We start from the raw sequence: 131,490 nt of genomic DNA on the forward strand, positions 1-131,490 counted from the left end.
TTGAAATTGCCCTAGTCTCTCTAAGTCTTATTTCATTGTTTCCTTGATTTGGTAGGAGTCTTGGGAATGAAAGGATGATGTTTCAGGGACATGCTGATGCTCTCCTTTTCTGCAGGATGAGACAACACTGAATAGGCAATAATATCTTCAAATTAGGTATCTGCATACACTGCATCCCTGCAGTGCTCAGGACTTAGCTCAGTTGGTAGGGTAATTGCCTGGTATACAGGAAGCCCTGGGTTCAGTCCCCAGCACTGTGTAAACTGCAAGGTGACACACGCTTTTAATCCCAGCTCTAGGAAGATGGATGAAGAGGACTAGAGTTCAAGGCCATACTTGGCTATATCATGAGCTGGAGACCATTTTGAACTACATGAAACCTTGTCTAAGAAAAGGAGAAAGAGCCTTACATTTCAACCAAAACAGACACAAGGGACATGAACAGAAGAAGGCCATCAAAACAGTTCTGTGGGCAAGCCTCGTGGCCTGGGTTTGATCACCAAGATTCACATTGTGAAGAGGGTGAATCTACCCTTAGAATTGCCTTCTCACCTCTCTCTTCACGTGCCATATGCACACACACACACACACATACACAAAATGAATAAATAAGTGTAATCAAAATTTTTTTTTCAAGACATGGTTTCTCTGTATAGCCCTGCCTGTCCTGGAACTCACTCTGTAAATCAGGCTGACCTTGAACTCACAGAGATCTGCCTGCCTTTACCTCCCAAGTGCTAGGATTAAAAGTGTGTGCCACCATTGCCTGGCTAATAAATTTTTTTAAGGAAATGTCTACAAGAAAGGATACAAATGGTCATAAGCTCATAAAAAGGTGCTCAACGTTTCCAACCAACAGGGAAATACAAATAGAAACTACAAGGAGATACTACACATGTCTTATGATAACTATCATTCAAAACAAACAAAAGAAAATGGGAAGGATGTTTGTTGGTGAAGATGTGAAGAATCTGTTCATTGCTTCTGAGGATGGGCAACATAGCAGGTCCTTATCTCAACTTAGCTTTTTTTTTAGTTGACTGGCCTCAAAGCCATTTCATCAGCCATGGACCTTTCTGCTTTCATCTCTTATGAATAAGCTGCTATGAACGTGAGTGTTCAAATACACACCTAGAGCGAAATGTTACTTGGCTTCTGAAAGGGAGGAAATGCTGACATGCTGCATCTTGAAGGCATTAGATCAAGTGAAACAAACCAGTCAGAAAAAGAAAAAGGACAAAGGACAAATAAATATAAGGCACTCAGAATGATCAAATCCAAACAAACTGGGAATAGAATGCTGGTTGTCCAGGGAGGGGGGAGGTGCTGGAAAGAAGAAAATGGAGAGTCGCCTTTATTTTATTTTATTTATTTTTGAGACAGGGCTTCACTAACACAGCCAGGGAACTCCCTATATGGCCCAGACTTCCCAGGTACTGTTATTACAGGTGTTAGCCACCGTGTGGAGTGGGAGTCACTGTGTAATGACTTTAGAATACCATCTTGGGAAGATGAAAAAGTTCTGGGAAATAAATGGCATTAAATATCCTTAATGCCACTAAACTGTATGCTTAGGATAGTAAGTGATAATCCATGCCTCGTGTATTTATTTATACGATGTATATTTACTGCAACTGAAAAACAACGTAGTTGTGGGTGAGGTAGGGTCTTGCTATGCAGCTCAGACTGTTCATGTACTCTCAGCTCTCCTGACTCGGCCTCCTGAGTGCTAGGATCACAGGCATGCCCCAATGTGAAAGTGTGTGTGTGTGTGTGTGTGTGTGTGTGTGTGTGTGTGTGTGTGTGTAAAATAAGGACTGGCCTAGTGCATTCTGGAGATGTGTGGGGATTAGAGATCTTCTTTTTTGTTTGTTTGTTTGTTTGTTTTTGTTTTTTGAGACAGGGTTTCTCTGTGTAGCTTTGCGCCTTTCCTGGAACTCACTCTGTAGCCCAGGCTGGCCTCGAACTCAACAGAGATCCGCCTGGCTCTGCCTCCCAGAGTGCTGGGATTAAAGGCGTGCGCCACCACCACCCAGCTAGATATCTTCTATGTAATGTGCAGAACACACGGGAACCAAACTTAATTCTCTTTCCTTTCAAAGCTGCTGGCTTATGGATTATACTTCATTCAAACGCAGGAGTTAATCCGTTAGACTGGGAAATTGTGCAGCAATTTACATTTGATGATGACTATTTGTTAATAACAAATATGGATTCCCACTATTACTGCAAAAAAAGCTTTGCGCCGGCACACACACCCACGCGCGGGCACACCACATACTCAAAATCTCAAAAAATAGGACAGAGAGGAAAGAAGACTGGAAAAGCACGGGGCAGCAGAGCCCGGCGCAGCTGTCAGGGCTTTAAACCCTAGAATCTGCGTTAGCATTCAGAGCCCGCCACGCGCCGCCTGGGTTTTAATCGCTAAGGTTTTCACTGTGGATAAATGAAAAGCTGCATCCGAAAGATTGCTTGAATTCTGAGATTCCTGATCTGAGCAACGTGGAGCGGTTGCCTCCTCAAACCTACGTAGCATCTCCGCCCTCGCTGTGTCCTGGTCCCTCTGAGGCAACTGCGGAGCGCTCCTCCCGAGTGAGCTCTGGACTCCTCTCTCTCCCACCCCATCTCTCTTCTTTTCTGGCAACGAGATACAGCACAACACACGCTGAACACTGTTCTAGAGAAATCGGTGCCCTCAAGAGGTGAGGATCGGCTAGGCGGCCCCTACAGCTGCTACCACCGCCTCCGGGGACTACGACACCCCGGCTACCCGAGGTGCCCGCTCACCGCAGGAACAACCTCCTCTCTGTTCCTACGGGCTGTGTCTGCCAGGCCAGCCGCTGCCGGGTGCCTGGGGTGCCAGGGTCGGATCGGGTGACTCCCTGAGTGCCAGCGGGAGGGCCTGGGGCTGGAGGAGGCGCGTCTGGCCCCGCCCCCTCCCTATTCCGCCCCGCAGCCTAGCGGAGGCCGGGTTGGCCGGAGCTCGCCGGCTCCCGGCCAGTCCACCCGCTCAACGCGCTCTAGCCAGCCATGCGTCCTGAGGCCGCTCCTGCGCCCAAGTGGCTGCTCCTCTCGCTGAGCGCGCTGCTGTCGCTGTGGCCCGTAACCAGAGCCTGGGAGCTCACGATCCTGCACACCAACGACGTGCACAGCCGGCTGGAGCAGACCAGCGAGGACTCCACCAAGTGCCTCAACGCCAGCCAGTGCGTGGGCGGCGTGGCGAGGCTCTACACCAAGGTGCAGCAGATCCGCAGGGAGGAACCCAACGTGCTGCTGCTGGATGCTGGCGACCAGTACCAGGGCACCATCTGGTTCACCGTTTACAAAGGTCTCGAAGTGGCACACTTCATGAACACCCTGCGCTACGATGCCATGGTAAGAAGAAGGTTCCCGGGGTTAAGAGTCCCAGACCCAGAGGGAGGGGCTAGAGAACTCCCTAGTAGCCGGTCACAGAAAGCACTCAGAGATGAACAAGTGGAACTTGACTCAAGCCAGTGTGCCTCGTCGATGCAGACGGGCATCCCTTGGATGATTGTCTTAAACTGATGTTATTGGGGATCCACAGTGAACTGGGCGTTAAAAGAGGGATCCTGCTTACGGGATGATTCAGCGAGGGTAGGAGCACTAGACGTTATCAAGGGCTAGAGACCGATCTGTCTCCTCCACATCTCCTATCAGCTCATTCATTCAAAGAACGTCTCATTTCTACTTTACTGAACAGGAAATAGGGTCAAAAAATGTATTCAGGTCACCAGCCCCCAAGGGGGTGGGGAGACAGATGGACACCACACCCGAAAGGCCCTGAAGTATGAGCAAAACAAGCCCACCTCCTTAGGTAGATTTCCAGTGCCGCTACTTTTCTGTGACCTTATGTAAGTTATTTTTTAGGCCTCAGTGGCCGAATCGTCTATAAAATGGAAAGAAGAAGAATATTTACCTCAAAACAGTGTGTGCACATAATATAATCTCCATAACTGTTAGTTCCTGCTACCTACTCCCAGGCACTGCCACATGGCTTCGAGGAAAAAGAAATGTCAGAGAGAACACAAATACAGAGAAGCTGGGATTTCAAGGGTTCTATAAAACCCGCTTGACCATAAAGATTCTAGAAGGGCCCAATTTGAGGGATTAGGGAGCTGGGGGTGCAGCTGAACTTTTAGAGTGCTTGCTTAGAATTTCATAGGCCATGGATTGATCCATAGCATTGCACAAACTAGGTATGTGGGGCAAGCCTAGTGGAAGCCGGGGGATCAGGAGTTCAAGGTCATCCTTGGCTACACAGAGAGGCCAGCATAGAGAACATGAGCTCTGTCTCAAAAGGAAGGAGGAAGGGAGAGAGAGATCTTAAAATGTAAAAGTTTAGTCCTCACTTCTCAATACTCCGTTGGAAATGCGCGTTGCTTGTTGAGAAATGGGCAAAGAATTAATCAAATAAACATAACTGAGATGTAAAAATCAATCGGCCCACCACTCACATGCAAACTAGTGTACATCCCTAAAGTCGAAGATTCTACCAGGTTGAAGGGGGGAAATTGAGAAGAAGAACAACAAAAGTATAAGAGATTTGCAAGAGAAATAGGAGGGCGGGTTCCCAGAACTCTGTGAAACCGGAGGGTGGAGAAGGGAAAGGAAGGCGCAGACTCCCCGCTGTGTACAGAACAGCTCAGAGGTCAGAGGAGGGGAACGTCCCCTCCCTGCTGAGTGCTGGTTTACAGGTTCTAAAGGCCCCTGAGCCTCCAGAGTTGATGGAGAGAGGCGGAGCTCAGCAGCAGGTTGGCAGAAGAAGAATCTCAGGCCTCAAGAGCTCTGCGGTCTCTCAGGCCTCTTTTTCCACGGCTAGGCCTGCTTGAAGCTTTGTAAGCAAACATTTACATAATTGGATTGTTAACTAGCTCACGTCTCTACTTCCCCCAGAAGGGGAGGATAAACATTGTATGAGTTTGTTTTGATTTCATGTATAAACCACAACTTTGCAGCGTTTCCTTTGGCTAACACTTTTCTCCTCCATTGAGTAAATATTCCTTAGTAAAAATATGTCCCTCTTTAAGACAGAAACAGCTCACTGTGCAGCTAGATGAGGCCACAGCGGTGTACTACAAGTTGGAGCTCATCATCCTTGAATGTTTACAATACTTTGTGTGGGGGCCTGAGAAAGACTCGGCTACGCTGACTGGTGTCAAGAGTGGGAGGAAAGGGAATGGATGACAGAGTCCACAGTTTTCCGTGGCTGCCATCAGAATTTATCCGTGGGGTGAGCTGTGAGTGGGTTTAATACACATGATTTGACCTACCTTCGTGAACCCTAGCTTTCCGTAGCACGCAGCATGTGGTGGGGCTCTGCAGTCTCCCTATCTTACAGAGGGTTTGCACTGTCGCTTTCCTTATATTATACCAAACCTTGGGAGTGTATTTCTCTTCTGTTATAAATTTCCCCTGTCTCAGCCGCCTGCCATGTCTTGATTCTGAGATGCTTGGAGACCCAGATCAGAGTGGATAGCTGAGGAAGGGTGTCTCCAGTTCCCTGTAAACGGAACCCAGTTTAACCTCAAAAATTAGAGTAGGAGCCTTGGAGAGGGTTTATCCTCTCTAGACCTGCCACACTCCCAAGAGAAGAGCTTCTCTGATGGCTACAGAGGAGGAGAATGAGCTTGAAGATCCCCTCGGGCCCTGCTCCTAGGCAGAAACTGGGAGAAGATGACAGAAGCAGCCAGGTGGTGTATGTAGCTGTCTTTGCTAGTAGAAGGACTAGTGTCCCCTGAGGTATGAGAAGGAAGACATACCAAGCTATTGCATAAAACAGCTCAGAGGTCAGGAAAGCACAGTACTGATTTTTTTTTCCTTTAGAAACCAGGAGAAAGGAAGGCAGGAAAAGATTACAAGAAGGCTCAGTTGCTTGGGGATTTTCTTCTTTTCTTCCTTTTGGCCTGGTTATTTCTGAGCCTCATGTTCCTTAACTGGGAAAGAAGGGTGCTAACCCCCAGCCTGTGAGCAGCACATGGTGCAATGAGAAACTCCTAGCCGTTGCACAATGAGCATTCACTAAAGCTTCGTTCCCTGTACCTTGGGTTTGGGGAGGAAGAGAACATGGCATCTGTCCGTTTATGGGGTCTGACAGCCCAGCATAGACTACCACCAGCCTCCCCTCCATCACCTTGTCTCAGCACTATTGTCTAGACTGTCCCTTTCAGAATAGTTTTCTTTTTAAGGTCTCACATAGCCTAAACTGGCCTCCAACTTGCTCTGTAGTAGAGGATGTCTCTGAAGCTCTGATCCTCCTGCCTCCACCTCCCAGATGCTGCTTCTGTGGTCCTGCCTTAGTTACTTTTCTATAGCTGTGATGAAACACCATAACCAAGGCAACTCATTCAAGAAAGCGTTTAATTGGGCTTACAGTTTCAGAGGGTTAGAGTCCATGATGGCAGAGCAAAGGTATGGATGGCATCAGGAACAACTGAGAACTCACATCTCAGTCCAAAAGTAGGAGGCAGACAGAGAGGGGCACACTGAGAATGTTATGTGTCTTTTGAAGCTTCAAAGCCCTCCCCCAGTGACACACCTCCTCCAAAAAGGCCATGCCTCCCAATCCTTCCCAAACAATTCCACCACCTGGGGACCAAGTGTTCAAACATAAGAGCCTATGGGTGCCATTTTTATTCAAACCACCACACTAACCTTGTTTTTATGATTTTCCCACCTCACTCTGTATGTGAAGTGCCCCTGTGTATCATGGTGCTTGGTGACCTCTTTACCTCAGTCTCTGGTAGATTTGGAGATGGTCTCTAACGAATCCCCTGCCTTACAAATTCAGCTGTTCCAGATGTCTCCTGCAGGTTCCACTGTGAGGATTTCCATACTCAAGTGCAAAGTTGCTGGTCAGAATGTGTGTGCTTGGTTCATCCTTTGACAAAAGATTGCCGGTCGACTTCATGAAGGCTTCAGGCCTACTGCTTTGCTCCTCGGCCAACATCCAGGCAGAGGATTAATCTCTGTATCTTTATTTCTTCCTCTTTAAAGAGGTATTTTTATTTTCATGTATATGTGTGTGCAGTCATGTGTGTCCGTGCCTGTGGAGGCCAGAGGGGGCACCGGATCCTCTGCAGAGATGGAGTTACTGGAAGTTGTTAGCCACCTGATGTGAGTGCTGGGTGCCAAATTCCCGTCCTCCGCAAGAGTAGCAAGTGCTCTTAACCACTGAGCCATCTCCTCAGGCCCCGTCTTTGCCTATTCTTATCTCTGTCCAGCTTGTCAGAAGCTTGTGTTTTTCTAATAATTAGGTAGTTTTAGACTCTTTTGATAAGATTGTGAGTTTTCTGGCTTTCCTCTTCTCTGATGGTGTGTTTCCAGATTTTTCGTTTCTTTCCCGTTGGATTTTCTTTGTTCTGAAGCACTCTGACTATTGATCTGTGGTTGATTTTAGACATAAATTTGATGCTGTTGCTATGTTGTTCAGCTCTGTACCTCTTAGAACAGAAACCCTTTAGTTGGTGTATTTGATAATCAAAAATGCTTATATGTCTGTCTGTTTGGCCTGTGTCTGTGTCCTTGAAAGCTTATGTAACAGTTTGTCACTTTCAAGCTCTAATCACCAAGACTCTCACTGGAAATGCAGCTGAGGCTGTCTTCCCTGACTCCTGAGACATCAGCCTGTGAAAACCGAGTGCCACTTACTTCCTCTCCAGCCAACAGCTGAAGGAGAGGATGGAACCAGCACCTCCCGGGGTCTCATCTCTAAACATAGGAAGTCTTGAGGGACGGTTTGATGCTGTGAGGTGCTTCTGTTCAGTGAAGGGCACCGGTGTGGAGGCCTGGACCAAAGTGAAACTGACTGAGATAAGACTCTGAGACAGAGGCTTACAGACCTCTGAGATAAGCTCCTTTGTCATGGTGTTCAGAGAAGCGGCTTCTCATAGGTGACTGTGGTCCCCTGCTGTTTAAACAGAAGGCATTTCCAAAATGGCAGGAAGTGTCTTTTGTTACTCTTAAGGAGCCCCTTTGATAATGGCTGAGGCTAATAGTTTAAGCTAATGGTGTTGCTTTGAACTGGAACTCTTGATAGCCTCAGGGTGGAGCCCAGTACTGAGAAGTAACTAATGCTTAGATTAGAGGGTTAGAGAGTTGGAATTTCTAACCTCATCCACTCACCTGCAGGGGGGTGGGGCTGGAGATTAAGCTCTGGCAGGCTTTCTTAATGAATTTGATGAGCTCTGGGGTTGCTGAGCTAGTGGAGGTTCTGGAGGGTGGAGTGCCTGAAAGGGCACAGGGTCTCCATTTGTCCCATGCCCTGTGCCTTGCCCTGGACATTCCCTCCATTTGGTTATCCCTAAGTGTACCCTTCATAATAAACCAGTAATAATAACCTTTGAAGTTCCACAAATTCCTCTGGATAGTTATCAAATGTGAGGATGAGGTCATGGGAACCTCCAGTTTGTAACTGGTCTGTTAGAAGTACAGGTGGCCCAAGCCTCTGGACTGGGTGCCAGAATGGGCACAGTTTTTGTGTGACAGAGCCCTGTAACTTGTGGGAAATGACACCAAGTTAAGGTGGACAGTGTCAGGATTGAATTGTTGGACACCTAGTCAGTGTTTTCAGAAAACTGAAGAACTAGTTGATGCCAAAAACAAAAACCAGAAAGCAAAATAAGCCAAAGCTTCAGCTATGGGCCTCTAAGGTGACTCAGCCAGTAAGACTATTTGGTGTGCAAGCCTGATAACCTGAATTTGATCCCCTAAGGTTGGGTTAAAAAAAAGGAAGAAGAAGTGATTCAACCCACAGGTACACGGGTGTAGAAGAGCTGATGATGAGAAACTCTTGGCAATGCTCAACCACGGAGAGGGGTCTTTGCTCATATGCTGTGGGTGGGAATGGCTGAGAAGAGGGTCTTGTCTTAGTAATGATTTCTGTTGCTATGACAAAATACCATGACCAAACAAAAGAGACTTAGGGAAAAAAGGGTTTACTTCATCTTCCACTTCCTGGTAACAGTCCTTCCCTGAGGGATGTCAAGGCAGGAATGAAGGTAGGACAGGAACCTGGAGGCAAGAACTGAAGCATGAACCATGAAGGCTTCTTACTAGCCTGCTAGTCCTGGCTTGCTGAGACTTGCCTACTGGCAATCTGAATGGATGCATTTCTCAGCTAAGGTTTCCCTTCCCAGATAACTTGAGCTTTGGTCAAGTTGACCAAAAACAAACAATACTACCCAGCAGGACAGATGTAAAGCAAAGATATCTAAGAGGGCTCAAGTCTGGGGCATCAGGTAGTGGGCAGCTTTTGACACTAATACACAGGGCCATGGGTTCATCTACTTAAGCTCCTCCCTGTGTTCTTGCATTCTCTATTACTATTACAAAATAACTGAGAGCAGATGCTCTATAAGGAAAAGAGGAAACATTGTCACTCGTGTTTCTGACCTCTGGGAAGTTCAAGATTAGGCTGTTCCACCCTCCTTGCTGGTGGGGACTCACTACAGGGTCTTGAGGCAATGCTAGACCTCACATGGGGAGAGGGACTCATGTGAGACGCACAGCCAAAGTGGTTTTTACAACAAAGCCACTCTTGGTATAACCCAGTGATCCATTCGTGACCCAACACCTCCTAAAGGTCCTACTTCTTGATACCTCACAAGGAAGATGAAATTTCAATATGAGTTTTGGTGGAACAGTCAAGCCACAGACACTCTGGACAGCGGAAGCCTGCTAGTTCAAGCCCTAACATGAGACACTGAGCATGCTAGGCAAGCACCCTGCCACTAAGCCAAAGCTTCGAACCACATCCAGGTTTTATGTCACCTGTGTGAGTTTAGAAGTGGGTTCTCCATTTACAAATAGGTTTAGAGAGGGTGGTCTCTGATGTGTGAGTTCTGAGCACCTCAACTCCTGCCCAGCCCTCTGTCTGTTTCCAATCTGCCGATGTAACTCAGTATGTCTTTGAACTTCGTTTTACACTCAAAGCCAAGTTTGCTTGGTGACTCTTATCTCTCCCTCATAGATCTCGCAGATACTTGGGGATGAGGCAATCATTTCCTGGTGGAGAGATAACTTGAGCCTCCTCCCAGGCACCATCTTTTGGCCCCTGTCTTCAAGTGAAAATGTGTCCAGAGTGCTCTGTGGAGGGCTACTCTCCTAGTACTAGAAATGATGCTCTGGGGAACAGGAGAGGCAGCAGCCTACTTCCAGACTTGCTTTGAAGCTATTGTTCAGCCCACAGATCTTCATGGAGTGCCACTGAGTGCCAGCTTTGTGCCAAGTATTAAGGGTAATATACAGGCTCTAGGGTGAGACTTGGTGCTTAGAATGTATTCCAGTGGGCAGTGCCCATTCTGGCTCCTTTTAACCACAGAGCAGGACTGGGTTAGAAGGATTAAAGGGAGAGTAAGGGGCCAGCAAGATGGCTCAGCTGGTAAAAGCCCTTGCCAAACAAGCCTAACAATCTGAGTTCAAGGATTGTTGAAGAGATGAAGAGAACTGATTCCACAAAGTGTCCACACATGTACACACACACACACACACACACACACACCATATACACACATAACGATGAGAGAGAGAAAGAGAGAGAGCGCGCATTTATATTCAAGTGCTTACTAGGCCTCTCTTATTAAGGACACTCCCAAAATGTTGTGGGGGGTGCAAATTAGCAATGTTAGTTTAAGAAGCTTGAAAGAGTTCTAGATGACACTGTGATCCCTCCCCACAACTCCCACCCCATGCTAGGAGCCAAACCCAGATAACTTTTCTTTTGTTTTAAGAAAAACTAAAAGCGGGCTTGCATGATCAGTCAGTGGGTAGAGGTGTTTGCTCCCAAGTCTAGTGACTTGAGTTTGAGCCCTGGAACCCAATGGTAGAAAGACAGAATTGACTCCTACGAGTTATCCTCTGACTCTCACACGGGTTCCCACATGTAGATCCCAAACACAATGAATTAAACATTAATACATTTTATTATGTATTTGTTCTGTAGTTTTGAAACAGTGTCTCTCTTGTGTAGCCCTGGCTGTCCTGGAACTCTTCACTTTGTACACCAGGCTGGCCCTGAATTCACAGAGATCCACCTGCCTCTGCCTCCAGAGTTCCAGGGTTAAAGGCTTACACCTAAATTTTAGCCAATTATTGCTTAGGGCCGGGACTCCAGAAGTTGTAGTAGGGAAGTCCTTGAATTAGAGATTTGGTTCATAAGTCTCAGGCATGAGAGGAGCCTCAGCTGTGGAAGCTGTGGCCACAGGCTCTACTTGCTTGTCAGCATTCTAGGCTAGAGTGGGACCAGGTGACACTGGCTCTGGGTGACTAAAGGAGGGAGCAAGGGCACTCATCTCACCATGTCTTGGCATCTAGATTTATTGACTGAGAATTGAAAAGAATCCAACACACATCCCTTTGGCGGCCTTCTCTACTTCCTCCATGAGTGCAGCTGAGTGGTGTTCATGCTTCTTTAGCACTTGTTTCTTTAGCCCCAGAAGGAGATTTTAAATGTCTCTGGATGAGCTGGAGAGAAAGCTCAGCAGTTAAGAGCACTTGTTGCTTTTGCAGAGGACCCCGGTTCCATTCTGGGCTCCCCCATGGTGACTCACTGCCACCCATAACTCTAGTTTCAGGGAATCCAATGCTGGTTCCAGACACACGTGTGATGGACATTAATACATGAAAGCAAAACACTCATGTGCATAAAATAAAATCAATTAGTTAACTACAATTTCTCTAGCTGCTTCTTTTCCCTCACATAAATAATTGCTTCTGTATATAATGTGTACATTAGCTGGAGTTCTCTAGCTCCTGAGAGATAAACCTGCCTGGACCTGTTAACTCTTAGCATGACTCTGCCATGCGTATTTTGCCTGTGTAAAGAGTCTGTGTGTCTTTCAGATGACATGGATAGTGTAAAATGCTGTTTGTTCTGCACTTTTTCATCCAGTTATCCTTTCAACTGATGTTGTCACTACAGATAAGCTGACCAAACCCCAGGATCTTTCTGCCATTCAGTGGGATGTTATATTCACCCACCAGGGCCAACATTCCCTTGCTCGTAGCTGTGGGAATGGAGGCTAGGCCAACACAAGACGTGGCACGTGGTGTCAGGTATGGACCAATAGAACCAAATGTGCTTTGAAAGGCTGTTGTTGAAGGTCCCTGAGTGATTGGCAACTGAGTCCCATTGTGTAATAGACCAATGTCTCTCTAAGTCTTACTTACATTGTAGGGCTTACTGAAGTTGTGCCACTTGCTAAATAGATATGCCTCCAATCTCTGATAAAGAGGTTTTTTTTGACATGATTACAACTGAGTTTAGTAGATTACAAGAGGGGTTCTTTTCTTCTACATCAAGCATATTCTACTGCTCTTAAATCAGCTTTTCTTTCCTTATTTCCCTCTGAAGTGGTTAAGCCTCTTCACTTTTTTCACTCCCTCTCCTCTTGTTTTCAATCCCCCATTTGTTTATACCTTCAGGCTATTTGCTAGTGAGCCTTTGCTCCCTAAGGTGAAGCTTGTTCTCTGATATTCTGCAGTTCCTAAGATGCATCATGTACCTGTATCTTCACACATGTGTTTCCCACATGTTTGATGCATGGGTGGATGCATGGATGGATGGTTCATAGATAGGCAGATGGACAGATGATGGGGGAATGGATGAATGGATAGATGAATGGTGATTGAGTGAATGGACAGGTAGGTAGATGGATAAATGATGCATGCATGGGTGAATTGATGGATAGGTGGATGGATGGATGGATGGATGGATGGATGGATGGATGAGTGGTGCTCAGGTGGATGGATAGACATGCTGGTTCTATCCTTACTTCCAGTCTGCCCTTCAAGCATCCATAGGACAAAGACTGTGGTGTTGTTACTTGGCTTTCCAGAGCCTTGTTAAAAACTAGCAAGAAGCTAAGTGATGCTCACCTCCTCCATTCATGCAGATTGGCAGCAGTTAGGCATAGTAAAGGCCCTGTATGGCTGCTCAGGCCTCACTACCGTTTCTCAGGTCTCAGCTCTTGCTAGTTGTAGGAACCAGTGCTTCAGTTCCCTCCTCTATGAAAAGGAGAAATAAAAGCACCTGTTTCATAGCCCTGTCCAGATAAAATGACCTAGCGTGTGAACAGGCCTAGGGTGCAACACAAAAACCTGAACCTGCTTTGTATCATACTTTGTCTTTTTTTTTCTTTCTTAAATTCCCCATAATTTACATTTATTGATACTTTTGTATTCTTCTATGAACAAAAACAAGACTATAAGATAACCATTGTCTGATTCATATAAAAGTAGCATTTGGTTGGGCCATGGTGGCACACGCCTTTAATTTCAGCACTCAGGAGGCAGAGGCAGGAGGATCTCCATGAGTTCAAGGCCAGCCTAGTCTACAGAGTGAGTTCCAGAACAGGCTCCAAAACAACACAGAGAAATCCTGTCTCAGAAAAACCAAAAAAAAAAAAAAAAAAGGTAGCCTTTGATAGACCAAACAGTTACCTGAGATTTCTAATAAAAATAGGCTTTTTCCTCGGGCTGGAGAGATGGCTCAGAGGTTGGGAGCACCGACTGCTCTTCCAGAGGTCCTGAGTTCAGTTCCCAGCAACCACATGGTGGCTCACAACCATCTGTAATGAGATCTGGCACCCTCCTCTGTATACATAATAAATAAATAAATCTTTAAAAAAAAAAAGAAAGAAAGAAAGAAAGAAAGAAAGAAAGAAAGAAAGAAAGAAAGAAAGCTCCATGTCTATGACTCAAGGATGTGGTGCCTTAAAAAAAAAAAAAATAGGCTTTTTCCTCAATGAAGCATTTCACTATTAGGATAAGAATTTATACTGTATCAAGCTGATAATAGAAAAATAAATAAATAAGAAGGAGAAAAGAAAGACAAACAAACAAAAGAACAGACTGCAGCTAGATAAGCATCCAGACTATCTGTTAGCGAAGACCAGGCGGATGTGCTAATTAAGCTTAACCCTCCTACTTCCAAGCGCTACCTCTAGTTCTAGATCTCCCTTTAACAACTAACTCAGCACTAAAGGGCTTTTACAAACCAGCTATATCAAGCTGTGACACAGGTTGCCTAGCTACAGAGCACACTTCCCCCACCCTGCCAGAAAACAGGCAGCTGAGTTAAGGGACAGATACAGTTCCAAAGGAAGAAAAGGGAAGTTTTATTTTCACCGTAACTTAGTGACTTATAGGCTCTTAACATTTTTACCTAACCATTTCTAAGAATATGGTTTGAGCACCTAAATTCCCTTTTTCCATCTATTAACTGAATTTAACCCTTAGTTGATTCATTCCCCATTAGTCACTTCCCTTTGGGGTTGCTAATGACAGCTGACAATTACTGCTCTTTGTGTGGATCTTATCATCCCTCCTTTCGACCCTGAAAGAATTCAAACCTGGTGACTTTGCCTTGGCCAGAGTATTGCTGATTGACTCACCTGGTATCCCTGAGGGTACAAAGACAGCTGAAAACCTCAGAGAACTAGAGGAGAATTAAGATGAGGAAGACCTAAGGTAGGAAGAACAAGATGGGAAAGAATGAGATGGGAGATTTAAGATAGAACAGCAGAAAAATGTAGAGAGAATCAGGCAAGAAAGGAGCTAAGTATGAGAGCAGAAAAGCAGCTGTGTAGAGAGAGAACTGACTCAGAAGAATAAAGTGAATAGACTAAAAAAAAATGGGCTTTTTACAAGGTTCCATCTTCTTCTAGATTCCCATTGTGAAACCCAATAGTTTATGGGCTCACACCCCAGACACACAGAGAACAACTCAACACTTTGCTATTGCTGTTTTGAGATAAGGTGAGCTGTGTAGCCCAACAAGGACTCAAATTCCAGGTGCTGGGATTACCGGTATGTACCACCATGCCCTGCTTTACATTTCTAAAAAAGTATGTTCCATTCACGAACAAATGCCACAATGATGTTAGCAAACACAGGAAGGTAACTTGTAAATTAAAACATAGGAAATGAAAACACAAGAGCCTGGCAATTGTCTAGAGAGGAGCTGGGAGGTTAAGCTGGAAGTAGAAAAGCAGTTGGCTCGATATCTCACCAGTTGCCTAGCAACCTGATTTCTTTCGATGTAAAACTAAGGCATCACGTACCTACTATTTACAAAGTTCATTTCACATCCTGCCTTCTGAAAAGTTTTAATGGCTCACACATCATAACAGAGTAAAATGGAGCCCATTTAAATGGAAAAGATAGGTTTTACTCCTCATTCAGTAGACATCGGCATGACTCACCTGGTATCCCTGAGGGTACAAAGACAGCTGATGTGTGAACACACAGCCACAATGAGGACAAGTGCCAAGAAAGATGCGCATGAGGTCTTGTGGACACAGTAGAAGAGAGAGGTCTGCAGTGGACATGTCACTGAGGCATCCTAAATGTCTCCATGCACCTGGGGGGTTTAGTGTTCCTAGAGCTGAGGGCACCTGGAAGTTAAGCAGAATGAATTATGCAGCTAAGGACATCACCAGGAGGGCAGGGAGGATCTGCATGTTATCTGTCTTAGGGTTTCTATCGCTATGAAGAGATCCCATGACCACAGCAACTCTTATAAAGGAAAACATTTAATTGTGAGGGCTCACTTACAGTTCAGAGGTTTAGTCTATCATCATCATGGTGGGAAGCAAGGCAGTATGCAGGCAGACATGGTGCTAGAGAAGGAGCTGAGAATTCTAGACCCACCAGCAGCAGGAAGTGATCTGTCTCACTGGGCATTGCTTAGGCATCTATGAGACCTCAAAGCTGGCCCCCACAGTGATACACTTCCTCCAATAAGACCACAACTACTCCAACAAGGCCAGACCTCCTAATAGTGCCACTCCCTTTGGGGGCCATTTTCTTTCAGACCACCACAGTATACAAAGAGGCAGGAATGTTTATTTTCTTGGAAAGTAGGGAGCCTGGGGTGAATTTAACTCAGACGCAAGAGGTAGGTGGGCTGTTTGGGGCACAGCTCACTCTGGTGGCCTGCAATGTGTAGATGAAGCCATAGACCTGAGGCTGAAGGACTAGTTAGAAGACCCTGAAGGGGACTATATGGAGGGCGGGGGACAACTTGGCACTGCAGCCAGTGAGCATGGTAGAAGTGTGCTCCAGAGGTGGAGCAGCTGCAGAAGCAGCAGTGGGGTAGAACATGGACGTGATAGTGTTGTCTAGAGTCATTAGTCTTCTGGGTGTTTCCCACACCTGGGGCCATGTGTGTCCTCTGGAATGGTTCTTTTATAGGGTCAGTGTTCTGCTGGAGGCTGGCAAAGCAGGGACATTCTTGGTCATTGGATAATTGGGAGCAGAGGAGGAGTGGAGGGGAGCAAGCATGACCCCTGAAGTACTCCAGCTGACTCCTGAAATAATCCAAGTGGGGGACAGGCCTCCTCGCCACTCCTTGATCTCCTGCCTGTAATCTACTTCGCTGGACAGGACTAAAAGGGAGAAGGAGTCATTTGAACAGTTTGTAAAAGTCTAAAAATTCCACCCGTGGGGAGAGGGATGTAGCTCAAGCTACAGAGCTCTTCTGTGGCATGCAGGAAGCCCTGAGGATCATTCCCAGTACTGCAGTATTACAAGCGTGGTCACACCTGTAATCCAGTACTTGGGAGGTAGAGGCCGGAGGATCCGGAGTTCATGGTCATCCCTTATCCTTGGCTACTTGGCAAACGAAAGGCCATCCTATGCTACATGAGGCCGTTCAAAAAAAAGGAAAAACAAAAAGTCTCCAGCCAGCAGTCAAGGCAAAGTGACCGACAACCAACGAAGCTGTCCAAGAGCTCCTAAGAACTGACCGCAGCGATCAGACCACCTCAGGGCAGCCTGTGGAGTGGCTGGGGGAGTTCTTTTAGCTTTGGGAGCTATGTGGCTGCCTTTGCTTTTGCTGCTCCGTTTCCTGCTAAAATATTCATTTTGGGGGCTGTGGCTCATTTCCCAGAGGCTTTCAAAGCAGAACTCTGCTTGGTAGCTGGACTTGGGACTGGGTTTGATGACTGTTTCTCCCCATTATAAAACAGAGAACATGATACAGGCACAGGGTTGGAGATCTCCCAAATGAGGCCACCCTGGGAAACTGAACCAATAATTATAGTCTTGGAGTTTGTTTCTTTGTTTGTTGTTTGTTTGTCTGTTTGTTTGTTTGTTTGTTTGTTTGAGACAGGGTCTTGCTAAGTAGCCCTGGCTGATCTGGAACTTGGTATGAAGACCAGGCTGACCTCGAACTCAGACACATCTGCCTGCTTCTGCCTCTCCAGTTCTGGGATCAAAGGCATGCACCACCACACCCAGTCTGGGAATTAACTTATTTATTCTTTATTGTTCCTTTTCCCCACCAGCTGTTTATTTGATTCCTCATTCACTAGTAGTAGATGCTCAATGAGCACTTCCTCTGTAAGACATATTTCATGGACTATGGGGACAAATCAATGTACATGGTTTAACTATTGAATAACAAGGAGATTGCTTTGATCCATCAGTTGCAACCCACAGCCTGTGTAAAAACTTCATGCCTACAGAAAGCAGGAGAAACATGACAGTATTCCTCAGAGTCCATTTAGTGGCATGGAATCCTGAGTCACAGAAGAACTGAGTCCTCTGTTGAGTCCTTTGTTCCTAACATTTTCATTTATTTGTGACTTTAAGTGGCAAGGAGAGCTTTCAGGTGTTGAGATGTCAAACATTCCAGGTATCTTAGTGTTCTGTTGCTGTGAAGAGAAACCATGACCACGGCAACTCTTACAAAGGAAAGCATTTAAGAGGGTCTAGCTTATAGTTTCAGAGGTTTACTCCATTATCATGCAGGAAGCATGGCAGCATGTAAGCAGACACGGTGCTGGAGAAGGAGCTGAGAGTTCTATATCCAGATCCCACAGGCAGCAGGAAGAAGAGAGAGCCACTGGACCTAGCTTGGGCTCTTGAAACCTCAAAGCCACCCACACACACCCCAGGTGACACACTTCCTCTACCAAGGCCACACCTACTCCAACAAGGCCACACCTCACCTCCTAATTCCTCTCAAGTAGTGCCACTACCTGATGGCCAAGCATTCACATATGTGAGCCAATGGGGGTCATTCCAATTCAAACCACCACACCAGGCTAGATGAAGAGTGTGCAAAACATCTTTCTGTAAGATCATCAGTTCTTTTCCTTTTAGGTATCTTCCTCAAAAGAAGGTGGGGGGAAGGAGGAGCCAGGACTGGACCAGTTGCTGATGTCACAATCCAGTGATTTTAGTGTTGGAAATACAGAAGGTTATTTTGCTAAGCCCATCTCTCTTAAGTTACAGAAAAGTGCATTTGGTAAATGTACAAAGTTGTCATGGGGCTCAGATTAATTAATGAATAAGATGAATGAATAAATGAAGCCAAATTTGTACAGAAGGCTGTGGACTCTTTGACCTTGGCTGACTAGAACATTGTAATTATGGGGTGATGGAAAGTTGTGGATCAAGAGCCAAAGTCATCTTGGGCTATCTTTAGTCTCAGTTAATAGCCACTTACTACCAACTACTCTATTTGACCACACATCCTTTTGACTACTAGATGTAAGTCTGGGAATTTATCTATCTACAAGTCTGTTCACTGCCTACAAAGCAAAAAAAAAGAATGTGGTTCCAAATCATGCCAGGTTCTTGCCTAAGATGATGGTTAAACAGTCAATGGCAATGGAGCTGGAGATGTAGCTCAGTTGGTAGAATATTTATCTAACCAAAGGAAGTCCTGGATTATCTCACCAGAACCCCATAAACTGAGTATGGCCTTAGAGGTAGACATGGGGGGCGGGGATCAGATAACAACTTTAAGGTCAGCCTGTGATATAAGAGACCTGGTCTTGAAAAATTTATCACATTATTAAGACTAGAATTGTCAAGTTTAGCAAGATGATAAATTCCAGGAGTTCTTATCAAGAGGATGTGAGGTCAAATAGAGAGGTTGATAGTCTGTAGCTATTAGACGAGACTAAAAATAGCCCAAAAGGACCTTGGCTCCTGATCCACAACATTCCATCACCCCACAATCACAATGTTTTAGTCAGCTAAGGTCAAGTAGTCCACTGGTCCTTCAGTGTAGATGGGGCTTCAGAGAGCTTCCGTTTGTAGATGAGAACTTCCAGAAAGTACCAAAAAAAAGGCAAAGGGCCATCACAGGGAAGTCTCAAATTCATAAATTCCACCCAAAGCAGTTCTAAGGTAATTAGAGAAAATAAACTGTGTCCACATTGAATATGCACAGGTAATCTTCTTATTAGTATTCCCCAAGCACTACAATCTAACAATGTGCTATGACATTATGTAGCAGTTGTGTTGTGCAAGCCAATTTAAACAAGCTAAGGATAATTCAGAATGCATGGGAACATATGTACAAGCCATAGGGAAATGCCCATGCCATTTTCTATCAATGAGAGACTGTGGTTTGTCAAGGGACCTGGAAACATTTCACCATGTATACTGGGGGATGGCTGTCTACTCCTTTCTGACACTCCATCAATTAATGCTCGGTGTTCTTCTCTTGAACATCTCTTTCCTGAGGCCTTTTCGTGACGTTACTATAAAAGATAATGATCCATCCATTTAGCTCACTCCTGTAGTGCCTGCTGCTGCGAGCCCGCAGTGTGGGAAATTTGGTGAGAAGCGAAGAGCTGATCAGTTAGGAAGTTCTCCTAACTGCAAGAGGAATAAGGCAGCAGGAGCAACCCCAAGTGGGGAAGAGGAAATATGAAATATTTACAAAGGGAATTTTCTGCATGTACACTTGGAGGAAAAGTTAACTTTAAAAGGAGGAAAACAGGCACTTGTGAGTGCTTCTCCTGTTCATCTGTTCACCCAGCAGTGTATCCCGCTGTGGTTCAAGGACCTGTCATCAAAGAGACTGACCACCCAGAGGGGCCGGGGAGAGGCCTACTGGTGCTCATGGAGATGGCCATCTGCCTCAGACAGGGATTCTCAGAGCATCCCTCCTGGGAGGATCATTAGGTGTATAAAGTGGTAAAGACACTCCAGGGACTTGCTGGGTCTGAGTGTGCTCTTGTAATTCACTGTCACCAAACACAGCCACCAGGATAGGGGAGAGCCTGGGCGAGTACAGACAGTTAAGAACCGTATTACCTGTCCCTCTCCCTCTCCTTCACCTTTTCAGTGTTTGCTGTTGTCCTATGGGCAGCCTAGACACAAAGGTTAGGAGCTTCCAGACCTGGCCCTGCCACCTCCAAGTCCTTTCCCTTGGCCGCATCTCAGCTATTTTCATCTGTAAAATAAGCGTAATGATAGTAAGTATCATAGCAAACAACAACGCTTTTTCTTGTGGGTTTTTTTTTTTTTTTTAAGTCCTCTTTTCTTCGTTTCCTCATTGTGGCAGGCGGCAAGTGCCTAACACATGCTGGCATGTTTTAGTTACTTTCATTTTATTCATTTATTGCCCTTTCAGAGAAGGCTATGACGTAGACATGTGTTCCACATACCTAGTCGTAAGTGGCAGAGCCAACCCTGTTTCCTTTCACAGAGTGCAGGGCTCGTGGGGGGAGGGGACAGTACCAGAAGTGAGGCTGAAATAGACTACACCAGTACACAAAGAAGAGCTTTGGGGCCTGGAAGGTACTGGTGCAGTCCTAAAGGCAGTTCGTGCCTCTGTGGCTGTCAAGTGGAGAAGGACACCACCTGCAGGCCAGACAGTTCACTCTGGCGGGAATACAAAGGATGGTTTAGGGAAGAGAACATCATGCCAAAAGCCCAGTTAGGAAGCCGTGGTCTGGTCCAGAGAGAAGGACAAGGCCTGCAGTGAGACAACAGCCATGGGTAGAGGGAAATGGAGCACTTAGAGTCAGGGAAGGCCGTGGGAAGTGTCACCCGGGAACATGGGGTCCCTTTTAAAACAGACTCAGAAGGAAACACGAGGACAATTTTATTGGAATTTGAGAGGAGAAAACAACATTGCAGGCAAGCTGGAGATCTCAATGACGGCTGGAAGGTGGGAGCTAGAGGACAAGAACCATGCCTTCTGAGTTAAATGTTGAGAATGCAGATGGGCTTAGCAGTGGAAGACGGCTAGGCAGCTGCATGAGGCAGTGAAGGGGCAGGTAGGTGGGTGTTGTCTTCAGAGATGATGAGAATGCCCGGTGTCATGGCAACTGGGTTTAGGATTTTCACTGATGTCCAAAAAATGGAGATGCAAAGAGGGTAGGGAAAGGGAGCTAGGGAGATGGCTTAGTGGGTAAACCCTTGACATAAATCCTTGCTCTGCAATCTTGGGGGCTGGCCAGGTATGGTTGCATGTGCCTGTTTCCTCAGTCCTGGGGCCAGAGATAGGCAGACACTGGGCTCAGTGGCCAGCCAGCCTAGCCAAAACACTGAGCTCCTGGCTCAGTGAGAGTCCATCTCTCAAGCCGGCAAGCTGGCGAGCCATAGAGAAAGGCACCTGACCTCACCCTGCTCTGGTCTCCCCGTGCATGTGCACAGACACACATCCCCACAGTCACATGTTTGCACCACATCCCCACACCCCGCCCACACACATCCTCATCAACAGAGTGGAGTGGAAGGAAGGGAGGAATGGAAGGAGGAAAAAGTTATACTTTCTGAGTCAGAGCCCCATGCTGAGCAGGACTAAAAGGGCCAGGTAGCTTAGGAACATTCAGTCTAGCCAGGGGGCAGACAACAAATGACCCCACAGGATAGCCATCGAATGTACTGGTATCACATGATTGGTTGTCATGTTCAGACCAGGTTTTCTAGCTTTTTGTCCTCTTATTAAAAACACTGTAATAAAGACACACGTGGGTTGTAAAATAACAAGGAGATATCATTCAAAATTCTCCCTGAAAGTTCACTTACAGGACAGTTTGCCTTATCCAGCATGTGTCCCAAACTAGCTCAGGCTCACCTCCCAACCCTCATACCTAGATACCCTCATCCCTGGAGTATGACTGAATAGAAATTGTGTGTGTTTGATGGTTGTTAAGGGGAGAGGGAACTCAATTCCATTGTCTGGAGAGAGGTGTACGTATAGCTCAGTGAAGGCAGGGTCCTAGGTTGGTAACGAGTTGCATTGTTTGGAGAGAGGTGTGTGCACACAGCATGTGGCAAGTACAATGTTAGAAGAGGGTGTGTGCACAGCACAAGCCAAGTGGAGTCACATCTTACTGAGCTATTTGTTGTACTTCCCTGCCTCACTGGGAAGAGGGAGTGAGGCAAAAGGGAATGACCATGGCCCTTGTTAGCGTCAAGGGTCACTAGCCCAGTAGTTCTCAACCTGTGAGTCTCAGCCCTTTGGCAAACTTCCATCTCCAAAAATGTTTACATAACGATTCATGACAATATCAAAATTACAGTTACAAAGTAACGATGAAAATAATTTTATGGTTGGGGGTCACCACAACTAGAGGAACTGTATTAAAGGGATCACAGCATTAGGAAGGTTGAGAACCACTGCCCTGGCCGATGCTTCCAGGCCTTTTCTCAGATGACCCACAGAGTGAAACAGACTGAGGTGGGACTGAGAACCTTAGTACATTTAAGTACTGAGGTAGTAAAATGGCCTTGGACAGTCAAACCAAGCGTGTGACTGCCCAGGGCTGGGTTTATCTAGGAGGCCAAGTGAGTAGGAATAGAGGGCTTTCTGAAGAAAGCCACTGTGATTCCAGGGGTGGGAATATCATACTAACGATGCTTGACATCATCCCTGCTCCATCTGAAACCCTGTACACAGAGTGAATCCAGAACCTGCTGAAGGTCACCTCACCAGGAAGTTCTTTCTCAATATAAGCTGCTGGGAATGAGTATAAGTGTTACAGCTCTGAGGGGAAAGGCTGCCCCCCATAAAGGAAGTGTTACAGCTCTGAGGGGAAAGGCTGCCCCCCTAAAGGAAGTGGAGCCCTGCTCCAGCAGGGAAGGTTTCCCCAGTGGAAGTGGTACAGCTCTGAGGGGAAAGGCATCCTGGCAGTTGGGAGTCACACAGTACAACAATCTCATACAAGAGATTTATTGGGAGGGAAAAACTCAGGAGGGTAGCTGCCTCTGCTCAGGGGAGAAGCAGCAGAGAACTTATCAGAAGACAGGGTTTCTGATTGGGGGAGGGGGTGAAGAGATTTCTAGGTGGAGATTTCTGTAGCAGGCTTTCTTTTTGGGCCACCAACCAGCTCCCAAATCATGACACAGAGACCCATTATTAGTTATGAATGCTCGGCCTTAGCTTAGCTCTTATTTTAATCTGTTTGTATTTATCTACATTTTTGTCTTGAGTTTTTTTTTTTTACGTTCCTTCGTTCCTTCCTTCTTTCCTTCCTTCTCTCCCTCTCTCTCTCTCTCTCTCTCTCTCTCTCTCTCTCTCTCTCTCTCTCTCTCTCTCTCTCTCTCTTTCCTGGCTGGCTGGCAGCTGCCTGGCTTCTGGCCCCGGGCATGTCCCTCTCTTTCTCTCTCATTCTCTTCTCCACCCCCACAAGCCTAGCTTTCTCCTCCTACTTAATCTCTCTGCCTGCCAATCATGTCTCTCCCTCTCCTGCCTAGCTATTGGCCATTCAGCTTTTTGATTAGACCAATCAGGTGCTGGAGACAGGCAAGGTGAAACAAATGCAACACATCTTTTCATAATTAAACAAATGCAGCGTAAACAAAAGTAACACACCTTTACATTATTAACAAAGGCAGCATAAACAAACGTAACACACATTTGCCTAGTTAAACAAATATTCCACAAAAGGTTTCCAGGGTGGAGATTGGTGGGTTTTCAAGTCCTGAGCTTGGTCTTTTTACTCTGTAGGGTGGAGCTTAACCACCTGCATCTGGAGGGGCTGGGTCCAACCCTTACAGACATTCGAGTATTCTGTGTATGGAACCTGGTGGTTGGAGGTTCTCAGGGGTAGGGCCTGACCGCTCATGCACCTCAAGGTGCTCAAAACAAGGTTGTCAGTGGCAGTTGCCTGTGGCTGTCTGAGAGGTTCCTTTTAGAGACCTTTCCTCAGATAAAGACAGAAAAGAATTTGAGGACAACCCAGTGTGAAGCAGGGCTGTAGCATATGAGGTAGAAAGTTCCACGTAGATGTAAGCATGGGTGTTAATAGAAAGAGAGGTGCTTAGGAGGAGGGCATACATCCTCGGGTGTGGGCTGCTCAAGAGAGAGATGTCCTTGTCATTACAGCAGCCACACATACTGTTTTTGGTGGCTTCTGAAATTGCAGCTCAAAAGAGAGCTAAGGAAACTTTTCTTTTTGGGTGAATGAGATCATAGGGTGGTTCTTATGTGTACTGGCTAGGATTAGTGCTGACAAGGTAAAACGCTAGGTCACAAGGGCTATAGGGAACCTTAAGCTGTTCTTACTATAAACAAAGTTTTAGTCTTATTTGAGAGATTGCCAGAAAATACTTAAGAAGGGTAAGAGCAAGCCTTAAGCTCGGTTCGTTGATATTTTAACCCTGCCATTTGAAAACAAATTTTTCTCTATACAAAAAGAATATTGTTCCTCTGTCAGCAACCTTCATGGCCAATGTTAATTGTGCTGAAATATTTGGTTCTCAGCTGGCAGGAGGCTCCACCAGGCTCCAGAGGAAGAGATTTCTTTGTCTTTCCACTTACCTTTACTATTTCCTCACTTTCTAACGTGCTCGGAGTGCCGGGGGACCTGTGGTTAACTACGGCAGGAAGCCAACACCCACTGTAATGGAGACTTCTCCCTGTCAGTCCTGATTCCCGGAAGAATTGGAGAAGTCCTTAAGAAGAGAAACTGTGAAAACTTGTGTAATAACGCCAGGGAAGCAATGATGAAAGAGGGTTTGGGGTTTCAGCATTTTACTCAGACGGTGCTACATTGAAGGATTAGGTCTGACATGTGGGCTAATTGCATAAAACATCAGGAACAAGCCGAGTAAGGCCTGGTAAAGGTGGTCTGGGAAGCGGTCCGACCAGAGGATGGTGGAACAGTAATGTCCAGCTTAATGTTGGCTGGGGGTGTTGAAAATGTGCACATTCACAGCAGTTTCACTAGATGGGGAGCCCTGGGCAGCAATGCTGTACCTACCTGTGATCTGAGTGTGTCCCTGGGCCTAGCCCAAGGGCCCCCAAGTTATGTTTCTGAAGGTAAGGGGAACATCAGGACATGGTGTCAACCCATTTCAGGAGCCTCTGGGCTAACATGATATGTTTAAGAATATATTTTTATTAGAAAATTCAGGGTACTTAATCCTTTTTTCTTTTCCATTTCATTTAGGCACTGGGAAACCACGAATTTGATAATGGTGTGGAAGGACTGATTGATCCTCTCCTCAGAAAGGTCAAGTTTCCAATCCTGAGTGCAAATATTAAGGCACAGGGGTCGCTAGCATCTCAGATATCCGGACTGTATTTGCCATCTAAAGTTCTTTCTGTCGGTGGTGAGGTTGTTGGGATTGTTGGATATACGTCAAAAGAAACCCCCTTCCTCTCAAATCCAGGTATCTTCTGCTTTCACGGCATTCGTGACTTGGAAATAGATCTGGTAAAGCAGAGTTTGGCCATGTTTTTATGGGCTGTTGTATAAAGAGAATGGTGCTTAGCAAACCCAGGTGGCAGATTCTTGTTGGTCCAAGTTAGCTCTGAAGGGTGTCACCGTCTCTGCTCAGTGAACTTCTTTGTTGACCATGTTGACTAAACAGTGGCTTTGCTTAATTCCATGTGTTCAAAATTTCAATGAAGTCTGGAACAAGCAGATCCCATAGACTTCTGGCCCCCAGTAAAACACAGCTTTTCCAGGTCTAGTGGTCGGAGCATGCATGTTGATACCTAGCACATTTAATTTATTTTAGCTAGGTGATGAAATTTGTGTGTGTGTGTGTATGTGTGTGTGTGACAGAGAGAGAGACAGAGAGAGAGAGAGAGACAGAGAGACAGAGGGAGAGAGACAGAGGGAGAGGGAGCGAGAGAGCCAACATAAGCCCTTTCTCTTGTAAGTTGATTTGGTCAGGGTATTTTATCACAGCCACAGGGGGGGAAAAAACTCTGACAGAGACTCAGTGCTGAGGGCTGTCCAGGGAAGCCCCAAGCCTCTTGGGGTTGTGGACAAGAATCAGATCGGCCTTGACATTCCCACAGTAGACAATGATGGCAGAGCATTGCCTCTCCTGATGTTTTCAGTGATGCCTTGAGCTACTTCATCCCTGCCAGGCCAGTGATTTAGAAATCGCTGTGATTTATCTTCCATACTTTATGTGTGTGGAGTTGGCATGTAGTCAGGACTCAAGAGTTGCATCAGGGAAGTGGATTCCTGAGCATGGCAATGGACAAGGGATGTATCTTTAGTGGTCTGCTGATGTTTGGAAAAACTCTTGACTTTCATACTGGGCTTTACAGATTTACATTTTGAATGTTCTGAGATTTTTGCATTTGGGACTTCTTCATTTTAGTGCTGGTTCTTAGAAGTTAACATGAGGGCATCTAGATCAACTGCAGGGTGCTGGATGTGACTTCAGGACAGCATGTTTGTGGTCCCTTCATGACCACTAAAGCTGTAAGACCTAAGGACTTGCTAAGTTTTAGCTACAGACTGGAAGACCCTGTTCATGTCTCAGCATAGAAATACCCAGGCTGTGCTAGCCAGAGCCTGTGGCACTCATTAGTAGCACTGAGTGGCAGAGTGGGCTCCATGAGGTATGTACCCCAGCCCAGGACCAGCAATATTTAGATGAAGCTTTACAGCACTCAGTTCTACCCTGCCTGCAAGTGAGTAGTTATCTACCATGCTTAAGTTAGTTTTCAAGGGCCAGCAAGATGGCTCTGTAAGGACACTTGCCACCACACCTGATGTTCAGTTCTGGGAACCTACAAGGCAAAAAGAGAGAACTGACTCCTACAGGTTGTTCACTGATGTCCACAGCATGCCATGGCACATACATCTCCAAATAAATAAATGTAAAAAGCCCTTTTTGAAATTGGCATTCAAAGCCTACTTGTTGACATTTTAGGTTTGAAGACAGAATATTCCAAGTTTATAAACGAAGCAATGGAATTAAAAGTAGTTGTGGACACCATACTTTTGTGCTCAGACCCTTTTTGGCATGGTTATTGTGATGGTCTAGATTTAAAAAGAGAGATAGGGCGGTGGTGGCGCACACCTTTAATCCCAGCACTAGGGAAGCAGAGGCAGGCAGATCTCTGTGAGTTCGAGGCCAGCCTGGGCTACCAAGTGAGTTCCAGGAAAGGTGCAAAGCCACACAGAGAAACCCTGTCTCGAAAAACCAAAAAAAAAGAGAGAGAGAGAGAAGCAAACCATATCTGAAGTATTCTCATAGTGTGAGATTGAGTTTATGCAAATATATCATACATGGCCCAAGGACAGCAATCAATAGATAAAGGTGTTCCCCACTTAACCTGATGTCTTGAGTTAATTCCCTAGGAACCACATAGTGAGCAAAGAGAATCAACTCTTGAAAATTGTCCTCTGACCTCCATGCATACACTGTGACATATATGTGTACACAAAAATCAATGTGTATATATGTCATCTACAACTTTAACCCAGTGCAATATTAGGTGAATGCAGCCAATGACATTGATTTAATTTTTCCTTGTTTGCCAGGGCTTTTGTACTAGATGTATTCATACATTTTGCTCTCCATGATTGGAGAGCTTTAATAAGAAATTAATATGCTTAGTGTGTTGGTGTATAAACAGTACAGTAAAAATATTCTAATATCCATTTTATTCATTTTCTTCTTTAGGGACAAATTTAGTCTTTGAAGATGAAATCACTGCATTGCAACCTGAAGTAGATAAACTAAAAACTCTAAATGTGAACAAAATCATTGCCCTTGGACACTCTGGTTTTGAAATGGATAAACTCATTGCTCAGAAAGTGAAAGGCGTGGACATTGTGGTGGGAGGACACTCCAACACCTTTCTTTACACAGGTAACGGTTTCCATTGCATTCGGCAAGCTAGGACGTTCAGGAGAGCTATTTTCTCTCTCTTTACCTTTGTAACTATTACTATTACTATTTAGTGTGTAATATACATTGCATATAAGCTGTAATATGCCACATAAATGTAATTTGTATTGAATGAGGACAGGTAATCTTAGTGGGAGACATTTCAAGAATTCATTCATATCATGATTACAAGTCAGTGCTACAAGCATATAGCACACATAATAAAATGAAAAGAATACTGATCTTGAGCCAAAGGTCAGTTATGATAGACTTTTTAAAAGATCCAGATTAGCTCCAACCTTGTGACTCTTCTGCTTCTGCTTCTTGGGAGAGAGGTAGGGTCATAAGCATGCACTGCTGTATCTGGTTTGGAAGTTGTTGTTATTATTATTATCATTATTACTATTGTATTAGTATTTTTAAATGCTGAATGTTATATATGGAATCAGAAAATGAGATAGAGTACAAATTATAGAAAGAAAAGAAACATGATATTGGGTAGAAAGTCCTCATTCCTAACTCCCTTGAATGACCTTGAGCAGGCAGGTCACCTGATCCCCTCTGGATGTGTCGGCTTCCTAATGAGGAGTCTATCACAGTTTTGGAGATGAAAGGCTCAGAGCCGTTGACCTACTAGTTTGGTCTCGGGTGAACATCCTCTTGGCTACATCACAACTTGGCAGAGAATCAGGAAGGGAAGTGGACAAGAGCAGAGAGGTCAAGTGTGTGTGGTGGCCTCCCTTTACCACCACCCCCTGTCACAGAACTAACGCTGGTCTCAGGAGAACTGCATTAATCTCTTCCGAGGGCGATGGCCCCAGTGACCTCATCACCTCACATTAGACACTTCTTGAAGGTTCCACTGTCCCTCAGTGTCACCATTGAGGACTAAGCTTCCCCCACATGAACGCAAAGGGGACAAGCCACAGCCAAGCCACAACAGACTCAGGTAGGTCCTTATACTTATTTGCTCTTATTTCAATCCTGTGCCAGCCTTGTGGATAAGACCCTTTCAAAACCTGGGGGTTTTTGTAGCTTTTCTCCAAGGCAGTATCAGAAGTGTATAACTCACAGCAGAAGCAAGTTGGCTTTCCTGTCTCTTGGTCCTTTGCAGGTTTGGCTGGGAGCCATAGTAAGCATGGCATTTTACAGGAGACTCTAATAGGCATGTGTACAGATCTGTGTGTGCGCACTCATACAGATACGTACAAAGGACACTCAAGTTTCCCCAAGCAGCTGGAATATCCTGCCTTTCTCGTTGTTCTACTGTTTGTTGTTTTGTTTCATTTTATCTTGACAGAGGGTCCCACGTCAGCCCTGCTGGCCTTAAACTCACTAAGTAACTGAAGCTAACCTTCAACTCCTGATCCCCCACCTCTAGCTCCCAAGTACTAAAATGATAGGGTGTAGGCATGTCCCACCATACCTGGCTCTTGTCTTCTCTTGCTCTCTCACCCCTCTCCCTCCCTCTCCCTCCCCTTCCCTTCCCCTCCCTCTCCCCTTCCCTCTCTTCCTCGCCCTCTCTTCCCCCATTATGTTGTTTTGTTTTGCTTTTATTGAGTCTTACTCATGAGTCACACTATGTAGTGCTGGCTGACATGGAACACGTTGTGTTGACTAGGCTAGCCTTGACTTGAAGACTTCCCTTCCAATAGTATGACACCAAGCAATGATGTCACAGGCATGCCATGCCACCTTAACGTGCCCTGATACCATCTTGATCTATGCTACCTTATGGCTTCTGTGTGGCTATTGATTGGGGTGCCCTGCTAACCCAAAAAGCTGGGTGGGGGGTATCTATTATTGTTTTGTTCTTATAACTCTATTGCCCTAGACATTAAAGTCCTATAACATAGGCTAAGATATCTAAGGATAAGCTGTAGCTTGCTTATCTGTAACTCCTGCAAAGATTGTTCCAGTCTCTTAGACACTGACTTGAGTCTCGGTTGTTTATTCCACATTTTGTAATAGATTACCAAGATTAAACCTGTTTTCATGAAAATGTATTTTGGCTCTCTTTTGAGGATAAACTTAGCAACTAAAGGACATAATAGGAGATGAGGCCTACTTACATATTTAAACAAATTTTTTTGCAACCTTAAGAAAACAGATTTTCAGGCTGACAAAATGACTCAGCAGATAAAGGTACTTGCTGTACAAGCCTGGAGACCTGAGTTTGATCCCCAGAACCCACATAATGGAAGGAAAGAAACTGACTCCCAAAAGTTGTCCTCTGACCTCATATGGCCATGACATTCTCTCTCTCTGTCTCTCTCTCTCTCTCTCTCTCTCTCTCTCTCACACACACACACACACACACACACACACACACACACACACACACAAGCTTAAGTGATTTTTCTGCCAAACCATTTTAAGAAGTTACCATGAAGCTAAAATAATAGCTAAATAATATAATATATAATATATATAATAAATAAAATAATAGCTAAAATAATGTCACTTTCTAAATATATTTTAAAAAATACAGCCCATGAAAATTTAGATCCTTTTGTGTTTTGAGACCAGAACTCACTGTAGCCCAGACTGGTCTGAAACTTACTCTGTAGCCCAGGCTAGACTCAAACTCATGGAAGTTCTTCTATGTTAGCCTCCCAAGTGCTGGGATTACAGGTATGAGCCACCATTCCCAACTCAAAATTTAAAGTGTGAGAAACTTCTCAGCATACAACATGCACACGATCCAAAGGAAAACGTCCCCAGAGCACCTGAATAGCACCCTGATGTTTTCTATTCTTTTATTTAATCTTTTTTGCTTGTTATTGTCCACTAAGTTAGTTCCCACCCACCCCACCATGTAGCCCAAATTAAAAAAAAAAAAAAACCTACCAGTTAAATGAAGCATGACTAACGTTGCGTAAGTTACCCCTGCCCCCAATGGAGAAACTCAGTCCAGGTTCTTTCCACTAACCCTGGCATGGCCTGATGTCACAGTGAAGAGGAGGGGGCTTCCCAGCCAGGCCCGCAAAGTGTTAGAGCTAAGGGAATGAAGCCCAAGAGTCAGATGCTATCTCTGAAGGTGTTACATCCTGAAGTCACAAAGTGGTCCATGAAAAAAGTAGGAAAATGAGTTCAAGTTGGCATCTGCAGCGGGCATGCCAAGAACTGTCCTGTCTTTGTGGGGTTTTGTTGTTGTTGTTTTGTTTGTTTTGAGACAGGGTTTTTCTGTATAGCCTTGGCTATCCTGGAACTCATTCTGTAGATCAGGCTGGCCTAAAACTCACAGAGATCCACCTGCCTCTGTGACTGAGTGCTGTGTGTGTGCCGCCACCACGCAGTGTCTTTATGATTCTTGAAGAGACTCCTAAGGAGCTGCTTCCTGTCTGCCTCCCAGTAATTGAACTGGACATTTGGTTCTTTAAGTCTGCATGGTCTTGGACAAGTGCAGACATCAGTTTCTGTCTGCAGTTCAGCAAAGGGCTCAGCACTGGGAATGTGTGACCCCCCCCCCCTTCTGATATACTATCCCTACAAAGGCAACCATGCAGAGGCTATTTACTGTTCAAGATTTTAGAAAGTTTTTCTTTCTTCTTTCTTTCTTTTCTTTTCTTTTTTTTTTTTTTTTTTTTTTTTTTTTTTTTTTTTTTTTTTTTTTTTTTTTTTTTTTTGTAGGACTTTCAACATCTGCAAGCTACTATGGTAAACCGTGGGGCTCATACAACCTGCCGCTTCTTATCACTGTACCAATGGCTTCCCAGCACCCTCCCATATCACCGAGTGGTTAGCACCCAATTTCCTATCTCCTTCTCCACACCAGCCCCTGCCTTCATCCTGTGAGGAAGAACGTCTGCGTGAACAATAGATTCAGCACCCCAGGCCCACAGCATCTTGTTCCTATCCCCTGAATGATTGTCACCTCCACTCCATCTCAACGTCTTCACTTCTCAGACAGGCTGAGACTTGGTCATTTGCAGACAGCTTCAGAATTCCACTCTTGGACCCTCATGTCCCAGGATCCTCATTCTGTGTGTGCGTGGTGGTGGGGGGGGGTTTTTTTTTCTTTTTTCTTTTCTTTTCTTTTCTTTTTTTCTTTTTTTTTTTTTTTTTTTTTTTTTTTTTTTTTTTTTTTTTTTTTTTTTTTTTTTTTTTTTTTTTTGAGACAGGGTTTCTCTGTGTAACTTTGGTGCCTGTCCTGGAACTTTAAAGATAGGGTCACATGCCTGGCTTAGAACTTGCTAAATAGCCAAGGATGACCTTAAACTTGTAGTCCTCATGCTTCCACCTCCTGAATGCTGGGGTTTCAGGCATGGACCACTATTATTCAATTTTATGCAGTGCTTGGAATCAAGCCCAGGGCTTTGTGCATGTTCAGTAGATACTGTGCCAACTGTGTCACATCCCATCCTGGCAGCCACCGCTCATCTCTCCAGTACGTACCTTCAGAGCAAGGCTTCTGAAATTTTCTCCACTCATCAACCCCTTTTGCCAAAGGTGTTTTTATGTGGCCCCAGGTAAATGAATATATAAAATTGGGCATATGTTTCAAAACTTCCTGATAATAAATCAGAAAGAAAATTATTTTATTTTTAAAATGTATTATTATGTGACATGTGCACTTGTGGGTATGAGCATGCATATGCCAGAGCATATGTGTGGAGGTCAGAGAACAACCATGGGATAGAACTCAGGCTTGGAGTCCAAGCATTTTTACCCACTGAACATCTCACCACTACAAGAAACTTATTTTAAAGTAATTCTTTGGCATGCATATAATTTTACCATTTATTAAAGATGAAGCATATTTAAATACTAATGAGATGGATCTGCTTATTTTATGTAGAGATTTAAATTTTGGCTAAATATTTGATACTTCAGCATTTTCAATGTTGTTTCAATGTTTCAGAGTTGATCAATATTTTGATTTTATAATCATCCATTCTGAAAATGCCACTTTGCATAAATACATAGTACAGAATGGCAGAATTATGTTCAGAGCCATTTCAGAAACTGTTGGACATTCTGACCTAACCAAGCTTAACTTAATGTTTTCTATGAAACTCAAGCCAGCAATTCAAACAGCAATTTTTTCTTGTAATCAAACATGCTCTGATGCAATAAACTCCAAAGATGGACTAGCTTGTTCCTTATGTACTGAGGAATGATGGCAGGGATATATTAAAAGTCTTTTTTTTTTTTCATAACAAAATCATGTTTTTATAAGAGCAAAAAATTTTGTATGTACAGTAGCAACAATGCAGTTCACAGCATAGAACAGACTCGTCTGAGCCTCGGGTACCATTCACTGGCACTGCCTGGTGTGATCTCATGTGGGGTGCAGGGTGTACATATGTGTTCAGAATCAAAGCTACAGTGAAGTTCAAGATGCAGGACAGGTAATCATTCCCAGATAGGGATCCATCCTATTTTTTATTTTAAATTAACTTTTGGTCATTGTGTGTTCAGAAACCTTTTACTGTTGCCAAATTTTTCATGACCCTCCCTTCAGTCATGCAACCTCATAGGGGCTCATGACCTACACACAGTTTAAGAAGTCGGGTCTTAAGCCAGATGTGGTAGCAACAGCCCTGTAAGTCAAGCACTTGGGAGGTAGAGGCAGGAAGATTAAGAGTATGAGGTCATCTTCCCCTGCATAGAATGTTCTAGGCCAACCTTGGCTACATAAGACCATGTTTCAAAAAAACAAAAACAAAAACCAAACCAAAACAAAACAGGGCAAGGGTAGTGATGCACACTTTTAATCCCAGCACTTGGGAAGCAGAAGCAGGCAGATCTCTGTGAGTTTGAGGCTAGCCTGGTCTACATAGTGAGTTCCAGACCAGCCAGGAATACACAGTGAGACACCCCTATCCCACCCTCTGCGCTCTCTCTCTCTCTCTCTCTCTCTCTCTCTCTCTCTCTCTCTCTCTCTCTCTCTCTCTCACACACACACACACACACACACACACACACACACACACACACACCAAAAAAGGAAGGAAGGAAGGGGAGAGAGAGAGAGAGAGAGAGAGAGAGAGAGAGAGAGAGAGAGAGAGAGAGAGAAGGAAAGCTCGGCTTTAGATAATCTTGTCTTTCCAGAGCAGCCTTAACATTTGTCACATGCACAGGACAGAGAAACAGTCTCCAAGGAACTGTTTCCAGGCACTTGATAAGAACTGCTGACATCCAGGGTTTACTATGTGCACTGGAGAATTAGCCAAAGGGCAGCAGTCTGACCAGTGGCCTCAGCAGTGATCTCCCTGGGTGTTTTTTAGGTCAGCACGGGGACTTTCCTCATTCCAGTGATCACTCACTCCTGCCCTTTTAGATAGCCTCTGCCTGGCCCAGCTTCAGCACTCACTTCCTTTTGAGCAAAGGCACATCATTTTGCAAGCACACAGCAGTGGTCAGTGGTCTCATTCTATGTGAGACTGCTTTTCATGATGAGTCTCTTGAAAGCCAAGCTCTGAAAAGAATGACTGTGAATAAATGGCAGTCTGGATCCCTGGGCATGTAGCTCTGTTATCCAAGCATAGTCGGTCAGCTCCTGTCAACTCCCAGGCCCTGAGCACTGAGTACTTCACAGGATGGAGGCTCGCACCTCCTTAACTTTGCTGTTTGGTGGACTGGCATGCGGGATTTCATTTTTCCTTTCACTAGAATGTGGATTGGGATTGTGGAGAGGGCTCGATCCTCTTACAGGTTCAGTTTGCTCCCTGGTTCAGTCAATACTGTCTGATAGTTTTCTTCATCTCATTGAGCCCAAGCTTTCCTTAACAAAAAATGATGGCAGTGGTGTAGCTTCCCCAAAAAATTGTCATAGGGATTGATCAAGGTAAAATATAAGCAGAAGTGGGCTTAGAAATACAAGTCTAAGAGAAATACCCCAGTTTTATATTCTGAGACTATGTCCCCTACACTCTTTATATACGTGGACATGGTCCTGTTTCTCTGGAGAACACTGAATTTTACTAAGAAAAAAAAAATATTTCTTCCTAATGGGTACGCTGACACCAATTTCTCCCCGCCCATTGCTACTCATAAATATATTTTCTTTAAATTTTCAGAAGTTTAAAGATGGAGAATCAATAATTTTGTTCTTCTTTTTCCAAATATTCTACAACACTGCTTTTATTTGTATAACAAATAAAAAGAACTCGGTGTATTCTGTAAACTTAACCATTAATCTTAAGCTTGAAGTACAATATTATTTTTAAATATGTTTTTACATTCTCCAACTACATCTGATAGTTGTCCAGACTCCAGTTTGAATCATCCATTCCTTGATTGAGGACAGTACCCTGCTGAAGTCCCTTTGGACACTAACAAGGTGCTGGGAAATTCAGGGTTTACCATGTCCACATGTGTATCCCCAGCACCTCGGCCACTCAGGTTGAGTCCTGTCTCAGTTACTGGAACACAGTCTATAGACACTTCTCATGCCAAGATGATAAGCCACATACCTAAGGAGGAAGGCGTGGCTTCATGTCATGTGGAGACAATATTTTAGGTGTGAAGAGCCTTGGGCTGAAGGCCTGGAGGTGTAGAACTGTGGTTGTGTTCTTCTAGCACACACAGGCCCTGGGTTTGACCTCCAGCACTGCAAAAAGTCATAAACTCTTTAGGTCTTTGGCTGAATAGCGTAGAACGGTGTGGGAAACATGAAGCCCTGGATTGTTTTCCCTGCCAGTGGTTTCCTGGAGTTGCCAAACGCATGGCGGAATAAAGAGGGCTCAGCCTTGGCAGAAGCAGGGATTAGCTACCAGCCCTGATATTACCTCAACCACAAGGGAAGCACTTTGCCTTTCCCTGGCCGCCTGTGTGAGATGTCCTTGGCATATCTTTTGTTCTCAGAAAAGGAACATCAAGATTTTTCTGAGCTGGAGAGTAGGTACTCCCTACCAGATGGGTGCTGGTTTTGCAGAGTGCTGCTGAGCTAATGAAGCATTTGACAGGACTGTCAGGTTCCTAACTTTTAACAATCTGTTTAAGCTACTTTCCGTGGGAGGAAAAAACAAAAAACGAGCAAACAAACAAACAAAACAAAACAAAAAGTCTAGCTTGCCATTCCCTTTAATTTCCAAGAAACCACGAGATTCCTGATCTTTGCAATTCCTTAGTCCCCTTTCCACTTGGATAGGAGATTCTCTGCCACACTGTGGACATTCGGGATATTGCAGCTTTCCAAACATTGCCCAGAAGAGGAAGCCTTGGCAAGGTTAGGAAGAGGCTGTTGTAAATACCTAGTCCCTCCAGTGAAGGGCAGGGTCTACCCTTGCCCAAAGGCGCACAGAAGAGGAAGAGAGGGATTAGATTAGTAGTGTCCCTCCTCCCTGTGGCTCTGCCACGTCTTAGCTCATCTGCATGAAGAGCGGAATGTTAACACTGGAATCGGCTACCCCTGCTTGTGTAAAGCTGGTGTTGGCAATGCTTGTGTGTCTTCGAAGTTGACAGGGCAGAAGTAAGTTCTTCATAGCATGCCACCTTTTCTTAGGTAAATAGAAAGAGCCTGAAAGAGCTTGGAATGCAAAGGAATACACCTGGCTTTGCATGTAATTTTGTAAGCGGTCTGTGCCAATCAGCTTACCCACTGAGAATAACCCACAGCAGGCTGCTCTAGGCGGAAGAGAAAGGGCAGGTCAGTGTCTCACACCTTTGGTTTTCAGTCAACTCCCTATCACATTCCAGTATGTGCCCTTGGGTATCTGCTATGGTAGTCACTCTTCTTGTCTATAAAGTACTGTTAACATGACTTGCTTCGTGGGAAGCTTAGAGAACTAAATGTAATTATAGCCACAGCCTCCTCTCAGAACTGATTCATATGTGAAATAAATCATGTACTGAAGTTCTCTGCACCTTCTGTAAACGTCCAGTAGGAGAGACTAGCCATGTGTGTAGTGGGTAACAAAAACAAAATGAGCCAAGGGTATCAATTTCATAATCTGATTCCAAGCAGCCCAAACTGTTATATCACTTCCACAGAAATTTGGCATGAATCATGAATCATGCTCTAGGGCAGACCTGTAATCCCAGCATTTATGTGAGAGGCTGAAACAGGAGGATTATAAAGTCAAAGCCAGATTGGAACTACACATTGCTTTTCAGAAGCAAAGCAAAGCAAATGAAGCACAGTCATCAAGGAGAGGTGACGTTAACTTAAACATACAGGTCCATGAGATGGCTTAGCACGTAAAGATGCCTGCTGCCTAGCCTGAGGACCTGAGTTTGACTCCTGGGGCCCACACACATGATCGCCCACCCCCGACAAAAATAAAAGCTTAAAAATAAATTTAATTCCTGGTAAGAAATTAAACTTGGCAAGTGATGAGATGCTGGGCATCATGCCTCTTCTTTGGCCACTCTGACCCTCAGGCAAACAAGGAGGCCTCTCGGTGATCAAGGCTCCCGAGTTCTTCCTGTGGCCCCCTGTGAGATAAAGGCCTGCAGAACTTTACTGATATAAAGGTTAGCTGGAGAGGTGTTTGCTTGTTGGTCTCTTACAAGATGAAGGCATTCTCTAGAGCTTACAGTTGTCAATGAAAACAGAGGTGGAACAACAGAGCTGTTTTGCTGCTGAATTCTCAGGTGTGTTTAGGAACAGCCACATTCGCCCTATGACAGGCAGTGTAGTGCACACCTGGAACCCTAACCCTTGGGAAGCAGCAGCAGGAGGCTTTTGCAGAAAAACTGAAGTCCATCCAAATGGCTTGATTAATTCATCCAGCCAGGGGGAACAGACAGAGTCTGCATGGAAGAGGGATAATCTTGGCAGTATTGTGTTTTTGTATGACCCACATCAGATCACCAGGCACAATGCCCTAGACTTTGAAACAGCTTAGTAAATGCCCACTGAGTGGAGAATGGCAGGATTTGTAAGCCAAAGGGCATTTGGAACCAGTGACGAACGTCCCACGGGGGCTCTGAAAGACCAGCCATGTAGAGTAGCAGATGGCCAGTCATCAAGCTAAAACTCGCTGTCATCCAGCCAGTGGCCTGCCATGTGCCAAGGCTGACTTGATCAACTTTGCCTCTTTTATTTCAGGAAACCCACCTTCCAAAGAAGTGCCTGCCGGCAAGTACCCGTTCATAGTCACCTCCGATGATGGCCGGAAGGTTCCTGTGGTCCAGGCCTATGCTTTTGGCAAATACCTGGGCTATCTAAAGGTTGAGTTTGATGACAAAGGGAATGTCATCACTTCACACGGAAACCCCATTCTTCTGAACAGCAGCATCCCCGAAGGTGAGATCTGGGCAGAGTCTAACAACTGACAAGTTATTTGGCTAGGTCCTCCTTCTTCCTTTTGTTTTGTCCCAGGACATGACTGTAAAACTGGTGGAGAATTCAGTCTCTCCCTTGTGTTTACTCCCTTCATTCGTAAGGAAATTTCAAATTGCCAGTGCCCAAATCCTCATTTGCTTTTCCAAGTCTGCTCAGTGCACCACTGACTGCTCCTTCTGCTTTTCAAAAGCTTAATCTGGGGAGGCAAAAGCCACCATCGGCTCCTGTCTAGAGAGGAGCAGAAGACTGAAGGAAAGCAATTCAAATAGCACAGAGTATTGCTCAAAACCTGGCCCATCTAACAAGAGGCAGGGACAGTGTACTGTGGGCCTTAGCCTCTTCATTCATGAGACAAGGAAATACCTCTTTGTGTTGTTGTTGTTGTTGTTGTTTTGTTTTTGTTCTAAGAAGAGCTTCTCCACATATAGCCCAGGCTAGAGTTATAGTGCACGCAGCATATCTGTCAAGAAGAGCCTCTTGTTTTGAGACTCAGAATGAAAGTATCATTATGCCATCATCCATTTTCACATAGTATTCGTGAGCATGCTGCTGTGATTCTACCAGCCCTTTTCTACTCACTATCTGCTCAGAAGGACGGGCGGGGAGGTCTTACTGTACCCAGGAGAGTCTGTGGTCACAACATAGGCTCTTCAACAGCTAGAAAGGAAATAAGCTGGGAACCATACCCTCAGCAGATCCTCTGTACTTGCCCAGCCTTTCAATGTTCATGACACCACCATGGTGTCATCCTAGGTGGGCTGACATGTGCTCATCTACATGTTGAGTTGATGCTAAGATGCTCAAAAGCATCCTTGAGGTAAGAAACACCCAGGTATTAATGTCAGAAAACGAAATAAATAGTCCTAAGGAATTTCATAGCCAAAACCAAAATGCACAAATGTACTAATGCATACTCTCAGGAGGGAAGCCTGACAACACTTGATTTCTCTAGCATTTACCCACTAGGAGATCTGCTTTAATCACAGGCCTTTCCTCTCATGTGCACCTTTCTGATGTCCTTCCTTCCTGTCCTAGATCCAACCATCAAAGCAGACATTAACCAGTGGAGGATAAAGCTGGATAATTATTCTACCCAGGAACTGGGGAGAACAATCGTCTACCTGGACGGCTCCACTCAGTCATGCCGCTTCAGAGAATGCAACATGGGCAACCTGATCTGTGATGCTATGGTGAGCCGTCTGCAGGGGCAGAGCACCTGCATCTAGGGAGGGACGAAAGGAAGATAGAAGATAGATGCAACAAGGGACAAAGTGATGGCAGTAAAATTGGGGGTCTTGATACATTTGGTACCCAGACAGAAGCTAGAAGTGTGACTGATTTCACACTCAACACCTTGGCGAGGAGGCGAGGAGAGACTAGGAGACCATCACTTTATTGCTTTACAAGGACTACAACCTTTTAAAATATGTCTTTCTTAGATGTCTAAGTCTGGGGTGTTTCTTTCTGTAAGATGATCTGAAGATAGGAACCCACCCCACCCCCCTGCCGCTGCCAGATGTTGACACAGTAGATCAAGCACATCTGCTTGGGCCTGACTTGGCAGGACAGTTTTTCCCTGATTTGTCCTCTCGGCTCTAAAGAACATGGGCCTCGTGTAACTTGCACTTCTTTCCCAAGCCCAGAATGACAAGACATAGTTATGGTAAAGTTCTCTGGCTAGAGCAAGATCATCATGAAGAGCATTTTTTGTGGGGCTAATTGGCCAAAGTGGCTTCATGGGGCTAACATTGAGCAAAGGTCTCTAGGCTGGACTATTGCTCTCACAGGCTCACCCATGGGGAGCCTGTCGGTGTGAATATCCTGCTGCTGTCAGTGTCTGTGATACAACCACACTCCACAAACTCTGGCTGAGTGAGCGACAGCATGAACACCCTCCAAGATGAGGTCCATCCAGGCTGGCTACCGAGCACTGTGACATCAGTATGAGAAACAACCAGACAGAAACATCTAGACAAAAATCTAGAAACACCCCAGGGTGCTACCAGCACTTACCCTTTCTGTCAAAGAGGCTGGGGTAAACGTAACTTTTACTCTTGTGCTTGTTTTAGAAAGCAAACATTTTGAAGCAGGAGAGTTGGCCCAGAGCTTGAGAGCAGGTGGACCTGGGTTCAATTCCCAGCACCCACACAGTGGCTCACAACCATCTGTAACCCCAGTCCCAGGGGATCTGACGCCCTTTTCTGACCTCCACAGGCACACACGTGGCTCACATACGTACATGCAGGCAAAACACGCATGCACTTAAAATATAAAATAAACAAACCTAAAAAAACAAAAGGTTTAAGGCCTTTAATCCAACATTCAGGAGAAGAGACAGAAGCAGGAGGATTTCTCCAAGTTTGAGGCCAGCCTGGTTTATATAGAACAGCAAGAGCTACTACATAGAGAGACCCTGGCTCAAAACAAACAAAAGCACGCATTTTTACTTGCTATAACTGAGTGTGTGCTTTGTAAAATATGCTTGTGCTTCTGACTGACTGGAGGCTAGTAGAAGATAGGCTAATAATCATTTTATGATGAATAATGTATACAATGAGTTTTAGTTACAGTTGGGAAACCTCTGGGCACTTGGAAGTAGGGGATGAATACTTTGTTTTGCTCAGTAGAGATAACCAGATTCCTGGAACTGATACCAAGAAAGAAGACCCAAAGTAACTAAATTTCTGCTACTATTGTAGATTAACAACAACCTCAGACACCCAGATGAAATGTTCTGGAACCATGTGTCCATGTGCATTTTAAATGGAGGTGGCATCCGGTCCCCCATTGATGAGAAGAACAACGGTATGCACCTGGGCCCACTTCCTCAGCTGCCCATGTTGTCTCTTCCCTGACTGTGCCCACAGCACCCTCTGCTGCCAGCCACACACCAAAATGCTGGGCCTTTAAGCTTGTGTTAGCTGTGGCTCAAGTCCAGTGCTGTGGCAAAAGGACACACATTCCTTCTCATATGTGTTCACACAGATGCAAAATCTCAGCTTGATCTAAATTTCCCACTTGTAAAGCTGTTAATTGTTGCTGCTTTATAAATTGTATTGAACATTTTTATGTCTAGAGAGAGAAAGACCAACTCATTAACCTCCTATGCTGGAAAGGACATCTCAAAGACACACTTTATATATTTGCAGATGCCCAAGGTCCTATCACACATTAAAACAAATCCACTAGGCAGGTACTTAAGGCTCTGCTGGAGCCCTTGCTGACATACTGTCGAACCCCATCAGTATAAAGCCCCAAACTCATTTCAGATAATAGAGCAGGTGGCTAGAACACACTGCCTGTGTACAACTGAGCAATGTTTAACCAACTACTGAAGATCCAGCCCAAACCAGGAGATCCAGGGCTGAGAAGAATGAACTTGGTCCTTTGCAGGCTCACCCCCCTTGCCCTGTGGTAGACAGCAGGGCAGAATCTTTCCGTACACTCCCTCCCAAAGTGTACTTCCCTCCCCCACTTTACTCCCTCAGCCCAAGGGAGCCAGTCTCCGGGTAAGCATTTTCTTCAACTTTTTTTTTTTTCTCTCCTGATACATTTTTAACTACCTAAGGCACAATCACGTGGGAGAATCTGGCTGCTGTACTGCCCTTTGGAGGGACGTTTGACCTGGTCCAAATAAAAGGTTCCACCCTGAAGAAGGCTTTTGAGCACAGCGTGCATCGCTATGGCCAGTCCACTGGGGAGTTCCTGCAAGTGGGTGGTAAGTGGCACATCCTGCAGAGCACGTTGTCCAGTGATCTAGGCCTTCCTGGTTGGCTCAGCTCCTTACCTCTGTGGCTAGACTTGGGGTTTTCTCACAGGCAACCCCATCTTTCAATGACTATGGACTCCTGGAGTCATTGAGGATAGGTTGAGGTCAGACCCAAACCCTTGGCAATGAGTAGTATTTGCCAATCCTAATTTGGAGATCGGAAGGGCATCCATGGGAGCTGACCTCCTGAACACTAGCAGATCAGCTGGCATGAGGCCTTTCTGTTGGAATCTTGGGGGAGCAGGTAACATTCTTAAACAGAAGCAAAAGCTCTCTCCGTTATTGTTAGCTGCCTGGGACTATAATAGGGTTCAAAGGAACAAAAGGTAGAAGCAGAGACAGTCTCCTCTAATCCTGCTGGGGGAAGGCATGTCACCAACCCCTGGCCTGCTTTCTCTCTGACTGCAGTGAAGAATGGAAATGAATGTTCCTGGTATTGCTAAAGGCTTCTTCATTGAGGGTGGATGGGGAGTGCTGGAGAATAAACCCATGCTAGGCAAACATTTTCCTGTTTATTTTGTGCTGTTGGGAATTGAACCTGGGGCCTCATGCATGCTGGGGAAAATGCTTTTTAGCGCTGCTACATCCCAGCTCCTAAAGGATTCTGAAATGCTTTTCTTAGGGATCAATTTCATAATCCAGAGTTTTAATCCTTAAAATAGTCATCTTATTTTACTCCAAAATAATTTTGTGGTCTCATTTTCTCACTTTTTATTAATCTTGCTTTGTTCATTTTGAGACAGGATCTAATGTAGTCCAGAATGACCTCAAACTCACTATGTAGCCAAAGTTGGCCTTTAACTTCCCATCCTCCTGCCTCTGTCTTCTCCCAAATACTGGGATTACAGTTATGTCCCACTGTGCTTGGCTGTATGTTGTTTGCCCCCCCCCCTTTTTTTTTTAACAGAGTCTCAATATGTGTACTCTGGGATAGACCCACACTATGTAGCTCAGCCTGACTTCAAATGTGTGGTGATCCTGCTGCTCCAGGCCCTCCACGGGCTGGGAGCTCCAAGCTTCATTTTCATTTTAGTTCATGGAACTGCTTGATGGGTGTTGCTGTCTGGGAGGAGACCTGGCCTGCTGTGTGGGGAGTAACCCTGACACACAGCATTTTCCCAGGGCAGAGCCAAGGACCTGTGATGTTCTAGCAAAGTGCTGAGTAGAGTATTGGTGAAAATCTCCAAATTAGAATGACTACATTCAGTCTTCAAAGCTGTTGCAAATACTCCATTGCATTTCGCAACAATGCACACCTCATTTTCCAAGTCAGTCATTACTGGACCAATGAGTTCAGGATTATAATCACCCTTTCTTTTCTGAGGGTCAGTTCTCCTTCAGTGGTTCTCCCATCTACTGGAGGCCTCAAGGATGAAGGTAACTAAGGGTAGCTACACCATTGCCAACATTCCCCTGGTTTAATTTCACTCACACAGGAATTAAAGTAACACAAGCCTAGTATCCCAATTCTAGATTTGGCCAAAATCCCTTTCATAGGCAAAAGTCCCTTTGGATTCAGCAAAAACATGGACGCATTTCTCTTCTAGGAATCCATGTGGTATATGATCTTACCCGAAAACCCTGGAACAGAGTGGTGCAATTAGATGTTCTTTGCACCAAGTGTCGAGTGCCCACTTATGAGCCTCTGGAAATGGATAAAGTGTATAAAGTGACGCTCCCGAGCTACCTCGCCAGTGGCGGAGATGGATTCCAGATGATAAAAGATGAATTATTAAAACATGACTCTGGTAAGCACCAGTGTCTCTTCCCCTCCTGTTCCCAAAGGTGTTCAGCACAAGAGAACTGGGCAGAGGGGGACAAGACAGGAAAGGGACTCCATGCCCTTGTTGCTGGTTCCCTCCTGCTGTGGAGGTTGCTAACAATAGCACAATACTGAGGAGTGTTGTGCTGTCCCTTTCCCGGCACGCGTGTTCACATCTCTCCAGCCCCAGGGGAGGCACGCTGTTTGTTAGAGGCAGGGTCTCTCTGTGTAGTCATGGCAGGCCTGGAGCTTGCTATGCAGACCAGGCTGGCTTGGAACTCACAGAGATCCTCCTGCCCAAGGGATGGGATTAAAGGCATGTGCCATCACAATGGCCTATGATTTTTTTTTTCCTTTACAGTAAACTATTGTGTATTAAAAGTGCCAAGTATTAAGTACCTGCAATGAACACATCCACATAGAGTAATTTAAATAATTGTAAGACTTTTGGGGGTTGTCATGGGTTTGCTCTTTCTTCATCCTCTTCTGGGAATGAAAGCTCCAATGTCCCATCATCAAGTGTGTGAGGATAATTTTGAGCAGACAGCATGAGAAAGTCACTTTTGTTTCTCAACTAACGCGTGGCCCAGGTCCCCAGTGCCTTTGGTTCTGGAAGAGCTTACAGCTGTGGTGCCAACAACCTCTTAGAAACCTTAGAGCTGAGACAACTGCACCCCTCCCAATGACACTGTGCTGAAGTTCACATTTGGAACATGAGATAGCAATCAGATTCATTGCACTTAAAATTACCAGAAGACAGAAAGTCTTCTGAGGTGCTTTATCCTGGAATGAAAAGGTGTCTTCTCTTTTCAATTTCAAGGGCTTTCGAGACCTTATTTCCCTTCCTACTGCTAATAGATCATTTTTCAAGAGTTAAAATAATGTATGTGTTTTTTTCCAGGTGACCAAGATATCAGCGTGGTTTCTGAATACATCTCAAAAATGCAAGTAGTTTACCCAGCCGTTGAAGGGCGGATCAAGTTCTCTGCTGGAAGTCATTACCAGGGAAGCTTTCCTTTAGTAATTCTTTCATTTTGCACAGTGATCCTTGTTTTGTACCAATAATGAACGGGAAGTCTCCTTGTCCTTGATGTCAAACTACATTTTTCTTCCAGTGATATTCAAATCTGCCTCTGGAGATCTGGCTTTGTAATGGCGTTTACCATCCTCAAGGCTCATAGCCGACGCTCAGAGCACTTCGCAAGGAAGAAACTAACTAGAACATCGTTTGTCAGGGCCAGCAATTCAGTGAGCAGATAGAAAGTCTGAACCAACAGGGTTCTTTTCGGGAGTGGGGGAAGAAAACAACTAGATGTAATTTACATATCCACGTAACGGATTTGAAGCACAAAAAATAATTCTTCACTTTCTATTCATTTCTAATCCATCAAACAACTAATGTTTACATAGAACTTTATCATTGCCAGCTGTGGTGGCGCATGCCTGTAGTCACAGCACTTAGGAGGGAGAAGAGGATGGCTGCCAAGTTCCAGGTCAGCCTGACCTATATAGAGTTTAAGCTAGTCAGCTAGACATCAAGACTCTCACAAACAAAAACCGTTATAATTTACAAGAAATTTTTGTAGATAAGTGTTGGTTCTTCTGTGTGATACGTTAGCAGAAAGGATTGACATGTTCAAGGCCATTTATCCCCAAATGATACATTTAAGACCTGTCTAGGTCTTTTGACCTCAAATCCAATAGTCCCTCCTACATCAAGTCTCCTTTCTTCCTGCCGATGGCCCCAGATGACAAATCTCTGGTTTATGTCTGCCCACCATACACCCCTTTCTTTCAGGCTTCTGTTGTCTACCAATTTTGAAAGACTGGATCCTGGACAGGATCCTGTCTTACAACACCATGTGCCTTTGATGAGTCATCGACACACTGGCAGTCAGTCAGGGGTCAGCGGAGAAAGGGAAGGGAGGGTGTGCCCAGGACTGGTACATTGCAGGAGAGAGGATGGGCATTTACATGTGTTATATAAACACTTGCAAAGGAGCAGAGCATGATTCCAAAGCAGAACATTGGTTCTTGTTAATTCTTGTGGGATTCCAAAAGCCCTGCCCCCTCTCTCCTTCCTTCTTACTCACATGGAGATGTCATGAGAGAGCTTTCTAAAACGAACTGCAATTCTAAACCTGCACCTGTCCTGCCCCAGATGCCAACACAGCTCTCAATCTAGTCACACTATGTACATCATGGAAAGATCAAGTGTTCTGGAAGGCAAGAGTGATTGCAAGAAGCGGTGTACATAAATGTTTGATGTCACTGAGACTCAAATCCCAAGCAACCACTGTAAGGCGTACTCCAGTCCAGATATGAGAGTACCAACAGGACAGTGAGCCCTAAGCGATGCCCAAGAGATACGCAGACTGATGAAATAATCTATGCCCACAGAACACCTGACCAAGATGGTCCTGTGACCAAGGGTAATCAAGAAATGGGAGCCTTCACCTTAGCCACGAAACAGCAGCTAGACGTCTGAACAGAGGACACGTTTCCTGGTGTTTACAAATGTTAAGTACTCTTGACACAACATTTTAAAATTTCCAATCCTAGACCAGGTGGCAGTGGCACATGCCTTTAATCCCAGCACTTGGGAGGCAGAGCCGAGTTCGAGGCCAGCCCAGTCTACAGAGCAAGATCCAGGACATGCACCAAAACTACACAGAGAAAACCTGTCTCGAAAACCAAAAAAAATAAAAAAAAATTCCAATCCTTTTATGAAGTTTGTTGCAGTAAAACAATGCCTTCAGCTCTACGAATGTATAGACTAGTTAGAAATGTCAAAAAGACTGTGTAAAAAAATAAAGGTGCATTTGAGGTATATTTTTATTCTTGGCCAGTAAATGAGAAATCTTATTACAGCATAATTTTTTAAAGAACATTTTGTAATTTTTCTAAATATGTGTATATATGTATTGTGCCACAGTGTTGGGAAATGACCCTGGACAACTTTGTGATTGTAAATTCCAAACAATAAAACTGAAGATATACTCCTTTTTCTTTGGTCTTCTCTCAAACCCCCAAGACAATATAGCAAAGACAATTTTTCACCAGGATTATTTCTTGTGGTAATAAACACTCTGTCATCTGGTAGCCCTTCTCTTCTCTCACTTCAAATTGAGAAGAAAAATGTATGAAATTTTTAAGCAGGAGAGAAAAATCTTTTTTTTTTTTAAAGGAAGACTGAAGTCTCAACTTTTCTTCACCTAGCCTTGCTTTGCTCCTCAGTGAAAATCTACCAACCTCTAGATAAAACACTAGAGAAGGGGTTGTATAATCTGAGAATCTGACATGGCTGCAGAATAAAGGTAGTATGGTGACCTTATTCAGTCACCGGTGCTCTGGAGCGACAGCCTAGGGAACAGAAGCCGCTGATTCTGCTCAGCTCTATCTTCTCTATCCCATTCAGAAAATCAGCACCAATACAAGGAAGTGAGACAAGCATTCCAGAGCTTATGTGAAAGCCAGTAAGACATTCTGAATTTTAGTTGGAAAAACCAAACCACAGCTGGATGTGGTGAGCCATACCTTTAATCCAGCACTTGAGAAACAAAGACAAGCAGGTCTCTTCTGTAAATTGAGGGCAGACTGGTCTAACATAGCAAGTTCCAGCCAGCCTGTTAAAATGAGATCCTGTCTCAAAACACCCCCTGCCAACATACACACACCAAAAATTTCAAAATTCAATTCCCCGCCCCACTTGGTTTTCTGAGACAGGGTCTCTCTGTATAACAGCCCTAGCTGTCCTGGAACTTGCTTTGTAGACCAGGCTAGCCTTGAACTCACAGAGATCTGACTGCTCCTACCTCCCGAGTGCTGGGGTTAAAGGTGTGTGTGCTGCCACCACACTTGGCTTACAAACTCAATTTTTTAAATTATTGTGTGAAGGGGGGGGGGGCAGGTGTACCACAGTAAACATGGAGGTCAGAGGCAACTTTATGGAGTCTGTTCTCATCTTCCATCTTAGTTTCTTTTCTGTTTCTGTGATAAAGCACTCTGGTCAAAAGCAACTTAAGGAGAAAAAGGTTTATTTGGCTTTATGTGCCCAGTTAAGTCTATCATTGAGGAAAGTCAGGGCAGACATTGAAGCAGAAACCAGGGGTCCACTGCTTGCTGGCTCCCCCTCTCAGAGCCATGCTTAGATTGCTTTCTTGTATAGCCCAGGGAATGGTACTGCCCACAGAGGCTGGGTCCCCCCTATATCAATTAATAATCAAGTCAATCCAAAACACACATACCCATAGGCCAATCTAAACTATGCAATTCCTCAACTGAGGGTCTTCTAATCTACATAATTCCTCAGCTGAGGCTCATGTATCAGATGACTGTAGGCTGTTCCCAAGTTAACAAAGCTAACTAGGATACACAATCAGGTTGCCTTTACCTTTGCTGAGCATGAGTAAGCCTAACTAACCAAGTTCAGTTTCCAAAATCCATAGTAGAAGAAGAAAACTGACTCCTGAAAGCTGTCTTCTGACATTATTGCACACACTATGGCACACATGTGCCCTTTTATGTGTATGTCACACATCACACAGGCAAACAGTAGTAAATGAAAGTTTGAAAAATGAAATATTAGTAACTATAAAACTACCATGAGTCCACATAATTTGCAAAAGACCACTGGTCAATTTATCTTAAGATCATAAGAAAATCTTCAACTTTTAATCAACACAGAAAGAGAAAATATAAGATGACTATGAGCACTTGGTACAATTAACAAACACCAGTGTTGTTGGGGGTGTGTACATAAGTGTGCAGGTGCATATGTTGTGGCCAAGGAAGGATGGCAAGTATCTTCTGCTGTTCTCCTCATTTTTTGAGACAAAGTCTCTCGCTGAACCCAAAGCTTGCCATCTTGACTAGATTGGCTGGCTATTGAGGTCGCAGGGTCCACTTGTCTCTTCCCCCCTACCCCCAAAATGCCAGGGATACAGGCATCTCTAACCATGGCTGGCTTTTACGTGGGTACTGGGGATTCAAGCTCAGGTCTTCATGTTTACATATCAAGCATTCTTACCCAGTGAGCCATCTCCTCAGTCCCCAATTCTTTTGTAATGCCTTATTCTACCCCTGTGGTACTTGCTTTCTAACATTCATTTAAATATACCAGTATGCAGAGTTGTATCTCATATATACTTACCCTCCATGCAAAATTTGACCAATTAATAAATATATTTACACACAGTATATAAAAACACCATCAGTCTGTTTTTAACTTCTTTGAGTTTTGTTTTAATGTATTTACTGTTCTGCACTGAGCTTTAAGGGGCATCCAAATTTTCTTGCTCAACCTAAAATCATACTTAATATTTTTATTTCAGCTAACAAAATGAGTGTTATTTATGGTGTATAACATGATGTTCTGAAATGTGTACCAACACTGTGAAATTATGGCTGAGTCTAGCTCACTATCAATGCCTTCTCTGTGCTTGTTCCTAATTTCTTAGTGGCTACATTTCTACAAGAGTCCCTTCCCCTTTCCTCCTGGCATTCCTCTCTGGTATTCCCTTGTTTTCTTGATGTACCTCTTTATTGAACCTGATTTAGAAATCTAAAAGCATGATCCTGGGCTGAAGAATTAGGCTCAGAGGTTAAGAGCACCTGCTGCTCTTGCAGGGGACCCAGGTTCAATTCCCAGCACCTACATGGTAGCTCATAACTGTATGTGATGTAAATACCATCTTCTGGCCTCTGTGAGCATTAGGTAGACATGTGGTCCACAGACATATATGCAGGCAAAACACCCATAACCATAAAAACAATAAACAAACAATGATTATGAGTTGACAGCAAGCCAAGATTGGCTGACATAGTCACCTACCTATAGCAATAGTTCAGCTAGAGACATACACTGTGGTCTACTCAACACTTCTTTCACTTTGGCAGTAACTATACAAAGAGATCACCACGGGCACATTCCTGCCTCCAAATACTTTCCTCACCTCAACAGCATCTTCCCATAACAAATTTTGTATCTATCACATCCTTTGTGCCCGGTACTGCTGGGATACAAACAAGAAGCACCCGGATGGGTGGGACATAGCTCTGTGCTTAGGCTGCCCATCGCTGAGTAAAGACACAGAAAACTACATTAATTCTAAAAACAGAGATTCAACCTTCTATGTGTCTAGCCATTATTCTTCCTGTTCCTAGGAGGCATTCCCACCCTTACTTTGGTAGATACTGTGCCTCTCCTGGCCCACCTACATTTATGAAGGGCAGCTAATTACAACCCTTAGCCATAGAAGCAAACATCCAACCTACTTCTGACAGCTATAGTGCCATTCATCTTGATTCAAGTTATTGGTCCACAGATAAGAATGTTAGCCAAACCAAGACAGTAAGAGGCCTGATTTTTTTTCTTTAATTATGTATACAGTATTCTGCCTGCATGTATGCCTACATGCCATAAGAGGGCACCAGATCTCATATATAGACGGTTGTGAGTCACCATGTGGTGGCTGGGAATTGAACTCAGGACCTCTGGGAGAGCAGCCAGTGCTCTTAACTTCTGAGCCATCTCTCCATCTCAACATTCTTTATATGTATGTAAATTTAAGACAAGCTTTTCCTGCCATCCATACAGTGATTCTATAGTTTTTTGTAACTGTCTTCCCCCCACATGAAAGTACTTGAACAATAAACAATAGCCAACAGGACTAAAGCTGAGACAAAAACCATGTGGAGACCTCACATGAGTTAAGGGCTGGAAAACTCATACTTAGGTCAGCTCTACTACTACCCCTCTGAGGCTGAATTACATAAAGATACACTTTGTATTCTCTCTAAACAAGACTATCAACTTCTGTCATTGCCACCAAGAACCAAAACTGGTTCCAATTAAGAGAGAACATCAGAAAGCTTCCCTGAAGACACGCGTAAGTGGGCTTAGGAGGTAGGAGTCAAACAAGCACATTCTGTTAAGTAAAACCTCTCAAAGCCCTCAAGGAAAATTACACAAATTTCATTCTCATACTACTAAAATGAATCAGAAAACTAGAAAATTAACTAAATTGGTCACACAGTGCTTGGAGCTCATTCCCTTACAGATGAAATGTCAATGTCTCATTTTGCCAGACTTTTGTGCAACTTTTAAAATCTTGGGCTGCAGAGTTGACTCAGCAGTTAAAAGCAATGACTACTCTTGCAGAGGACTGGATTCAATTCCCAGCACCCATGTAGCTCACAAGTGCCTGTAACTCCAGTCCCAAGAGATCCAATGTCCTCTCTGACCTTCCCAGGCACCAGGCATCCACATGGTGCACATACACATAAAATAAATCTTAAAAAAATCAACTAAATCTTTCTAAGTATAGACTCTAGCAAGAATAGATGTAAAAAAAATATCCATGTGGGTATAGAATAACATGCAGAGAAGAGGAAAGGAAAGGCTAAGTATGAGAGAATGAGGATGACTGAATACAAGTAATGGAAATGAGTTATTGAAAAGGATGGTAAGCTAAATGTTTTTTAATTCTAACTCTGTCAAAACCTTTGGGTGGTAGATAAGTGCATGAAAATATATGGACAGTGAAAGTATAGACTCCAATGTGAAGTTCCACAGCTGCTGTTCCCAATGTCTATCCTAATTGTATACAAGTTCACCAAGCTATATAGTTTTGGGGTTTGGTTAATTTTGGTATGTAATTTTTTTATTTGTAATATTTTTTATAATAGTTTATTTTTATTTATAGTTTAATTATTTTATTTGTAATATTTATTTTTATTTGTAATTTATAATTATTTTCTTTGTAATATTTTTTATAATAGTTTTTTAAAGAACTTTTTAAAAAATTAAATCTTTTGAAATATGATAGTACATGCCTATTAATCCCAGCATTTAGGAAGCTGAGGGAGGAGGATCATGAACTCAAGTCTTGGGCTATATAGCAAGTTCTAGTCTAGCCTAGACTATATCATGAAACTCTGTCTCAAAACATAAAATATCCAAATAAAATCCCTGGTGAGCTGTTGAGATCTGCCACCACATCCAAACTGATACACATTTCTGCATGCTGACTTGTGCCATAACAATCATGTTGAGGTCAGAGAACATCCTGGAGGAATCAATTCTCTTCTTCCACCATGTGGGTTCCAGGGATTGAACTCCAGTTGCCAGGCTTATCAGCAAGTGACTTTACTCACAGAGCAATATTCTCAGGCCCGCCTTTACTTTTCATAAGAGCATCAATCATGTTTTAGTAGGGTCCCACCTAAATGACTCTTTTTTTTTTCTTTTATTTTATTTTACAATACCATTCAGTTCTACATATCAGCCATGGGTTCCCCTGTTCTCCCCCCTCCCACCCCCTCCCTTACCCCCAGCCCACTCTCCATTCCCACCTCCTCCAGGGCAAAGCCTCCCCTGAGGACTGCGATCAACCTGGTAGACTCAGTCCAGGCAGGTCCAGTCCCCTCCTCCCAGACTGAGCCAAGTGTCCCTGCATAAGCTCCAGGTTTCAAACAGCCAAGTCATGCAGTGAGCACAGGACCCAGTCCCACTGCCTAGTTGCCTCCCAAACTGATCAAGCCAATCAACTGTCTCACCTATTCAGAGGGCCTGATCCAGCTGGGGGACCCTCAGCCTTTGGTTCATAGTTCATGTGTTTCCATTCATTTGGCTATTTTTTTTTTTCAATAATTGAGTAAAACGGAAATTTATTGTAAGTCACAGTCGTCCTAGGGACTTCCATGCTATATATATAGCCTCTATGGTTCTATGGGTTGTGGTCTGATTGTTCTTTATTTTATATCTAGAATTCACTTATGAGTGAGTACATACCATGACTGTCTTTCTGGGTTTGGGTTACCTCACTCAGGATGATTTTTTCTAGTTCCATCCATTTGTCTGCAAATTTCATGCTTTCATTGTTTTTCTCTGCTGAGTAGTACTCCACTAAATGACTCTTTTAACCTAAATTACCTCCTGAAAGGCTCTATCTCCAAATACAGTCACTATGGGATTTGTGGTTTCAACATAGGAATTTGGTTAAGATATAATTCAGACCATAACAATGACAAAGCGCTACTTACAGAAAATGTGATACTCATACAAAGTTAAATAAGTCATTCATATTATAAAAGGAGAAAGGAAGCTGGGCGGTGGTGGTGCATGCCTTTAATCTCGGCACTTGGGAGGCAGAGCCAGGCGGATCTCTGTGAGTTCAAGGCCAGCCTGGTCTACAGAGCAAGCTCCAAGACAGGCACCAAAACTACAGATAGAAACCTGTCTCAAAAACCAAAAAAATAAAAATAAAAAAGGAGAAGAAAGAAAGAGAAAAGCAAAACTACCTATTTATGTTCAAGGTGTTTTGTATGCAGCATCACATTGCATTTTCAAGCTGTGAGTATTGCCTTATAGGTGATAATGTTAGGCCACAGAGGACTATGAAGGTAAAAGTCACACTTGGATCTCTCTAATCTTGATGCTCTTGTTATTGTTGAAATATAAAGAAATATTTGTCTCTAAAAACAGTCTTGGCCCCTTTCAGAAGCCGGCTACCCTGGTGTATTTCAAATGCTTTACTATGCCCATTCTTTCCCATCTGTTTTTATGTGTGTCTTAATGTATGAGCTTCATGGAGAACATGTTTTAAATGTGTTGCTACAAACAGAATTACCAAAGGGAGTTATATGGTTAGAATACAATAAAGTTAATACTATCTGGAAAACCCTCTGAAAATTATAAAGCACATTATAACATTGTCTATGAAGTGTTCTAATTTAGATACAGGTAGATCTTCAAATTGTTGAAAGCAAGCATTTACTCTTTATTGACATGATAAAAATATTCAATTTTAAAATAAAAATATAAACAGAAGTCTAATATGTCCAGTGTTGTTAGCAGTCTATGTATTTATGATTTTAGATATAGTTAGCATTAACATAAATGAGTGAGCGTGTCCTGCCAATTTCTGTAAAAATGTGCTGTGTTATGTATATATGAATTAGCACTGCTAGACACACAAGGAGAAACCTTGAACCTTGGCCCACTTACTTCTGTGTCTTCACACTAAATGCAACTGCATTCGGAGCAAAAGAATACAAAGATTGTTGGTCTTACTTGCTTGCCCTCTGCTGTGGGATAATGCTTTTGTATACTGGTTTAATAAAACACTGATTGGCCAGTAGCCAGGCAGGAAGTATAGGCGGGGTGAGCAGATAAGTAGAATTCTGGGAAGAGGAAGGGCTGAGTCAGGAGTCGCCAGCCAGACACAGAGGAGGCAAGATGACAAGGCAGAACTGAGAAAAGGCCATGTGGCTAAACATAAATAATAATTATGGGTTAATTTAGGTGTAAGAGCTAGTCAGTAATAAGCCTGAGCTAATTAATGGCTGAGCAGCTATAAATAACATTAAGCCTCTGTGTGATTATTTTATAAAAGGCTGCAGGACTGCGGATGAGAGATTTGTCTCAACCTCGGTAGACAGTGATAGAGAAAAATACCCAGTATCAACCTCAGGCCTCCACAGAGGTGCACACATGGGCATGAACAGCCACACACATACACACAGACTCAAAAAGCCCCTAGCAATAAGTGACTTATGGTCTCCTAAAATCATGATAGTAAATATAAAACAGAAAGCCATAATACTTAATCACTTTTTATTGCTATTAAGTTTGTTAGTCTTTATTAAAACAAAAAATATATTTCAAACACTAAAGTACATGATATTTATAAAAATATACAAAGTGAAAGAAAAAGTACATTTCTATTATACTGGTATTTTATTCTATACCAAGTGTTTACATCCAGGATGTCATGGAGGTAGCTTCCTTTTGTACCTAAAAGTAAAAATAAATCCACTTAATAGAAGCCAGCAGGATAGGGTACATTTTTTGATTATCTAATAGCTCTACTACAGTAATAGACTATGGTGAAGAGCCATCCAAAAACTCACAACATCAACCTTTGGCCTACAGATCACTCATACAACACACACACACACACACACACACACACACACACAGAGAGAGAGAGTAAACCAAATACTTGCTGGCACACACAACAGATAATAGCAATACATTATCCTAGACCTGATAAAAATCTCAAAGCTAAAAGTTTTCTGATATTCATTCCAATGTAATTTCACATAAAACATCTAACGTTACCACCTTTAAAAAAATACATTTAATATTACTAAAATTTGAAAACTTACAATCAATAGATGAGCAATCAAATCTGGTTTCCCTACTCTACAGAAGCGAGTTAGTTTGTTTCCATCTAACTAAAGGGATTAGTCAAACAGTAAGGGAGCTGGAGAGATGGCTCAGCAGTTAACAACCCCTGCTGTGCAATTATGAGAACTAGAGTTCCCATCCCAGTAGCCATGTCACAAGCCAAGCACTGTACTTGTGACCACAGCTCCTAAGAAGACAGAGACAGGAGGACAGCTATGACTTCTTGACTTCCACATGTACATACACTCACACAGACACAGACATACACCCCCGCCCCCCCACATACATATATACATAAATACATACATCTTTAAAAATAAGAAATGGTTGCCTACCAGGTTATAAGACCCTACTTATAAGGATGCCGCACTTTGGCTATAGTACATAGAGAACTCAATCTGGAACTGACTGGGAAGCTTCCTCCCTGCTGGCTAGGTTTCAAAGTTCCAAAGGGTCCTAGACAGGCTACTAGGGAAGAGAAACAGCCAACAAGTGCTGGACCTTGCATGCTACAATATGAACCTGACAGCCAAGACATGCCCTGAGTACAAGAGCATCGTGACTGTTATGGGGCTAAACCCTTTTCTGGTTGGATTTGAGGCTGCTCCACAGCATCGAATTCATGCCTGATACTGTACATTTGGTCAATAACCAATGGCTGGAACAGTCATAGGCCCTAGGAGGGAGCCGAGTATTGCTGCTAAAAGTCTTGTTATCGAAGCACCTTCTAAACACGTGTATTCACACCCATATATTAGCACGGCTCTCAGCCTTAGTCAGAGAAACGGCTTTTTGCCATGGGCAGCAGCTAGTGAAGATTCCTAACTGGTCAAAGTGCTGAGGACACGTGACTGGGAGTGTTCAGTCCTAACGGGACACTTATATCAACTCCCATATCCCAAGGCAAAGGAAACATCTAGGAAGAAGGGAGGGGAAGAATCCTAGAGTCTGAAGAAGGGGAGCAGTACTATGAAATGCTGGTACCCTCATGAACTCACAGTAACTGGGGGGTCCTGCACAAGATTAAGACAGTCATACATAAGGCCCTAGGTTCAATCCCTAGCATCTCAAAAAGGAAAAAAGGGGGGGAGGAGCGGTTTGCACTAGAACAAAACAGCTCAGTAGTAAGGAGCATTGCCACCAAATCTAACAACTGGAATTCAACCTGATAACCCACACAGTGGAAAAAGAACATCCCTGAAAGTTGTCCTGTGAATATCACACTTGCACTGTGGTGTGTGTATACATATTATACATGAGTGTACCCCCATACACACACACACACACACACATACATACATACACACACACACACACACACACATCAATTAATCAATCTATTAACATTTGAAAAAAAACAGTCAAAACTTCAGGATGCATATAGGAGGGGTGAAAAGCCCCACTCCTGAGTAACCATTGGCCGTTGACGGCTGTTAAGAGGAGTCATCCATGACGGTTGTATAGCTTGGTCTGTTAGTGGGACCCCTAGCAGCGGGACCAGGACCTGTCCCTGGTACATGAGCTGGCTTTTTGGAACCTACTCCCCATGCAGGGATGCCTCAGCCCAGCCTTGATGCAGGGGGAGGAGCTTGGCCTTGCCTCAACGTGATATGCCAAGCTTTGCTGACTCCCATGGGAGGCCTGTCCCTTTATGAACAGAGGAGCAGTGGGTGGGGTGGGGTGGGGGTAAAGGGACAGCAAGGAGGTGGGGAGAGGGAACAGGAAGAGAGGAAGGAGGGGAAACTGTGGTTGGTATGGAAAATTAATGAAAAAAGAGGAGTCATCCTTTTTACAAGTGGGCCCTGGGAGGCTGCTTATGCTCCACTGGGTGATGTCCCCACATGACGCATACATACATGGGCAACACTAATTGGACTCAGTGGGTTATTTTAAAAGGAATGAAATTGGAAAAGAGACATGTTGAGAGGGGGTCCAGAGGGAGTTAGGGGATTAAAGGATAGAAAGCTAAATTCATGGTATACATGTATGAAATGTTAAAAGAATAAATTGTTAAATTACATTTTTAAAAAGCTCAACATCCTCAAGATTAAATATAGTAATAACACCATGGATTACCTCCAGTTCATTTTGTGTTCTTGGATTCATAGATCCATGTTCAAAAAACATTCAAGTCTCTGATTTATATGGCAGACAATGTTGCAGGTGAGCATTGAACAGCTAGGTCGATTTGAATGCTAAGATCAGGGACACCTTCAGCTGAGAGCACAGTAAAGGGCCCTTACCTGCTTATAACTAGGAAAAGAGGACATCAAGGCAGAGACTGTTCAGCGTCTGCTACCCCAAATCCACTCTACGTTTGGACATGTTGGATAAGGACAATACAAAAAGCCACTTGTCTCAGGTTGTTCAGCTGTCAAATGACTGCAGTCACAATGGCTTCTTTAAATTCGTCTCTAGTTAAATGTCCAAACACCACTCAGAGAAGAACAAATAAATTACTGCTTTCCTGTTACCTTATTTAGCTCTGGAAACAGTTCCTGTATCACAATGTCCAGTAAAACATAGGTCAGCTGCAGCACAGAAACAAGTAATAAAATGTAAGGTACTAGAAGTAAAAATGACAAGCACAAAATCCAGGACTGTGGTAATCGCTAAGTGAGAGGACAGGGGACGCAAATGACAACATAAAGTATAAAATATACCTAACACCCACCAATAATGTTCTACCCTTAAAAGCATGGTAGAGACCTTTGTGAATAAAAAAAACTGACACTATTATATTTCACCCATATTTATGTAAATTGTTTTGAACAAGTTTTAAATAAACAAACAGAACATTGAAATTATATTAAAATTTCAACAAAATATACAGGGACTATATATAAAAAAAAAAGGTTGGCTGGTTATTCTATGACTTCAATTACCAAAATTTAAATGTTTACTTCATGTCATATATTTTCTATACATTCAAAATTTTCTACTAAGAAGATATATTAACTCTAATACTACATGTTACAAAGATAGACAGCCTGCAAAAACAGTATATATGGATTTTCCTATCTGAACGCTTAGATTATATAGACTTGATTTTGTATAGTGACTCATACACCTTGTTGCTCAGCAAACCACACCAACGCTAGCCTACTTACCTGCTTGTTGAGCACTGGCTGCTGCAAGCCGTCAAACAGAAGCCTGATGCTTTCATACTTGGTTTCTTCACCAATACACTTGACTATCAGATCTAAACAAGAAAGCCACATGTGAAACAGTTCATAATGTCATCACTAGCTGCCTCTTAAAGTAAAATGCCTCCTCTGTTCACAGGCACCATGTAAAAGCTGCCAGTCAGTATTTCTCAAACCAGCTTTTGCAAGAAGCTCCTAGAAACAAGTTTTATGGTCATGACAAAAAAAATATAGTTGTCATTAATCCTTTTGGAAGTTTACAATGCATAGGTCATACTGCAGCATATAAATCAACTACCACTTAGTGATAAAAAGAGACTTAAAATTATTCATATTTTATTACACATTGGGGTAAAGCAAACCAATTTTTTTAAGATTTATTTTTAATTTTATGTATGGCTTGTGTCTGTGAGGAGAGATGTGCAAATGAGTGTCAGTGCCCACAAAGGCCGTAAGAGGGCATTCTGGAACTGGTGTTACAGGACGTTAGTTGTAAACTACTTAATGTTCTCTACTAGGATAGTATGTTATGCCGTGCCCACCCCACTCCACCCTTACCCCACCTGGCCCCTCAGCCCTGAGACAGAGTTTCTCTGTGTAATAGCCCTGGCTGAACTGGAACCTACTCTGTGGACCAAGCTGGCCTCCAACTCAGAGCCACCTATGGTGGTATTTTATTTGTACTGAAATGTAATTTTTATCGTATGTTAATAAATAAAGTTGCCCGGGGATCAGAGCTATTAGAGCCATAGCAAGAGCGTGGCGGCGGCGGCGGCGGCGGCGGCGGCAGCGGCGGCGCACGCCTTTAATCCCAGCACTTGGTGGAAGAGCTAGGTAGATCTCTGTGTGTTCAGGGATACAGCCAGCATTGAAGACATACACCTTTAAGACCTGGAGGGCGGTACTTACAGGCAGTGACGAGGCAGTCATGTGTTTGGGTTTACAACCAATAAGAAGGCAGAACAGAAAGACTATTTAAAGATAGACACACAGGAAGTAGCTCTCTTTCGGGAAGCTAGGAGCATTGCAGGAGGTAAGATTTTAGCTCTGAGCTCTGACCTCTTGGCTTTCTCTTTTACATTGGTTCTGTGTTTTTTATTTTAATAAGACAGTTGGCTACATCTATAGCCACCTGCTTCTGCCTCCCGAGTGCTAGGATTAATAGTGTGAGCTATAATGTACTCAGTTGTACACTAAATTGTATTCTTAACTACTGAGCCATCTCTCCAGCCCCCAAGCAAAAGAATTCAAACTGCAATGATGTTTGTGCATTTGTGTACACACATATAGAAATACACAGAACAATGTCTATAACCAGATGTGGACACCTGTAACCTCGTTATTTGGGAAGCAAAGGTAGGAAGATGAATGCACATGAGGCCAGCCTGTTCTACACAGCGAGTTCCATAGGAAGCCAGCCACATAACAGACCCTGTTTCAGAAAAACAAAACCAACCGAACAAACAAAAGACCCAGATTATTGTTTGAGCAGAAATAACCTTGTCTTAAATTTTAGGGGTGAGCCAAATATGGCGGCTCAGACGTATAAATTCTAGCACTCAAAAGACTGAAACAAGAGAACTGTTGCAAATTAGAAGCCAGCCTGGGCTCCTACTTGAGAGTCTATCTCAAACAAACAAAATACTAGTGATATCAACAAAAGAACAAATTGCTTTTATGAATGGTTAACTATTTCTAAAATAAAAACTCATAATAACTACTAGTTTCAATAATCACATTGCAACTTCAAAGGGATGCTGATGTATATGAAATTGAGTTATTTAAGCACTATACCTGGAATGTAATTCATCATTTCTTCAAAAGTCTGTTTTGCTCCTTTTTGCTTATCTTGGAGGGACCGAGGTTCAGTATTTTCACAAAATATAGCATCTAAAAATGAGTACAAGAAAATTATTCTCCAATTTATACACAAGTATTTCCTAATAATAGAAACGTTAGGTAAAACAAACAAACAAAACACCCTTTACTTTTTTAGACCTAACTAAAATCACAAGGACAAAACACTAAACGAAGACGGCTCAGATGCAAACCTCGGAGAAGCGTTATGAGGGAAACGAGCCGGTGCTCCTGAAAGAGCTGCTCGAGCTTGCACTGCAGATAGTAGTCAGTGTACATTTCCAGTGTGTTCTTGAAGAGGATTCGAGTGCCCATCAAAAGATGATGAAGCCAATCTGGAACTTGAAAAACTACTCGTCCTGAGGAAAACCAATTGAGAATCAACTGAGATGGTTGTTGCTCAAGATGATAAATGGATACAAGCAACAGGGGTCAGTTTTACTCACAATCACTAGTAACTTTTACATGTTCAAGGCCAATGTATCAAATCTGTGAAAGGAGTGTCTTTTACAAAGCTGAGGTAGGGCTGTTCTGTGCATCATGAGGCAAATTAATGACGAACAACTCAGAGCAGTTAGACCTTACCTACATACATCAGGTAATCATAGACTCCGTCCACAGTCATCACCTCCATGAAGTAGTTCTGATTTTGCTTTCGCTCTGTAGTCTCAGCACGGTTTGCATTATTCTTAAACAAATCATTGAAAAGCTGAAGTAAAAATTGAAATGATAAAGAGATGTATAGTTTATTGAACCTACTGATAATAATCACTAAGGGTAAAGAACAAAAATGGCATTAAGAAAGTTTAAAATCTGTTTTCAAAGTTTCACATTTATAACCAAAGCTATAATAAAAACATATACTCCTCTCAAACTATTACATAAAAGAGTATATTCACTTTTGACATGAGTTAATTTATTATCCATAAAGAATTTCTTTTCTTTTCTTTGTGCATGCATGCGTGCGTGTGTATGTGTGTGTGTGTTTCCCTTCTTTGGTTGTTTGCTTTGTGGTCCTTGGATGTTCTAAACCTGAGCTCAAGCAAGCAAGGCAAGTGCTCTACCACTAAGCAATATCCCTGCCCCATCATTTTTATTGTTAATTTTTCAGAGAGATGCAGAGACAGGGCAGAGCTATGTAGCCCCAGACTGGCTCCTCCCTCAGCCTCCCAAGAGCTAGGTTTTACAGGAATGCACCAAAGCCGCTACCTCCCCTTCCTTTGTGTTATGGCTGTTAGTGTTTTGCATTTGGTCTCACTCTTAGCCCAAACTGGCCTGGAATCCAGTATGTAACTCAGGCTAACTCAAACTTTTTTGTTTTGTTTTTCAAGACAGCGTTTCTCTGTATAGTCCTGGCTGTCCTGGAACTTGCTCAATAGACTAGGCTTGAACTCACAGAGATCCTCTGCTGTGGGATGGTCTGTATGTCAAATCTGTTGCTCTGATTGGTCAATAAATAAAACACTGATTGGCCAGTGGCCAGGCAGGAAGTAGGTGGGACAAGGAGAGAGGAGAATTCTGGGAAGCAGAAGGCTGAGGCAGAGACACTGCAGCCGCCGCCATGACCAGCAGCATGTGAAGACGCCGGTAAACCACCAGCCACGTGGCAAGGTATAGATTTATAGAAATGGACTAATTTAAGCAATAAGAACAGTTAGCAAGAAGCCTGCCACGGCCATACAGTTTGTAAGCAATATAAGTCTCTGTGTTTACTTGTGTGGGTCTGAGCGGCTGTGGGACTGGCGGGTGACAAGGATTTGTCCTGACTGTGGGCAAGGCAGGAAAACTCTAGCTACAATCCTTCTTTCTCTGTCTCCCAAGTTCTGGGATTAAAGGTGTGGGCCACCACCACCTGGCTGACCTCAAACTCTTGGCAGTTCTCCTGTCTCAGCCACCTAAGATGCTCTCCTTTGTTTACATAAACCTGAAGAAACAAACTAATTTGTAATGGTGTGTAAATATATTACCAACAGCTAATTTTAAACTAGTATGATTTAAAGATCACAAATTACTCATGAATATGCAGATATAAAAATTCACCTTTATACCAAGCTCATTTGTGCACTATTATCCAAGCCCCAAACAGTTTAATCAATACAGGGAAAAACTCTTCTGGGGATCGGCTTATTTGGACAAATACTCGTCTAGCATGCATGTGTGTGGTGGTACATGCCTAGACTCCCAGCACTCAGGAGGTAAATGCAGAAGGAGCAGTTCAAGGTCACCTGCTGGCTACACAGTAAAGGCAAAGCCAGCCTAGACCACATTAGATTCTACCCCAAAAAGACAAAGCAGTCCTACTGATCAAATCTTATGACAAGCAATGACTCTGTGGGCAGTAACAATCTAATATATGTTAGGTAATTCATTTTAACAAAGTCAATGTTTTCTTCATTTATGCAACCATCCAACAAACATTAAGCTCTATGAGTCAGAGATCATACAAAGAACAGTAAATGCAAAAGAGAACAGAAGCTTAACATCTAATAGAAACAGATCAAGAAATAAGCAAACTAAAGTCAGGCCTGGTGGCACACACACCTTAAATGCCAGTACTTGGGAGACAGAGGCAGTCGGATATCTGTGAGTTAGAGGCCAGCTAGGACTACACAGTGTACCCTCCCTGGGGGTGAGGGAGGAGATGAAGGCAAGAGAAATAGAGCAGGACTACCATAGAGGAAAGTGTATTTAACTGTACCTGAAGATGAATCTTCCCTCACCCACCTACATTTTAAGTTTAATTTTTCATTAGAAAACACAGAAAGTCTGAACAGAAAGGGAGAAAACCCAGCCCCCTATAATCCTGTCTGAACAGATCTATAATCATTCGGATTCAAGAGAGCATTCCCTGGAGTTGTGTACTTAGCTCAGTGGTGGAGTATTTTCCTAGCATGCACATTGCTATGAGTTTGGTCTCCAGTTCAAAAAAAAAAAAATTAAGAAAAAAAAATAACAAAAATATCAAAAAATATTTTTCTGCTTTCTTCACTGAATTAAGTATCCATATTGTGCTTTGTAAATTTGCATTAATATAATTTATCTGCTGATAACATTCTTTAAGATAATTAATCAGGCCTGTAATGCTAGAATTCATTTCTAAATTTCCCTTCTATAAGAAAATTTTAGCAGGTATCGTTACATATTATAGGCTTTTCTGTTAATTTACTTTCTTCTATGAGGTCAGAGTATAAACACATGATGACCTATTGTTATATAATACCAAACTTTCTTATCCTAAAGACGGAGCCCATTCACAAGCCACCAGTAAAGTACATTTCCAGTATGACCGCTTGCCTCAGCTATGCGAATGGGCCCTCTGTGCACGAAAATTCACACCCCAGCATACTTCTTCTTTCCTTATGCTTCCCCCGGACAATGCTCTGTGATGCTGCCCATCAGAGAGCTAATATTCCAACACACCAAGAATGCTAGAATGAAGGCCACCTAAAGGAGAAGCTCCGAAAACTTCAGCTGTTTGTGAGTTTCAACATGAAGGTGTATTCCCAACCCAGGAGAGAAGTGGAGGTCACCAGGCAGGTGGTGTGCACTTGTACCTGTCTGCATCTGTCTCTAGGGAGCCACATCTCTCAAGAACAGGGCTGAGAACAACTTACAGTGATGGCTGAGGAGAGGAAAAAAGTGAGGCTCATGTTTTAATTTCTCCTCTTGAACATGCTTTTCCCTATGGCCTTTAATGGAATTTCTACGTTCAATACAGTAGAAGATTGGGGGTGGGGGAGTCTCAAGTGTTTTGTCTGAACTGTCTGCAGAAAACAGTGAACCATTATTGAAAACAATAGCAGACTTGAAGAGAACTGTTTTTTAATTCTAAAAGTAAGCAACACAACTCTTTCAAAAGTCTGAATGGCTGGGTGGCGGTGCACGCCTTTAATCCCAGCACTCGGGAGGCAGAGCCAGGCAGATCTCTGTGAGTTCGAGGCCAGCCTGGTCTACAGAGTGAGTTCCAGGAAAGGCGCAAAGCTACACAGAGAAACCCTGTCTCTAAAAAACCTAAAAAGTCTAGATGGGTTTAAACAGCAGACAGATGAAAAATACACAGGCTGCAGATGGATCAGGATAAAGAGAGACACAAACAGTGGGAACGAGGGGGACAGAACACGGGAGAGCACTGGACGACGATGCTGGAAACAGAATGAGAATTGCATCCGTGCTGAAGGGAGACAGTGAAGGAATGAAAAGGCATGGCTGCAGAGGGAATAGCCGAGAATTTTTCAAAGCCAGTAAGAACACCAAGACTGAAAAGTCACAGCCAGGGGCCATCCATCCCTTGCAGCGTCTCCTGCACGGCCCCGCCCCTGTGGCTGTCTTCGGCATTACTTACTGCCTCTTTACACAACATGCAGTACCTTCTTGTTGTTCTCAGAAGTGGGGCTCAGAATAGTCAGTTCTGGTCTACTCGGTTTAGGTTTTGGGGATTCACAAGAATTAATGAAACTCATGATGAACGGTTCCAAATGCTGACCTTTCTGTGGTGAAAGAGGAGATAAGCACTTTTAATATCACAGAAGCCACTACAATTCATCAGTAATTAAGAACATCACCATCATTTATAAATATACATAAATTGGTAATTCACCTCTTTCATTAGTTTTCCAGGAACAGACTTTATAATTTTCCCTGTAATTAAAAATAAAAATGTTAATTTTATGAAAATATAACATAACTGTTTAATTGTTTACATGAATATTTCATTAGGTAGTTTTAAAAAGCAAATAGTCAGATAAAAAGCCAAGGCTATATAAGCTATAATTCTTCATTTCACATTTCAACAGAAATTTATAATAAAGGTGATACCCCAAACTATTTCACAGATACATTGGGATTTAATGTAAAAATAAATCGTGAAGATGTACTAGAGATGCAAGAAGCTTACTGCTGGTAAATGTTAGTGTACAGCAAGGAGATGAGAACATAATCCTCTACTCAGATGTCTATTTGACCTAATGTTCATTCATTTGCTCACTCATTCATTTACTCCTTCCCTCCTGTCTCCTGTCCTTTTTTGTCTTTGGTGCTGGATCCAAACCTAGGGCCTTTACATGTTAGGCAAATGGTCTACCACTAGCTTCATGCTTTGCCCAGAAAAATTTTATAAAGATGTTTCAACAGGGGGCTGGAGAGGTGGCTTAGCGGTTAAAAGAACTTGCTCTTCTGAGGACCTGAGTTTGGTTCTCAGTCCAAGTTGAGCAGCTCACAGCTGCCTTTAACTTCAGCTCTAGGGGATCTGATTGCCTCTTCTTGACTCCGTGGGCACCTATACACAACATGTCACACACACACACACACACACACACACACACACACACACACACACACACACACACACACCTACATATACAAATTCAAAAAAGTTTTAAAAATGCTTTCAAAACATTTTAAACAATGATGACTATATCATACTTAAACATACACAAAAGTTAGTCAAATATATAAGAATGTTTTGAGAAATATTTAAGTTACTGGAATAGTTGATATTCTAAATTTTTAAAATTTTCCATTCTAGACAGGCATGGCACATACCCATCACTCCCAGCAACTGTGGCAGGAGAATCAAGAGTTCAAGGACATCCAAGACTATGTAGCAAGACCCTTTCTCCAAAACAGGGAGAGGGGGAAAAAAAAAAAAACTAATGCTTTCCCAAATTATTTATTGTTTATATCTCCTGGTTCCCTTATCAAAAATACTAAACATCTAAAGACTTTATCAAGCATTTAGAAAATAATATACAAATTAATCTAAATTTCCAAATACAACTTAAATTTCTTTAAATTTCTTCTACCAAATTCCATTTGGTAGGCATAACAATCCTAAGAAACAACAACAAAGACTTTTTTTATGACATAGAAACTATCCAATCCTCTCACAGCCTATTACCATCCTTCAGAATGTCCCAAGTTCCTCAGGTTCCAGGTTTCACAGAATGTGCTTCTCTCATCTGTGTTATCACTGAGCCCAATTAATGCTCCATGTGATAAAGTAGAACTCAAATCACTAGTCCATCTGTCTGTCTCCTGGCTTCTTCTGCCCTGGAAAACTGGATTCTTAAACTCAGTAAGTTCAAAACTGTTCTAAAATGATCAAAAATCACAAAAAGCAAAACATGCATTCTGTTGTTTACATTTTTTCACCTTCTGTCAAACCTAATAGGAAACGAGGTTAAATTAACTCTATTTCCTAAGTACCAAATATAACCAAATATAAAAAGGTCCTCATAATTTCTCCTTAGAAGAAGGCTACACATATCAAATGCTTTAAATCAACTAAATGTGTTCACATAGAGGTTTAAAGGGAAGCTGGTTCAGTTCTACTTAAACCTGTATCTTAAAAAACATTCTGAGAAACCCTGGATTTATCATATATTGGCTTCAACAATTTTATACAAATATTTCTAGCAAGTTAGTTTAGCTATTTTGAACTTTACATAAAAGAAATGTTGTAGCCAAGCAGTGGTGGCGTACATGTTTAATCCCAGCATTTGGGAAGCAGAGGCAGGTGGATTTCTATGAGTTCGAAGCTAGTCTGGTCTACAAAGTGAGTTCCAGAACAGCCAACACTATTACACAGAGAAACCCTGTCATGAAAAATCAAAAAAAAAAAAAAAAAAAAGAAAGAAAGAAAGAAAAGAAAAAAAAAGAAAGTTGTATTTATTGATTTTCATGTGTGCTTTGTGTCTTTCATTTGACATGTGCTTTGTTTTGAGATGGGGCTCAAACCCAGGGCCTCATGCATGTGGAACAGGCAAATCCCAATGTCACACTTCTAAGACTCATCCACACTGTTGCAAGTTGCTTTAAGCTATGGCATTCATTTCTATAGGGCTCAACATTAAGACTCTATAGTTTGGGGCTGGAGAGATGGCTCAGTGGTTTTAAGAGCACTGGCTGTTCTTCCAGAGGACACAGGTTCAGTTCCCAGCACATGGTGGCTCATATCTCTCTGTAGCTCCAGTTCCAGAGGATCCAACATCCTCACACAGAGATACATGTAGGTGAAACACCAATGTGCATGAAATAAAATTAAATAAATATATTTTAAAGACGCTACAGTTTATCTGTCCATTCTTTCGATAATGAACAGTCATGCTGTTTCTAGTTTGAACTATGATCACAATCTGGCTATAAACATTCTAAAACACAAATATAAGATCCTCGACAGTAAATAAATGAAAAGAAATTATATAACTTGAAGTTAGAGGGGGAAAAGGCCCAGACAAGTCTTTATATCAAACATCAAAAGCTGTGGTATTTTTAAAGAAATTATTAAAGTTACTCATATGGGTGATGATTATGTACATTTACATCTGCTGGAAACACACTATCACTTATTTTTCTTATATGCATACCTAAGGATGGGGATACATCCTTGGAAATTTGCTGCTAGGTGATTTTGCTGCACAAACTTCAAAAAGTGCCCTTATACAAACTTATGACAGCTATAAGTCACTAGGTGACATAATTTAAAAAACCACTGTCATTTATGCAATCTGTAATTGAGTAAAGCACTGTTGTGCAATACATAACTTTATTTAAATATACAAATAAATGTGATATTCCTGGTAAATAGTTTTCTGTGATAAAAGAAGTGATTAGAAGTGACTGGTAAAATAATCAGGATAACGTATTTCTAACTTCAAAAGAAGTCCTTTGGAATTCATCACATGGCCATCCATACTTTCAAAACCATTTTTCTACACTAGTCTGAAAACACTGTTCTTACATATATATTTTTTTTCAAATGACTTACCAAGATTTACATCTGGAAGTATCTTATCAAGAAACTGTGTTTCTCCACCATTAGGGGAGAGAAAGTCTGCCAGAAGTTGACTGTTACTCAGTTCTGGATGCTGCAGAAGTTTCTTCAATAAACAGAACAGAGGAGGGAAACAGATCAGAAACACAGAAGCATAATCAAAACTGGTCTAAAATGATTCTAAACAAACAAAAAGCAAGAAACCTTAAGTCACCAAAATGTAATTCCTATTTAACCAAATGACTTTTAAGCTGATTATATTATCCACTGAAATAATTTACATTGCTTATGTATATATTTTTGTAAATGATTACAGTTTTTGTGTAACACAATGTACATATACTGAGAAAAATGGGAAGTCAATTCTGAGTGGTGACTGGTAGGGAGCTGATCCTAGGAAACCAAAAAGCAAAACCTACAACCTGTATAATAAAAAGGACTAAGTAATAAAGTGAGAAGGACAATTCCCAAGCTGAGAAAGTTAAGCATAAAATCAAACAGAATTCAACATTCTTAGAATACATTTAATTTTTTTATACTAAAAGGTTTTCTTTTTAAGTCTTTCATATCAAGATTTTAATTAGCATAAAACCAATTAAAGCCCTCTCTAAGAAATAGCTATTATTTTATTGGTCATTAATTTTAAAAAAATACTGAGGATCAGGGATATAGATCAGTGGTAGAGTGTTTAGCTGCCATGTGCAAGACCCTAAGTTTGATTCCCAGTATCATAAAACAACAATACAAACAGTATGTATATGATTTTCCCTCTGTGACAGGGTCTCACTATGTAGCTCTCTCTGGCTGTCCTGGAACTAACTATGTAGACCAGGCTAGCCTCAAACTCACCAAGATCCAACTGCCTCTGCCTCTGCCTCTACTTCCCAAGTGCTAACATTAAAGGTGTGTACCATCATGCCCAGCCAAAAGTTCATTTTAAAATCCACATAGAAAAAGGTATGTTGGGCTGGAGAGATGGCTCAGAAGTTAAGAGCACTAGTTGCTCTTCCAGAGGTCCTGAGATCAATTCCCAGCAACCACATGGTGGCTCATAATCATCTATAATGAGATCTGGTGCCCTCCTTCTGGAGTACAGGCAGAACACTGTATATATAATATATAAATCTTGAAAGGAAGGAAGGAAGGAAGGAAGGAGGGAGGGAGGGAGGGAGGAGGAGGGAAGGAAGGAAGGAAGGAAGGAAGGAAAGAAAGAAAGAAAGAAAGAAAGAAAGAAAGAAAGAAAGAAAGAAAGAAAGAAAGAAAGAAAGAAAGAAAGAAAGAAAGAAAGAAAGAAAGGTATGTTTTAATTCTATGGAAAGGTATTACAGAGCAAAGATGCATGGTGAACAAGAGATATCTGCATATCCATGTTTACTGTGATAATACTCACAATAGCCAAGTTTCAGAATCAGACCAAGATGCTTATGCATCAACAACAGGTAATGGATAAGCAAGTGTATTGTGTATGCACACTACTGTTTCATTCAGTCACAAAGAATAAAGTGATGTAATTTACCAGAAAAATGAATGGAACTGGAATCATCATGTCAAGCAAATAAGCAAGTCTCAGAAAGAAACATTATATATTTTCTCCCATAAGATTCTAGATTTTTTTAAAAAAAAAAAAAACATAAAAGTGGAAGAGGGCTATTTAGAAAGAGAAGGCAACCAGCTGGAGGTGGGGAAGGAGGAAAAGAGAACAAAGGGTTAGGAGGGAAGTGAATATGATCAAAATACATCATCCACACATATGGAAATGGCATAATAAAAACATGATTTTGTACAATGAATATATGCTAATAAAAACGTGAAGAAATAAATGAGGAAAACAGGAAAAAGCACATGCACATAAGAGAAGAGAAACACACTGGAGTCATTGATGTCTCGAATCCAGCACGTGAGGTGGTGCTGCCGTAGGAACAGAGCATGGGCACTGGGGCTTACCTGCAGGTATTCCTGAAACTCCTCTCTCTTCGACTTTAAGAACTCATAGTTTTTGGGACCAATGATCCTTTTGGATGGAAGCTGAGCATCAGGAAATGTGCCTGAAATTGGTGTATAAAGTTCTTACTATTTTAGCTATTTGAAACTACTATGAATACTGCCTTGTAGAGATAAAACATTATGTTTCAATAAACTTCACATAATCAGAGTTAGACAGCATTTTTTCCAATCACAAACAGCTGCTTTTAAACTTTTATCACTAAAAAAAGTTAATGTGCACTGTAAAAACTTAAAATATAGGTAAGTAAAAAAAGCAGAAAACCAACATTCTTATTTTCAACAGAATTATATACAACTGTCAATATCAACTGGTACATTTACTTAAATTAAAAAAAAAATCTGGTACAAGACCTTTCAAGAAGGCCAATCACAGAATTATAATGCTTTATATAAGAAAGCAACATACCATGAAATTCTGTTAGTTTTGATTCAAGTACATAGAATTCAAGGTATCTTCTATAGACAGACCAATGTTCAGGCTCATGTCCAACTGTAAGTTAAAAATAAGCAATTTTACAACCTACTACAAAAAGTGAAACATTAATAAAACTAAAATGGGGGCATTACATTACAGTCTTTATTTTAGTTATCACATTATCATATTTTATCCCATACTTTAATTCTAAATTATCTAGAAGAAATTGATAACTTTCATTTTTTATGATATGACAAGCAAACAGATGGTTTTCAGTAATAGAATCACAAAGTGGGTAGGAAGTTTCAAAAGTATGCAATTACTATTTTTAAAATTTACAAAATTATTTATTTTTGGATGTTTGTCTGTATACACATGTATGCCACGCCATAGCACACATGTACAAGTCAGAGGACAACTTGGGGGAGTCGGTTCTCTTTTTCCACCATGTGAGTCCCAGAGCCGTAAATTAGGTTGCCTGGCAAGTGCCTTCTTTTATTCAGTCATTTCATTAGCCCATAAAATCTAAGAATTGTATTTTCCTGCCCCCAAAAAGAAATCAGTGTAGCAAATGATGAAAACGATATACATTTTTTCTCCTTCAGAGGTCATGCTTCCTAAAGGCACATTATATGGACAGCAAGGCTCTGTGATGTTGATGACTATAGTCATTTTTAGATTATATTTTACATTTTAATTATTAAGCCAAACTTTTAAAAATAGAGCACAAAAAATTTAAATGTTTGTTCAAAAAATCAGTAACAAAAACATTTGACCAATAAAAATGAGGCCTGAAGGAGAGATCAGACTCCAGGAAGGGTAATGACTTCACGATGAGCTTCCTCAGCAGGACCAACAGCAACTACTGTGGAATCAGCATAGCCTCTGACCCGAATGGAGTGAGTCCTGCCTGCTACACAGTCATCACAGGAAACATCACAGCCAGCTACTCAGAACAATCTGCTCCTCATTTTATGCTCTGTGTTCCTAAAGTTAGATTAGTTTCTGAAAATATTCTTCGGAAATTCAGTAAGGGAAATGATAAGCACTGGCCTTCATTGCTACTCAGTTAACTAGTCTGAAAACCCCTTAACTAGTCTGTCACTCCCTCACCTCACAGATGCTCCCCCCTTCCTAAGCTTTACTTTAAGTTTCTATTGTCAGTCCCCAAATGTGCAGGACTTTGTGTTCCCTGTAGACTGAATGCCCCACCTGCTCAACAAAGCTGAGTGGTGAGCAATTATTCTGCTGTCAGTGCTGCTCAGTTCTCAATTACAATCCACACCTGAGACAGCCAAAGGAGAGAGACAGCAAAACAAGAAGACGTTCGGTAAAGCTGTGTCTGATCATAGTTCATCCAAATCTACTTCACCTTTAACAAAAAAAAGGGGGGGGGGGCAAGGGAAAAACATGATCAAAATACATTGTATGAAAAAATGTAATTAAAAAATGGTTAAAATGAAAAAGAAATGGAAAAAGGGAATGTTGTTTGAACTGTATAATAAAAGGGCTGGAGAGATAGCTCAGTACAACCGAGCTTGATAGCTGGGATCCACATGGTAGAAAGAAAAGCACTGTCCACAAGCGGCCTCTGTGGTGATATATTGTGTACCCTAGAGCCTCACTGCATATAAATTAATGTAGTAAGTTGGTGTAACACTTGATAGAGTGGCAAATGCATTCATGATAGTGAACTAAGTACAATGCTAATGAATGCAGCAACAAACCAGTCAAAAGAGGGCCGGAGAAGCACTGGCTGCTCTTCCGGAGGAGGTTGGTTCCCAGCACTCACCGGGTGGTTCACAACCACCTGTAACTCCAGTTCCAGAACTTCAGATACCAGGCACATATATATAAACATACAGCCAAAATTCTCACACACATAAGGTAAAAATAAATAATCTTTAAAAACAAACAAAACAGTAGAAGAACATTACATAAGATTCCTTGGGCTCTGAGGTAGGTATAACTCAGTGTTGGCTGAATAAATTAGTTAATTGGTAACAAGTAACCTAGGGAACACTAAGCTTTAGTTTGGTTTTTGTTACAAATGGCGACAAGTACACACTCAGTAAAGACAGACTTGTGGGCATCTTAGGAAGGCTAAGAAATCTTACCTGCTCGTCTATCGTTTCTTTCAACATCAATACAAAACACAGGAATTCTCTCCTTCTTTTCCTTCCTTTCGGAGGAGGGATCCTCAAAGAAGTCAACATACGGAATGCTGATCTTCCAGGCAGCAAGGTTTCGGGGAGTGTGAGGTGTGCTCACAGCTTCCACTGGAGAATCATCTTCCAGTACCACAATACCTTCCTCAATCTGCAGAAAGTTAGCAGGTGAACTTCATGTTTCTAACACATTCCAAACTAGAGTACATGAGATAGAACTGTCAAGTAATATACTAAGTTTGTTTGTTTATTTATTTAGAGACAGGGTTTCTCTGTGTAGCTTTGGAGCCTTTCCTGGAACTCACTCTAGCCCAGGCTGGCCTCGAACTCAAGAGATCCGCCTGCCTCTGCCTCTCAAGTGCTGGGATTAAAAGCATGTGCCACCACCGCCCAGCCTAATTTTATTTTTTTTAACTTAAGAAACTAGGTGATATAGAATTTTCTAAGAAAGTAAACAGTTAAACTTTTTGTTTTGTTTTTCCAGACAGGGTTTCTGTGTGGCCCTGGCTGTCGTGGAACTCACTCTGTAGACCAGGCTGGCCTCAAACTCAGAGATCCACCTGCCTCTGCCTCCCGAGTGCTCGGATTAAAAGTGTGCACCACTGCCCAGCAAAAAGTTAAACTTAGCAAGTTACTAGCATCAACTCCATGCTTCATGATATCATCTACAGGTCAAAGTATAAAAGAAAATAGAGAATAAACATTTTAGATTATGGGAAATAAATAAATGATGAAAATGTAAAAAGTTCCAGGAGCTAGAGAGATGGCTCAGTGGTTAAGAGAGAGCACTGCCTGCTCTTCCAGAGGATCCCAGCACCCACATGGCAGCTCACAACTGTCTGTAATTCCAGTTCCAGGTGACCTGACACCTATAGCAAAACACCAATGCACATTAAAAGAAAAATTTTTTTAAAAGTTCAACCTTGGTTAATAAAAATTATTATGTTCATAGCTTTCATTTTCATAGTATAAAATTTCATAAATGTCATCACCACCATTGATGTAGTTGACACAAATAAGCTGGATCTGTGGCACATGCCTGATGCATGTCAACACAGTCTTTCTGAACTTGGCAATATACTTCTACAATGAGTCACTAAACAGTCTTGAATAAGACTGAAAACATTCTTACTTCAACTAATTTTTTAAACTGAAAAGGTAGTCTAAATATATTCATGGTAGCATAAAGAATGTACAATCAAGGCCACCCCCGAGGAGGACTGAGATCGACCTGATAGACTTAGTCCAGGCAGGTCCAGTCCCCTCCTCCCAGATTGAGCCAAGCGTCCCTGTATAAGTCCCAGGTTTCAAACAGCTTAATCTGGAGGTGGTGGGAATGGGAGGTGGGCTGGGGGGAAGGGGAGGGGGGCAGAAAGGGGGAGAACAAGGGAATCTGTGGCTGTTATATAGAACTGAATAGTATTGTAAAATAAAATAAATAAAAGAAAAAAAAAGAATGTACAATCAAAAGAAGATCTAAAAAGGATCTACTTCTATAGAATCAGACTTTTGTTTGTTTTGAGATTGGGTTTTTCTGTGTAGAGAGACCCTGGCTGTCCTGCAACTGGCCTGTAGACCAGGATGACCTTGAACTCACACAGATACACCTGACTCTACCTCCTATTTGCTGGGATTAAAGGTATGTGCCACCATACCTGGTAAATTTAGATTTCTTACCTCTTTGCTTCTAAAATCATAAACATCTATAATGTCATTTAATGTCTGAAAACAAAATAATTCTTTTTAAAAAATGATGGTCTATAAGCATAGTTCTTTTAAATCCTTCTGAGTCTCTGGGCACCTAGACATCTCTTAGTCATGTTAAAGGAGACAATTACTATAAATAACATACTCATCTTATTTATGTGTTTGTTTTTTTGAGACAGAGTCTCTTGTTATACAGCCCACACTGGCTTTGAACTGAACATCCTCCTGCTTCAGCTTTGTAGACGCCGAGATTTCAGATGGGTACCACCATACTCAAGCAAATGTTAATAAAATAAACTAAGTAATTTTTGTTTTATTTTTAAAAAGATTCCCTCTAAGAAGGGTTTGGGGAATAAGGAAGACAGAGAGAAAAGGCTAGCTGAGGTTCTCTACTTAAGAAATAATAATGTTTCCTATGTTTACCTTTCCTATATGTACTTAACTGTCAACTTATTAATGGGCATATTAGGTTCCAGAAATTTATTTGTAAATTAGCTCTGAACTTGAACAGAAGCATATTTTCAGATGCTTTTTGAGACAAGGTCTCACTTCAGCTCTGCTGGCCCTGAACACATGATTCTCTAGCCTCAGACAGTCATAATCTTATACACCAGGTTTTCATTCCCGAGCCAGTTACCACAGTGATGTGACCCTATCTCTTGTATCCACAGAGCTATGAGTCCTGATGGTACTGTGCTATACAGTGTGCGAAGGGCTTACTATACACCAGGCACCATTCTTAGTGCTCCGGGCAGACTGCTTCTTTAACTCTCCTAATTATACCCCACGTACAACAGATAGCACGGTCCCGATTTCACTCTGTAAGGGAAGGAAATCACAATACAATCGGGCAAGTTGCCTAAACTTACATAGCAAGCAGGAACCACTGCCAAATATCATTTCAACTTTTCAAATCACACACCAGGGAGATTGGCAATTCCTAGAAAAACAGTTCTCAAGGTCCCGAAGCTCCAAACTAGCACAGCATTGTATATGGGCTGTGATAAGATCAGCAGTACAACCTGCTCGGTGTCTACTGAACTCTAGTAGCATCGTCCTTAGCACTTGTGCTTCCTTTAGAAACAAGATGACTATGCTCACTAACAATTACGTCAAAATAACTAGGAGAGAACACTGTCAATGTTTCCAAAATTAAAAACGTTAAGTAGGAGTTAGATCTACCAACTACCCTGACCTGATCGTTATTCATTGAATATATGGATCATATATACATATTTATTTACTATACTCTATACCATATTATAATACATACCATATGTAAAATTACCATGTGTTATTCAAAATAATAATATCAAAATTCAAAATAATAATAATAGTAACAGTAGCAAGGTCACAAAGTGAGAAAATTTAAAAATAAATAAATAAATGGTGAGAAAAGACTCAGGTCTATTGGTAGCTCATGTAAAGGTTAATGAACATCAAGCAAATTTTAAAAGATAAACATGAAGTTTTCTGTGTAAAGAACAGAAGGACCATCAAGTAGGACTGCATGTGCAAAGGTACAGAAAGGCACAATAGCATGGTGCACAAAATACACATACACACAAATAAGGAATCTTACCAAACAGGTCTAGCATGAGGCCTGAGAGCCTGCATGGATAAGTTCCACAGTCTAAGCAATGGGAATTGAGGCTTCTAAATAACACAAACACTCCTGAAGCACATGGTTGGAAAGAGATAACATCAGGATTGAAACAAAAGCCCAAAGAAAAGATGACATAGGGCTAGGAAGATGACTCATTCCATAAAGTGCTTGCCTTGCCAACAAAAAGGATCAAGTTAAATCTTCAGAACAGACATGGAAAAGCTATGAGCTAGATGTGGTGGCATATGCTCTTAACCCCAGCATTCAGGAGACTGAGGCAATACCAGCCTGGCTTTACGTAGTGAGCTCCAGGCAAGCCAGGGCTACATAGTGAGACAGAACCTGATTTATTTATTTACTTGTTTGGTTTTGGTTTTGTTTTGAAGCAGGGTCTCACTATGTATCTCTGGCTGTCCTGGAACTCACTATGTAGACTGAGGCGAGCCTCAGACTCAGAGATCTGCCAGCCTCTGCCTTGCAAGTACTTGAATTAAAGGTATGTACCACTATTCCCAGCTAATAGATCCTGCTAAAAAAGAAAAAAAAAAAAAAAGAGAGCGTGTGCACACGTAGTCCAGCACTCGGAGCAGAGCCAGCATCTGTGAGTTCCCATCCCAGGGAGGTAGAAAGTTGCAAGCTACACAGGACCTGTCTCGAAAAACCAAAAAAAAAAAAAAAAAAAAAAAAAAGAAAGAAAGAAGAAAGCTGTGCACAGTAGTGCAGTACTCCTCCAGGCCAGTGAGACGCTGTCTCAATACATACATACATACATACATACATACATACATACATACATACATAAATAAAGCCAGCAAGATGCCTTAGTAAGTAAAGGTGCTTGCTGCTAAGCCTAGTGACCTAGTTCAATCCCCAGGGCCTACACCGTAGAAGGAAAGAACTGACTCCTTCCAAGTTGTCCCCTGAATTTCAAATGTACACACATTCTCTCTCTGAAAAGAAAAAAAAAAAAAAAAAGAGGCACCTTACTTAGTCCTCTGGCCTCCACATACATGTGCACACACACACACCTGCACACATACAAACATACATACACAAGCACACACAAAAAGTAGTAAACTGTTTGACTATCAGAAATGCCTAGGCTTATTTTCCTTAACAATAACTCAGGTCTAAGAAAAAAATTGTAATAGGATAAGTACAATGAAACTACAAAACTAATTTAAAAAATTAACATTTATATATAAAGGAAGTCTGAAAGAAAGGGAAAATAAGTCACCCCACACTTAATGCTACATTAAGCATGAAACTGGAGATATAGCAAGTTGAATTTTTTTTAATTAAAGAATTTTCACTTACAAAGTCATCTTCACCTTCAGCCAAACCATAATTGGGCAACATAGCTCCCTCCATTGTAGTACTCTTGAATACTCCTTTAATTTTGCTACCTATTCTGCTGATTCCAAATGATTCTCCTCTTTTTTGTGTGCTTCTAAATATTAAACAAAAATACATCAGGTACATAGTAAATTATTGGCATCCACTATACTATACACAACAGCAAAGAAAAAGCAAATTAGCTTTGAAATGGTAAATTAGAGGAAGATTAACAGTGTTTGGAGTTTTCAGTCATTGATTAAGTCTCAACATCCAGAAGCCAAAATTGTCAGAACATTTAAATTCTTTGTTTGAATGAGATAAAATTTACTAACTAACATTTGAAATGTAGCTAATGCTAACTTCAAAACATTAACTGAACTAAAAGTTTTGAAAGAATGATAGCCCCCTAGTGGTATATAGTTCTCATTGCCACAAGAATTTTGTCAAAACATACACATGTATGAACCTGCCAAACAATTTTTTAAAAACTGTACGTCCATTTAGAATAATGATTCTCAACCTGTGGGTCGTGACCCTTTTGGAGTAGCCTATCAGATGTTTACATTATGATTCATAACAGTAGCAAAATTACACTTATGAAGCAGCAATGAAAACATTTTATGATTGGGGGTCACTACAACATGAGAAGTGTATTAAAGGGTTGCAGCATTAGGCAGGTTGAGAATCACTGATTTAGAAAAACTGAATCACTAAAATAAGAATGCAACATAAAAATATAAAACTATGATCTTCTCATTACATTTTTTAGATGAAACTTAATGAAAAACAATTTACCTCTACGGCAAATGCTCAACTAAGTTCAATTTTATAATCTCGGATTCCAGAAGGAATTAGGTATAAAACAAATGTACTTAACTTCAAAGTAATACAAATTAAAAAAAAAAAAAAAAAAAGAACGAGGGCTGAAGAGATGCCTCAGTGCACAGGCTGCTTTTCCAGAGGTCCTGAGTTCAATTCCCAGCAACCACATGGTGGCTCACAGCCATCTGTAATGGGATCTGATGCCCTCTTCTGGCCTGCAGGCATACATGTGGATTAAGCACTCATACCAAAAAAAAAAAGAGGGAAAGGCTAGCGATGATGGAAAGAAAAGCAGGCATAGCTCCAAGGAAGCAACTAGATCTGCCATAAACATGAAATACTAGTTCTACAATATTTTCAAAAGTGAATTTCCAAAAGCAGAAATAGCTAGAAAGAAAAAAGGGGGGAAAAAACCTAAAAGCAGCAAAAAATGATCCGTTAGAGCCAAATGTTCCACATTTCAGGAAAGCAAACTATAAATTGCAGCTAACTTAAAACATGCATAGAACCACCAGAGACCCAACTACAGAGACTGCTGTTAAATCTGACCATTTGTTTAGAATACTCAACTCAATGGAAGCTATTATTCCTATAAGCACAATGTATCCACTGAAATAATTCCACAATTAGAGATATCAAAGAACACTGATCAAGTTTCAAACGTACCATGTTTACTGTGACAAGATTATTTCATGCATTGTCTTTAGAACAAGCCAAACTTGTCTTAAAGCTAGAAAACTATTAGTTAGTAGTGAACAGTACTAGAAGCAAACTAGACTACTTTTCTCTAAACAAGCGTGCAGTTAAGTATTTTAAAAAATAACAGTTTTAGACATTGTGAGTTCTGATGACAGGACTATTGTCATATGAAAATGTAAATGGCAACAAAAATACTAAAATTTTAGACCCTGGGCAGGCTGTTCCAGGCTCTAGAGATTATAAAACAATACAGGTTTTGAACTGTGACATATTTTTAAAGGTCTAATTTGTGATTATGACTAGATCCACAGAAACATCATTATATTTATTTGGGGCAGGAAGAGAAAAAATAAAACCCACAAGTCTTTAAACCCAAATAATTACAAAAATTGTTGAGCAAAATCAGCAACCCTCCTTACCCCCAAAGGGAGTCAACAACTTTGAAAAGTAAGATACTGGTAAATAAATAATAAATATCTTAATAATATTAGGCCATTTTACTTTATAATTATGTTATTTCAAAAATATTTCTAGAGCCAAAGTAGAGATCCACTTTAAAAACTTATCCTAAGTAATTTATATAAAGGCATGGACAACATAGTGATTCATATTTTCCTTTTTAGATGCACCTAGGTTGCTTGGGGTGAACTTTCTGGATTAAAACAGATAATTTACACTGAAAAAAAAAAAATCACATGCTCAAGACTTACCGGAAATCATCCAAACTTAGGCTACCTCTGCAATATCAGATATGTAAGATTATATGAGGAGGAGAGAGAGAAAGCCCAGATATTAAATAGGTTTCACTTTAGAATATAAAATCAAATTTAAAAAGCTTAAAAGTTATACAAGTGGATAGCATCCACCTTTGCAAAAGGAAGAAATCCTATGAATAACACAGTGTAGGGGAGAAAGAACAGTGCATGGCTGTTTGGGTGTATGTGATCTAGATTACTAATGATCTTGAAAACACTATGTCAGGAAATAACTCATCATTTTCTTCTCCTTAGGCATCCCATTTGACACAGCATAAAATATGTAAAGACTAAGCTAGCAAATGGCAGCTCAGATTCTTTAATGCAGAATGGTGTCTATGTTAGATGTACTCATACATGCTTCTTAACTTAATACCTTTATTTAGGCGGAAGTAAAAAAGAGCGCTCTTCCAAGCATGCTGTCTCATACCTACACCTATAATCCTAGCACTGTCACAAGTTTGAGGCTAGCCTAGACTACACAGTGAGCTCCTATCTCATATAAACAACAAAATGTCTGGGGCCTAAGGATGTCAGTGGTAATATTGTTGCCTAATATTCATGATGCCCTGGATTCAATCCCAAACAAATAAACAAAAAACCACAACTTTTAAAAGAATACTTGAAGCTAAAAAGTAAACAAAATGTTCCTAGAGTTATGCTTTTAATACATAATAAAGTAGGTCAGAATTAGCTATGTGCACTACAGTTTTGCTTTTAAAATACAAGTAAACAAACCACAAGATTAAAGACTACTTTATATACTTTTAACAGGAACTTATCCAGGCCACTCTAAATTTTCAAATTAAGAATGTTAGCAAACTCTTCTACTGATTCTATTTAGGTAAATGAACCCCTAAGTATCAGAAAAGGAGTCCTCTTAAGTTGTGATAGTTAACATTAAAGTCAGGTGAATATTAAAAAAAAAACAAAACATACTTTAAATGGCTCTATTAGTATCTGTATTTTCATCCTGCCGTTTTTATATTTTAAAACTAGAAAAGGGTGTGCTAAAGATATTGGATGCTCTTAAAAATGCAAAGAAAGCTTCCCCGCTGAAGCAGAAGCCTTTGATTTACATTTCTCTAGCAGGTGGATTTCATTCAGAAAAACAGTTGATAAAGACTATAATGCTATCACAAAATGATCAGCAACAGCAAGTCAAAATCAGTAGACACCCAGAGTTAAGTATGCCTACCTGTTGAACTTGGAATTGCGTGTTGGTGATTCTGCACCTCTTAAAAGTTGCCTGAAATACTTCAAAACAATAAATACAAATTAGGATTAACTAAACCAGTATTTGACATTGAAATATACCTGTTTACCTTACTTCATTTTGTTTTAATTTTGCTACTTAATGACTACTTACCTAATGCTATCAGAGCCACTATGAAGTATATAAAGTCCTCTATTGAAAGCCTGACTTACCTCATCACTGTGGCAGAACATAGGGGTAAACACATTCTCCAAGAGGGAAAGAACATGTTCATATGCTTCAAAAAGACATCTCATGGTTTGCAGTTTCACAACATCTATGTATGGGCCTTCAGCAACTATTCAAAAAAAATTAATTGCACAAATTATTTCTGAAAAACAGAAATGTAATATATTCATTTAAAATCCATTAGTGAAACAAATGTATAAATTATGTTTTATAGAAACACCACCAGAAGAAATCTTCCTAGAACGAGAGATGAGAATAACCTACCTCCGGTGCTGACAAACATTAGTTACATGAGTTGTTTTGTTTTATGAGTTTTTTAAATGACAGGATCTTACTAGGCAGCCAGACTATACCGGAACTTGTAGTACAGGCTGTCCCAGAAACTGTTCTTCCGGCCTCCAGCTCCAAGTGCTAGCATTACAGACCTGTACCTCCAGGCCTGCCTCAGTTATGCAAATAGCCAACACTCCTCTTCTCAAAGCTTTCATCTCGTCAGTGAAATAAGTATGGAAAAACAGAATTCTTCTTTTTTTTTTTTGGTTTTTCGAGACAGGGTTTCTCTGTGTAGCTTTGCGCCTTTCCTGGAACTCGCTTTGGAGACCAGGCTGGCCTCGAACTCACAGAGATCCACCTGCCCCTGCCCCCAAGTGCTGGGATTAAAGGCGTGCGCCACCACCGCCCGGCTCGAATTCTTTAAACTAAGAAAGTTAATCAAAGATCTCTAGTATTTAAGAAAAAAAAAATAGCAACTTAAGTTGCCCATATAGCTTCCACAGCTGTTGACTAAGTAAAGAATACACGAAGCGGTCAAGAGTACATACTGCTCTTGCACAGGACTGGAGTTCAGTTCCCAGAACCCTTGTTGGGTAGCTCACAACAACCTGTGACTCAAGTGCCAGAGGGAACTGAAGCCTCTGCCCTCCAAGGGCACTTGTGCTCGTGCACACACATGCATGCGCACACACAAATAATAAAAATGACCAGGTGTGGACCTAGGCTTTTAATCCCAGCACCAGCGAAATAGAGGCCAACTTGGTCTGTAAAGCAAATTCCAGGCTAGCCAGGGATATACATAGTGAGAGAACCTTCACTCAAATAAGTAAATGTATAAATACATCTTTTTAAGAATAGAAAAAAATGCTGGGCGGTGGTGGCGCATGTCTTTAATCTTAGCACTCGGGAGGCAGAGGCAGGCACATCTCTGTGAGTTCGAGGCCAGCCGGGTCTACAGAGTTATCCAGGACAGGCACCAAAACTACACGGAGAAACCCTGTCTCAAAGAAACCAACCAAACAAACAAACAAAAATAGAAAAAAATACATGAAGAAAACTTAGCAAACTGGAAAGATCTAGAATATCCACTCTGCGACTTACTTCTTTGAATCTCTTCTACAATGAAGGGATCAAATCTAATTTTGTCAATACTTTCATCCAAGCAATATGTTTTATAAATCTTCTGCAATTCCTCATGTAGAGATAGCATTTCATCATTTGATAACTCTGGTCGCAAAATTCTATCATTAAACTCCTCTAACAAATCAAAGAAAAATTAAGAAAAAAGTTAGTTTATTATAAATGCTTTCATGAAAACTTCATATTCTTATTCTAACTAAAAATAGCAAATACAATCAAATTAATTAATTTAAGCTTTTAAAAAACACTTGAGAGTAGAATACTCAGATTGAAAGACAAAGTCAAGATTTTTATGTCAATATAAAATATGTCAATGTATAAATGGCAATACAAATTTGCAACAACAGAATAGTAAGTATATTTGTAAGATTTTCTCTAAAAAGCATATTGGATTAGTTTCTTATACTAAAGGTCTTTCAATATTTTAAAATCTGATGATTCACTACATAATAAAAATACAGCTTGTTGTGGAATAATCTTTTCGTACTCTGTGAACATGTGTCTTTGCCAAGGCACCTCCTGATTAGCTTAATAAAGAGCTGAATGGCCAATAGCTAGGCAAGAAGAGGTTAGGCGGGACTTCCAGGCAGAGAGAGAAGGAGAGGAGATAAATCAAGGTACAGGAGAGATGCCAGGGGACACAAAAAGGAAACAAGAGGTGCAAGATGGAAGAGAGGTTAAGAAGCCATGAGGCAAAACATAGATTAATATAAATGGGTTAATTTAAGTTATGAGCTAGTGGGACAAGCCTAAACTAAAGGCCACGCTTTCATAATTCATAATAAGTCTCTGTGCCATTTTTTGTAAGCTGGGAGCCCAAAGAAAAATTCATCTACAAGAGCTCATAAAGTTTTTCATAAATCCAATGACCCATGACATTACAGTTTGATATTCTGAACAAAATGAAGACAAGGTGGTACTGATTTGGACTGTTAGTTTGACCTCTCACACATATCACTATGTTAGATTTTTTAGTAATTCTTTTCTGCTATAGGATTTGACCACAGTGAAAGATAAGATCATGCCCCACCTAGAAAGGAATAGACAACTGAGAGAAACTCAGTCACTCTTAGAATATCTAGCAGGTGAAATTTAGGCTGGGGACATCAGATCTGCCCTAAATAACCAAAGCATTAACAAGCATGAAAAAGACACTAGTAAAATGCAAATGAAGCCTCACCAACAGTCAGACAAAACTGAAGCACGTGCACGGCTCCTTCTTGTTTCAGAAAGTTCATAAACCGAAATAAAAGATCTTGTTGTTCTCTGATTTGCTTCAATTCTAACTTCAGCACCTTGTCACAATATGAGAGGAAGAGTAAGTTAAAGATACATAAATGTATTTTAAAACTTTTATCTCAAAAAAGTTAGTGCTGAAAATACTCACAGATGGTTTTTTATTTCTAGGTTCTGCAAATTTCTGCAAGAATGGAACCAAAGGAGAAGCTGGTTCAGTTGCTTTTTCAGGCTTTGAAGAAACAGAATTATCAGCTCAGTAAAATCCACACTGGAGTTGGCATACACAGTCAAAACTGAATGCAGTTACAAGTGTTGCAATATGTTCAATACTCACAGGACTGTCATCTATGAAGATGATAAGCAAGTGATTGACAGTATCCTAATAAAAAGCAATAAACACAGGTCAAAATAATTTCATTGTCAAGTTCTGCCAAGAATTCTCAGAACTTTCACATTATCAAGTTCGCTAGAAAAATATAACAGCACAGGCTAAACTTCTGCACATACATATTACAGAGGAAATCCTAAAGAACTATAATAAGAAATTCTTAACTGTCTAAACATGAGCAAAGAGCAATATGCTTTGCCATTTAAATTATACCTGTTTTTCAAAAATCAAACTGAGCCTAAGTCAGAATTGTCCAAGTATCCATCAATGGATAAATGAGCAAAATGTGACACATACATGTAATAGATTATTATTGAAAACTGAAAAATAAAAGAATTCTAAAACATGTTATTCAATTGCCAAGGACTCAAGGGAGAATAAGGAATTATTCTTTATGGGTATAGAATTTATAGGGTTTTGGTTTTGTTAAGACCAAAGTTTTGGAAAGTGATATTGACAGCTGCTCAAATAAGTACACATTTCATAACAATGTACTATACACATAAAATAGTTAAACAGTAATTCAAGTATATTTTATAATTAAAATAAAAATTTTTAATCTTACTGGATCAGCGAGGAAATCCAAAGAAGGAAGAAATACAGAACCAGATAGAATCTCTCTTATAAGTAATGTCAGGGACCTGGAAATAGTAATAATTCTGTATTTAGTGATTTGCATTATTCCTCATCTTCAAGCACCTCTAAACTATAACTAAAGACCCTATTAAAGTGGAATTATGGAGCTGGACATGGTGGCCCATGCCTTTCATTCTAGCACTGGGAAGGCAGAAGCAATTAGATCTCTGAGTTCAAACTAGCCTGATCTGTATAGTGACTTCCAGGCTAGCTACAGGGCTATACGGTGAAACCCTGTCTCAAATAAAATGATGGGGCTAAGAATGTAGTTCAGTGGAAGGGGGCTTGTCTGACAGGATTCCTCAGTATCCTCCCCCACCCACCTACCCAATCAACCAAAAATATCAGATTAAAATTCAAAAGGACGGGGATGGGTCATTGGACTCTGCATTTTCAGCAAGTGCCAGGTGATGTTTATGCTGCAGATTTGTTAAAAGTGACTATTGTTCAAACAAAATGAGTACTTTCTTACAAGAAGGACTAGGAGACATCAGAACACAGTTCCTTCTAGAATCCTTAATATATTTATAAATTCATGTTTACAGGTTGGAGATGTAGTTGAAAGCTGACTAGAATATACAAGGTCCTGGATTTGATCTCCAACAACACACAGCACAATATTGTTTATGAGCAGTATGTTCAACAGTATGCTCCTAGGACTGAGAATATTTTCATTAGTAATACAAATTAGACTCAAGATTTCTTAAGACGGAGGAGCTCAGTATGATGCCCAGCATGCATTTTCAAGTTTGCACCCTCTCCTCCAGCTTCGGGCACCTACAGTGCTAAGATTACAGGGGCACATCCACCTAAAGACAGCTTAATCACAGTATTAAAATACCCTACCAACATGTACTTATACATCGTTTAATGGATGCGTATTTTCAGGTATACCACTGAGTGGAGCCAGGCGGCACATACCTACAGTCCTAACACTGGGGGCAAAGCAGACAAGGAACACTCCATAGTGTGGCTCTGTCTCAACAGATGGAAAGAAACAGAAAAGGGGTGGAACAGAATAGAGGGAAGGAGGGGATGAAAGAATAAGCCACAGTTTTTCCCTCTAAGAACTATCAGGCAGCACTCAAGAGGCAGAGGCAGCAGATCCCTGTGAGTTCGAGGCCAGCCTGGTCTACAGAGCGAGTTCCAGGACAGCCAGGGCTACACAAAGAAACTGTCTTGAAAAACAAAAACAAAAAAAAAGAACTCTCAAGGTAAGGGCAATGAAGTAACTTGTGGGGAAAATCTAAATATACTTCTACCAGAAGAGGATAGAATGGAGGACAGGACACCTAGGTATTCTTTCCAGCCAGACAGCTTAAACCCCAAACTTAGCTGCAGAGCCTGTTCAAAGTGCTTCTGCCTGTAAGAATCATAGTGTGTCTATCTTTTAAAAGAAACATCAAGAAAATAAAGCACAAGGATTTCAAATAAAATTAATATTACTTGTACTTATCTTTGATTTCTAAAAATCAGTTTTTAATAACAAATTCTAAGGCCACACAATGCACTTCAAATACTCAGCACCTAAACTAGCCTTTTAAAATCTGACCAATTATTCTCAAGTAAAAAACTATTCATACCATAAGTTCACACCAAGTTTTAGTGAAGTCCTATTATAATAAAACATAGCAATATATACATATAACATGTTAATGTATGTATTTTATATATATATATATAATACACACACATACACACACAAATACTACTATGATATTTTCTAGTGCATTTATACCTGCAATCAGTTGCTTTAGGAGGCAAAATATAAGGAAAAAGTAACTCAGTAAGTTTCCTTAAATACTGTAATTCATCTCTTCGACTTCTCAAAGCCACGTGAAGCTCTGGACCATATTCTTCTAATGCAGCTTGTTGTAAATACTCCGTGTTTTTTACTGTAAATAACAATAAAAACTATTGAATGAGTTAGGATATATTAAACTACTTCATTTCTACTACCATACAGAACATCTAACCTCATTCCTCTCCTAGCCCTGCTCTCTGAATAGAAAGGGGAAATTTTTCAGAAATAGGGCATAAAGGGAGATTTTCTCCTTTGCTGTGAACTTACTGTGGTGGCTGAAACAGGAATCCACCCCTATAGGTTCACAGTTTCCAATGCTTAGTCATTAGGGAATGGCACTACTTGACAGGGACTAGGAGGTGTGGCACTGTTTGGAGTAGGTGTGGCCTTGCTGGAGGAAGTGTATCACTGGGGGTGGGCTGTTGCTCACCAGTTTCTAAACAGTCTTTTTAATAAAAAAAATCCCAGAGCCAGATATTGGGGTAAATACTGAAAGATCAGAGAGACAAAGGAACAAGCCACCTTTTACCTTTAGGACTCCTCAGCCTGAAAAGCTCCAGCCGAAAGGGCTTCTAGCTGAAAGGGACCCTTCTGCTGAAAAGCCTTTAGTTCCTGTCTCCTCACGCCTTATAGACCTTTCTCCACCCAGTCATCACTTCCTGGGATTAAAGGCATGTGTGCTTCCCAGTACTGGGATTAAAGGTGTGTGCCACCACTGCCTGGTTCTGTATCCTCTCCTAGTCTGAATCAATCTCATGTAGTCCAGGGTGGCTTTGAATTCACAGAGATCCAGATAGATCTCTGCCTCCCGAGTGCTAGGATTAAAGATGTGTGCCACCAATGCCTAGCATCTATGTTTAATCAAGTGGCGTGTTCTGTTCTCTGATCTTCAGACAAATTTTATTAGGGTGCACAATATATCACCACAGTGGACTTTGAGGTTACAGATGCTAAAGCCAGGCCCACAGTCGCTCTTTCTTCCTGCTGCCTGCCCATCCAGATGTAAAACTCTCAGTTACCTCCCCAGCACCATGTCTGTCTGTGTGCCACAATGCTTCCTGCCATAACAATAATGGAACTGTAAGCCAGCCCCAATTAAATGCTTTCCTTTATAAGAATTGTGTTGGCCAGCCAGTGGTGGCTCACACCTTTAATCCCAGCACTCAAGAGTCAGAGGCAGGCAGATCTTTGTGAGTTGGAGTCCAGCCTGGGCTACAGAGTAGTTCCAGGAAAGGTACAAAGCTATACAGAGAAACCCTGTTTCAAAAAACAAAACAAACAAAAAATATGTGTTATCTTGGTGTCTCTTCACAGTGATAGAACACTGACTAAGACACTTACTTTGCAATAAATTAATTTTCTGAGTTTATTTCCCTGGCAAATAACAATTTAAACTCATGATTTCTACATAATATACTAGCAAATGACTTAATTGGGGGGAAACTATAGAAAATGTGTCCTAGTATACACAAGAGTTTAATTTTCAACTATCTTGTTCATTTTCTGTGACAAGAAAAATTACCAAATTCAAAATTCTTTGCTGCTTTTATATCAATATCATCCAGATAGCTACTAGGAGTATGGGAGAAAGTGGCTTCTTCAGGAGGTTTTAAATTTTTAGCCAGATCACAGGATACAAGAGGTATAATTGAATAACCAAAAGAAATGAGTTATCACACCTTTGAAAAGACAAAGGAGAGCCTTAACTACTTGTTGCTAATTAAAAAAAAAAAATCAGCCTGAAACAGATGTGTGATTCCAACTATATGACACTATGAAAAAGAAGTCAAGCCTAGGCCAGGCGATAGTGGCATACGCCTTTAATACTAGCACTCGGGAGGCAGAGCCAGATGGATCTCTGCGAGCTCGAGGACAGCCTGGTCTACAGAGCAAGATCCAGGAAAGGCACCAAAACTACACAGAGAAACCCTGTCTCGAAAAACAAAAAAATAAAAATAAAAATAAAAAAGTCAAGCCTATTGATATTTTTTCCTACCCTTCCTGACAGTAAAGTGTTCTTTACAAAACTGCTACAAAGATGTTCCCTCTTGTGTATTTTTTTGCCAGTGACAAGACAAGGGTTTTGATGTACTTTCTAGTCAGGCATGGTATATCCACAGTGTATGGAAGGTAAAGGCAAGAGAATCAGAAGTCAACGGCCTTGGTTACATATCAAGTTCAAAGCCAGCCTGAGCTAGAGGAGACCCTATCTCAAAATAAACCACCTAAATAAATAAATTAGTAGGTTATATGGATGTAAAATCTTTTAAACTCACTCATTTTAAGAATGTTTTAAAGGTAAAATTATTTTTCTTATGTGCCTGGTACCCACAGAGGCCAGAAGAGTGCACTGAATGCCCTGGGACTGAAGTTACAGATGGCCATGTGTACCATGTGGGTGCTTGGGATTGAACCTGATTTCTCTGGAAGAGTGTTATTAACCACTGAGCCACCTCTCCTGGTAAAATTCTTTTTAAAAAACAAACTTATTAGCCGGGCGGTGGTGGCGCACGCCTTTAATCCCAGCACTTGGGAGGCAGAGGCAGGCGGATCTCTATGAGTTCGAGGCCAGCCTGGGCTACCAAGTGAGTTCCAGGAAAGGCGCAAAGCTACACAGAGAAACCCTGTCTCGAAAAACCAAAAAAAAAAAAAAAAAAAAAAAAAAAAAAAAAAAAAAAAAAACTTATTTTTTATTATTTTTGGTTTTTGAGGCAGGGTTTCTCTGTGTAAAAGCTCTGGCTGTTCTGAAGCTGGCTTTGTAGACCAGGCTGTCTTCAACTCACAGAGATCCACCTGCCTCTGTCTCCCAAGCGCTGGGATTAAAGGCCTGTGCTACCATATCTGGCTATTATTTTTTCATTATGTGTGTATGTATGTGCTTGTGAGTATGTACACATTAATGTAGGTGCCTGCAGAGTCCAGAAGTCCCTGGAACTAAATTACAGGTGGTAAGCCACCAGACATGGGTACTGAGAACTTAACTTGGGTCCTCTACAAAAAAAAAAACAAAAAAAAAAACAAAAAAAAAAAAACCCAAACCACGTGCTCTTAATTACTCAGCCACCTCTCCAGGCCAAAGGTAAAATTCTTTTTGTTGTTATTGTTTTGAGACAGTGTTTCACTCTGCAGCCCTGGCTGCCTATGTAGACCAGACTGGCTTCAAACTCACAGAGATTCTCCCTGCTACCACCTTCAGGATGCTAGAATTAAAAGTGTACACCACCACAACCAGCCCCCGAGGGTAAAATTCTTACCTGATGTAAGCACATGGAACATTTTAAATAGTAAACTAATAGTTTTATTTAATTTAATCTCAAATCTAATTGCAGCACAATTTCCCAAAATGTGCACTAGTTCTATTGAGATTCAGAGGGGTGGAAAAGTGGCTCCATGTTCAAATCAGGTCACACTTAAAGCTGTTTCTCCACTGCAGGATTATTCAGAGCTTCTGCTTACAGGGAATTTTTAGAAGTGAATACAAATAGTAATACCAAAAAATATGACCACAATATCTGTTTCTATATAGCCACCTATGCAGAATGGCATTCTGCTCTGCACAATGCATTTCAGAAAGCACCGATGAAGAATACTAAACACGGGAAAATCCCAGTCTCACACAGAAGCAAGTGCAAACTGTTAGAGGGACATTTTAAACTTGATTTTAGAGCAAGAAAAGTCCTTACTCAAGATTTCCTTCATTCAATCAGAAAACACTTATTTAACACAGGCTTGGTGTAAATCACATCAGCAAAAAGCCTACAGATGCCAGAGCAGAGTTGCTTTAAAAGGGAAGTGGGGTGGGGTGGCTGGAGAGATGGCTCAGAGATTAAGAGCACTGGCTGCTCTTCCAGAGGACCTGGGTTCAATTCCCAACACCCACATGATAGCTCACAGCTGTCTATAACTCCAGTCCCAGGGATCTGACACCTTCACACCAATACACATAAAATAAATTAACAGATATGGAGAAACAAATATGATACATGGTAGTCATATGTAGGATGAGCTAGAATAGTCTGAAACTGCAAAAGTCATAGAAGTAGGAAAGAGACATGAGCGACAAGAGCAGACCATCATTCAAACTGGTTGTTTGCCCCCCACCCCCGGGGCTGAGGACCGAACCCAGGGCCTTGCACTTGCTAGGCAAGGGCTCTACCACTGAGCTAAATCCCCAACCCCTGGGTTGTTTTTTGTTTTTTGTTTTTTATAAGGCCATTCTTAAAGCATCTGTGAAGAGCAGTAGTAAGGGTGCCAGCACTCACATACTTTTAAATGGAAGCTGATGCATAAACAAAATCACTCAAACTACATAGAGCTGGATTACCTTTCTGTCTCGCTTTAACAATCACTTCTATATGTTTCATTGCCGCCTTTAATAGTTTCTTGGTTATAATAGATGGAATATCCACCTAGAAAAATGAACAAAAAAAATAAATAAAACTTAAAAATAATCACTAAGTTGAAATGGTAAGAGCACTTTATTTATAATACTAGAACAAACCTGGAAAGGGCTAGATCTAAGAAGAGTGAAGTGGGATATAATCAATAACAGAGATTGCACATTTCAAAACTGCTCTCACCACAAAAAAGAAAAAAAAAAGGAAAGGAAAGGAAAGGAAAGGAAAGGAAAGGAAAGGAAAGGAAAGGAAAGAAAAGGAAAGGAAAGGAAAAAGTTAAGTATCTGAGATTGGGGGGCTGGAGAGATGGCTCAGCGGTTAAGAGCACTGGCTGCTCTTCCAGAGGTCCTGAGTTCAATTCCCAGCAACCACATGGTGGCTCACAACCATCCATAATGAGATCTGGTGCCCTCTTCTGACCTGCAAGCATGCATGTAGGCAGAACTCTGTATACATAATAAAGAAATAAATCTTTAAAAAAAAAAAAAAGTATCTGAGATTGTGGACAGGTTAACTAGCTTGTCTTACTTATTCCACACTGTACTGACATACCCTAACATCATTTGTATCACCAAATACATATACTTTAAACTGTCTATTAAAATAAAAATTTAAACACTAGGGGGCACAAGATTTGAGTGGATATTTCTTCAAAGAAGAAATGCAACAGCAGATAAGCAAATGGAAGGATGCCCAGCATCCCTGGCATTGGGGACATGCAAACCAGTCCCAAAGCATTCGCTCACCCAGGCTAGGTAAGCAGACACAGTGATAAAGAGGGTGTGATGGACAAGCCAGCCATCCCAGCAGGGAGAGGCTAAGGCCTACCAGTCTAAGGCCAACCTGGAACATGTAGGGAGAACCTGCCTTAAAAAAGAGTGCAAATCACAAAAGAGAGTGAGAATCATTTTGACAAGGAAGTGAAAGGGGCATGTTCACACACAGGCATGGCAGTGCAAATGTGCAGCCACTTGGGAACAACGGACGAAACAAAGAGCTGCTGTCTCATCTCACCAAGCAATTCATTCCACTCTTTTTTTTTTTGTTTTTTTTTTTTTTTTTTTTTTTTTTTGGTTTTTTCGAGACAGGGCTTCTCTGTGTAGCTTTGCACCCTTTCCTGGATCTCGCTCTGTAGACCAAGCTGGCCTCGAACTCACAAAGATCTGCCTGGCTCTGCCTCCCGAGTGCTGGGATTAAAGGCGTGCGCCACCACCGCCCAGCTCCTTCTAGTGTTAAACACAGACTCATGACAAATGAAAATACAACTACTAAATATAAATCTTCATGAGACTTAAGTTGAAAATAACCCAATATCTATCAACTGAAAATGATGAATAAATTATGAAACTGAAGTGCAGATATATGCTACAATATGACAATATAAATGGATCTAGACAACATTATACCAAAAGAATGAAATCAGTCACAAAAAGCCATGTATCAAATGATTCTATTTTCTTCTGCCCTGTCGCCGGCACTGACCTTACAGGCATATACAGTGTCAACTAGTTTCAATGTGGGTGTTAGAAATTTGAATTCAGGTCCTCATGCTCACGCAGCAAAAATTATACTCACTGAGCCACCTTCTCAGCCCAATCATCCAGTTTTCTCAATGAACAGTTTTCCACACTTAGTCCATTATGAAACAGTTGTCCCAGAACTATTTTTCAAAACACATGATTAAAATCTATTAACTTTGTTTTAATCCTGAATATTTTAGACATGATGATTGCATAACCCCAGCACTGGGGAAGATGAGGCAGAAGAATCTCAAATTTGAAACACAAAATAAAGATCACACACACACACACACACACACACACACACACACACACACACACACACACACACAAAGAAAACTAAGTGGAAAGACCGAAGGCAGCATCTACACACCACTACAACCAGTATTAATAGTGGTGGGATATTGTTATATCCTTAAACAGACTTAATTTGTGAGCTTCATCCCCTCAATGGGAAATGCCACACATATTATTTCCCAGCATCTTCCATTTGCTATTTCCACTTGTAAATAAGCATTACTCTAGAAAGTGATTTTTCACGACTGTGTCGTTAGTTGTATTACAGTTACCCAATAATCAATCATTAGATATCAGTTTTTCATTTTGGTTTTCCTTATTTTAAAACTTACAAATATTCCTTAACCTACAATAAATCTTTTACTATGAGTTTTATATACATCTTTGCATATGTCATAAAAATGCAATTTAAAAGCCAGGCATGGTGGTACACACTTTTTATCGAAGCACTTTGCAGACAGAGGCAAGAGGATCTCCATGAGGCTGAGGCAAGCCTGGTCTACAAAGCAAGTTCCAGGCCAACCAGACCTACATAGTGAAACTTGGCCTCTAAATAAATAAATAAATAAATAAATAAATAAATAAATAAATAAATTTAACGTGGATATAAAGATATATTTTCCTCTTTTTTATTTTTAAATTAAGATATAATTACATTATTTCCTTCTGCCATTTCCTCCCTCTGATCTCTCCTGTGCCTCCCTATTACCCTGGAAACCACAGTTTTGTTTTGTTTTTCTGTTTTTGTCACATATATATAAAAATACCTATATATATAAATACAAGCTTCTCAGTCCACTTAGTGTTGTGTGTAGATAGATTAGATAGATAGATAGATAGATAGATAGATAGATAGATAGATAGATAGAGAAATGATTTCAGGCTAACCACTTAGTACTGGATAATCATTTAGGGGATCATCCCTGGGGAAGACTATTTATCCTACCTATCCCTTAATTGCCTGTGTTCTTTGTCTGTGGCTAGGGGCCATGAGATACCCTTTCATCTTAGCATGTCTCTCGGTAGTGTACTTCTTCAAGTCTTATTTCAGCAGCCATATGGTTGAGTTATACAGATAAAGCTTCCTTGTCATTTCTAAGAGACATAATTACACAGGACATGCTTTGGTCCCCTGGCTCTACAATCTTTCTGTGCCTTCTTCCACAATGCTCCCTAAGCCTTAGGTGCAGGAGTTGTGTTGTAGATAGATCAATAATAATATTTTAACTTGCAAATCTAAATATATTTCTTTTAATAAAAACATAGGATATGGTATCACAGGTCTATAACTCCAGCATGCTAGCGTCTGAGTCAGGAGGATTGCTGAAAGATTGAGGCCAGTCTGGGCTACACACTCAAAACCTTGTTTAAAAAACAAAATAGGCCAGGTGGTGATGATGCACACCTTTAATCCCAGCACTAGGGAGGCAGAGGCAGGCGGATTTCAATGAGTTCGAGGACAGTCTGGTCTACAGAGTTAGTTCCATGACAACCAGGGCTAGATAGAAAAACCCTGTCTATAAAAAAAAAAAAAAAAAAAAAAAAAAAAAAAAAAAAAAAAAAAAAAAAAAACCCAAAAAAAAAAAAAAAAAAAAAAAAAAAAAAAAAAAAAAAAAAAAAAAAAAAAAAAAAAAAAAAAAAAAAACAAAAAAAAATGGTAACAAAATCCCAGACGTCTTAAAAGATTACCAACCCCAGCCAGGCATGGTGGCACATACCTGTAATCCTAATATTTGGAAGGCAAAGGCAGAAGGATCTTAAGTCTAAGACCACACCCTAGGTTACATGTAAGTTCAAAGCCAGCCTGAATTCCAGAACAAGGTCCTGCCTCAAAAAATAAATGACTGGGAAATAGATCTCAATTGCAAAGTAAATGGCTAGCATGAGCAAGGCCTTGTGTTCAATCTCTAGCACTAACAAAAATGTGTATTATTTTAATACTAAAGTTCCCTCAAGTAAGGACACACCAATTTGTGCATGTGTGGAATTCAACTTTTACTCATTTCTTCTTTCAATAACTTCACCTGTTGACTTTTATCATTTTACTATTCCAAACTTTTTTCATCAATTCAATATTAGCTTTCTTTTGAGAATTTCATGCATACATACATACATAGACTGTATTTGTATCCTTCTCTCCCTCTTCCACCTCCTGATTACCCCCAACTAGACCCTCACACTCACGACCTTCTTCTGTATTTATTTGTGAGTGAGTGAGTGAGTGAGTGTGTGTGTGAGTGTGTGTGTGTGTGTGTGTGTGTGTGTACATACACAACCTATGGAGTCTAATTAGTGTTGCCCCTTATTTGCATGTGTTTAGGGATGACTTCTTAGGATTGGTGTCTGGACCCTGAAAAAAAAAAAAAAAAAAAAAACCTAAAACCAAGAAAAAAAAAAGGAAAAAGGAGGAGGAGGAAGAAGAAGAATGAATAAGAAGAAGAAAGAAGGAGGAAGAGAAGGAGGAGGAGGAACTGGTTCTCCCACGCCTCATCAGCCACTGACTGTATAGCTCTTCATCTAGGGATGGGGCCTTGTGAAATGTTCCTCCGTCCATGTTGGCATGTCAATTGGAAGGCATGCCAATTTGAATTTCACGTGCTTTGCCTATTTCCCCACAATCAGAATTAGTGGATATTAATCTCCTTTTTCATCTTTCCAATTTGACAGGTAAAAGAACAGTAAAGTACCTCACTGCAACTTATATATGATGTGCAACAACACATTTCCAATTGTTCGCAAGCCATTTTATATTTTCCTTTTGTAAACTCATTCAATCAAGTGGCTATAGAAACATTTAACATGGTTAAACTTTATTTTGTTAATTAATAGTATATATTTACATTCTATACATTGTTTTTATGTTAATCCTAGTGAACTGACAAAGCAGTAGAGAAGTACTGTTTATAGCCAACAAACTACATACATACTTATATATGCAAAACCTAAATAGACAAACTATCACTCAAAAATATTTTAGGAGGTAGATCATAATCACTGCAATTCACATAACTTCATTTAAATAAAACATGACACTGTTTTCTACAGTTGTCTTTTCATTTTAAATTCCACAAAGCAAGAAAACCAAGTATCAAAGGAAGCAAAACTGACCAAGGGACCAATAGTGATTAATCAACTTTTAATCTAAGAAATGAAAAATGACGAACAAATATGCATACTATAGGAGAAAAAATAAGATTGTCATGATAATGTCCCAAATTTCTCATTATAATCATATATACCTTGTGAATTCTTCGTACTAAGACAGATGCAAAAAATCGTAAGGTGATTCTCAGTTCATCAACAAAGGATTCATCATCTGTCACATCCCTTCAATTAAGGAGAAAAGCAAAAATTCAGAAGTTCTGAGAAATACAGTTTCATCTTGTTGAAACCAAGAAAATAATTTTCCTTTTTTAAAAAAAACTTATTTTTGCTATTTTCTCTTTTCAGTTACAAACAATATATTTTGTTGAAGAACAGAGAAAATGGATAAAAAAAGAAAACAAATCACTCATGATTTTAGCTCGAAATCCTAATCACTATTAACTATTTCCTTGTATATAAGCACACACACACAGGCCTTTTTCAAAGACTAAGACCATTTTCTAAGCATCACCAAATAAACTTCAAAGAAAACAGAACTATCAATGATGGAGAAATAATAAGATACAAAATTTTAAGTTAGTTTAAAATATTTATAAAGTAGTATAATTCTCAAAAAGTTAAATTTTTTTGTAATGCTCAAAGAAAGTTAAACTGAAAATTCATTTTTAGGCAAAGACTCGACCATCGAGCTCCACCCCACCCTGCAAACATTCTTAGACTGAAATCCTTACAAATTTCACAGGAAGAGATACTTTTCATTGTCCTGAAATCTTGTTTTGTTTTGTTTTGTTTGTTTGTTTGTTTTGTTTTGTTTTCTGAGGCAAGATTTCTCTACATAGCCCTGGCTGTCCTGGAACTCACTATAGACACCAGGCTGGCCTTGAACTCCGAGATCTACCTTTGCCTTCCGAGTGCTGAGATTGAAGGCATGCACCACTACACCCGGCTAATTTTCCTGAAATTTTAACATCCTTACAGGAAGTACAGCATATTTTTTTAAAATAAGAATAAGAAAGACTGATGTGAATAATGGCCAGATCCTGAACTTGGGGATGGAGCTGTGACATCTCTAAGTAGAATATGAAAGACACATGTGTCAACCATGCCTCCCACTGCCAACTCAGAGGAGCTATTATAGCATTACTATATGCGCTTTAGAAATACAACCAGATTTTATGTCAGAAAAGTCTCAATTTGGCAATGAAAGAAAGGAAATTTAGAAAGTTTTTAGAAAAAGATTTAGTTTACAAAAGGTTTCATGAGTACTGCTGCTGTTTAAATGACAAATACTCCACATTTAAAACATAATCAAATGTAAAAAAAAATTATAGAGCTGGTGAGGCCACTCAGTAGGTGAGGGTACAAGCCACTGGAGGCCACATGGTGGGTAGGAAGAGAGAAGCAACCCAGGCAGGTTGTCCTCGGACCTCTACACTGTATGTGTAGCACATACACGAATAAGCAAGTGTGAAAAAAATTGCATACATTTTCAGAAAAAAATATAGCATATAAACTGTTGTATTAAATTAGTCTTAACATACTGTGGACGAACTCAAATAGTAGGATGTTTTTAATTAGAAAATACATAAAAACTGAATCAATGCAAAAGTGAGGTATATCATTAGACTGTCAGATTTATATGTTCAAATACAATAAACACACAATGATTACTTAAAGAAACATGCATCAATCAAATGACATTAAATTGGATGCCTGACTCTAAATTAAAATCTCATTTTTCTTTTTATAGCACTAGAATGTTTTCTATGTCCCGCAAGAAACAGAATTTATGTACCTTGTATGCACTAAAAACAAAGTTTCTTGGGGTGGGGGGAACATGATTTTTTTTCAGAGAATCTATTAAAATGATCTTTCAATTTGTGTGTGTGTGTGTCTGTGTGTGTGTGTGTCTGTGTGTGTGTGTGTATGTATGTATGTATGTATGTATGTACCTGTCTGTTTATGTATGCAACTGTTTGTGCATGCATGTGTGCACACGTGTACACAGAGACCAGAGGTCAACCCTGGCCGTTCCTCAGCCATCACCCCCTTACTAGGACCTGGTACTCACCAAGCCTAAGCTAGGCTGTCTGACAACCAAGTCCCCGTGATCCCCAGTGATCCTCTGGTCTCTGCATGCTCAGCACTGGAATTACAAGCATTCATGAACCACACCCAGCTTTTTAACTGTGTACTAGGGATAGAACTCAGGGTCCCATACTTGCACGGCAAGTACTTTACCAACTAAGTTATCTCCCCAGCCCCTGTAAAAATTGTATAAGAAAATTTTGTTGTTGTTTGTTGCAGAAGAATTTCCTTATATAGGCCAAGTGGGCCTCAAACTTGTAATTCTCCTGCCTCCCAAGTTCTATGATTAAAGGCTTGCTTCACTATGCCCAGCTCATCAATGATTCTTAATTGGAGCCAATTAAATCTTCCAGGTATTTCTGGGTCATTTCTGAGGATCTTTATGGTAGTCAGATTGAAAGAGAGTGTACTACCAGCATTTAATAGGAAATAGGTCAGAAATAGATCAGAGACACAGCTAAATATCCAACAACACACAATGTAGCTCTCCACAATAAAGATTTGGCCTAAACTGTCACTGACATATCCTGGCTTACACAGAAAATACATCATTAACATGCTTAGTTTAATGCTATTGGCCATATTAGGGGCAGGGGAGGGGGAGTAGAGGATGGAGCTCTTATGGGAAAAAAAAAAAAACAACATACCTGTACCAAGGATAAACAAAGTTTTCCAACACTAATTCAAGAACCTGCACAAGAAAATTTTAAAGAAAAATAATTAACTATAGGGAAATAAACCATACTACTAAATGATATATATTAGCAACAACCAATTTTATTGTACCAAATACCTCCCCTTTTTGGGGAGGAGAGGGGTTCAAGACAGGGTTTCTTTGTATAGCCTTGGCTGTCCTAGATTTAGCTCTGTGTACTAAGCTGGCCTTGAACGCAGATACCCATCTACCTCTGCCTCCCCAGTGCTGGGAGTAAAGGCTTGTGCCACTGCCCAGCTGACAAAACTTCTTCACAATATATTTATGTCAACTTTACATGGCTGTGAGGCTCACTAAGAACTGAAGGGGAAAAAAAAAAAAAAACCTTGAAATTATATAATCCAGAAAAGAAGTTTCTATTAGAATGGCACACATATCTTAAATATCTCCATAATCAAAAAGTGTTTCAACAAGGGCCATCAAGATGGCTCAGCAGGTAGAAGTACTTACTTGGGTAAGTATGGTGACATGAGTTTGATTCCTAGAATCCATGAAAAGGTGGAAGGAGGGAATTGACTCCAGAAAGTTGTCCTGATATATATATACATACACCATGCATGCAAACCCCACACACACATCATGCACATAATACACCCAATAACACATTTTTAATCTTTTTCAATGAATTGTTACTGACTGGTTTCACTAAACAAAAACCATAACTGATCAACCAAAAAAACTAGTACATAAGATTTATACAGAGAATCAAAATCAGGTGTCCCTGATTTTCTCTGAAGGAACAATGGTGACTGAAGGGCATGAAGGGAAATTCTGGGACACTCCTAATGTTTTATTTCTTGCTCTGATGATACTTATATGGATGCACTCATTTTCTGAAAACTTTAGCTGTATACTTAAAACCAGTATATAAGATAACAGATCAAAAGACCCCTAGGTTCAGTTAAATATTACATTTCTTGGGTCTGAGTGGAGCTGCATGTTGTAACTTTAACAAGGAGTCGCAGCGTTGTGCAGCAACTTACAAAAGCAAGAGAGAAGAGGAAGTAATGTGTGTTCGCTAGTTTTATGTCAAATAGAGACACTATGATTGTGGTGGCTCACGCCTTTAATGTCAGCACTTGGGAGGCAGAGGTAGGCAGATCTCTGTGAGTTCAAGGCTAGCCTGGTCTACATAGTGAGTTCCAGGACAGCCAGGGCTACACAGAGAAATTCTGTCTCGAAAAACTAGGAAAGGGGAGAGAGAGAGAGAGAGAGAGAGAGAGAGAGAGAGAGAGAGAGAGAGAGAGAGAGAGAGAGAGAAGAAGAAGAAGAAGAAGAAGGAGGAGGAGGAGGAGGAGGAGGAGGAGGAGAAGAAGAAGAGAAAAGAAGAGAAAAGGAAAAGAAAAGAAAAGAAAAGAAAAGAAAAGAAAAGAAAAGAAAAGAAAAGAAAAGAAAAGAGAGATTGAAAAAAAATGCTTCCATAAGATCAGGCTGCAGGCAAGCCTGTAGGGCATTTTCTTAATTAGTGATTGATGGGGAAGGGCCTAGTCCACTGTGGGCCTACCTGGGCGGGTAGGCCTGGGTTCTAAGAAAGCAGGCTGAGCAAGCTAGGGGCAGCAAGTCAGGAAATAGCACCCCTCCATGCCCTCAGCATCAGCTCCTGCCTCCAGGTCCCTGCCCTATTTGAGTTCCTGTCCTAATTTCCTTTGGTGATGAATAGTGATATAAAAGTATAAGCCAAATAAACCCTTCTCCCCAACTTGCTTTTAATCATGTTGTTTCATAACAGCAATAGTAACCCTGACTAAGACACAATGTATCTTTAAAAAATGATTTGCCAGCCAGGAGGTGGTGGCCCACACCTTTAATTCCAACACTCGGGAGGCAGAGGCAAGCAGATCTCTATGAATTCGAGGCCAGTCTGGTCTACAGAGTGAGTTCCAGAATAGCCAAGGCTTCACAGAGAAACCTTGTCTCAAAGAGAAAAGAAAAGATTTGCCATTTCCTTTCCTGGCATCAGTAACCAAAGATGTCCATTTCTAAGCAGTAAGGCTAAAATCATTTGGGTTTTTTTTTTAATTACCAAAACTAAACATTAATTATACTGGGGAGGGGGGGGTCACTAAACCCTCAGCTATTTTCTGTGGCTCCAATGCTTGAATTGTTTCCCAGCAACTGACTCTCAACTAGTCTCCCTGCTTCCAAGCTTACTACCCTCTAGCCTCCAGATGCACCAGTGATCTAAAACATGCATTCACCACACACTTCCCTATGAAACCCTCAACGGATTATACCAAACCAAAATACCTGAAAAGCAAAATGGCTGTGCTAATTCTGGAGAGCCTGCATGCCTGCAACCACAGCCACTTCCTTCCTGATCACTTCCTCTACACCCTAAGTCACATCTAAAGCTCTAGTCACACAGTTTGAAAATCATTAGCTTCCAAGTTCAAATAATCTGAAGCCTTCTGATTTCTTTTTCTTGGAGACAGGGTCTCTCTATATATTCCTGGAACTCACTAAGGAGATCATAGAAATATGTCTGCCCCTGCCTCCCAAGTGCTAGGATTAAAGGTACACACCGCCATGCCCAGCATGATCCCACTGCCTCAGTCTCCCAAGTGCTGGAATTATAGGAATGAAACACCATGCCTTTTTATTGTTTTTTGTTTGTTTGTTTGTTTGTTTGTTTTTTCTGAGACAGGGTTTCTCTCTATAGCCTTGGCTGTCCTGGAACTCCTATAGACCAGGCTGCCCTTGATCTCGGAAATCCACCTGCCTCTGCCTCCCAAGTGCTGGATTAAAAGCATGCGCCATCAGTGCCCAGCAAAAAATTTTTTTTCACCATGCCTAACTTAATAAAGTGTATCAAGATTAGATTTTCTGATAAAAGTATCAGGAAATTTTCTCTATTGGTATTCAATATTTTTTATTTGGATATATAGTCATGCACCAAATAATATTTCAGCCAACACAAATGGCATATTTAACAGTGGTCTCATAAGACTATAAAAGTTCCCACCTCCTGGGAGTTGGGAGTGGGTATCACAGCTGCTATAGCACATGTCTGCTAGTATGTTCATAGCAGTTCAGGTATAAACAAAACTACTGTGCTGCCAGTTATAACAATCTACAGCACATACAATTATGCATAGTATATAACACTTGATAATAAGTACATTACTGATAATAAATACATTTACTATGTTATTCATACTTTATAATCTATGGCATACTATACTTTATAGTATATGTTTATATAGTTTTATGTTTATATCTGTGCTACTTAATTTTAACTGTCAACTTCACATAACCTAGAATCACTGGAAAGTCTCAAATAGGAATTCTTTAGATCAGGTTGGCCTATAGGTGTATATATATAATGAATGTCTTAATGGTTAATCAATGTAGGAAGACCCAGGCCACTATGGACAGCACCATTCCCTAGTCAGGGGCTCCTGAATAGTGTAAGAGGAAAGAGCTAGCTGGAAGCAAGCATGCAAGCATCCACATGTCTACATCCTGCCCTGACTTTCTCAACAATGGACTAGAACATGAAACTGTAAGCCAAATAAGCCCTTTCCTCCCCTCAGCTGTTCTTGTCACGATAGTTTATCACAGCAACAGAAATTAAATTAGAACAAGACTGTACTTTTTATTTTAAAGTTTACTCCTATTTATTGAAATTTAAAAAAAAAAAGAATTTTCTGTAAAACAATACATATTCCATGTTAGGCCAGGAGCAGCTTCAAATCCTCACCTTTGCACAACTCTTGACAGCATCAAGAAGCCCTGTGCAATGACTGAAGTTACCATCAGAGTTTGTACAAGCACATTTTGTGATGCTCTCTCTCACAGGGACAAAACTGCCTAGGATTTTCAGAACACAGTCCCATGCTTAAATAATACATGCTCACACTTGGCAATGTTAGTTAAATTACTGACCTCTGAGAGAGATGCATCCACCTTGGAAGAAACTTTCAGGTCTAGCCAGGGCTGGTAGTTTTCAAGTAGCAAGGAAGGCCTAAAGTAAATCAAACAACTAAATCATTTATAATAAAACAATAACTTGTAATAAAATGTAATAAAAGATCAACAAATAAGAACATTTAACTTGGGGGCTAGCAAGGTGGCTCAGCATTAGGTAAAAGCACTTGACCTAGAAGCTCAATTACTTGAGTTTGATTCTCAGAACCCAGATAAAGGTGGAATGAGAGAACCAATTTGTGCTCTGACCTCCAGACATACAGCACGGCCACACACACACACACACCACACACACACACACACACACACACAGCACAATTTTCAAAAAAAGTTTAACTTACCTATGTCGTTTACATTTTACTTTACCACAAACAGCACAGCTATGACCTTGCGGAAATAACTCTTGAAGTCCTAATTGCTAAAAAAGGAAAGAAAAAAAGAGAATGGTCTTTAGTTTCCATAATATCTCTTTTACGAAGAATCAATTTTCAATAGCTTTGTTACCCTCCATGACAGCATTCAAAGAATTTTTTTTGTTTGGTGCTTCAAAACTAAAACTATTATTTGTAATAAGTACCTGCTAAAATAACTGCCAGTGGACACAAAATACCTTATGAACTGTTTTCCCATACCTAAGCTGGGCCTGGGGTGTATGAACCACTCAGTGGTCCAGTAGTAGAGAATTTTCTAGCATACACAGTGGCATAGGTCCAATGCCTATCACCAGAAAGGTAAGAGTGGGAACCAAAAATAAAGGTTCCCTTAGCAGGCATGGTAATACAAGCCTATAATTCCAACTCTCAGGAGACCAAGGATCTAGAATTTAAGGCCCGAGACCCTGTCTTTAACAATAAATAAACAAATAAATAAATCTATCTTTCACTGTGTCTTCAATTGCAAAAATATAAAGAAAAAAACATTCTTCTCCATTTCTCCCAAAGCTTGGCTTCAATGAGGAGGAAGGCATGTGATAAATCCTAAGGGCCATGACCAAATATGGCCCAGACTTCTGTGTTCCCTCTACAGAGAAATACCACAAACCTCCAATGAGGGACTGTATCAATTTAAAGAGCCATAATCCACGATTCAAAGATAGCCCCCTAGGGGTGCGGAGCACAGCTCTGAAGGGCAGCACTGGAATAGCAGGTGCAAAGCCCCATGCTTTCTCTCCATCGGTGAGGGGGAAAGGGTATCTCACTAAATCCTGACCTGTGGACAGAATTTTAAAAGTCAGAATTTTGCCTTACAGAGGACAGTTAATATACTACTACCACTACTAAATTTCAGAAATACAAATTATTTTGGCTAAGCAAATTGCCTAATTATTTTTTATTTTCTATTGTACACATATTTATTTAAGAGATTTACAGGATTGGAGGGTTGGGGTTAGCTCAATGCTAGAACATTTGCTTAGGCACAAGGATCTGAGTTCAATCCTCAGCCTGTGAGAACACACACAGAGAGACAGAGACAGAAAGAATGAGAATTAAGAGGGTTGGATTATTGTTGAACCCAGAATTCCTTAAATGTCTGTGCTACAGAACTATCTGAAAAGCTTTTAACAACACTATTTACAGGGCAGTAGCCTATAACTTTTTAATCAAAATCTGGGGGAAAGGCCCAACAATCCAGACTGTTGATTATGCCCAAGGGGGGTCTCTTGTACAACCAGCTTTAAAAACCTCTGTTCTAAGCTAACTGCCCTTGTGGTTATCATGTACCCAGGGGACAAGCTGACATTGAGAACTGCAACTTTCTGAGAAGATTGTATTTCCTTTTTACAGTTGTTAATAGAACTGTAAGCCTTACAACTATGACTGAAGATGCAGCTCAGTGGGGAATTACATGCAAGGGCCTGGGTTCAATCTTTTTCTATGGACTTCATGTGTTCCATTATAAAATAATAACAGATAGATTTTTGAAAATCATTGCTTTAAGACTAAACAGCACCGGGCAGTGGTGGCGCACGCCTTTAATCCCAGCACTGGGGAGGCAGAGCCAGGCGGATCTCTGTGAGTTCGAGGCCAGCCTGCTCTACAAAGTGAGTTCCAGGAGAGGCGCACAAAACTACACAGAGAAACCCTGTCTCAAAAAAAAAAAAAAAAAAAAAAAAGACTCAACAGCATGGAGTCACATAAACTGACTTTTAAAATTAAAAACCACCGGCTGGAGAGATGGCTCAGAGGTTAAGAGCACCGACTGCTCTTCCAGAGGTCCCGAGATCAATTCCCAGCACCCACATGGTGGCTCACAACCATCTGTAATGAGATCTGGCACCCTCTACATAAATAAATAAAATTAAAAATCACAAGGCTGGAGAAAGGGTTCAGCAGTAAGTGTGCCTGCTGTTCTTCCTGAGGACCAGAGTTCAGTTCTCAGCACCCACATTGAGTAGCTCACAACTGCCTGTGACTCCAGCTCCAGGGAATCTAACGATCACTTCTGACCTCTAGGAGTATTCACACTTGTGATTTGTGATGTATGCTCACACAGACATATCATGTACACACATATATTTAAAAAAATTTAACTTAAAAAAACACAATTTTACCTTAGGTTTGTATTTTATTGTGAAGAATATATTTGGTAAGAGAGAATCAGGTCCTAATGAACAGTAGAATGTCACAACTCCAGCAACAAATGACCAGAAGATCATTAAGACATGAAGATACCTTAGAAATAAATAAAAATGATCAGAACCAAAGAAATGTATAACATTAAAAGCGATTCCTTTATTGGTCTACCATATATTTATTAAGTACCTATTAATCAAAATCAATTTTAAATTTTCCAATCAGTTAACTTTCTGTAACATATTTGTTAGATATAATATAAATAATAGAATTATATTACCAAATATGCATTTTCATTTAAGTATAGGAGGAAATTAAGTTCAACACTTCATAGTTTCATTTCTATGTTAAGTTTAAGTAGTCTGAATTCATTCTTCCAGAATACCTTCTATTCTCACATTCCACCAAAATTATGATGATCATTAAAATTAATTTTTCCAAGTGCCTACTTTGTGTTAGACAGTGTTGGGCTCTGGGATATAACAGAGTACATCACTACCATGGTCTCTAGTAACACAGAGATCAGTCTGGCAGTGAAAGTTGAATAAATGAGCATAATACAATGTGAACATGTGTTTTGTATTATGAAACAGAACTCAAATGCTATAGAAAAACTTAATGATTAGATAAGGGAAAACCAACAGAGGAAGGTAGGGAAAGGAATTGAGGGACCTGGAAAGAGATAGGGAAATTCAAACTTGACAGCACTGCATGCCTATGGTCTGCTCACAGTTTCCACAAAGTAGAGGCTTAGGACACTTGTTGCTTTTTCATCAGAGGACTCAGGTGCTGTGGGATATCATTCTGTATTCTGTGAATATGTGTTACTCTGATTCAATGATAAATAAAATGCTGATTGGCCAGTAACCAGGCAGGAAGTACAGGCAGGATAAGCAGACGAGAAGAAGGCTGGGAAGAGGAAGTCACCAGCCAGACACAGAGGAAGAAAGATGACAAGGTAGAACTGAGAAAAGGTACCAAGCCACATGGCTAAACATAGATAAGAATTATGGGTTAATTTAAGTGTAAGAGCTAGTCAGTAATAAGCCTGAGCTAATTAATATAAACCTCTGTGTGTTTACTTGGGAGATGCAAATGGGAGAGATTTTTCCAACCGCCAGCCGGCCAGGATACAGGAAAACTTCCAACTACACCCAGGTTTGAGTCCCAGCACCCAATGGTGGCTTACAACCATCTGTAACTCTAGTTCCAGGGGATCTGATGCCCTCTTCTGGCCTCCACAGGCACCAGACACACAGGCCAAACATTCATATATACAAAGTAAAATGAGTAGATCTAAAATAATTTTTTAAATGGTCCTAAGGGGAGCCTGAAGAGGCAAGAAGCCAGATTATTTATTGTGTCATATAATATACCGTATTAAGGTGTCTCAAAACAGGCATGCTCAGTATGATCTTACAGATACCAATCCCCTCACACAGTTCAAACTTCAATGACCACAGCATGCTTATTAATTGTGAATAACTGAATAAATCATAAGCTTTACTGTTAACTCTTCAGTACAAAAACCATAATATAAATAACAGATGTACAAGTGAGCAATTGCATCACCTCTGTTGGCAACTGATTACTCACATACAACAGCAAAACATGCAGTGTTTTACCTCCTTGTTCCCAATGATAACCTTGTATGACATTTTATAAAAATGGATAATTTCACAAGGAAACTGACTCACAAGCATGAAAGTGTGGTGGTATTATTTCCCCCGAAGTATTGTGCACTCTAATAAACTTATCTGATGTCAGAGAACAGAACAGCCACAATATTAAACATAGAGGTTAGGCAGTGGTAGCACACGCCTTTAATCCCAGGAAGTAATGGCAGGAGGCAGAAAAGTATTTAAGGCGTGAGGACGAGGAACTATTGCCTAGTTAAGCTTTTAGGCTTTTGAGCAGCAGTTCAGCTGAGATCCATTCCGGATTAGGACACAGAGGCTTCCAGTCTGAGGAAACAGTATCAGCTGAGGAAGCTGTGGTTTGTTCTGCTTCTCTGATCTTCCAGTGTTCACCCCAGTACCTGGCTCCAGGTTTGTTTTTATTAATAAGACTCTTTAAGATTCATGCTACATCTGGCGCCCAACGTTCTTGGTATGAATTCATGAAAAAGCCGCTTGCCTGTGGCCTTCCTTGCAGGCTCCAGCTCAGACCTGAGCTACCCTCAGCCAGTGGTGGTGGAGCACGCTGGTAGGATTTCCTGAAGAAGGGAGAGGCAGGAAGATCCCGAGTTTCAGGCCAGCCTGGGAGGCTTGCTAAGGAGGGAGCCGAGCCACAAACGGTGGTGGTGAGACCATGGAGGTAGGGGCTGCTGCTCCGAGTTGCTGGCTGCTTCTCTTCGTGTTGGTGATGCTGCTACCTGGGATGAAGGGTTTACTACTGCTTGTTCAGAGAAGAACTGTGAGGACCATCATGTTACAAGAAAGCATCGGCAAAAGTCAGTTTGGAAAAGTTTGGCAAGACAAATGGTGGGGAGAAATTGCTGTGATTTTCTCTTCTAGGGAAGAACATTCATGGTTCTGAGAGACAGACATTTATCAGACTGTGATTGCTCCAAACCACAGAGGAGGCACAAAAAAAAAAAAAAAAAAAAAAAAAAAAAAAAAAAAAAAAAAAAAAACTAAAGGGAACCATGACCATGCCTAACAGCGACTTTGAAATCTTCAAAAGGATGACGGGACCCCACAACAATAACTCCACATGGACTATGGTAAAGCCATTAGTCTGATTAACACCATCAAAAGATCGACTTTGGACTACAAACTACTCAGGACAATTTTGAGATGGTTAGCTGAGATGATCCAGATTCACAGACTACTCAAGCAAGGACTTGAGACAAGCCCTGCATTTTCCCATTATGCAGATACTGGACAAATGATACAATTAACCCTCTCAGGACTTGACAATTAACCCAAAATTTTTCTTTTCAAGATTCCCTAAAGATGCCTTCACCCCCAGAAAGCAGGAAGTAATTTTAAGAAAACTATGCCCATATTCCCAAGAGAAGGGGTGAGTGTTTTTTGGTTATTCAATGGCTTATGGATAATTGCCATTGTTTATGATGGTTGGTTACAAGTTGTTAATTGTTAATGGTCAGAAAAAAAAGCTGAACAAGGAGATTAGATTCAGACAAAAGACAATATATATTTGAGGTAGATCACTGAATCTACTATGAAAAAAAGATAAAGAAATAATAGAATAAATGGGTAGATCATTGAATCTACTCTGAAAAGAAAAAGGGGAAGATATAAAAAATGACAAAAGGTAGATTATTGAATCTATTATGAAAAGAAAAAAGAGAGACTATAGATACAATAAGATAAAAAGGGAGATTATTGAATCTACTTTTAAAAAGGGACTACTTGTTTTAAATAGGATAAGTAATGAAATTTTTTGTCTGAGTTTATCAAATGGTACTGGACTGGACATTGTTAATATATATAATGGAATTTTTGTCTGAATCTGTCAAATGTTAATGGACTAGACATCATTAATGTAATTCTTGACTGTATATATTGTATATACTTATTGGATATAGTTTTTCTTGTATTAGTTATAAGCTTTTTTAATTTTAGACCAAAAAAAAGGGGGGGGGATGTGGTATTGTGTTCCCCGAAGTATTGTGTACTTTAATAAACTTACCTGGGGTCAGAGACAGAACAGCCACAATATTAAACATAGAGGTTAGGCAGTGGTAGCACATGCCTTTAGTCCTAGCATTCCAGAGGCAGAGATCTGCCTGGATCTCTGTGTGTTCAAGGATACAGCCAAGCATGGTGACTCACACCTTTAATCCCAGGAAGTAATGGCAGGAGGCAGAAAGGTATTTAAGGCGTGAGGACCAGGAACTATAGCCTGGTTAAGCTTTTAGGCTTTTGAGCAGCAGTTCAGCTAAGAACCATTCCAGATTAGGACACAGAGGCTTCCAGTCTGAGGAAACAGGATTAGCTGAGGAATTGGCAGGGTGAGGAAGCTGTGGCTTGTTCTGCTTCTCTGATCTTCCAGTGTTCACCCCAGTACCTAGCTTCAGGTTTGTTTTTATTAATAAGAACTTTTAAGATTCATGCTACATGAAAGTGGAACAGGAAATGAGCAGCAATAATGCTAGAAGTGAAATTCAGATCAAAGAAAATGCAATTACAAATGAAATAGGTCCTTGTGGGAATGTGGACACTGCTATTGTTAAAGACTCTAGATAAGCAGGACTGAGGATGTAGGTCAGCTGGTAGAGCGCTTGCCTGGCATCCAGGAAAGCCTGGGTTTGCTCTCTAACAGCACATAAACCAGGCATGCCTCCGATCCCAACATCTAGGAGATGGAAGTCTGCCTTAGCCAGCCTGGGCTCAAATGGTGACGGGAATATTAGCAACAAAGGGTGAAAACATCACAAAGTGATTTTGGCAAAAATCTTTACATTTAAGGAAGTTTGGGAAATATTGTATGACAGTGAGTGAAAAACTGAAATCAATCCACATTTAGAAGCTTGGCCATTAGACACAGAGAAGAGATCCCATATACTAAATTCAAATTACTCTCTATTTACATTTATTGCAAAGAAATAAATAAGAGTGTGAACTATGTGAACTACAAACTAGTACCCTAGAGCTAGTACCCTAAAACTAGGGTACAATCAGCTTGGCCATTAGACACAGAGAAGATATTCCAGATACTAAATTCAAATTACTCTGTTACACATTTTTTTGCAAAGAAATAAATAAGGTGAACTATGTGAACTAGAAACTAGTACCCTAAACCAGGGTACAATCAGTCTTTTCCCCTCTCAAGCAATGCTCTCATAACTGACAGCTATGTATCTTAAAAAAAAAAAAAAAATGGCAATGAGAGAGAATGAAGTCACATTTTAGGGAGAACCCAGGAGAGTAAATGAAGAGATTTGTTGTTTGGTTTGGTTTGGTTTGGTTTGTGAATAGGGTCTCACTCTGTAGTGCTGGCTGACCTAGAACTTACTATGTAGACCAGCCTGGCCTCAAACTCGCAGATCCATGGGCCCCTGTCTCCCAAGTACTGAAATTAAACATATGCCCACCACACCTAGCGCAAAAAGGTGTTAGTAGTATATTCTCAATATTGTTCCATGTTTCTCTGAGGCCTAGTTAACAGTATTCTGTTATTTAGTATTCTCTTGGCCAAACCTAGTACAAACTGAGTTTTTATTAGTTATTATCAAAAGTCCTAAGTGGCCTGGCAGATTGCTCAGTAGGTAAACATGCTTGCCTCCTGATGGTGTAAGCATGACGACCTAATGTGATCCCCGGAAATCACACAAAGGTGGAAAGAGAGACCAATTTCACCAAGTTGTCCTCCGACCTCCACACAGGTGCTATGAGCTCCCATACACATCTACATATCTGACACATACACATACATACAAATAATAAGTGAAATAAAAAATACACAGTAAAGATGAAGGACAACTGCAAATACACAGGACAAGAAAAAAGAAAACATGAAAAGAGAGCACAAGTAAGTCCTGAGTGATGCTAAGGAAATGATAAACAATGTCATGGAAGTCCTAGGAAGGAAAGTGACAGTATTACGCGGAGTCCATGCTTGCTGCAATACAGAGATTGGCCTTGTCTAGGAACACACTGGCTATGTCAAAGCTGTTACAATAATCTAGGAGAGGAGATAAGGACCCTCACCAGGGAAGAGACAGAGAAAAAAGGAGCTGATTCTTTTGACAAACAGAAGAAAAATGAAAAAGACTGGAGTAGCTGGTTAGGTATGAACAAGAAGGAAAGCCTTCGATTCATACCATCAAGATACATGCTCAGCTATGTTCATAGCAGCACTATTTGTAATAGCCAGAACCTGGAAACAACCTAGATGCCCATCATGGATGGATGAAAAAAATGTGGTATATATACACAATGGAGTACTACTCAGCAGAGAAAAACAATGAAAGCATGAAATTTGCAGGCAAATGGATGGAACTAGAAAAAAACATCCTGAGTGAGGTAACCCAAACCCAGAAAGACAGTCATGGTATGTACTCACTCATAAGTGGATTCTAGATATAAAATAAAGAACAATCAGACCACAACCCATAGAACCATGGAGGCTATATATATAGCATGGAGGTCCCTAGGACGACTGTGGCTTATAATAAATTTCGGTTTTACTCAATTATTGAAAAAAAAAATAGCCAAATGAATGGAAACACATGAACTATGAACCAAAGGCTGAGGGGCCCCCAGCTGGATCAGGCCTTCTGAATAGGTGAGACAGTTGATTGGCTTGATCAGTTTGGGAGGCAACTAGGCAGTGGGACCAAGTCCTGTGCTCACTGCATGAGTTGGCTGTTTGAAACCTGGAGCTTATGCAGGGACACTTGGCTCAGTCTGGGAGGAAGGGACTGGACCTGCCTGGACTGAGTCTACCAGGTTGATCGCAGTCCTCGGGGGAGGATTTGCCCTGGAGAAGGTGGGAATGGGGAGGGGTGGGAGGGGGAGAATAGGGGAACCCGTGGCTGATATGTAGAACTGAATGGAATTGTAAAATAAAATAAAATTTAAAAAAATTTTAATCCCAGAACTCGGGAGGCAGAGCCAGGAGGATCTCTGTGAGTTCGAGGCCAGCCTGGGCTACCAAGTGAGCTCCAGGAAAGGCGCAAAGCTACACAGAGAAACCCTGTCTCGGAAAAAAAAAAAAATTAAAAATTAAAAAAATTTTAAAAAAAGGAAAGCCTTCAAGAAACAAACTAGTCTTTGGACTGGCCAAGTTTCAGGTGTCCTAGCATGTGCCACAGAAAAATGGCGTACGAATGGCTATATATTGTAACTCTTTACAGAAAATATTAGTTAAAAACAAAGGATTAGAAATTAGAAAAAAAAAAAAAAACACTAAAGTCACAGGAATATATGACGTGACCCAGTAAGAAAAGGAAGAGTTTAAAAAATAGAGAGAGGAAGCCTTTAATCCCAGCAATTGGGGGTTGGAGAGATGGCTCAGAGGTTAACAGCATTGGCTGCTCTTCTAGAGGTCCTGAGTTCAATTCCCAGCAACCACATGGTAGCTTCCAATCATCTATAATGTGATCTGGTACACTTTTCTGGCATGCAGGCATACATGCAGGCAGAACACTGTATACATGATAAATAAATAAGGAAGGAAGGAAGGAAGGAAGGAAGGAAGGAAGGAAGGAAGGAAGGAAGGAAGGAAGGAAGGAAGGAAGGAAGGAATAATCCCAGCAATTGGGAGGCAGAGGCAGACAGATCTCTGTGAGTTCAAGGCCAGCCTGGTCTACATAGTGAGTTCTAGGACTAGCTCCAAAGCTACACAGAGAAACCTTGTCTTAAAAAAAAAAAAAAATACAGAGGGCTGGAGAGAGGTCTCAGCAGTTAAGAACAGAGACCCGAGTTCCATTCCCAGCAGCTCACTATCTGGCTCTGATCTGTCTATAACATCAGCCCCAGGGGATCCAGCATCCTCTTCTGGTCTCCTTGGCTATGATGTGTGTGATATACATAACTCACACAGGCATACAGACATACATGCTAAAATAATATTTTTTAATTTTTAACTAAACATAGAGAAGAAGCTAAGCGTAAGCCAACAAGCTGTATTCCTCCATGGCTTCTGCTTCAAGGTCCTGCTTGAGTTCCTCCCCTGCCGTCCCTCAATGATGGACTGTAGCCTGTAAGCTGAAATAAACCCTTCCCCCATGAGTTTGCATTTGATTTTACCAAGGCATGTGGCAACTATTTCTCAGAAAGGCAGACAGCACTGCGGGGCTGGGACCCATGAGAGAAGGGAAGCATCCTGCTGGGCTTCATGTGCATCCCAGATTCTTCCCTCATATCTCTCCACTTGCAAAAGAAATTGTGAGACCCAGAGCTCAGAATCTGAGGGACGCAGCAGCTAAGATGGGAAAAAATGTAGAAATGCTGATATCTTATTTATAGACAGTGACCAAGTAAGTCAAAAGGTCAGGACACTCAGCTAGTGAAACCACCTGACTGCCATGCTCTGAATTCTACACCTGAGAAACATCCACTCTGTGCCTATTACTAACAATGCTCTCGCCCACTGGTAAAAGGAGCCCGTTGCCAAGCCTGACTACGTGAGTTAGATCCCTGGAACTCACACAGTGAAGGAGAGAACTGTCTTCCAAAAGCTATCCTCCCCGTGTGTGGGGGGTGGTGGTGGTGGTGGTGTGATATTGTGTTTGCCAAAATATTGTGCACCTTAATAAACTTATCTGGGGACAGAGAACAAAACAGCCACTAGATATAGAGGCCAGAAAATGGTGACACACACACCTTTAATCGTAGCATTCCGGAGGCAGAGATCCGCTTGGATCTCTGTGAGTTCAAGGCCACACTGGAAACAGCATGGCATGGTAACGAGAGCCTTTAATCCCAGGAAGTGATGGCAGAAAGGTATTTAAGGTGTGAGGACCAGGAACTTAGAGCCTGGTTAAGCTTTTAGGCTTTTAGCAGCAGTTCAGCTGAGATTCATTCTGGATGAGGACTCAGAGGCTTCCAGTTTGAGGAAACAGGATCAGCTGAGGAATTGGCGAGGTGGCTGTGGCTTGTTCTGCTTCTCTGATCTTCCAGCATTGACCCCAGTACCTGGCTCCAGGTTTGTTTCTATTAATAAGAACGATTTAAGATTTGTGGTGTGTGTGTGTGTGTGTGTGTGTTGTGTACAAGAAATGAGTGAAAGTTCTCACTCAGTAATTAAACATCAATACCCACCCCTCGGAAAACCACTATGGCTCCAGTGTTTACAAAATGTCTCTGAAGCCTTTCCAGTTCATGCTTCACCTTCCTAAACTGTTTCCTTTATTCAAACTTACGATGGAACTAAAGAAGTACACTCTACATCTAAACAAAAAAAAAATTAAGTAAATCTTACATTTGTAAGTAGCAACTATACCCATTTCCCCAAAATCATTCCAACCATGTATAATCCAAATTTAAGATTAATGAATAATTACAGCATAATATATATATATATATATATATATATATATAGCATTCCCAAGTGATATCGATGAAGTGTTCACATCATATATCAACCTGATTTCTGTAATAAATTATATAAACAGTGAGATATATAATATAAATTATATAAACAGCCTCATGTCTCTTCAGGTTATCAAATTTAATTTGGTACCTAAGTTAGAAAAAAAAATTTTTTTTAGAGTGCTTTTGAGGGCTGGAGAAATGGCTCAGTGATTAAGAGCACTAGCTGCTCTTCCAGAAGACCCAGGTTCAATTCCCAGCACCCACAATGCAGCTCATAATTGTCTGTAACTCCAGTTCCAAGGTACCTGACACCCTCATGCAGTCAAAACACCAATGCACATAAATAAAAATAAAAAATAGAGTGCTTTTGAATTCTAAATTACAACTTAAGAACTGTAGAACCCACTACTAGTTACATGCCTGTGGTCTTGGTTACCTGGAAGGCTGAGGCAAAAGGAGGAGTTTGGGGCTAGCCTGGAAAACACAGTAAGAGCCCCATCTCTTAAAATAAAAAATATCCTGTAGCAGGAAGTTCCCAGCCTGAGCTACAAAGAGAGTTCAAGGTCAGCTTGGCCTACCTAGCCTGAGACCCTGTCAAAAAAAAAAAAAGACTATACTTAGAATGAATGACAGTAAACTCTACATTCATTAGTGCTAGCTATAACTAAAGTCAACTAGAACAAAGACATTAAGATGAAACTTTCTAGCCAGGTATCATTTCGCAGTGTACAGACAATTTCACTGTAGCACCTTCTGAGACAAATCCCAGCACAGCACTATTGTCATCAAGAAGCTAGAAAAAATACCCACAATGCACAGGAAAGCCCCCAACAACAAGGAATTATCTGGCTCAAAACAAGTTCAACATTCCAAATGCTAGGGGATAAAAAGAAATTCCAAGTGCACAGCAAGGAAACTGTAAAGAACAAAAAACAATAGGAAGGACAACAGCAGCAAGCAAACTTACCAAATATAAGCTGATTCTTAGAAAAAATAGTAATGTAAACCAACCTCTAAAGGAGTCTATTTACAAGCACTAGAAAATCAGTTTTACTTTTTGTTGTTGTTTTTGAGACACAGTTCTGTGTATCCCTGACTGTCATGGAACTCACTCTGTAGCCCAGGCTGGCCTCGACCTCAGAGATCCACCTGCCTCTGCCTCCCCAGTGCTGGGACTATGTACTTGCCACCACCGCCTGGGAAAACCAGTTTTTCTTTTTCAGACTTAATTCACTTTATTTTTCTTGTATAAAAACTCTTTTGTGGTGGCCAAAGCTGGAGCCTGGATCCTCTGAGGAGAGACTCTGGTGTGGGTTTTTGCAAGATGGTCAGTGAATTCCTGATAAGGACACTTAGTGAACACAGTCTCTTTCTAGAGGTCAGGGGTCAGGTAGCAGCAGGTCTTAGAGATGCCATCAAAGGTGGCCTTGGCAAAGTTGCCCAGGGTGGCAGTGCAGCCCCTGGATGATGTGTAACGGTCATCAATACCAGCCATCATCAGTAGCTTCTTGGGCACAGGAGCAGAGACAATGCCAGTGCCCCTGGGACAGGATGAGACGCACCAACACAGAGCCACAGCGGCCCTGCTTTTATTGCAGTCCCTAAGGCTGGAATGTTTGTTTGTGGATGTATACATGTGACTGTAGTATATGCACTCTTATACACATAGAGGGATGCCAGGGGAGGGAGTCAGATGTCCTCCTCTATCACGTCCTACCTTATTTCTTTGAGACAGGGGCTCTCCCTGAACTTGAAGCTCTCCATTTTGGGGTTTTGGGGTTTTTTTTTTGTTTTTTTTTGTTTGTTTGTTTTTGTTTTTGTTTTTTTTGAGACAGGGTTTCTCTGTGTAGCTTTGCGCCTTCCTGGAACTCGCTTTGTAGACCAGGCTGGCCTCGAACTCACAGAGATCCGCCTGCCTCTGCCTCCCGAGTGCTGGGATTAAAGGCGTGCGCAACCACCACCTCCTACCCCACCCCCCGGCTTTTGGTTCTTTTTGGCTAGGCTAGTAGCCCCAGCCATCCTCTTGTGTCTGTTTACCTCAGTGCTGGGGTGATGGGCATGGGACTAAGCCTGGCTTATTAGAGGAGTTAGGATCTAAACTGATGATCCCCACATAGGCATAACGTGCACTCAACCACTGAGCTATCTCTACAGCTCCTCTAGTGCCCTGTTGCATTTTTTTAGTCACAGAATTTTTAAAGATTTAAGTGTGTGCATGCATATGCATGACAATGTGAATGAGGATATGTACACATGTATGTACAAGTGCCCATAGAGGCCAGAAAAAGATATCAGATCTCTTAGAGCTAGAATTTCAGGAGTTTGTGAGCTGCCCAATTTTTGGTGCTAGTATCCAACTCTGGTCCTCATAATAGAGCAGCAAGTGCTATTAATAGCACAGCCATCTTACCGCATTCCCTCTACAGGTTTAAAGGACTGCCTTATCTGCCACTACTCACAGGTCCTTTCTGTGCCTCATCCAACCTCTCCACCCAGTCAGTTCTTCCACATCCTTCTCCAGGGTCTAGCCTGGGACTTTCTGCACCTCATCCAACCTCTCCACCCAATCAGTTCTTCCACATTCTTCTCTAGGGTCCAGCCTGGTACTTTCTGAACCTTATCCAACCTCTTCACCCAGCCAGATCTCCCACAATCTTCCCTGGGGTCTAGACCTGTGGATCTGCTGACCCTGCCAATCCATGCATCATCCCCAACCTGCCAGTTCCAGCCCTGGTCATACATCCAGTCCTCTGGCCTTGTCTGGTCACCCTTGTGGGATTGACAACAAAATATTTTTAGCTGAAGAGAGAAATGAGCATAGCAGAGAGACTGTAAAAATAAATAAATAAATAAATAAATAAATAAATAAATAAAAGGCATAAATATTAAAATACAAAGTATCACTGAGAACACAAAAAATACCACCAAACATAACAACAGGATGAGTACAAGTAACACACACTTGTCCATAATAACTTTAAATATCAATGGTTTCCCAATAGAAAGACACAGGGTGATTGAATGGATCAAGAAACAAAATCTACCTATTGTCTATAAGAAATCCATTTTAGCTTCAACAATAAACACCTCACTGAGTAAAAGATAGACAACAGTAGCCCAAGTCACAGCAGAAACCAATGAAATATAAGCAAAGAAAACAATATAAAGAATCGACAAATCTAAGACCTGGTTCTTTGAGAAAATAAACAAGATTGACAGATTGCCCAAAAGAAAGAATGAGAGGACTCAAGCTGACAGAATCAGAAATAAAACAGTGAAACATTATTAAAGACACCAAAGAAATTTAGAATATTATAAGGAAATATTTTCAAAATATGTATTCTATTAAGCTGGAAAACCTAAAAGAAATTGATGAATTTCTAAATTCAGCCAAATCACCAAAATTAAACCAAGAAGTCAACAAACCTAAAAAGACCCATAACAAATGAGGTGATTAAAATAGGAAAAGCCTTCCAGCTTAAAAAAAAAAAAAATTGCAGAACCAGATGGATTCACAGCAGAATTCTACCAGACTTCCAAAGGCCAATCCTTCATAAATTATTCAAAAACAACAAAAACAGAAGGAGCACTTCCAAATTCCTTCTACAAAGTCACTAATTACTCTCCTCTAATACCCAAACCAGGTAAAGACAGCAAAAAAAGAAAACTACAGGCCATATAATCTTAGATGGGGGGGGGGGCAAGACCTGCTCAATAATATGCTTGCAAACAGAATACAGACAAATATCAAAAAGATTATACACCATAGCCAATTTAGCTTTTTCTCTGAAATGCCAGAAATGGTTCAACACATGCAAGTCAATGAATGTAATAAACCACATAGATGGACAAAAATCACATGATCATCTCAACAGACACAGCAAAAGCCTCTGACAAAATTCAACATGCCTTCATGATAAAAGTCCTATAAGATGTAGGGTAGAGGGAACATACCTCAACCCTGTAAAAGCTATAAAGGGGAAGCCCACAGCCAACATGATCCTATATGGAGAAAAGCTTCAAGGAACCCCACCCACTACAGTCAGGAACAAGACAAGGATGTCATTATCCCTGTGCCTTTTCAACAGCGTGCTCAAGTGCTAGCTGCAGCAGTAAGGCAAGAAAAGGAAACTAAAGGGATACAAATAGGGAAAGAAGACATCAAACTATTCCTATTTGCAGATGACGTGATACTATCCATTAGAGATCCCAGAATTTTTACTAAGAGCTTCTAGAAATGATGAACAAATCCATCAATGTGGCAGGATACAGAATCAGCTTGCAAAAATCAACAGCTTTTCTATACACTAAGAAGAAACATACAAAGAAGATCACAGACACACTCCCATTCACAATATCCTCAAAATAAAATATCTAGGAATAAACCTAACTAAGAAGTGAAAGACCCCTACAATGAAAATTAAGCTCTGGCTGGGCGGTGGTGATGCACGCCTTTAATCCCAGCACTCGGGAGGCAGAGGCAGGCGGATCTCTGTGAGTTCGAGGCCAGCCTGGGCTACCAAGTGAGTTCAGGAAAGGCGCAAAGCTACACAAGAGAAACCCTGTCTCAAGAAAAACCAAAAAAAAAAAAAAAAAAAAAAAAGAAAGAAAGAAAAGAAAAAAGGAAAATGACTAAGAAATATCACAAAAAAAAAAATGTCCATCATCCTTAGCAATTAGGAAAATTCGAAACCACACAACTTTGAGATTTCACCTTAACCAGCCAGAACGGCAAAGACCAATAAAACATCTGACAGCAAATGCTGCTGAGGCTGGGGGGGGGGGGGGGACGGGACACCTTCATCCATTGTTGGTGGGATTGCAAAATGGTGCAGCCAGGAGAGAAAGGAGAGTGGAGAAGTCTCAAAAACCTACAAGTAAAGCTGGGCAATAGTGGCACACACCTTTAACCCCAGCACTCAGGAGGCAGAGGCAGTCAAATCTCTGTGAGTTTGAGGTCAGCCTGGTCTACAGAGTGAGTTCCAGGACAGCCAGGCCTATTAACACAGAGAAATCCTGTCTCAAAAAAAAAAAAAAAAAAAAAAGTCTTAGAGTAAATGAACCTATTAGTGCCTATTGGCAGAAAGGACCAGGTTTTCTCATATGACATTCCAAGGACAACCTAATAATACAAAGCATATGTTTGTCTTTCTGTCTCTTTCTCTCTCTCTCTCACACACACACACACAGCAGTACACATCTTAAAGAAAATTTATAAAAAAGTACATTATTCACTCTGTTCTGTACCCTCCCTAATACTTTTCCTGAAAAGAGGCTCTCTAACCATTTATTTAAAGACAGCACTGTGGAGGCTGGAGAGATAGTCTATGGTTAAGTATACAGGCTGCTCTTCCAGAGAATGAAGGGTCCATTCCAACACCCACATTCTCTAACTTCAGTTCCAGGAGATCCAAGGCCCTTTTCTGGCCTCCATCGGCACTGCATGCACATGGTACAGACATATCTGCAGGCAAAACACCCATTTACATAAAATAATAAAATAAAAAGACAGCACTATGATATTTAAAGTCACATTAGCTGATTCAACAATAACAAATGGGAAAAGAGTATGCCAAAACAATTTCACTCATAAACATGCCCACTGAGAGATAAAAATATATGTGTACTTTCTCCCTTTTTTACATAATACAAAATTCATGGTACAGATCCCATGTCACATACACCAGACAGCATTTTATGATTTAGCAACATATAATATTAGATGCTATGACTTCCTAAGTTGATGATGCTAGTTCAATATGCTCTCAACTAATGACTGTCCCACCTTGGAGAGGAATTACACTTAAATTCCTGTTGAAGAAAGTTGAGGACAAAACTTAAATCCTGTAGTTTACATTTAGTTCAATTGAACCTGTCAGTCTAGCTTGGAATGCCTTTCAGAGGACAGAATGGTAGTAATTAACAATTTTTACTGTTTAAACGATCTCACTTCTTCCACAGTCCAACAAATACCTCACCACCATAACCCAGGCACTTTTTTTAAAAAAAAACATAGAAATCACTACTTAAGTCTACTTACTTCAGCCCCAAATCAACAAACAAAGCCACCGTGAAAACAAAACAAAAACTGCTGTCACAGTCACGGTAAATGGTTAGCCTTAGTGAAAATACTAAGTTAAATCCCTTGTGTGTGCTTTCCACTGTTATGTTTGCTGATGAACTACTTCGAAAACAAAATGACTGCTCGAAACATCAGAGGAAACAACATGATGTTCTTAAGTATACATCTTTTCTACTATCCCCTGCACCGATACTACTTCTGGAAAGGGCAAAACTAAGGAAATCTACAAGCTTCAGGGGCGGGACCTGACCTCAAATTTTCAATTTAATCATTTTAACTTTTCAGAATATTTCAGCTCTTAAAAAGAGCGAGAGAAACAAGAATATTGTAGATATGTGATGGGTATTATTTCGCTTTCTGATATCGAATCAAAAATCTTTAAAACAGATGAAACTGTGGCTACCAAGGTGTGTGCCCGCGAGTGTGTGCATGTATATACTACTGCAAGAGAGAAGGGTTCCGCCTGGGACTGCGGCTGCAACCGGACTTTAAACCTTCCCTCCTCCGGTAACTGAATCGCCTTTTACCATCTCGAACTGAGGTGGCTATACATATTTCGGTTGTGAAAAAAATAGGCGACAAAGGCCCAGATTTTGAGAAATGGTCAGAAAAAGAAAGGTTCAGGGCTAGGTAACCTCGGAGAATGCCCGGCCCACGGGCAGTCGGCCAGCCCGCATATCCGGGTGTGACCTCGGCCGTCCCTCCCGAGGCCACTGTGCGGAGTTGGCTCTCGCCCGCTGTCAGCAGCCCGCAGCCCAGCACAGCCTCCCGAGCGGCCTCCGCGGGGCCAACGGCAGGTACCTGTTGAGGAGCAGCGAGGCGGCGCTGAGGCAGAGCAGCAGGAAGCAGAAGAGCGGGTACTGGCGGCAGATTTCGCGCCCCACGTCCAGCCGCAGCCGCTGCTTCAACCTCCCCGCGATCGTCCGCATCCAAGACCCCATCTCGGTCCATGCAGCGGAGGACTTGCCGCCCTCAGAGGCCGATGGGGAGGACACCCCCACCGCCCGGCGGCGGATCCACATAGCCACCCACCACCCAGCTTCGCCTCTAGTCACAGCCGCCCCAGGCCCCGCCCCGAGACCCTCGCCGCGCGTGCGCAGTCACCACCCACACCATACGCAAGGCCGCAGTTGGTCCACCGCCGCCACCCTGCGGGAGGACAGGGGCGTACTCAGACCGAGACATACTGGTCCGGCCACCCACTGGCTTATCCGGAAGTCCGGGAAAACCTAGACCGTCGAGACTGGCAGTATTACAGAAGAGTGGAGGAAGGTTACCTATGCACAGCACCCAAGTGCGGCACCCGAAGCCCTCTGGGAAGTGTAGTCCGTATTGCGTACCCTGCCACCCCACCCTTTCGATTCTTGTAGCCACGCCTAAGGGAAAGGAGTGAAGGAGACCTTAAAGTCCGCTTTTTTATAGGGGATCAAACTGGGGATTATGACAGTGGGGAGAGAAACAGCCCACCTGGCCGCCACCCACTGCAGAACACCAACGTCTTTGCCATGTCACTACCAAGGTGGACCCAGAGTCACCTCACCAGGCAGGCTTAGTCACAAACCCGTGTAGGATGGAAGCAGGTTGGTAAACTAGGTACTCCCTTTTAGAATCTCATTCTAAATTTTAATGTTCGTATTCTGTAGTAGCTAAAAATCCAAGCACCGTGCGAAGCATTTTAACTTAACTTATACATTATCCTCATAGCGTAGGTGTTCTAGTTTCAACTATGGTATAGCCACATTGCTGGAACAAACAAGATCCTACTCCGGATCGCTTCTGATGAAAGATTTCATGGTATCCTAACGCTGGCAAGTGCCATCATGTGACCTGTCATCTCTCATGCCTAGAATGTTAACCCTCCAAGGCAGGGAAACAGAAGCTCCTTATACTTTTTTTTAAGTGTGTGCAGCTTCACCAATATTTCCTCAACATTCTCAAAAGATGGGTCATCCTTAGTGACTTGTTTCCTTTTCAGCAAGCACCATCCTTTCTTCCCATTATTACTGCTAAGCATTAAAATTTCATTGATTTCCTTGTTCTTAAAATTTACACGTTTTTCTAGATTCTTCAGAATTAGCTTTGATATTACTTGTGGGCCAAAGGACATTAAATAACTCAAAATACATACCATCTTTGTAGATGGTAGTTAACATTTTCAGTGGTAAAGTATGCCTGTCACCATTAACTACTCTTTAAATATTATAAACTCATTCAAACGTTAAAACTTGTTTCAAGGCAATACTTAACATTAATTTCACTCTTGTAACTTTACACTATAACTCCATAGGGCATGGTAAATCACTGTAATCCTAGCACTTAAGGCAAGAAGATCAGTAGTCTCAGGCTGGCCTAGAATACATAGCAAAGACCCTATCTCAAATCAAAAGACCACAGTGGAGTGTTTGCTAAATATGTGAAAGGTCTATTCTCCAGCACTGCAAAATATTCCTGTTTTTTTATAGAAGCACACTAGGGTTAATACCAAAATAGAAAATCATTTAGAAAAGGTTATATTGAATTAATCTTCATTTATCCTTTAAGTGCTTGGTGAGAATCTAAGTAGTTTGAACTGGTTAGTCACTTATCTGGCAAGATCTTTGCTGGTAAACATCTGGTAAAATATTTGATTCCAAGGCTTATTCTGAAATTAATTTGACCAAGAGCCAGCATGTACTTTCAACAAAATGCTCACAGTTCTATTCAAATGAGACAACTTCCCAACATTTGTCTAATTTCTTTGTAGGAGCAATTAGAATGAACTAGGGAGTTTTCCTATATTGTAAATTAGAAAACTGAAATTAGTCCATACGAGTATTTTTGGCTGTAATAAGGATTGAAGTTTGTCTCAAACATAGTAATCAGTGCACAACTAAGCTAAATACCCTACCTGATTCTTTAAAATCCACAAATAAAATCAAGAGGATACAAACATCTAAGAAAATTAACCTTTATTAAATGCTGCTTCTTCAAAGTGTACTATTCACTTTACACTTATGTCTATAAAATGTCATTCTAATCTTGTATTAAATGTTAAGCTCCCTAGTGCAACTATGGAAATGTCTTGCCTAAGTTACTTAACAGTTAACTTACCTACTTCAGCACCTGAATTCTCATCTCTATAATGGACTTAATGAAGTGTGAAGATTAAATTGCGTGAAAAGTGCATATTAAACATCATTATACATTAATACAAGGAATGTTTTGGATTTCAAATCATGAAAATTAAAGCCTAATCCACTGGTCTAGATGAAAACATGAAATCTCTAGATATGTTTATCCCCCTCCCACCCAATCTAGGCAGTCTATTTTGGTGGTCTCTGACCCCACGACTATTAAACACATGAAACGTGTACTGTAGGTGTAAAATATAAAGCAAAACCAGAATGTTTTTAATCCCAAAATTTAGAACTTGAATAGTTTGAAAGTTTCTTTTTATTGGAAGAAAATTCAAAATATGCCCTGGACTATTACCATAGGCTGTGCAAGGCCACTATGTTAAGATTTTTGCAACATTGTCTCACTCTGAAGCTCGGCTGATCTTGAACACTTTGACAATCACCCTGCCTCAGCCTCAAGTGCTAAGATTACATGCATAAGCCACAATGCTCAGCAAATGTGAATTTGTTTTTATAAATAATGCAACTGTGTACTAGAGGTGTGTTTAGAAACTATGATAATCCATCTAAAGGCCCATAGACATCAAACTTCAATAGTATGTCCATTATTTTAACGAATATTTATTGAATAGCAAATAAGTGTAAGGCACTGTGCTAGATGTGGTGGAAGATACAATGAGTTAATAGTTGAGTTTCTGACCTCCAAAGGCTTACAATCTAGTGAGGGAGACAAGTCACACAAAGATGTAATGTATAAATAATACAGGGCAGATTTAAAGGCTATAATAGTTTTTTCCCCCTAAACAACAGGTAATGGGGCAATTTTTAATGGGTCAGGATCTTGAGAAGCCTCTGGGAAGATACTTGCACAAACAGCAATTATGTTTATTCTCACTTAAATTTCATAATTAATCACTAGGCAAAGTTAAATAAAATACCTAACGTTTCCACTTAATTTAAACCTGATTTCTCTCATCCTCCCAGCATATCCTATAGTGTACAGGAGTCTGAGGTAGTACTAAGTCCCAGTTCACATTACATGTACTTTTTTAAAGACAGTGTCCAGCCTTGAACACCCAGCAATCTTCCTGCCTCAGCCTCCTAGGGCTGTAATTACAGGCAAGAGACACAATACCTAGCTCATGTGTACTTAATCATGATGCTAAATGAAAAACACATTTTAACATAATTCTACCATGTGCACAAACTGGGCACACGAGGAAGAGAAGGATAATAGCATACTCTATCCCTAGAAGCCAGTCCCTCCCTTCAGACTCATCACAGGAGTTACATTTATTTTAAAGCCCCCTCCCTACTCAGTCATAAATCATTAAAGTATTTTTACTCATTTTTTTACAATTTTAAATTTATTCTCAATAAATCGTCTTTCTCCCTGAAACCTATAACTATATATCAACATCTGAATATAAAAATCTACACACAAGAAAAAGTATACTTCAAGTCCTTAAAAAAAAACTAACTAAAATGCAGATTTAATTCACTCATGAGAAACGCAGTAATTTTTAGAGCTCTAAGGTGTTACTTTCAGCCAAGTGATGGTGGCACATGCCTTTAGTCCCAGCACTTGGGACAAGAGGCAAGCAAAAGGATGAGTTCAGGACACAACGGTATACAAAAGGAGTTCCCGGACAGCCAGGGTTACACAGTTAAACCCTGTCTCAAAAACCACCACCACCAAAAAGTGTTACTTTCATATTTAACATTTTTGTGGTATTGAGGTAAACCTCCATTAGGAAGAAACCAAGAACTACCACTTTACAGAATCAGTGGCTCAAGTATAGATACTCCCTGGGTAAATTAACCTACCACCACCAAAAGTCTATGCCCATCTAGGGTTAGCACCAGAAAATTTAATATTTCACATTTGTTGATTTATTTCTACCTTTTAACAAGCTAGCTTCTAAAATCTATTATGCAATTAAGTGTGATTCATAACTTTAGAAAATGTAACTGCCTGGCAATGGAGAACATATCAACTCACCTACTTAAAAAGGACTAGATTGGAAAAGGCACTTATAATCTATTATCACTAACTTGTGACAAGATTAACAATGTATATTTGTCTTATTTCTTAAACAAGTAAAATACTCTATATTAACACTTGTCATAAAAAAGAAAAATGTTTACTGTATTACTTCAGATGCTTAAATGTCTACATAAGCTATCTTTGCAGTTTAAATATTTAACACAAAAAGTATTTTAGAAGTTTTTAACAGTTCTTACCCTATCAGTATTTCATACATCTTAAAGCACTTTGAACCAAGTGTGATGGCAGTGTGTAATCCAGTATTCAGGAGGCACAGGACTGCCACAAGTTTGAGGACTTTGTGGTGTACATAGTGCTTCCTTAGACCAGCTATGAAACTGGGCAAACAAACCCAAAGGGGGGCTGCAGGAACTTTGACATGGGACTTATAGACCATCCTGTAATTAGGCTTTTGGTGTACCAAATGTGGTGGCTCACAGCAGGAATCCCAGCACTTGGAAGAAGAGCCACTGCCTCGAGCTTGAGGACATCCTGGTTACACAATGGCTAGACTGGGCCACAGTATGTCCTTGACATAAAAACAACAAAAAATAGTGAATTTTTCTTAGATTAGTATTTTAATTATAGTTCTACTAATAAGGATTTAACTAATTTAAATAAGTTTTTACCTTTCCTTTAAAAAAAAAATGGGTAAGTCTATTCTCATTAAAAGAAATCCAACATAATATATCCACATTTAAATTTTGAATAAAGTTATTTTGGAAATTTTTGTTGAAAAGTATTACTGGAAAACTTAAAATGCAGCTACTATTTAGATGTGTGCTTCTTTAATTAACATGCACACAAGACTATGAGGATGCTAATTTTTAGTGAAATCAGTCTCACGGCCTACACTCAAGAGTTAGGAGCTCTGCAGATTTTCCAGGTGCTTGGATAACAGTTCAGTTACTTCTACTGTAGATGTGCACAAGTGCACACACTGAATAATGTAAATCAACTTTTATTTCTTGAGGCTAAATAGCTAAGCTTTCTTAACAATGCTTACAGAATCGATGATGCTATCAGTGATGGAGCCATTCTGTGGGGACTCATTACTTCAACTTGAGACCTGTACTGCCACCATCCCTAACAGACGCTTCCAAACATTAGGTCTTCAAGATGTTGAAAACACAATTGACTTAATTATTTAAATGTATGGTCACGGGCAAATTCCAGTTGTTTCCTGTTGCTGTTTTTGTTTTTGTTTTACTTTCCCTGTTACTGTAAAGAAATCATGGAAAACTAGGGATGTAATTAGCACATTAACTGCAAGAAATTCAATTTAAAAAGTATCAGTAATAATTTAGGTGGTTCTGAAGATTCAAGTAAAATTCTGCCACGTTTTAAAACTATGGCTTTCCTCTTGGTTACCTTTAGGTTTACAAAGTGCTTCTTTTTCCCCCTCAAAATAGACAGCATACATAACACACATGAAAAACCCACTTAATTGCCCAAGAAAGCAATGTCAGATTCTCAGACTTATGTTCAAAGTTTTGATATGCCTGCAAGATTTTTGTCTAAAGAAGGTAGTTTGAAGTGTAGCACAATTCTGAAACATGAAAAACATTAATGTAAGGGGCTGCAGAGGTGGCTTAGCAGTAAAAGAGCACTGGCTGCTCTTCCAGAGGACAAGGGTTAGATTCCCAAACACATATAGAAACTCAAAACCATCTGTAACTCCAGTTCTAGGGCATAGGGCATGTCACCCTCTTCTGGCCTCAGATATAGCATGCACATGTTGGACAGACATACATGAAGGAAAAACTATAAACAAACAAAAAATTTTAAGGTTATCAAAAAGCAGACAGTAATTGATGCATTCATGACTAGTAACTGGAGTCTACTTAAACTTGCAGTTTCCATTAAGTGGCCTGCATTTAATATTACAAAGTGCTATTGTGTCTAAAACTGTATTTTTGATTCTCTTTAGAAATTTAACATATCACCCCAGCCAAATGTTTAAGAATATTGTATGACTGGGTGTGGTGATATAATAAAAGTACTCCGATATGTAGAGACAACTAGGAGCAGATTTACACATAATACAGAAATCAAACAAGCCTTGAACTTAAAAAATGCTTATGATATAAAGCTGTACTATAAACAATGGAAAATAAATAGGAAAAACACAAAAAAACAAGTTGTGATAAGAGGCTGGAAAATTATGAAGTGCTAAGAGAGGGTTACTTTTTTTTGGGTTTTTTTTTTTGTTTGTTTTTGTTTATGTTTTTTTTCCAAGACAAGGTTTCTCTGTGTAGTTTTGGTGTCTGTCCTGGATCTTGCTTTGTAGACCAGGCTGACCTCAAACTCAGAGATCCGCCTGCCTCTGCCTCCCGAGTGCTGAAATTAAAGGTGTGTGCTGGGAGATGAGGGGGAAGGTGTGGGGGTGGTTCAAGACTGATTTCAGTAACAAGGAAACACTACAAAGGCTAAAAAGCTTTCACAAATACGCAGGTTTTGTGTAAGGATGCAAACATCCAGTGTTAAGAGCTACGAAAAACAAATGAGAAGAAGCCACACTTAAATGTCCATCATTCTAATACTAGAAAACTCAGCAGAAACAGGTACAGCTCAAATTATTGAGTATGATAATTTTCAATAGACATTGTTTATTCTGTGTGAGGGGTTTTGTTTAACCTATATTTGTTTAGAAACATCCTAATTACCAAAAAAATAAAGGAGGTTGGTCCAAGTGTGCTAGCATACGTATTTAGTCCCAGCACAAAGGAAGTCACATCTCTTGTGAATTCCAGCACAGCTTGGTCTAAACAGAGGGATCCAGGCTAAGCAGGGCTATATAGTGAGACTCGGTCTCAAAGACAAAATGAAATGAGGGGTTCAGCCTTAAATTTCCAGATCAGGCTCAATAAATTATCACCAATGTATTTCATGAAACTTGTCTACAACCTCATATTTGAAATAAACATATATCCTAGAAATTAAAATACACAATTTCTGCAAGAATATTAGTTGGCATTTACATGGCATGTCAACTCCCAACTCAAACATTATCACAGCAATTTAGGAAATTTAGAAGTAACAGTAATGCTCTATGGCTTGATCATTTTCCTTTAAAAGGGACTAGATATTGGCTTCCTTACTGAAAAACTTTCCCTGAAGAGCAACAAGGGAACAGCAATGTACATGTTCATGCTGATTAATGAATAGTCTTCCCAATAAAAAGCATAAAGATTAGGCAGGAAGTCTGATTAAAATGCAAGAAGCTACATGTCATAGAATATGGAACACTATACTATCAATTTAATACCATGTTGTCTTCAGCAGGCATGAAGACTCAAGTTTGGGAATTAAGTATGTAACTATACATAGCTGCTTCTAACAGTTCCCATGACTAAAAGGTTTTACTGATTTCACCTAAAAATACTGAAGTTGGTGGGAATTATTTAATTCACTGGAACCATGACTATTTAGAAGCAGCCAAGTATTTTGCTTAATCAACCTGTATCTTGTCAGTTTGTGTGAGAAATGAAAGTATAGGCCAATCAGTCGCCAGAATGAGGATCCCTATGAATATAAATACACCAGTCCAACTGTCAGATATCCAAGTTCCCTCTTTAGTTTCCTGGTGTATATACACATACAGACTGAGCTAACTGAGCTTTATAGAAGGATGAGTAAGTTCTATTAGCAATGAGATTTTTATATTCAAAAAATATTAATTCAGTAAAATAAAAATCAGTATTTAGTATCATAACCCTAACTTAATGATCTGGAAGTCCTAAGAATAACCTTAAAAATGTCCAGGTTTAAAGAAAAAAAAATGTAAGGGATTACTCTTTAATCAGTTTAAGAGCAGTATAGAGAAACATATTCCAGAGAAGACAAACGAGCACTAATCAAATCCCAAAATATCAAATCTGAAAGCTACCTGCAGCAGCAAAAAACTGAAGCCTCATTATCTGGTAAAATATGAAAGTTGCAAAATGTAAAACTCAGTGGTTTTCTAAACATTGTGAAACCCTATGTTAAAATGTTCTGAACCTTTATTTCTAGACACTTCAAAATAATCTGCTTTGCTCAGTAAAGTACCAATTTGTGTAATAAAATGTCCATTAGGATATATTTAAACATTCTAGGTGCTGGTTTTAAGTTCAGTCTTTCCATGTACCCCAGGTTAACCTCTTATTGTACAGGTATTGGAATTACAGGCGTGCACCAAGATTGCGCCCTGGTAGTTGATTTTTGGTTTTGAGACAGTTTTTCTGTATAGTCCTGGCTGTTCTGAAATGTTCTCTGCAGATCAGGCTGGTCACCTGATCCATCTGCCTCTGCATTCACCACCATGCCCAGATCATCCTAGAGATAACTATAAAGTGGTTGTAAGGTGTGATATCTTAATAAATCTAGTAGTATTTCCCATGATGTACTCTACTAGGCATTTCCATTTTAAACTTCAGCATTTACACTTAACTACACAGAAAATAAAGATTTTTCTCCTGCAAAAGTTATAGAATGAAGCTCCTACATACTTTATACTTACTGAACTATACATACAATTGCATTTTCCAAGGGAGGCAAAAGGCAAGGCCTCTTGGTTTGAAAAAGTAGGAAGGGAGAAAACTAGGGTGAGAGTTGTAAAACCACTTTTCAAGGTCTATGGCTAATCAAAAGTGAATACTGTGTAAGTGTTCATGACTCCTATCATTAAGTGTTATTTTTCTCTGCTCCTAATCTGAAAACAAAACTTGAATAGTGATTTTTTTTTCTCTCAGAGGATTTGCAGTTAGCTATCTCAATGGATTAACAAAATTTATCAATATTTCTTTCATAAATACAAATAAGTAACCATCAAACAAAAGAAAAACTAGAAGCATAAAAATAACTTACTGGACATTATCAACTAAAAATTCTCGCATTTAAGATTAATCAATGGTTGAGTCCAGAAGTCCACAGCTGAGTACACTATATCAATTATACATCTGTAGATATTGCAAGGTGGTGACCTCACAAGAGAAGGAACTCACCACAGGTCTTGATCACTAGTGAATTAGAACCTGTGAACAGCTATGGTCTGATTTAAGACAGTGAGGGCCCTCTTATAATTTAAAATATAAGACTGATCTAGACAGTGCACTTGAAATCCCACATCTGCCTCTAGATTATCTTACTTTCAGAGTACCTGTGTCTTAATCTTCATGCTTAAAAACTGAATAAAAATATTTTATAAATTCAACTCTACTATATAAAAAAACAAAAAGAAACAAAAACCCAATACAGACAAGGAATGGTGGCACTGACTTTTAATTCCAGCAATCAGGAGGGAGAAGCAGAAGATCTGAGTTCTTGACCAGTCTGGTCTATATAGTTCTTGACCAGCCTATCTCCTGTGTGTGAGTGTGTGAGTGTGTGAGTGTGTGCGTGTGTGCGTGTGTAAAAACTCTCAGTAACAAACTCAACACTTGATGTTGAAAGCCAAATAAGCCAACTGAGACAGTCAAGACTATTCCATAAAGGGGAGTAAGTTAGGACCTACACATGAATCCTGAAAAGAGGTTGGAGAGTCTGAACGAAACTGCTTAAATAAAATTAAATGTATCAAAGTATCTCTGAAGTTCTGAGAAAAAAAATAGTTACCTTCCCCCATGAATAAGTGTTTAAAGGTCATGAAGCATTTCTCAAAGTAAAACCTGAAAACAAATTCAAATGGAACTGAAGCACTAGCTATGGAACTCGGCAGTACAGTTTAATTAAAAAAAAAAAAAAAATTCTCACAATGTATTAGGCAAGTGAGTAATGAGAAGCCACCAAGAAGGTTATCTTTAAAAAGGTAAGTAGAAACTCAAGAGAAGGGTGGAAAAATCAAGTCACAGCTCTTTAGTAACTGCAATGGCATCTACCTAGACAAATGGTGATACATTAAGGGAATTCATTTTGTTCTCCAAAGGACCTATTTTGGCAAAGTAGAATTGTACATTATATACTATACTGTTTTGACTATATTCAGTCTACTGACAAGGTAAATAACAGTGTCAACAGTTCTGACTTTTAAAAAAAAAAAAAAGACAAAAGTAAAACCAGAAAAGTAATTACAAGATGAAGGCAAAGCAAAGTATTCTGTGCTGTTTACTTACTTTAGGCCATACTTTTGCTTTTGTGTCTCACTATATCCTCCAGGATGGTATCATGTCAATTCAATCCTGTCTAAGCCTGAGGGCTGACATTACAGATGTGTAATTTAAGCTCAGCATGTGTTTTTTCTAGCAATAACAATAAGCACATAACTAGCATGAGCAAAATTCTTCAAAAAGGGGAAATACTGTTTAGACATAGTAATTAAAAGAGATTTTTAAAAAAATCAAAAAAAAAAAATAAAAGCCAGGCATGGTGATGTACATCTTTAATCCCAGCACTTAGAGGAGACAGAAGCAGGTGGATCTGATTTTTAAGGCCAGCCTGGTCCATAGGTGAATTCTAGGGCAGACAGAGCTACATAGAAACCTTGTCCTAAAAACAAAAACAAAGAGGTTAAACATCCCTACTAGAACTGCCGAAGTTGGGAATGCACTGGAATATAGGATTCATATCCTGTGCTATTTAAGTGCTCTCCAAGAAGTTTTATGTT

The 131,490-nt window shown here is 40.9% G+C and overlaps 2 protein-coding genes across 5 annotated transcripts; one reads left to right on the plus strand and one right to left on the minus strand.

The window, feature by feature from the left end:
* The first annotated feature begins 2,523 nt into the window (after positions 1–2,523).
* Nt5e (5'-nucleotidase ecto) lies at positions 2,524–46,631 on the plus strand. Its single transcript, XM_028875541.2, has 9 exons — positions 2,524–3,375; positions 25,167–25,389; positions 27,652–27,840; positions 37,859–38,056; positions 39,131–39,285; positions 40,795–40,900; positions 41,664–41,813; positions 43,412–43,612; positions 44,528–46,631. The coding sequence occupies exons 1-9, from the start codon at positions 3,031–3,033 to the stop codon at positions 44,689–44,691; spliced, it is 1,731 nt and encodes a 576-aa protein (XP_028731374.1). The 5' UTR covers positions 2,524–3,030; the 3' UTR covers positions 44,692–46,631.
* Positions 46,632–54,241: 7,610 nt separating this feature from the next.
* Snx14 (sorting nexin 14) lies at positions 54,242–120,829 on the minus strand. 4 transcript variants are annotated; one of them, XM_037207826.1, is made up of 29 exons: positions 120,546–120,829; positions 104,633–104,753; positions 102,423–102,499; positions 102,040–102,118; positions 98,087–98,130; positions 95,486–95,573; positions 90,357–90,441; positions 85,967–86,123; positions 84,158–84,233; positions 83,539–83,583; positions 83,353–83,385; positions 83,146–83,260; positions 81,927–82,082; positions 80,537–80,661; positions 80,307–80,365; positions 79,064–79,090; positions 76,812–76,944; positions 72,131–72,332; positions 70,005–70,088; positions 69,539–69,639; positions 67,589–67,700; positions 64,421–64,461; positions 64,191–64,310; positions 60,409–60,532; positions 60,018–60,182; positions 59,761–59,856; positions 57,931–58,022; positions 57,295–57,351; positions 54,242–54,424 (listed from the first exon to the last, which is right to left on the minus strand). In XM_037207826.1, exons 1-29 carry the CDS (start codon positions 120,764–120,766, stop codon positions 54,386–54,388), a joined length of 2,874 nt encoding a protein of 957 aa, XP_037063721.1. In that variant the 5' UTR covers positions 120,767–120,829; the 3' UTR covers positions 54,242–54,385. The 4 variants fall into 4 exon arrangements, with proteins under 4 accessions (XP_037063721.1, XP_028731375.1, XP_028731376.1 ...); XM_028875542.2 differs by having other exon boundaries at positions 83,353–83,433; XM_028875543.2 differs by lacking the exon at positions 79,064–79,090 and having other exon boundaries at positions 83,353–83,433.
* Positions 120,830–131,490: the final 10,661 nt, after the last annotated feature.

This window comes from Peromyscus leucopus, chromosome 7 (genome assembly GCF_004664715.2).
Source record: "Peromyscus leucopus breed LL Stock chromosome 7, UCI_PerLeu_2.1, whole genome shotgun sequence".
NCBI lineage: Eukaryota > Metazoa > Chordata > Mammalia > Rodentia > Cricetidae > Peromyscus > Peromyscus leucopus.

Bases quoted from the DNA above. Each gene is read 5' to 3' on its own strand.
- Snx14 (XM_028875542.2), bottom strand. From the start codon at position 120,766: ATGTGGATCCGCCGCCGGGCGGTGGGGGTGTCCTCCCCATCGGCCTCT. The intron at 83,261-83,352 runs GTGAGTATTTTC...TATTGTGACAAG, and splicing joins CTAGAAATAAAAAACCATCT to GTGCTGAAGTTAGAATTGAA. The intron at 64,311-64,420 runs GTGAATTACCAA...CTTTCACCACAG, and splicing joins CTGGAAAACTAATGAAAGAG to AAAGGTCAGCATTTGGAACC.
- Nt5e (XM_028875541.2), top strand. From the start codon at position 3,031: ATGCGTCCTGAGGCCGCTCCTGCGCCCAAGTGGCTGCTCCTCTCGCTG. The intron at 27,841-37,858 runs GTAACGGTTTCC...CTTTTATTTCAG, and splicing joins CAACACCTTTCTTTACACAG to GAAACCCACCTTCCAAAGAA. The intron at 39,286-40,794 runs GTGAGCCGTCTG...CTACTATTGTAG, and splicing joins ACCTGATCTGTGATGCTATG to ATTAACAACAACCTCAGACA.